Genomic DNA, 144,179 nt, shown 5'->3' with positions numbered 1-144,179 from the left:
ACAACTGTTGTTGCATTGTTTCCCCTTCTCTTGTTACCCTAAACAAAAATGCATTAAGTTAGCTCTTTTCCTTCTGCTAACAGAGAGATGTGGTGCTGTAAATAAATCAGACAGCACATATTCAAACGAATGCAGAGTTATTTTCATGGATACCCACCCATCTCTGTTAATTCCACTCACCAGCGGCTCCTTCCAGAACGCGGAGAAGGGTCATGCAGGTGCCTGCTGTGTGGGTGATATTTTTCTAGAGATAACGTAAAGCCCAAATTGACCTTATTCACTTATCTATATCCTTAACTGGGTAAGTGCCATTAATTATGTGCCAGTAGAAAAAGTGCTAAGAACAGCACACTCCTCCTCTATGCCACCTTACTGAGCTCTTCCTCCACTCCCCCACCCTGAGACATCTACTACCTTAGGCTACAGCCTTTTGGATTCAATCTTTAGTCTTCTAAAAACTGGGAAACTTCAGTTGCCCTCAGCAAACATTTGTTTACTTATTCATCATTTACTGGTATATATTTATTACTTACTATTACTTTTACCCAACTATTACCTACTATTGATGCACTAACAGCTATCTGTTACTGGTGATCACATACCATATATAATTATGGGTGATATATGTTCTCTTTCCCAAGATTATTTGGATTTTAACAAGGGAAATGCCTTAACTCAAAGTAATGAATATTAGGCATTAACAAATATGTTAGAGGCTACACATTTGGATGGAAGGCCTCACTAGTTGCCCTCAAATCCTACCTAGAAGCACTGATCTACAAGTTATTCCAGCCTTGACCATCCACCTCAACATTCACTGATATCTTCTCAAGTATGAACTCCTACTTTTTTTTTTTCCTTTCAAGATTTTATTTAAATTCTAGTTAGTTAACATACAGTGTAGTATTAGTCTCAGGGGTAGAATTTATTGATTCATCACTTGCATAAACATCCAGTACTCATTACAACAAGTGTCCTCTTCAATGCCCATCTCCCAGTTACCCCATCCCCACACCCACCTCCCCTCCAGCAACCCTCCATTTGTTCCCTATTGTTAAGAGTCTCTTATGATTTGCCTTCCTCTCTGTTTTTATCTTATTTTATTTTTCTTTCCTTTCCCCTCTGTCTATCTGTTTTGTTTCTTAAAGTCCACATCTGAGTGAAATCATATGGTATTTATCTTTCTCTGACTGACTTCTCTTGCTTAACATAATACACTCTAGTTCCATCCACGTTGTTGCAAATGGCAAGATTTCATTTTTTGATGGCTGCATAATATTCCATTATATATATATATATATATATATATATATACACCACATCTTCTTTATCCATTCATCAGTTGATGGACATTTGGGCTCAGTCCATATTTTGGCTATTGTGGATAGTGCTGCTATAAACATTGGGGTGCATGTGCCCCTTAAAATCACTATTTTTGTATCCTTTGGAAAAATACCTAGTAGTGCAATTGCTGGGTTGTAAGGTAGTTGATTTTTATTTTCAACTTTTTTGAAAAACCTCCATACTATTTTTCCAGTTTGCATTCCCACCAACAGTGTAGGAGGGTTCCCCTTTCTCTGCATCCTCACCAACATCTGTCATTTCCTGAGTTGTTCATTTTAGCCATTATGACTGGTGTGAGGTGACACCTCATTGTGGTTTTGATTTGTATTTCCCTGATGCCAAGTGATGTGCATGTGTCTATTTTTCATGTGTCTGTTGGCCATCTGTATGTCTTCTTTGGAGGAATGTCTGTTCATGTCTTCTGAACATTTCTTAACTGAATTTTTTTATTTTTTGGATGTTGAGTTTGATAAGCTCTTTATAGATTTTGGATACTAGCTCTTTATCCGATATGTCATTTGCAAATATCTTCTTCCATTCCACTGGTTGTCTTTTAGTTCTGTTGATTGTTTCCTTTGCTGTGCAGAAGCTTTTTAGCTTCATGAAGTCCCAAAAGTTCATTTTTGCTTTTGTTTCCCTTGTCTAGCAAGAAGTCGCTACAGCTGAGGTCAAAGAGGTTGCTGCCTGTGTTCTCCTCTAGGATTTTGTTGGATTCATGTCTCACATTTAGGTCTTTTATCTATTTTGAATGTATTTTTGTTTGGTGTAAGAAAGTGGTCCAGTTTCATTCTTCTGCATGTGGCTGTCCCAATTTTCCCAACACCGTTTGTTGAGGAGACTGTGTTTTTTCTATTGGATACTCTTTTCTGCTTTGTTGAAGATTAGTTGACCATATAGTTGTGGGTCCATTTCTGGGCTCCCTATTCTGTTCCTTTGATCTATGTGTCTGTTTTTGTGCCAATATCATACTGTCTTGATCATTACAGCTTTGTAATACAGCTTGAAATCTGGAATTGTGATGCCACCAGCTTTGGTTTTCTTTTTCAGCATTCCTTTGGCTAATCAGCGTCTTTTCTGGTTCTATACAAATTTTGGAATTGTTTGTTCTAGCTCTGTGAAAAGTGCTGGTGTTATTTTGATAGGGATTGCTTTGAATATGTACATTTCTTTGGATAGTATAGACATTTTAACCATATTTGTTCTTGAGCACAGAACATTTTTCCATTTCTTTGTGTCTTCCTCAATTTCTTTCATAAGTGTTTATAGTTTTCAGAGCACAAATCTCTTGCCTCTTTGGTTAGGTTTATGCCTAGGTATCTTACGGGTTTTGGTGCAATTGTAAATGGGATTGATTCCTTGATTTCCCTTTCTGCTGCTTCATTGTCGGTGTATAGAAAGCAACAGACCCTCTGTACATTGATTTTATATCCTGCAATGTTGCTGAATTCCTGTATCAGTTCTAGAAATTTTTCGGTGGAGGCTTTCAAACCCCTGCCTTTAGAACTCTGTTCCCAGACCACCAGAATGTGGGTGTATTTAGTTCTGTTCGGTTTCAACATGAAAGGTATCTGATTTTTTGGTAACAAGACATGCTGAGAGAAAAATTCTGGGAGCAGGTCTTCTCCATAGTATGTTATTTATGAAACACCTTTCTGTAAACAGTTCTGGGAGTGAGGGGAGAGATGTGAAGAACAGGTGAAAAAGTAAGACAGTTGCTTCCTTGAAAGGAGTCCATGATGTTGAGTCCACGATGTTGAGGGAGAGGCAGATATTAACACACACTCATTAATACACATAGAAAGTGATAAATAAAGGAGACAATGGGGAATGGTGTTGAGTGTGTATTGGAAACAGAAACGTCCCACCTCAAGGGTCGAATTGGAAACATTAGTGTCATATTTGGAATTACTGCCCTTCACTCCTTTTTCCCGGGGTGTAGCAGTTGAGTAACATTAATATGCATAATTATTTTCTTGCATGCTTACATTTTACTAGTCAGCCATCATGACCTTTAGTACTGCTACTATGCAGTGGAGTTACATGGGGTCCTGAAAAGTTTCTAAACGTCAGGCTTATGGATCACTTGCCTGAGAGTCACCTAGGACATCCATTGAAAGTATGGCTTTCTCCTACTCTACTCCAAACACATGAATCACTGGGACTCTAAACCAGCATTTTAACATGTTCTCTAGATGTTTCTAATGAACATCAAAGTTTACAAACTGCACTAAAAGTAACACTAGACTAGAATCACTAAACCCTCATTTAGGTCATATCTAAAATTAAAAGTTGGATTAAATCATCTCCAAGTTAATATCCATCACAAATATTTCATGATTCTAGGTGAAACATTTCTATTGTCCTGTGTATTTCCTTTGGATATTTTGTATAATTTTTCTTGGTTTTGTTTTTCCCTCCAGTGTTTAATTCTGTAAAGCTTTTATTCCCCCTCACTTAAGATGTCTCTTAACTTATGATTATGAAAACAACAGGACAATATGGTTTACTTTGGACATTTGGATAACCTTATATGTAACTGATTTAAGGAATAATGGAAGCACACTAGACTCTGATGGAAGCATTACTCCTGAAAAATTCATTTGGTTTAAACCCAAAATCATAAATTTTCAAATGTGGAATAGAGGAGGAGTTTCTGCTTACACTCTATTACTAACCCAACCCCTAGGGCTTGTACTTTATTTGCCCTTTGTCTAAAATATGAGTCCTAACCATGTAATTAATAAATAAGAGATGTTTTTAAAACAAGTATTTTAGGATGTCTCATCAGAATTAGCTCTGTTCTTGTTAAGCTACGAGACTGCACATTCCACCAGACAGGATACTCAATTTAAACAATTAAAGGTTTTCCAAACGAGTGTTTATTAATTGAGCCATAGCATTACAGTGAAGTCCCTTTGCACTTCCTCTTGTCAAACCTATTGAGGATGCAATGCAGAGCTATTTGGCAGGTGGCCACACTGTAAAGCAGCAGGACATATCTGGCAGATTTATAAGTTGCCAGACTTTTGCCATTTGGCTTGCTAGTACGCTTTTTATTTCTTCCCTCTTTCTTTTTTTTTCGTCCTTCACATAAAAATATGTTTTTTTCTCAGCAGAATTATAATTCATAGATATAATTAGCATCATGTTAATTATCAATAATTAGATCAAAACATCACTTTACAAAATTTTTGCAAAGCACACAGAATTCTTTCAGGAGAATTTTCTCAAGATCATAGGGTAATCTTCAACAGGAAGGTGCGTGGTATTGATCTACAAATATTAATTGTAAATGTCCATGTTCTATGCACAAACCCCATTTACCTCCAAAACATGTCAATTTTACTTTACGTAAATGCAAATCATATAATAGTATCTATGAAGCAAACCAAAATTCCTTTTTTTTTCCCTAAAGGAAATCCAAGTTTCAGTGAGTTTGACCTTTTCTGTCATTAATATATGTCTTGACTGAATATGACTGTATGTTGGATTCCCAAACTGATTTCTTAAGCCCACTGCATCATATTTAATAACAAACAAAAGAAAAACTCTGGCCTGAAACCTGAGCAAGAAGGGCCCCTGTTTTGGGCCCTATATTTTAAAGGACTCTGCATATTACAAACAGAAAACAAAACTGCATAAAGGAAAACATGAGTGCCTCTGTCACTCAGGATGCAGAGCTCAGTTCTGGAAGCTGAACTACACCTGAAACCCTAAACACCTGCTTTCCTGACTAACACTATTCAAGCCCCAGGGAAACACTTCATCACATCTTTTGCTCCATATCCTCAAAAGTCTGTGAAGTGTGCCATGAGAGGTACACGTTGCTTCAAAGTACAGAGGTGGTTCGGAGGCGAACACATTAAGAAAAAAGACAAATGAATTAACTTACCAAATCCTCCCTCTCAGCATAAATGCAATGAATTTTTGCATAATGAAATATTATTTCCCAGGAGTGCTGACAGCATCCTTTTATGCTTCTTTTATGTCCCAATTTGTGGTTTTAAGGTACTTGCAGGTTAGGTTACTCTACATAAAAGTTGCATTTGGTAACTTTTGCAGTAATTTAGCAATATTAAATAATTCCTGTTATCCTTAAATATGTATATATGTGGTCAGATAACATGCCTAAGGTATAATATTGACTCTACACTGGAAACTAGATGGGTACTGAATGCTTATTTTAACCAAAAAAAAAATATTTAAGAAGCTTCAATTAACTTTTTTAAATAAAATGTAAAATATTTAAATAATTTTAATACATTTCATACATGTAAATTTAAAATGTACATTTGCCTTTAATTTTAATTAGATAAACTTAATATTTTAGAAGAAAAATATACTTTCTTAAAATCATATATGAAAACTATTTTTAATACTTTACATTTACTTTAATTTATATCCTGACTATGATGTATTCAATGTATATACTTCTAATCCTTTAGATCATTACTGTCAATACACAAAAATAACTTAAAATTTTTGATTATAGCAATATAATTAGAACTGAAATGTTCTGAAATAAATAAGTTATGTATTTATATTATTACCCATCAAAAAATCTGAATCATAAATAAAATATTTAAACATGGGCAAAACTAATTAAATTCAGTTGTCTTTCATATTTTCTTAACTTTCAATATATAAAAATCAGAGCCTTGCACAAATTCTCTTTTGGTATTAAAGTATATTTGAAAAAGGAGGGTTGAACAAATTTAATCAAAAGTGTGATACCTCAGTTTATATCTTTTAAATATTTAGACATACAGTGTATATCTAATGTATGATTTTATTCTTGTTCTTACCTCTCCAGTATCAGGGAAGTTCTGTTTAACAATGTAAATGTTTACCACCAATGGATATGGAGTCTCAAATTAAGGCCATCTTTTATAAGTGGAATCCTTATCCATGTTTATTATTAAGTAAGTGCATATACCACAGTAACTTAAAAATTAAGTCATGGAGAAAAATCACAATATATAGCACTAGTCCAATTTATTCCTTTAGTACATGTTTTATGGCAAACACTCATAAAGAGTAGACTTAAATTATTCCTAATAGGCACAAATACTGTTCAAAATCATAAAATTACCAGAAAGTTGGAGCTTAAAAATTATTTTCACAGCATTTGTATTGAAAAGCCTCTTCTCAGCTAAACTCAGTTCCATTTTAGAAATCTTGGTATAGGAAAAGTCAGTTAATTGGTGAATAAAATATTTGTTGGCATGTTCAAACTTCATAAGAAACTCTTATTCTTCCATGTTAGTATCTGTCTTAATTATGCATGGTCATCTTTTCCTTTATGGTCTTTTCCATGACAATTATAACCCTCAAGGCATTAGCTTAATAAAAATGGATACTTTAAGATCAGATTGGAAAAAGAATCATAGCAAAGCATCATCAAACTTTGTCACCATAGAACAGCATTCTTACAAAAATATCCCATCATCTCCTTGAAAAATTATTGCATTTGCAATGACTTAAGAATCCAATAGTGGATCCAAACAGATATAAATTGACATAGGCACAAACCTGAATTGGAGAACTGTAAATCAAAGCAATTCTTTTCAGAAATTAAAAATAAATCCTGCTAAACCACAAAAGACCCCAAGTAGCTAAAGTAATCTTAAAAAAGAAGAATAAAACTGGAGGTATCACAATCCCAGATTTCAAGTTATACTACAAAGGTGTAGTAATCAAAACAGTATGGTACCGGCACAAAAATAGATATATAGATCAGTGAAGCAGAATAGAGAGCCCAGAAGTAAACCCACACTTGTATGGTCAATTAATCATCAACAAAGGAGGCAAAAATATGCAATGGGAAAAAGACAGTCTCTTCAAGAAATGGTGTTGAGGAAAAATGAACAGCTACATGCAAAAGAATGAAACTGAACCACTTTCTTACACTAACACAAAAATAAACTCAAAATGGATTAAGGACTTAAATGTGAGACCTGAAACCATAAACATTCTAAAGGAGAGCACAGGCAGTAATTTATCTGGCATCAGCTGTAACAACATTTTTCTAGATATGTCTCCTGAGGCAAGGGAAATTAAAGTAAAAATAAACTAGTGGGACTTGATCAAAATAAAAAGCTTCTGCACAGTGAAGGAAACAATCAACAAAACTAAAAGGGAACCAACCGAATGGGAGAAGATATTTGAAAATGACGTATCTGATAAAGGGTTAGTATCCAAAATATATAAAGAACTTCTACAACTCAGCACCCAAAAAACAAATAATCCTATTAAAAAATGGGCAGAAGACATAAACAGACATTTCTGCAAAGAAGACATGCAGATAGCCAACAGACATGTGAAAAGATGTTCGACATCACTCATCATCAGGGAAATGCAAATCAAAACCACAATGAGATATCACCTCATACCAATCAGTATGTCTAAAATCAAAAACACAAGTAACAACAAGTGTTGGTGAGGATGTGGAGAAAAAGGAACCCTGTGCACTATTGATGGGAATGCAAACTGGTGCAGCCACTGTGGAAATTTTGAGATTCCTCAAAAATTGGAAACAGAATTATCATGTTATCTGGTAATTCCACTACTGGGTATTTACCTGAAGAATACAGAAACTCTAATTCAAAAAGATATATGCACCCCTATGTTTATTGTAGTATTATTTACAATAGCCAAGTTATGGAAGCAGCCAAGTGTCCATTGATAGATGAATGGGTAAAGAAGTGGGATATATATACAATGGAATATTACTCAGCCATAAACATAGAATGAAATCTTGCCATTTGCAACAACATGGATGAATCTAGAGAGCATAATGCTAAGTGAAATAAGTCAGTCAGAGAAAGACAAATACCGTATGATTTCAGTCATTTGTGGAATCAAATCCAACAAAGAAAAAAGAAACCAACTAGAAAACAGACTCTTAAATGTAGAGAACAAACTGATGGTTATCAGAGGGGAGGTGGGTGGGGTGATGGGTCAAATAGGTGATAGGGACTAAAGAGTACACTTATCATGATGAGCACTGAATAATGTACAGAATTGTTGAATCACTATATTGTACACCTGAAATTAATATAATACTGTATGTTAACTATACTAGAATTAAAAATTTTTTAAAAAATAAAATATGTGAAAAAATAAATCCTAATAAAAATAGAGATCTCTGAATGCCATATTTTAATATGAAATCGTGAAAATATCTATAGACGACCTAAAAACAAGGGATGTGATTACTCAACTATATGAAAGAACACACACACACACACACACACACACACACACAAAGGTAAGGAACAGTTGGTTATTTGAAAATAATCTACTATGATTATTCACTCAATACAACAAATTATTATTTTTTTCAAGAGATTTTAAAATCTTAGACCAAAGTTAGTGTAATATTCCTGGATTTTACTTTGCTTTGTATATTACTTTAGGGCCTAAGAAAGTAAAAATTTTAAAAGATATTCTCTTCATCTGTTCACAAATATAATTTTGCTCTGGCCTCTCTATTTCAAAATACCCCATGAATATATCTGATGTAGGCAAGAGGTTAGTTGCTTTTTTTCTTTATTTGCAAACTTTCTTTTCTCTAAATCCTAACATGAATCTGTGACAGTTAGTTACCAGAAAGTACTCTCATTTTGTAATAATCAGATTTTACTATCATTGGAAAGAATAGGAAATGATGTGAACTAAAAAGAGATTTTATCTTAAACATTTTGGAAAATAAAAGAAAATTTCAAATGACATCTTCAGAGAGCTGGAAAAATAATGTCATGTGTTCATCTTGGAAATTTTGATAAGTGTTACATTGTTGAATGAGGATTCTTCATATACTTTATAGTCAACAGGTAAATAAATGTACTAGAACCTCTTTATTATTATCATTATTTTAAAAGTCCTCTTCAAATGACAGCATATAATTTCTATGAATCAAATTAAGTTTTTTCAATACTTATGCTACTTAAATGAATTTTCATGCCATCATTTATTCTTAAATTTGCTTTGAGAGTTGGTAATTACTGTAATGTACCATAATTCATTCATATGAGCACATAAGATTAGCTTTATGATGTATACAGATGTGAAGAAAACTCTCTGGGAAAGATAAGTAAAAAGAAAACCTTTTGCTTCACAGTATCAGTGTTTTCTCTTCAAATATTCTAAATGAGATTACAATTTTTTAAATGATTAGTGTTTTTCTATATACGTATAATATTTTCTTTTGAAAATAAACACTACCGGAAATCAGTATGAGGGTAGAATGATAATGACATGTTTTATAGAACAAGATAATGTACAGAAATTGGCATAACACTGAGAAATTATATTTCTTTGATGGAATCAGAATGATGCTTTGTCAGGATACCTTTTACATTTGCATTTATTTCTTTGGTTATATTCAAAGTCACAATCTACCCACATAGCTCTGCTTATACTGTGTTTGCAATCAATAAACACTATTCTTTAAACTATCAATTTGCAGATTTTGTAGACTTCTGCTTTCATTTCATTTCATTTCATCTCCAAGGTTCTTGGTTGTATTTTTATATTTAAATGAACATACCTTATATGAACATTGAATGGTCTGAAAACTATCTGGCCCTGAAAAGGCATATTTATGTTAGCTCAACATCAGAGTCTCACCCATACTTATTAGATGAAATTACTGTTCATAAAGAACTAATCATGTTTCTGGTTTTTATCATACATTAGCCTCAAAAAAGTGAGTAACACTTCGGAAAACAGGGCCTTAAATTTTGTACTGATACTTATAATTTTAAAACCAATGATTCTATAGAAAAACACTGATCCAGTTTACCTTCAGTGGAAATGCAGTATGGAGGGACTCATCACATTGACTTGAACCACATAAAAAAAATCAGGGAAAATGTTCTATTAAAGAGCCGGATATCTTCATTTAAAAACAACAGGGCTTAAGTCCCCAGGGAACTATTATTGACAAGTTGCAAAGTTACACTGGCCTCCTTTTCCTCAAAGCAAATTTTGAGGTTACTCACCACTCAGACCAGCATCCATCCCTCCAGGCGCAGAACTCATCAGAAGACACCACTGCGCGTAGCTGGAGCAAACCCTGCCCACCAGGTGTAGTGGTCACTGCAGGGAAATTACCTTGTCCCTGTGATGTTCCTATGTACTTCTATGTGCTCTTTGAGTAATTTATCAGTAATGGAAGGCTGTTTTTCTATAAATAAGAGTGTAGTGACTTTAATAACTAAAAATGTTATCTAAAGAATGACAGGAGCCGTTAACTGGAGACTTTCTATTCAAACTGTAGTCCCAGGCCAGCAACATTAGCATTACTCAGGAGCTGTTAGAAGTACAACATCTCTGGTCCTGTCCTAGATCTGATGAATCAGAATCTGGGCTTAACAAGATCCTGAGATGATTCATTATGCACATTAAAGTTTGAGAAGCACAGAGCTAGAGCAGTTTTCTCAAAATATCTGTGGTTTTTATTAGTGATTTCTTTACAGTCTTTATTTTTGTAAACTATAATAAAATAAATTACTAGAATAAGGAAATAAAAGATACAAAGGCATACAAACTGCTACAAATATAATTTTTATTGTACAAGACAAAAGAGCATTCTACCAAATTTGTAAGGTGTTTGTTGATAACTTTTCACGAATGTGCAATATCAAGATTGTCATCCACTTTACTGAAAATTGTTGTTTCATTATGCAATCTATCATAACCTATAGGAGCTCTGGCCTTTCAAGCTTCTAACTTTTATTTTTGCTTCTAAATTTTATCTGCCATTGGAAAACAGGTTGCATATTTTCCTTGCAGGCATGCAGGTATTAAGACCATTCAAATAGAAATAGAAAGACAAGAAAGTCCAGCTAACCAATTCCCATCTTTAAACAGTTGGGACCAAACTACTTCTTATTTTGCAGATGCACAGAGAATGTATTTCATAGTTTAAACCTTCTTGACAGAAATGTTCACCCTTTCGCCTCAGCATGTAATAATAGTAGTCGATAATCAGTTTCCATATTATCTCGTAATAAAGAGAATAATCTCTAATTTAATGCATCAGACTTTACAGAATTCATAATTTTTACTATGTTGCTAGGGGCACTGCTTAGTGCTGCTGTCTTTTAATTTTAATAGCGAGCCTTCCTTGTTGAGGAAAGCAGTGCATTGCTTGCATCCTAACCGAAGTTCCTCAACCTAGTTCCTCAACCTAGATAACTACTCCAGAACATTCTTCTGTCACAGGTGGCATCAGAACATGTCACACACCATCAGACCATGCTCCTGCACAAAAATTAAACCTCAAACTAAATTTGTTGATAGTGTAATCCTTCATAGTTTTCTTCCTTTTATACAGCTCAGAGTTAGCATTCATTGTCAGCTAGGTCAAAAAAGTAATTCTTCCCATATATCATCATATTCATATTGCACATATATGAAAAGAACTGCTATGTTAATGATATATGTGCATTTGTCAAGTGCCATAAAAAATATCCTGCTAGTTTTGCTTATTCTTTTGCATAGGTCTTCTGTAGAACTAACCACTTCTTGAAAACATCCAACTGTAATGTCGTTGGAAAGAGTTGCATAATCTTCTCCTCTGCAGACTTTCCAGTATTTCTGGCAAAGCATCTTTGATCCAGCCTCTCACTAGTGCTTCAGCATTTGGATGGTTTCTTATTCTTAACAACCCAAGGGCTACTTTACAAAAAAACTGATAATTACTAATATTTATATGTGAAATATGAAACATTTTCTTCTGTTAGCTTTTGAATTTAATAGTCTTACTGTTAGACTCTTCTTTTTTAAACCTGCGGTCTACGATTTGTATGTAAATTACTCTTAACTTTTAATGGTATCTTTACGTCATTAGCCATTGCCTCTTAGTTAATAACCAACTATGCTTTTAATACCCCACCATCAATTATGGCTACAAAGTAGAACTTGGTGTATGAAGGATCATAATTCCAAGTACAAGCAGGACAAACTCCTTTGTTCTTTATTTTTTTGGAATCATTGTCACCATTATTAGCATTTTGTTTACTTCTGTATCGATAGTTATTAACCAAAAATGATCCAGTGAAACTTATTTTGCCTATATTAATTAGACATGCAAATAAATAATACATGTTATGTCTGTTGTTTAGCTAATAATGTTAGGTTGTAAATTTAATTTGATTAAAAGATAGTGATGGGGGGCACCTGGGTGGCTCAGTCTGTTAAGCATCCGACTCTATTTTGGCTCAGGTCATGATCTCAGGGTTATGAGATGGAGCCCCACGTCAGGCTCTGTGCTGGGCGTGGAGCCTGGTTGAGATTCTCTCTTTCCCTCTCCTTTTGTAAAAAAAAAAAAGAAGAAGAAGAAGAATGACTGGAAAATTACAAGTTATAAGAATAAACAAATGCTTGCGTTTTTTCTTATCCATATATTTTTGGGTTACAGTTCACCAACCTGAAAATATCACATGTTATAATGTATTCTTACTGTGCATGATTATCATGTACCTCATGCCACATGACACCATATAAGTTTCACAGTGGTCTAGCTGGCTTCTAACTGGCTTCTACTTTGTTCATTGAGACAAGTCAGAAGCTTGACTATCACAACAATATTAAGTTGCAGTAAAAGTTCCAAAATGCTTACTCTCAATTTCTGTATATATCTCATTGCAGAGCGTCAGACACACCATTTGCAAGCTGGTACCACTTGGTGGACCACATTTGACTAGCACTGATCTAGTCTGACTTTCAGTTTTGTTGGATTTATTTCACTAGGGATCTATTGAGCACAGTGCCCTGCTATGAAGTGAAGGTGGTTAAAGCATGAACATATACTGGAGATGCTAAAAGTCTACTTAAGGAGACAAAGAAATGGATGGTATTCTTATATATGTAATTGCATGGGGTTTTACTTAGAGTATCCAGAGATGCAACTAAGTTCAAATAGAGGATTAGGAAAATTTTCCTAGAGAATATAATGCCTGAACTACATCTATTAAAAGATGAATGAGTAGCGATAAAATTTTGGAAATTTTTCCATGGAGAGAGAATTTCTTAAGGAATAGCATGTCTTAAGTGTGTGCTGGAGGAAGGAGTAGGAGGAGTGAGGACACAATGAACACTGGTGCTTCTGAAGGGTCAAGTACAAGACAGGTCATGGCAAAAGAGGGAAGTGCAAGGGCAGGAAGTTCACTTTATAAACCCAGGAATTGGACCCATGATGTCTCCCGAGAGATAAAGCAATTTGTTTCCTTATGTGTGCTCTGTTTCATTTATGAACACATGGGAGGCAGGCGCAAAACCACCCCATTTCATTGATATCCAGTCTACTATGCAACACTCAGCCATTGTGCCTCAGTTTTTTTCTTATGGTCTTTAAATGTTTCCGTTATTCCCGTCACCCTAAAGTCTCCTTTGTAACTATGACCGTGAGTCCTTAATTTCTCAAGAACTGATCATCCGCTCAGGTGTTATTCCAGACCCTTGCTTCTCTCCTTCAAACTAAGTCCCTCTCTGATCTATTGCTATATTCATGAGGCCAAGAGGATGAAAAGAACAGGTTACACTGACTTTGGATAATTTTATTACATATAGGCAGATAATATTTAAAAACAAATACAGAGAACAAATTGAAGGATGCTGGAGGAGGGGTTGGGGACGGGGCGGGGATGGGCAAAATGGGCGAAGGGCTTCCGGTTATGGAATGCATAAGTCACGGAGATGGAAGTATAGGGAATATAGTCAACGATATTGTAATAGCGTTGTATGGTGACAGATGGCCGCTACACCTGTGAGCACAGCAGAAGGTACAGAGTTGTTAAATCACCATGTTGCACGCCTAAAACTAATGGAACATTGTGTGTCATCTGTACTCAAATAATGAAACAAACAAACAAACGTTAAAAATATAGTGGGGAGATGTAAGTTGAAAGTCACTAGAAAAAGAAATAGTGCCTTCCTTTCTATATTTTTCATTTAAATATGCTCTTTTTCATCAATAATCAAAATCGCTATGTTGTTAGGCTGAATTCCCATTCTAACTTCCTTTCATAAGCCTATGGACCTTAATAGCTGCCTGCTTCTTATGTTCTGACTCTCCTTTTATTTTTTTTTTCTGACTCTCCTTTTAAAATTCACTTTGTCCACGAATCCATCCACTTACTGTGAAAATAATTTGATCACTCTGAAGTGCTATTGATTTACTTTTACTTTATGTCCTTTTTCCATTTCATTAGGGGTAGGAAACTGGATGTTACCCTTTCCAGTTAATTAATGTGTTTATCCATGAAGTTACATTACTTCAAGGTGCAAGCATACCTTTTAACACAGTATGTTCCCAGAAGCTGTATCAAAAAACAGATTATTTCAAAATGGAACCAACTTTTTTTATAGAAATAAATTTAAATCAGGAGATGTGTTTTTTTGTTTTAATTTCTTTCATTTGTTTAAGTATCTCTGATTTTTAATGGCTCTAGCTACTCAGAATAAGAGAAACCAAATATAAATTTATCTTTCATTTTGTGACTATACATTGGGCAAGTAATACTTTAGAAGCAAACTCTACAGTCATTTTTTTAAAGATTTTATTTATTTATTATTTGAGGGGGGAGAGAGAGGGAGAGAGAGCAGGGGGAGGAGCAGAGGGAGAGGGACAAGCAGACTCCACACTAAGCATGGAGCCCAACGCAGGGCTCAGCATGGGGCCAGATCCCACCACTGTGAGAACATGACCTAAGCCAAAATCAAGAGTCCAACGCTTAACTGACTGAGCCACCCAGGTGCCCCTACAATCAATCATTTAACCTTCTAAGGCAATTCTCTTCACTGAATAAAATTGATGTAAATGCCAACTATAAAAAAAGAAATTGACACATCAAAAATACAATTTTATTGACTCATACAATAAGCTAACTATAACTATACGTTACTTAAATATTTAAAATAATTTGTTTTCTGATTCAGAATCTGGAATAGCTTCTGGACTGAATTTGGGTGTCCCCACCATTTGAGATTGTTGTCCAGGGAAGTTTGAATTACAGTCTTCCTTTTGTTTATGCAAATGTCCTTATCAAAAGAAGACATTTTTACCATTGTCCCATAGACCTTAAAACAGTCTCAAGGTCCTGAAATAAGTAGTTAGTATTTTTACTGTTGATGTAGTTGACATTTCTTAAAATAAAAAGCCAGTTTTTAAAGTAAGGACAAAGCCAATACTTTCCCCGTTTTCTTCCACTACCTCAGGTAAAGTTTCTCACCTGAAGTTTCTTGATATATGCAGGGGTGTGATATCTGCTTAATAACTTATTAATAACTTATTCAGCTTAATAACCATTGGAAAAATGTAAGTGCTGTTACCCTATTCATTCTTTGTCACCCTAGGGCCATTTTGAGACTTCGTTGACAGTTGTCACTGACCTTAACACTTCACTGGCAAAATTAAAGCTTTATAAATAAGTGTTCAGTAACCACTCTGTCTTTTCAAAAGAAACCTTAAAATTGCACCCGAAGAATTGTAAAAGCTGGACTAAGTAGCGCTAATTTGTGAGTATTTACTTGGGGTTAGGAATGCCAAATAGCAAATAAAAGGCACTGTGAGCTGTGGTGTGAATGTTAATTGGTCAGTAAGAAATGAGAGATGTGGTGAAGTTCAAAGTTGTAGGGAATGACTAACCATAAGCAGCAATCCAGCAAAGTACTGAAAATCACATGCTCCAAATTCACTGTCTGTGGCCTCCACTACTTATTTGGCAAAACTGCTTCAGACTCTCCAGCACAAGGTAGAATAAATCATAAGAGGCAACAATTGCTTGTGTTGTTCCCAGATTGTTTCAGTTCGTATGCAACAGCTAAGCATTGCTCAGATCATTCTTTATAAAAGCAATTCACATATTTTGAAAAGAATATCAGTGGTTTTTATCAACACATATAATGAGTAATTTGACTTTGTATCCTCTGGAATTCTCCCATTTCTCTTATATTAATTTTGTAATTTGGATTTTTCTAAATTCTCTCTTGACTCTGGGCTTGGTCATGATATGTTGTATGGTCTGTAGCCTCAGCCTCCCTACCAGTGGCTACATAAATAAGGTGCTCAGAAATGTGTGTGGAATTGCTTTCTTTTAAATCCCATTCCATTCCACAGATACACCTCTTTCTATTCCATAACTGCCCACTCCCTTCTTTATTTTATTTAATTTTTTTTTGTCTTATTTCCTCCTCCACTCAAAAGGTTGCATTGATGAAAGTTAAAAATAACAAAAACCTACATGCTTTGTGTTTGCAAATAAGCTCACGAATGGAGTTCACATCTTTGATCTATTTCTTTTCTTTGTTCACATCTGTTGTCCATTTTAATAAAAATTCTCTTTCAGGGCTTGAACTGCAACTTTGATCCACCACCATGCTTTTGTCTGCTGGTCCTCAGCATGAGGCATCAGGCACCAGAGATTTTCATGGGAGGAAAAGATAGAACATAAATCCCCAGTGACCTTCTAAAGAATGGATTTAATATTTTGACCGTACTTTTCTTTAGAGTACGAGGATATTTCTAGGGTAGGTCAGACCTTTAGAACTGTGTTTTGAAGGACTACTTGCATTTTTTTTCCTACTCAAGAATAGGTAATGGTTAAACCTGATATTAAATGTCCGTGTTTTAAAAAAAAAAACAAAAACCAACAAAACAAAACAGAACAAAACCTCTGGATTAAGACATCACTGTGATCAGATTACAAAATGATTGCCAAAATTAGTTATTCACACTCAAGTGTGACATCAATACCATACCAAGTTGTGTGGCCTGTATTTTTGTTTGTTTGCATGTGTGTATGAGAACATGAGTTATGAAAGGAGAGAAATTAGTCAATTAGACATTCAAGCAAAACACTGTACTTGTGGTTTTATAAAGGAAATAGCCACCTAACCAGCTAAAACTTGTACTATCCAAATAATTGTTAGAACATTGTATGAATATATCTTATGAAGAGACTCTGATTGTGTGCTTTGGAAAGCTATTTAGACTTGGTCCTCCAGCCCCCAAGCTTGCTGTTCACTTAAAAGATCCTTTTTTGGTTGCATTTCTACCAGGTCCCTTGTGTTTTAATATAATGTATGCTTATATAATTCTCCTTGATAATGTGTCCTTATTAATTTATTTCTAAAACAAGAAAATGGCCCCCAAGGTCTTTATTAATCTCTGAGATTTTCTTTCTCGCTTATCAAAGAATATTAATTCATTTGAATTGTAGCCCAATCCCTTCTTTAGTAACAAGGGACTGTCCTAACAATGTAGTGTTTGTGAGAAATGGGACAGGGGAGGGAAGAAGAGATTTGTAGGTAAAATGAAGAAGCAGTTTCACAGGGGATTACTTTTTTTTTTTTTTGGAAGTGTTATGTTCAGGGTTTATGTTCAAGAGAAATCTAGGGAAGAAGAACCTTCAGTTGCTGTGGTCTCACTGCATTGCCCAATATCTTTTAAAGGTACCCTGATGAGATAAGCAACCCTATTTCTCCAACACAAAGCAGGATGGGAAGGTACCTCAATGCTGCTCAGTGGAGGAAGATAGAGAAGTGAAATCTCCTCGGTTTCTTCTGCACTACCCTCCTTGACTATTTGCCCTCTTAGACAAGGATGAATTGACCCCATTAGAGCACTCTTTGTTGGCTCTAGTAGTTACTATTTCCTTTTTCTTCTTTTTTTAAGATTTTATTTATTTATTTGACTGAGAGAGTAGGGGAGAGAGAGCACAAGCAGGGGGAGCGGCAGGCAGAGGGAGAGGGAGAAGCAGCCTTCCTGCTGAGCAAGGAGCCCAATGCGGGACTCGATCCCAGGAACCCGGGATCAAGACCTGAGCTGAAGGCAGCCGCTTAACTGACTGAGCCACCCAGGTGTCCCTGTAGTTACTATTTCAAAGTGGAAAATTCTGTGTATAAAGGTAGATTTTTCTGGATTTTTTTCATCTCAAAAGAGGATCATGAAAAGCACAAGTGAGTATAATTATTCCATATTCAGATTTATTCATATGGTTTGGGTGTAACATGGTGTTGCTGTGAACTTTCTGTAGTTTCACTGGGATCTGATCATGTTACCTTTACATGAATAAATGTTCTTCTTGCCTTGGCCAGCTGTCTTGCCAATGTGTGCTATTATTCATAGAAGCATTACACACATGTATTGGGGAAAACTCATCTCCTTTATCTGAAAATCAACTCAAAACATACATCTTATTTTTATTTTTTTTATTTTTTTTTAAAGATTTCATTTATTTATTTGAGAGAGAGAGAATGAGAGATAGAGAGCACGAGAGGGAAGAGGGTCAGAGGGAGAAGCAGACTCCCTGCTGAGCAAGGAGCCCGATGTGGGACTCGATCCCGGGACTCCAGGATCATGACCTGAGCCAAAGGCAGTCGCTTAACCAACTGAGCCACCCAGGCGCCCAAAACATACATCCTATTTTTAAAATATACATAGTAAGTCCTGTTATTTTAGAAAATCAATTACTAAAAAAAAAAGAAAGAAAGAAAGAAAGAAAGCATCAGTTTAGATATCTTCCTTTTTTTTTTACTTTTTATCATCCTAGAAATTGCCTAAATAATACAGTTGCCTTCAAGAAATTGTGAACCTTAATATATCCAATTTAGCAGTAATATCATGCGGTCCACGTGTTTAGGTTTAAGTATAGCAGTGGTATGTTTCTTCCAGCTGGTATGTATGAATACTTCAAAGTACTTGGCTCTTGACTGATGAAGATTCCATGTCTTATTGATTTGGTCTCTAGAAAAGTAGGGGATTTGTTATTTTCTATGAGCTAGTGGCATTTGAGAAACACATGTGTAAAAGACTTGCAAAATTTATATACACATGCATGGGGGGGCACTTTTATTGATCTCATATGAAGAAGTAGAATCTCCAGGTTGATATTTTCTGTGGAATAAGTCATATGTCTTTCATTTGCTGCCTATAGCATACATGGTAGAAAACTAAAATAAAATATTTGTTTGTAAAGCCAGATGGAAAATTGTGCTGTCTAGATAATACAATGTCTTCTAGAGACACACAAAAAAGTATAGCAAAGATTTCTATTTTTTTGAAATCATTTTAGAAAGAAAGCAAAGATTCCTATTTTTTTAAATCTTTTTAGAAAGAAAGGAAATTTTTTGAGAGATTAAGATTATTAAGTATTTTTTTCTTTCTTCCTTTTTGGAAAGGAAAAAGAAAAATCTTGTCTGAGACAAGACTCCATGCTGCCAAATGCTAGCTGCTGAAGGCCCACAGTGAGGTATAAGCAGAGTTCAAGACTGAAATAAATGTCTAAACACAAGACAAGCATAGTTTCTTTCACCACTGCAATGCTCCATGTATTAATCTGAGTGCTGGAGTTCTTTTCTGCATTTTTGGTTTCTGTTTTTATAAAAATAAAAACCCTCAATATAATGAGAGGAATAATTCCTGAAGCCACTAATGTGTTTTTCAGAGTCAGCACAGATTAGTCCCATTGGCACTGTTTCCTTCATTGTGTATGTTTCCACACTCTCAACTCTAAATCTGCAGACTTTAAAGTTTTTTTAATCTTTCAACATACCGAGTAGAGGTTTCATCATTGAGTATTTTGCTGCTTGTTTTTAGAAAGCGATATTTTATAATGCAGATTCTCAACTATTTAAGAAGGTAAGCATTGCCCCCTAGGAGTCAGGCCACCAGAGTTCACAATGTCTTTTGGCATCTTTACCTTTTTGAGTTTATATTATGACTCATAGTACTTTGGTAAACATACTCATTCATGCTTTCATAGGAAAACTGATTAGTATCCACTGGATCTTTTATTGCAAATCATTTGTGTGCCTGTGGCGTTGATGACAATAATAGCCAATATTCATTGAGAGCTTACTATGTACCAGGTGCTCTCCTGTGCTTTATACAAATTTATCTATCTACTGTTAGAGTTAGGTGATCTCATCAGATCAAGGATACCGAAGCACAAATACCTTAGTTAAATAACTTACGTAAGGTCACTGAGCTGGTAAATGGTGGAGCTAGAAGTCTAATCTAGGAAGTCTGGCTTTATGGCCCTAACATTTAACTGAGACCCCATGGACTCCATCATTACCTCCATCACTAGGTGCTGCTGGCCTTGACAAATGATGGGACGACCCACTGAAGCCGTCCTAGGCTGGTGGTTGATGAACAATGCTTTTTGGGAGGGTACTCTCTATACTCACCCACTGACCTATATCATGTCATTTCTCACATAGGCTAAATATAGAGATTTAGGAGCCAGGGAAAGAAGTATGCATAGCACTTTTTGCACCTGGAAAAGGGACTCCTGGGAAAATTCCCCCTGACAATCCCAAGGTAATAGGCTCTGATAGAGTAGAGCTGTGCCGTCCAATATGGTAACTAATAGTCACATGTGGCTATTTAAATTCATTTTAATTTAACTTAAATAAGATTAAAAATTTAGTTTTTCAGACACATTTCAAATGCTTAATAGCCACATGTGGCTAGGGGCTAGCTGTTGAGTAGTAAAGATACAGTTTCATTGTCGTGGAAATGTCTACTATACAGCACTAGTTTCAGATCTAAAGGTAAAAGGAACAGAGAGTCTGGCAGTGATGGCTGACACAAGTGTCCAGAGGTGGCTGTTCCAAGGGCATCTTCTTAGCCAGATCCCAGCTGCAGCTGGACCTCAGCTGTTCCTTTAGCTTAATCGCTACAGGTCACTGTCTGTTTTCTAAGCCTGATTCGGGGAGCCACCTACACTCCTTCCAACAAATTTCTTTTCTGTTTAAGCTAACCACTTAGCCTGTTCTGTTCTGTTAGTTCCTGCAAGAACTTTTCCTGATAGAAGGTCTTTTACTTAGCATTTCCTAAAACTGGAAAACCCACACTTCAGTAAATAATTGATATTGGGTCGTAGCATAGTGACATAATTGTTCTTGAATCTCACAAGAAAATTACCCAGAAAAAAAGTAGGTTTGGGGATAGAAATATGTAGACCTGAGACTGGCGTGAGGGTTAATATCTTTCTCTCCTTTGGCCTAGGGAATTTTGGGCCCCAGGACACTTGGGCGGAGAATTGTGGCCACCACAGGAAGAAAACCAGGGTCTATATGGGTGTGCTTTGTGAAAGCTCCATGGTTTGCAGACTTCAAGGACAAACATAGAGCAAAGAATCCCAAATCTTTGATAAATCTTGATGAAAGTTACAGCCAGTGCTATAGAGAATTACACAAATATGTTGTTCTCCACCTGGGGCAGATGACCGAAGGAAGAATCATAGCTCCAAAGTAGTCACCATCAGTAACAACCAGCTATGTCCAGCAGAGCGGCCACTTTATAAGGACCATCTGGGTTTAAGCCAGTAGCATGGCAGGTTGATAAGAGGACCAGAGTGAAGAACTGGGCTGGAACCGAGGCCACGTGTGAAACAACATCCTGAGGGAATGAAAAAAAATCTGAGAAGCATACTAAAAAAAAAAAAACAGAACAAAAAAAACCCCCAAAACCTCAATTTCTTACAAGGACCCATAGGGACTCAAAGTCAGCATAACTGGGGCCTTAATGGAAACACATCTTACAAATTTTCCAAGGCTGAAAAGGTGAATGGCATTTGAATTATATAAGGAAGAACATTTTTTGCCATCCAATGTATTCAACAGTAGAATGGGCTGACTTGTGCACTAATCAGGTACTTATTAAATCACTGGAAGGACTCAGCTGGAAATAGGATAAACAACTGTCAGCCAGGCTGTAGAAAAGATTTCCGTGCAAGTGGGATTTCAAAAGCTTCCTCTCACCTAAAGGTTTTGTGAACCTCTGATTCTAAATAGACTAATCTGTAAAAACTAACGTGATTCCTCTTGCAAAAGTAGCAAAATTTTCCTTCAAACCCAGGGAAAACCAAGAACATCCATTAAAATACTTGGAATTTTGTGGCTAGGCTTTCCAGTTTAACTCTCTTAATGCCCGGCACTTTCCATTTTCTTTCTGTTTCCTTTGTAAGTAAAACAAACTGTAATTTTGCATAAGATGGAAGCTATTAAATTGTTTTAGTGAAAAGGTAAATGATTCTTAATACTATTAGGATTTTAATCAGAATATGGTGAACAAATCTTAGGAAATCCTAACCCTGTTTGCTACAAAGATTTTAAAACATTCCTCTGTAGAAAAACAATCCTATAACTCGTTCTCATTTCTTCGGTGTTCTGCATGTTTATGTTTCCAAGAACATTTCAGTCAGGGGCTGAGCAACTTGGGGAAATAGAATTATGGATGAGTTTTCCAGGACATTCACATGTGCGACCAACTCTGTGGATATGCTTGGAATCTGTTCCTGGCCCAGGATCAGATACATACATAAACTCCTCATAAACTCATACCACATTTTCATCCTATCTGCTTCCAAGAGTAATTCTTCACAAATGCTGGAAGGCTGCTTTATGTTTTACTCATTTATTAATGGCCTACATAATCTGTAATTTTTCATACCTTTGGAGACTTCAGGTCTACCCTTAATCTCTGCTTGTTCTGCTTTTCATATTTGTTTTTTTTTAAGTTGCCTGCTCTCCCAGCATATACTATAAAGGAATGTCAAAATAAACAATCTTAAATGTTAACAACTTTTTTCACAAATTCATTCAGTAAACATGCATTTTAAAAACCCATTTAATTATTTCTATAATATATTTCTAGTATGGACATTGTCTATATATGTATATGGCTTGCCAAATAGTAAGTTACCACCATGTGATATTGCTTGCCTTGTGGTACATGTTCCTACTTCTATTTGTATGTGTTCCTATTTTCCTGTGAGTTTTGTACTTTGCTCAACAAGTAGATTATAAGGTCTTAGAGGGCAATGTTAATATTCCCTATACAGTCTGATAATGTCTTGAACATACTAGATATCCAATAATATTTTGATTTTATTTTTAATTATAAATATTTTTATATTAAACAAGGCAAAAATTAATAAAAGAGAAAGCATCCGTGAACAATAATAATATTAGCTAATATCTCCTGAGGACTACATGACAGTCACTTTTAACTGCTCTACATGAATTAACTTATTTAATCCTCACAACAACCCTTTGATGTGGGTATTATTATTATTTCTCCTTTACAGATGAGAAAAATGAGGCACAAACAGTTAAGTAGTTGGTACAGTGTCACACAATACATAAGTGGTGAAGTAAAAATTTGAACCCAGATCCCACGGCTCCAGAGCCTGGACTCTCAACCACACATGTGTGCTGTCTCTAAAATGGAGAATAAGTTGAAAGACTTGGAAAATGCAAGTTTTTCTTTCTTTTCATAAAATCTTTCATTGGGAGGATCAGTAATCAAGGTGACAAGGAAATTGGATGTGTACCTTCTCCTCTAACACCAGCACCAAACAAGCATCCTCTACTACAGTACACAAGGGGAAATCATCACATGGAGGACCATAGTGTGCTTGCCCTAATAATAATCTGAAAGGCAGGGAAAGAGTATGGGTTGATGAGCCCTATTTACTGCACCTGAGAGAACATAGTTCTATATCCTTTTCCCTCAAATGTTCACGCATTCATTCAAACATGTATTCATTCAGCAAGCATCTACAAAGAATATAATATGTACTGGGTGGTGTGCAAAAGGTAATTTTCTTCTGTAAAGCATGTCCCAGAACTGAACATAGCTTCCCAGACACACCTGACCATCGTAGACTAGCACAGACCTGTTAGTCTACCTGGCTCCAAACCCCAAGGTCAATTTATATTGAACTGTACTTGATATTGTGCCATCATCCCATACTGGGGGATACTATGATAAACACTTCTATAAAATCTGTCCCCAGATTTACATAACTATATTTCCATGAAAGCCTTTCTGGGAGTGCCTGGGAGAAACCATTCTCTGGTTGTATATAAGGAATAGTGGTACTTCTTATAGATACCTAGTTTGCTTTTAATAACATGAATATTACATCTGTCATAAGTGATTCTTGCCCTAGCTTGCTGATGGAAAATATAAATCATTATTTAGGAGTCCCTCTTCACCATACCTTATTCAACTATCCCTACTGGTCTACCCAAGCATGCATACAGGACTTTTTTTTTTTTAAGATTTTATTTATTTATATTAGAGAGGGAGTGAGAGAGAGAGAGAGAGAGAGAGAGCACAGGAGGGGGGAGCGGGAGAGGGAGACGCAGACTCCCCGCTGAGCAGGGAGCCCAATGCGGGACTCAATCCCGGGACTCCAGGATCATGACCTGAGCCAAAGGCAGTTGCTTAACCAACTGAGCCACCCAAGTGCCCCAACATGTGTACAGGACTTTATGTCAGGCACGTTCTGTATACATTTCATCTTATTGTTCTATGCTGACTTTCCCTTTGCTTCAATTTTTATTGATCTTGCACTTATTTTATCTTGTAATAATGTATTCTTCTTTGTAAATTACTTATATCTTGTTAAAAGTAAGATTTGGAGACGAGATAATTAACTTGATATCTAGCAAGCTTGACGACAGATGACAATGACAGAGAGAGCAGATTCTTTAGCGTTCCTTAAATCTGATATTATGCTTCCATCACAGAGGACTAAAATGTCACCTGCTTCTAGTTTTCTGTCATCACTGTCCTCTACTTACATGTGTTCTTTAGCACGAAGCCACTACACACCTAAACTGCATTAAGTCCCTTTGATTTCCCCTTGTGCATGTCCCTCATAAACTCCCTTTTCTCTCCAGCCCCATTTCCTCTGTCCTTGTCCAGATTCTATGGTGGGATTAAGGTAGTCATTCTTCCAAGAATCCCTGCAGCAAATTCATATTGGGGGTCTGTCCCATTTACAGTGATTCCCACAGTGGTTGTTTCTATCATACACCTGCTCTCTCTTTTGGGGGAAATGGGCCCCATCCTACTGTACAGGTGTTCTGAATAGTAGATGCCAATTTCTTGCTTGACCTTACCTCTCTGGCCACAATATTTAACTAGAAGTACTGCATAACACTTAGAAAAGCATTTGGCTGCAAGTAACCAAATCTGTTTAATAGTAGCTTAAGCAAACCAAGTTTGTTTTTCTCACATAGCAAGAATGCTGGAGGTAGGTAGTTGCTCACATTAGTTCTAGTGGCTCAAAAATTAAGACCCATAGTTTTTGCGATTCCCTTGGCATTTCCACATAAAGAGCAATTTATGATCACTAGTTGGCAACTATGGCTCAAAGCATTACATCTGTTCTAAGGTTAAGAAGAAAAGCAGGAGGAAAGTGGGTCCCTATCAAGTCCAATCCCTTCAGTCAAGAGAGCCAATGGGGAGGGGGGAGAGCCAATAAATTTTTAGAAACTCCTACAAGACAGGAATCTCATTGGAATGAAGTAGGTTTTGAGGATACCTCCAGGGGCCAAAAAAAAAGTTGAAAAAAACAATAAGATTATAATGCTTAGCTTAAACTAATCATGATCAATTGCATGATGCTGGACCCACTACAGCCCTAACAAACTGAGGGTTCTGTTACCAATTAAAAAGTTGGACCTAGGTATTGGATAGGCAGGTGAGCCCCAAGCCTGTCAACAACCCATCCCGTGGCCTCAGTGATGTTTCCATCAATGAGCACATCATCCAAACCCAGCCAACAGAGCCCTTACACAAGATTTTTGAAACTCTCTGGCAAGAAAGCTGCCTGTAGTCACAAATTAAGCCTAATAAGGAAACTGCATGAGAGAAGAAAGCTGACATAAAGAGAAGCAAAGACAAAAGATAGAAAGAGAAAAATCCAAATGGCACTCAGGGCACTGATCCTCCTGGAGTCATTGTTAAGGGCGGTTTACATCTAACTTGGGTATAGGATCGAGTCAATTCTCTATTATGTTCAAACTAGATCAAGTTAGATTTCTATCTCTTTCAACCAAAGACTTCCAACTCGACTACTTCTTAACATGTTTCCCTGCTTCAGTCAGTGTAGCACTGAGCCCTTTGAATTGTTTTTCTCAACCATAAATCCAGCGATGCCACCAATTTAAAATCTGTAATGTTTTCCCATCACCTACAAGATGAAGTTCAAACATTTTGTTATATTAAAAGCTTTTTGTAACCTGCCTTAAACACAACTCACCAGTCTATGCTTTGGCCATGTCAAACTTTTAATACTCCTAAAACATGCCTTCATTGCCATGCCGTTGTCTCCTTTATCTGAGATGTCTTTCCCCATGTTGTCCAACTGGGTAACTCCAATTAATTCCTCAGGGCCCAACTCAGCATAACCTGCTTCTATGGCTTCTACTGACCTGTTATAGGTACACTCACACCTAAACATAAATATACACACCTGCAAAAAGCCTCACTCCTTTTCTAAGCTCCAACAGCCCCTTTTACATATCTTTATTACAATGTGGATTGCATTGTAGTATAATTCGTCCCAGCTAAGTGTGAGTCCTGCAAGGGCAGGGACTGAGAAAATTCAATGAGTGCTTTTTTAATTGAATAAGTGAAATATTTGCACAAGCGGAGGAGGAAAAGAACTCCAAAAATCATCTGAATTTTTCACCCATTTGGCTTATATTCAATTACATTCCTCAGTGCTTTTTTTCTTGAACTGTTATTATAGTCACCTCCCATCTTGTAATACTGTTACTGATACTTTATAATTTGAAGAATATGCCTGTGTATAATAATATGTTTATGTACAATAAACCTGGTATTGTGTTTTAGTTCAGTTTTATAGATGTAAAATATTTTGATGATTGGATTCTATAATTGGAAGCTATCCTCCCATACTTATGTATGGCTTTAAGAATTACCACTTCTACATTTCTCCAACAAGTATTGATAATATGTGGAGCAGGATAGAATTTAGAGTTGTGTGGGATACCCATTAGGACCCTTACATAAACTTGACATTGATCTATGACCAACGGTCATTGTGCCTAATTATTATTACCTTTTAATAATTGAGGTATAATTGACATGAGCCTCATTTTTTTATCTTACTGTGAATCCATCTAACTAGAGTTTCATCCAAGCCACAGTTCTTAATCTTGTTCTCAAGAAACCAGTAATTTTGGAATGAGACTGAAAATACATAAATAAATATGCTTATTTTAGACATGAAAAAAACCTAGCTTCAGAAAATCTATGTGGCTTGTGAGAGCTTATAGAACTGGTAACTGGGAGAATCGGGTCAGTTTTCTAATTCTAAATCCAGTGATTGTTTTATTATACAACAACCACCTCCATGGAAACTCTATCAAATGTCCTACTGAAATAAAACACTGTACCTGTAGCATTTTTTTTATCTACCACTCAACAAACTCATTTAAATAGGAAATGGTGTTTCTTTGGTATGATTTGTTTTCAGTGAACCCAGGGAATTTCTGAACAATCACAGCTTCTTTTTCTCCAAGCTTACCAACCATCTGTTAATAATCTAGTTTAATCCTAAATGTCTCTTCTGGTTATCCAAGACGCCTCTCATCAGAGCGTTTGCTCAGCTTCTTATAACCCCCCAAAACTAAAAGACTTCTGTGGATTTTTTCATGTTTTCATTTTGATTCAGGAGCTATATAATCCAAGGAGGCTGAATATGACTAAGGAAAGATCAATGAACAAGCTTAACAACCGTAATTCTTTTTTCTTTTTTAATCTGGAAAATATTCCCTTCCCAGCTATTATCATGAGTAGATTCAGCATTACTATATAAAAAGAGCTTACAAGCAAAAATTCATTTTGGAAGAGGAGGACTACATGTTTGTCTTGAATTTGCATGCATAGCAAGCTCACTGTTTTGATTTAGATTTTTATGCATTTGGTATGTTTGGAGGGTATGTTATGGAGATTGAGGTAGGGAACAAAAGCACTGCCCCCAGCTACCTTGGGTGTTGTCACTGGATCCAGGCCAGTTACTTCACATGCCTGAATTCCTATCTCATCCAAGTGACATGCTTGCTTTGCAATCAATAGGACCAAGGACTGAACAGAAGCCTGCTAATTATCCAGACCACTCATGTCTGGTTGCCAATTGGCCGTTTCCCCTGAACAGTAGTACATTACTCAGTGAGAGAAGTAATTGTAGACCAACCTGAGACATTTCCATCCCCCAAGGGGAGCACAGCAGAGGGACTCAAAGACTTTGCCAACCAGAAGTCTGAAGACTTAATTTCTCCAGAGAGGAGCAGCCTGCTGTGCAAGCCAATAAAATCACAAACCAAGAAATCCAGACTATAAAATACGTCTTCATAAAATTCACACTCTGATGGAGGTAAGGACTAGATCTGTCCTTAAATCTCCTCATTTTGATTACCAAGGAGAAGAAGAAGAAGAGTAGTACAAGGAGGAGGAGGAGGAGGGAGAGGAAGGGGGAAGAGAAGAGGAGAGGAAGAAGAAGAACGAATAAGAGGAAGAGAAAGAACAGGAGGAGAAGGAGTAGCAGCAGCTTTACAAGGTAGACTGAGAAAATTAACAGTTAGTTTTTAATGAGAAGTTCCTTAGAGAACAAATAAATGATATATACAGCCATGGTACATATTAGACCTCTTGCCTGAGTTTGCCTGTAAGTCACATAATTATTATATATTTTATAGACACACACATACACACACACACACACACACACACACACACACCATCTACAACCTTGATTTAGTGAGGAACACAGCGTAAACATAAGAACCTTGTTTCTCAGCTGTCAGGGCAATGGGGCCAAAGATTACCACTCAGTCTAAAGCAGTCTCCTAAATTTATAAGCTTAAAGGCATTTCCTTCGTTTGTTATTGTCAGAGCCAACTCTGGGAGCAAGGCCCTAGGCAAGTATTATTCTGTGTGCCCATTCATAATGAGATCAAGTTAACATGATATTTTGAATGTTGGAATTCCTTTCTCTTGAAAAGGAACATAGATACAAAAGTCACCCCTAAAATGGGGACAGTGAAGACCTGGGAAGGAGAAAGACTCAATGTCATGGCTTGGTCTGATTTTGATGACGTTAGGAAGAAGTGGGTAGACTATGGTTTCATTGTCTACATGTGGATCGCAAGTACTTTGTCTCTTGGTAAGCCAATTCCCTTCTGCCTTGGAAGCAGTCTCCCAAACACCAATGTAGGAGTGCCCCTAAAGTGGTAGTTTCATAATCTAAGGGCATTCACAGACATGGCTTTTAAAACTCATTTGTTTTTTTTAAATTTTATTTTATTATGTTATATTAATAACCATACATTACATGAAACTCATTTAAAATAATCAGCTATTTCCATACTTTTAGAGGACTTAGAAATGATGTTATTTGATTAAATTTATTGGTCGCTAAAAGGAACAATACACCAGCCATTGTTTGTTTCTAATAAAATTTATAAGTTAATCATTTTAATCATTTAATCATTTTCTTATTTTGTCTTTGATTTCTGAAATTGTTCCTATAGTGAAAGGCTATCGAACTCACGTATTTCTAGAAATATGTTAAAATATTTTATTTCCTAGATAATTACCAACAAGAATGTTATTAGCCTGTGTTGAAGGGAAGCTGTATCCTCAGGGTTAAGCCAAGACTGTTTTCAGAAGCCGGGGTCTTTCCTTAATGTGGAAACTAAAGAATTAGCATTTAAGACCTTAGAGATAGACTTTCAACTCTCAAAATATCCTTTTTTTTTTTTTTTTTTTTTTTTTGGTCTATCCTGTAGGTTTGCCCACAGAGTTAAACACTTGGAAAAACATTTTGCAAAGAAAAATGTGAAATGCTTGTTCATGGGAAATCTTTACTCCACCCAGGAAAAGATAAATGGTACTTAAGAACTACTCTTTAAGAGTGAGATGTTTGTCGAAATAAGGGAGGCTAATTGTCAAAAATGATGAGAAACAAATGTGAAAAGCCCTGCTTTTGGAACTCTGGTTACATGGAGCACTTATACAAGCAAATGCTGTGTTTCTAAAGAAGAGGCAGAGTTTTAGAAGTTGCCAGGTTTTGGAAAATTTGTTCAGTGTAAGAGTGAAAAAAAGAACATGGCTGCCAACGAACATGGAAGAAGAAACAAGGAACATGGGTGCTGAAGTGCACTTCTCTGAAGCACTGGAGCACCGCTTTGATATCAGTTCAGCTTATTTATAATATTCAGTGATATCCCAGACTAGTCCTGCTGGAGATACATACTAAAGGGGCTAATAAGTGATAGTGCGTGGAGATAGGACAAAATTCTCTGAAGAGATGAGATGTATAGCACTGCTTGTCCAAGTTCTCAGTCTTTCTAAGGGTTTACTATTAGTTTCCAGAGCATCTAGAATAGGGTTTCTCAAACTTGGCACTACTGACATTTGGGGAGACGAATTCTTTACTGAGAGAAGACTGTCCTGTACATTGTAGGATATTCAGCAGCACCCTGCAATCCTGCTCTGTATGTACAATATGCCAGTAGCAGTTCCCACCTAGTGGTGACAACCAAAAAGGTCTCTCTCGGGGTGGGGGTTGGGGGGCGGTGTAGGAAATTGCCACTGATTAAAATTTGCTGCTCTAGAGAATAAATCATTGATTAGGGTTCTCAGATAAACTCTGTATTGTGCATTTGCAAATGCTTTCAGCAAAGATGCAAAATTCATGAGGACAAATAACCCTGGTCCCCACCGGAAAAAGGTCAGTAAGTTGAGGATCCATCTGTTCTTGTCAGGTGATAAGGATTACTTCTGGTGCTTCCACAGATTTTGCTCCTGGCTTCATCGTTTGCCAGTGTGGCCAAGAACTAGTTATCTGACCTTTCTAAGCCTCGGTTTTCCTCATTGCAAGATGGGGTCACTACCTGCCTCAAAGGATCATTGAAGGATCAGATAAGAAACCTATCTTAATACTCCCACTTGGAAATCAGTTAATAAATCACTGTCTGTTATTACATGGCACAATTCATAGATTCAGTAAAACAGGTCTGTCATCTCTTTTTTTTTTTTTTTTAACCACTAACCCAATCAGCATTGACAGATCTCATTAACTGGAACAAGTTTAAATAATCATACAGGAAGACCTACAAATAATTAGAGCTCTTTCCAGCTTGTATTTGGACTTGCCTTTAGTCACCATCTTGTTGGATGCGTATTAGTCACTTGTCGCTGGTGCCATCAGCCCATAGTTTTTGTTTTCAGTCAGAGTGCCCAGTGAAATAATCAACATCAGCCTCACTGCAGTTTGACAAACCAGAGTTGTTTCGATAAACACACCGTGTGCTGAGCTGTGTGCATTTAGGAATGGGTGAATGTTGGCCAAGGGTAACCTATTTGGGGGTCCACCCAGTCATAATGCAGTCGCAGTATTCCCCTGCAATCATGGAGGGACTCCGATTTCTCAAAGCTTCACTTGAAACAGAAATATACCCACCACAGGAGAGAGGATGAGAAGGACTCACAGCAAGTAGGAGCAGACAATGATTTAAGTGACGAAAACAGGCGCATCTGAGGTGGCTCCTGCTCATTTTTGCTGAAATTTTTCCAAAGACTACGCTGCTCAGGATTGTGCAAGGGGAATCAAAGATTATCATGAGAAACAAAATATTCTTCTTTACAAGAGCTTTCCAAAGGGATTAGGAGATTTATGACATTTGGAGAATAGGTAAGCCCGTGTAAATTCCAGCACAGCATGGAGAAGCGATCAAGTTTACAGCCTGTGGTCCATACGTGGGGCAATCATGCCAAATAGCTCGCCAAGAATGGCATTACCTGGAGAGCTCTTTGGGGGATTCTACAAGGGAAAGATGATTCCTCATCAATAATCACCTCTATTTGGGAGGATCTCTGCTTTAACCAGCTGTGCTACCTCAGGAAGCCTCCCCCAGGAAGATGTCTGGGTTCTTGATCTTGGGTGTGACCAGCTAAACCGAGAAGCAACTGCTATTCCAGCCCCCTTTCCAGCCTCATCTCCAGTCCTGCAAGTTGGTGCCTACTCATTTTACGGGCAGGACCTCCATAGGAGCAAGAAACAGAAGTACAACTCACACCACCTTAGGCCAAAGACAAATTTATTGACTCAATGAAATAAAGAGTTGACTCAAGAGAAGAAGACTCTCAGTCAAATGAGAGAGTGCAAGCCCAAACTCCTACACCACAGTATGAGTGCAGGGTGAGTGTTTCTCAGAAGGAGGAGACTGCTCTTCTGGGCATACAAAGATGTCTACTCCTACATTCAGTCACTTCCCACAGGTCATCTTGATGTATAGCAGTATCAATGCTTTGCATCAGGCCCACTGCCTACTTTTGTAATAAATAAAGTTTTATTGCATACAGCCAGGCACATTCATTTCCATATGATCTGTGGCTATTTTTGCCCTGCAATGGCAGAATTAAATAGTTGCTTTAAAGACCGTGGTGCCGACAGAGCCTGCATCTACTATCTGACTCTTCGCAGAAAAAAATGCGCTTGCTCCTGCTTTAAATAATTCTCTCAGAGATTATCTAGATTTAAAATCTGGCTTAAGTAAATCCAAAACGGTTACAGGTTTGACAAAACTTTCTAGTCCTGAAATGTTTTCTTTGAAAGAAAATTGGTTATGTATTTATGCCTGTACTTACCCTGAGACATTTATACCCCTTTTTCAAAGGCTAAAAACATGAGGCAATATATTTACATTTTTAAACTTGTATTGCATTATGTAAGTTTGATAATTTATGAACCCCAAATAACTAGGCTTGCCATCATCTTAAATGTTTAAGAGTCACGTGTATTGTTGCTATGATTCCCTACTTCAACTGTTTTTTCCTCTTTAAATAACCAACTAATTTCAAATGATAAACAGATAAGAAAGATCCTTTCATATATTTAAATCTCTTTTAAAGTCCACAGTCTGGACAAGATTTGACAGAAACAAATGCCCTTGTTCTTGCTGATTTAATTATTACTGATTAAAATAATCTTATTTTTCCCAGGCTTGACTCAGACACCCTGGGACTTGTCTACAACTCAAGATTTCAAAAAAGACTGGTGCTAAAGTCTCTGTAAAGGACTTCCTTTTAGCCTTCATTTTCTCTCTGTAATTGCTAAAATTGCCTGGTAATCGAACTGGACTATTAGTTCATGAGAAGGCTCTTGTGGGTTTTCTAATGAGCTAGATAGGCCATGCCCTACTTCCTCTGACTTGTCCTCAGATTCTATGACTTAATGAGAAAACGGAGGGAGGTAAAAAATACAAAATAAAATTACAAAATAAAATAAATTAAATAGGAAGAACATTCTACCTTTGTTGCCTCTAAAAATTTTCTTGGGGGCTGCCTTGCTGGCTCAATCAGTAGGGCATGTTATTCTTGATCACAGGGTTGTAAGTTCAAGCCCCACTTTGTGTGTAGAGATTACTTATAAAATAAAATCTTAAAAATTTTCTTAATGCTCGGGATGCCTGGGTGGCTCAGTTCGTTAAGTGTCTGCCTTCGGCTCAGGTCATGATCCCAGGGTCCTGGGATCGAGTCCCACATCAGGCTCCCTGCTCAGCAGGAGGCCTGCTTCTCCCTCTGCCTGCCGCTGCCCCTGCTTGTGCTCTCACTCTCTCTCTCTCTCTCTCTCTCTCTGGCAAATAAATAAATAAAATCTTTTAAAAAAATTTCTTAATGCTCTAGTTAGGTTATTAATGATTTTTAAGCAATGGTAAAATTAAAGATAAATAAACTTCATTTTATTTCAAAAACAACCAATCAATGAACAAAACATTTGTTGACAGCCTGCATTATTCAGGCAAAGCCCTGTTTGGGCAGTGGTGGTTATAAGAATGTCTAAGACAGTATCATCCCTCAACCAACTCCCAATCTAGGAAGAAGATGAACAGACAGATACACCTCAACTCACACTTCGAAAATAAGGGTTTTGATGGAGGAAAAGGAAAGTGCTATGGGAACGTAGTATAGAGAACAATTAATTCCAACTAGGAAGGAGGCAAGGTGTCTAAAAAATGTTTCCCAGGGAACGTGCATTGGAATTCAATCTTAAAACATCTGATATGTGTGAAGGGGTGCGGATGAAGGCTCAGGTTTACCATACTTCGAGGAGAGATAATATCATGAACAAACCAAAGAGATGTATGTACCTCTTTTAATCACTTACCATATTGCATTAAAATCACATGTTCATGGGTCTGCCTTTCCCTCCAAATTTTAAGTTCCTAAGAAGACACCACATCTTCATCACCTGTGCTACCAGAGCTTCACAGGTAGATGCCCCTTGAATTCAGCAATGAATCCGTCACGTGATCCAATCTGTGTCTTATTTAACTTATTTCAGTTGTAATTCAAGTTTTCCAAAATCAAGCTTTAAAAGCCATGTAAATTTTAATCCCTGCCTAAGTCTTACCAGTTTACCAGGACCCTATATTTATCCTCTCAGATCCTGTTTCCTAATCTACCAGTTGGGAATGGGGGTGGGGTACGTGGCCGGGGAAGAGTGATAACATATCACAGAGATCAGGATAAACGAGACAACACATATCAAGACAACATATAATCTAACTCCGTGTTGGACCCAGGAGATAATTAATTTGGCTTTATGTCTTTTCTCTAAAAACGAAGAGAAATAATTGTGATTTCCACATGCTCAGTACTAACATAGAAATTTCTAAAACTATATCCCAAGGACCTTTCCTCTGTGAGCTCTTCTAAAAGTATTCTAGTGTTGAATGCATTTGGGAATGTTGGTACTATAGCCCTCTCCTGGCCAGTTACAGGGTACACTGGCATATTAAAGTCTAAGTCCTACAGTAAACAAGTCTGTTTAGTTATTTATCCTCAACGTCCTTCAAACTTATTTGACCAGAGATATCTTCCCCATGATACTAGACTAGCATCCATCAAGACACTTTATGAACTCAGACCTAAAGAGGACATTCTTGGCTCACCACTGTCATTCTACCGCCCACCTCACAAATATTCTTGCCCTTATACACATCTTACTGCCTAAGCAGACATTGCAGGGAGGTACTTTTTTTATTGTTTGTTTGTTTGTTTTGTTTTTTGGCTCTGAATAGCTGTTGTACTAATTCATGTGTCCTGTTTTCTTAAGCATGACTTAAATAGTCCTCCTTCCATTAATATTGAGCATTTTTTTAATCAAAGCAAATTAAAGACCATGTTATTTTAATGCTTATAGTTTTCTCTCTCTCTTTCTCTCTCTCTCTCTTTTTAAATCTGCACTATTTGGGTTTATGTATTTATTTTTAATGCAAAGATAAAGAAAAGTTTCAGGAAAATCTCCTTAGTGGCTCACACCACCCATGGCTATCCGGGCTCCTCATTTCTACCCCCTGCCACTATCCCTGAAACCGACCCAATACTGTTATCATTTGTCATTCAACACCGGCTAATGTGTCTGGGTGACGTTCAGTCCCTCTTTCATCAGTGTTTCACTTTTTACTTATTTTGCTTTCCATTAGTCCCAGCCTGAGGATATTTTCATCTTGCAAAAAATATACGTAATAATGATGCTCTCCTCTTGCATTGTGAAATTAGAGAACATAGAAATATCTCTTTCATAAGCTCAAAACTCTAGTTAAAAAAAATGCTAGAAAGCTTTTATAAAAAGTAGTAAAAGGCAATAGTAGATTAGCACAAAATACACAATACGTTTTGGAAAATATTTTCACCTTCCCTTTTCCCTGCTAGTGTCCCACACCAGATTCTAAGTCCTTTAGCACTGAAATGACATCCAATTTACCTTTTTACCCCAGGGCATAGTGTTGTGTCTTGCACATAGTAAGCTCCCAAATATTATTTAACTGAACTGAATTTATGTCTTTAGAGAGTTAATTTTTCCAGTAGAAGTTGTTTCCAAGAACACCTGGGTCTTTGAAGAGTAATGAATTCTAATTTCATATCGACTTTCTGAGTCTTTACATGAGCAAACTCTGAGTAAAACAGAAAGCAAAAAAAAAAAAAAAAAAAGTGGCCCAAAGTGTCCTGAAACTCAAACCATTCTTAATACTTAAACACCCAAGGACAAATAAAATGTCTTTTACATTTGTGTTAGAAATTCTCTCAGTTTGATGAATCACATCTTGATTGTCCAGAATTTACAATTGAGTGTTACCTTGCTCTTCTCAGCTTCAGGACAAAGGGATGGGAAAGATGACAAAGAAAGAGAAAAGAGATGGGGAGAGAGGGAAGGAGGGAGGGAGGGAAGAACGACCGAACCAAGGAACAAAGGAATGAAGGAAGGAAAAGAGGATGCTGTTATTAAGGATGCTTGTTTATTTCAAACAGCTTTGGCAGATTGTTCAAGAGTGAGTCTAAATTAAGTTGAATTCCTATCAGTCTTCCTCCAGCTTCAGTATTATACTGTCACCTTCAAAAGGGAAAATTTTGATGGTGAACTTAACTTTACCATCAATCCATGATCAATAAAATTCAACAGTGAATAACTTATTTAAGTCAGAAAAAGAATTATCTGTGAATTTTTAAAAATCTTTCACTTATATTTGCTTCTGCATTTATTTCTATTGAACTTTTACAAGCTTGTCATACACAAGCAAGAAAGATCCACACCTGACATTTGCTCACAACCTGAATATTGCGAGTATGGGGCTAACTGCTTCTGCCCAGGCTCTTTACAGTTGAACTTCTGTCCTATGTGCCAAGGGAAGGCCCAAAACTCCCATTACTACTCTTTAACCAATTATGGTAAAATCATCTTTTGCATGGTACTCCATGATATCATTTTGCCTCCACATAGCAAAAACATATAATTTATTTATGTAATAAGACCACTCCTATTATTTTCCTCACTACTCTGTAACAATGAGTACTCAATTGCACTTTTATGGTACCCAATCAAAATCTCAATTCTTTATATAACTTAAGAACATTTCTGTCATTAAAACTGGCAAAAGGAATTCATCTCAACGGCTATGTTGAGACAAATGTGTTTTGACGTTAAACTGGACAAAGAACATTAAGAATTAAATACTAATTCAGCATCAATACAATAGGAACACAAATAGAGACCCCGAGTCTATACAACAGCCTTCAGGTGATCTGGCCCACAATACATTTACGTTGTTTAATTCAGTGAAATGAAAAACACAATATAAGAAAAAGTTCTCATAGAACTTGCACACACTGAAGAAAATGTCAGCATATTTCAATACGAAAAAAAATGCTGTTATAGATCTATTGTCTTGAACATTAAATTTATTTTTAGAATAATGATCCTTAGAAATTTTAGGACATTTCAATTATCAAAGAAACTTTTAATTAAACTGGCTTTATTTTCTAAGTTATAAATGGTAGAAAAAAATTTTTTTTGGTTTTTGGTTTATTTTTATAAAATATTTTTTAAAGTAAAGACTTTTTCCCCCCCTTAAAATATTATTTAATTTGAAATTTTAGTTTATCAATACTCTCCATTTGCCAAGAGTTTTGTTTTGTTTTTTCCCCTTTTGGGTTTCACTTGCCAAGACTTGTAATTCAGTTTCTAAGTAGTAAAATCATCCATCCAAGACTTGATAACAAGGGAATTCATTGTAACACTTGGAACATTTCTATAATTATTTTGTACTTCTCTTAACGGTTTTTTCTATCAGTTTGTAACTAATAAGGTTTCTTTCTTCTTTCTTTCTTTCTTCTTTCTTTCTTTCTTTCTTTCTTTCTTTCTCTCTTTCTTTCTTTCTTTCTTTCTTTCTTCCTTCCTTCCTTCCTTCCTTCCTTCCTTCCTTCCTTCCTTCCTTCCTTCCTTCCTTCCTTTCTTCTTTTCTTTTCTTTTCTTTCTCTCTCCCTGTGTGTGTGTGTGACTAAAAATTTTCCTCTAAAAGTCATGTTCCCTGACTTTATATTGCTGACCATTTCCTTTTTTTCCAAGTTGGGTTTTTCACTTGGCGGTATAATCATCCTTTCAGGATACTATCACTTTATCTAAACATGCCATCGTTGAAAATGTCTATGTCCATAAAGGATTGCAAGTAGAACAAAATATCAATGTGCAGGAAAAGAACCTAGGCGAGTATTTGGAATCTGGTTTTTCTTTGCAGAAAAAGCAAGTTTGTTTTCCAGAACACCACCCAGATAGTATCAAATCACATTAACTAACCATATGGACCCATTCCAGAAAACGAATTTCAGAGTCACTGGGTTTTCTGACTTTGAACAAGATAATGTCATTTCTATTGACATGATTTACTGAAATTCAAATTTAATGCAGCCTGAACTATGGTCATTACCCATACCTACCTAGAGTTATCTCACATTATGAGATCCTGCATAATTTCTGTTTTTCTCTGATATAACCGACTCTCCTTTCTGGGATGTTAATTTATATGAAATGGTACATTTGGAAATAAATATGAACGTATCCTCGAGGCATGAAAAATTTGCTCCTCTGAAGAGTTTCTGGTTTGGTAGCGCTTGGTTGGTTTGTTTTCTTTTTATTCCCAGAGTTAACACAAATCAGCAGTTTGTAATGCCCTAATTGCAACCAAGACCAGAAAGTCAACGTCAATAATACCAATAAAACAACTGGAAGAAAATCGTTAAGTACTAGGCTAGCTGTTAATGGTGAGGATAATCATAATAATCATACATTATACCTCTACAATGCCTTTCCTCTGAGTATCTCAGAGGACTTTATTGATAAATACTTTGATTTTATCCAAATAAATCTGCTTTTTCATTTATATACACTTCAGTAAATTTGCTTCAAATATCAGCATTAATCAAAAATGCAGAATCCCTCAATTTTAACATTTCAACCATTTATACACTTGGCTTAAAGAATACCTGTGCACTTTTTGATGTTCTAGAAACAGCTTGCTTCCTGAGAATTGATTACAGGTGTTATCAGAGTTGAACATCTATTATTGTAAGAGGCACCAGAATAAATATAGATATTTACATCTCTTTTCTAGGTCAAGAATAGAAATCTAATGACCCAGAATAGCAAATCTTTAAGAAATTTGTTCTGATCTCAAAAAAACTCAATAAAGCATTTTGTCCTTCTTCCAACTTGAATATTTGAATAGCAGAACTCTGTAGTTCTTTAAATACACCACACACACACATACACACGCACAAACTCCTTGGGTTTAATGGTGGTCTGACATGTCGCAAGATACCCCAGATGTGAGAGTACTCTAGGAGTAATATTTCTTCCTTTATGCTGCGTGGACCTTTCCAGGGTTGGTGGTATGGTGTACCCCTGATAGAAAAGGGCAGCCTTGCCTAGGGGATACATTTTGCTCTGTGGTGAAGGCGTAAGTTAGTTAATGGTCTTCTGATAGAATACATCCTCAGGCTCCCCAGGTTCACCCATGAGCAAACCAAAACATTTGCCTTGGTCATCTAGCCAATGTTACGTAAATAAGAATAAACCCCATTACCCAGTAGGATTACTGAAAGGACTAAAAAAGTTAAAGGTTGAGTGTGTTCCTAATGTGACGCCAGGCATTCATGACGGCTTATGAACCAAGGGAACAATCCCACTGAAAATTAAATTAAAACCAAACAAAGCAAAACAGAACAGAAAACAGACTAAAAATATACACAGAAAATTCAATTGCTATCTTAAGGCCAGGTCTTTTAACCTGGGGTCCAGGAATGGCCACCTCTCTAGACAGGTTGCAGGTGATTTATAAGCACAATTGGAGACAAAGATGTACATGGGAATTTTTCTAGCGTCTGTCCTTCTCATCAGAGACTCCAAAGAGTCCCTGACCCAACAGAGGTCAGAAACCACTGCCTTGCAGTGATAGTATTGGTGTCAATAGCAGTGACGGCATGACAGGAAAATCCTCTGCCTCCTTCCCTACCCACCAGGCCCTCACAAACGCACTAAAGGAAAAAAAAAAAGTTTTGCAAATGACAACATTTGATAATTTAGTGTCCAGTGCCGATAATTTCCTGACAATTGTATTTGTAAAGGGAGATGTGCAGCCCATGAACCCTGTGCCGCCGCTCTTCCATTATCTGGACACACTGTTCCCTTTCTCTTTTTCTTCCTCCTGATCCTTCATATCCGTAAATTCCCTTTCACTAATTTCTGGATGAAAAGAAGTTAAAATGTTGATGCGGTAACTAGATGGAGATACACAACGTTTAGGTATCCCAGTCACTGGAGCAGCTTAGAGTTTTAGAGTCCTTACTGTGAGTTAAGTATGATCCATTCCCATTTTGTAGATCAGAAAATGGGGCTGTGAGTGGTTAAATGACTTTTCCAGTTTTAGTCAGCTAACACAGAATAGAGCGAGGGCCCAAGCCTAGGAGACCCAGACTCAAAATCCTATATTCCATCTACTGAGACCGGTATTCCCAAAGGAATGCAGCTTGGCCCTCTTTTCCCACAAAAGTCCATGAAAAAAAGCATTCCAAAATCAAATGTATCTCAACTAATATGGCTCTGTTTGGGAAAATACAGAAGATCTCAAAGACGATGACAACAACAACAAAAAACAACTGCTTAACTTTCTTACCCCAGACATGACCGGAAGACCCAGTATATGCTGAATGATGCCGAATTACATCAAGCTGTGTCTTTGAAAGTAACCCTCAGGATGGAGAGTTGGGGCAGGAAGTAGCTTTTCATTCCATTTTCCCTAACAACCTTCCCAAAACATGTATTTTGAATGAAGCAACCATCAGAAGGAGGAGTTTTCTCTTGTCTACCTGCTTTAGTTTATCAATTTTCAGGCAACTCTGTCCCGGATCTAAAGCTCCTCCCTTGGTGTCAATCTTCTCCCTACTGATGGTCTCCCCAAGGCTATTTTTCTACTACAGCCAAGCACGCAATATTTTTGCCACATCAATCTTTCTAAAATACAGGCCAGGTGACATTAGTCCCCCGCTCAAAAATGCTTTACTGATGGTGACCTAGTATCGAAGGCTTCTATACTCTGGACTCAAGTCACCTTTTTAATGTTGTCTTTCTATCCTGCTACACTGAAGATGATAAATATGTGGCACATTTATCACCATGTACCCCCCCCCAGGCACACGTATTCATTCAACGACTAGTTGTTGAATCCCTACTGTGTGCATGGACTCTGTTCAGCTCCAGGAATATCATAGGCATGTGGTTTCTGACCTCATAGAGCTCATGACTAAGAGAAGACAGGCAACAGACAAGAAACTAAACGAACTGTGATAAGCATTCTAAAGAAACAAAATTGCTGCTGAATACAGAAATGAGGATGGGGCTTGTGGAAGTCAGGAAATGATCTAGTTAAATAAGACAGTTGGAGAAGACATAGCTGAAGATGCGGCATTCGAGTAAGAGGAAGTCATCCCTGCAGAAAAGCATTCCAGATTGAGGGACCAGCATGTGTGAAGAGCCTGAGGCGGGAAAGAGCTTGCAGAACTGGAAAGAAGTGTGTCTGAACGGAGACCGAGGGACCAGGACTGTAGCCTCCAAAGAGGCAAAGTCTATATCATGGAGGTCCTTAGACCCATGGAGAGAATTAGTTGTTTTACCCAGTGTAATGAGAAACCAACAAATTGTTTTAAGCAGAGAAGTGCCACAATCTGATTAATATTTTTTTTAATCAAGGAGACATTGATAACCAAGATAAGTCTCTGCCTTCAAAGGGAACTTAAAATATAATAGTAATCATGCTGAAAAGCAAAAGTACTTAATTATAGGGGGGAAAAAGGAGAGGCTGTTGTACAAATATGTGTTTACTTCAGGTTTTTTGCTAACAAAAAATAAGACTAGAAATTTTTAGAAGATTCATTTTAGGGTTGGAACAACTTAAAGTCTATCCAGCCTATAAGTAGGATCTGGCATATTCTGTATGAAAACAAGGTGAAAGTTAGAGCTTTTAGTCACAATTTCAACTCTTTGGGCCCACAGCCATTGCAGGAGTCTGGGGGTAGGGGCAGAAATAGAGTGTAAATACAGTATACAGAATACATTACACACTAAGCTTAGCCTGAATTTCAGAGCCTGAAAATACATGGTATTCCTAAGTATACTCCATATCTAAAATTAGCTAACATCTAAGGAAATCTAACATCTAAGAAAAGTCAGCAGAACCCCTGAAATATCAAAAAGAGAAAGCAGACAGCATTCCCACCAATTTTGAGTGAGATCTGCCAGAGCTAAGATCAAGTCCTTTGTATGTTTACAGCCTGTCTCACATTAGACTTATTTTTTCATTTTCAAATCCAATGTAATATTTCTTTTTGTTTGTTTGTTTTTGACAAAAATGGGAGTAAACCCTAGACAAAAAGTGTGGAAATAGATTTTAAACCAATGTGTTACAGAAGCAAGCTAAACCCTAGGCAGGAGGCAGTATGGCCACCTGAAGAGTCAGGCCCTGTTACCAGACCACGGAGATCCTCTGAGGTTGGAGTCGACTTGCTTCCAACTGGGCCTGAATTATCCTATCACTGAAGACGCAGCCCGAGGTGCCTTAACCCATCTCCCAGACGGCTGTGTGGGCCGATATCACCCTCCCTGGCCTTGCTGCCCAGATTCTACACCCTTTTTACTGTTTACCCTCCAGTTCCTGCTACTCTAAATCAATAACCTCTTTTTTGTTACTGAAGCTTCCCTTAAAAACAGAGGAGTCAGATTCGAAAGAGAAAACATGCTTTTTCTGCATCTCAACAGGCTCTTGCTCCCCCTGTAGAGCATCCATCCGGGAAGCGGCCATTCGTGAATGATAGGATGTATGGAAACTGAAAAGCAAATTTTCTGACAGCACCTCACAGGCGTTTCAAAACCCACAAATCCAGAGCCCCTCATTTGTTGACTCTCCCCTGCCCAGTTCCAACTCTGCCTAATGTCTCTGCCGCAGAGCGCCCAGCCCGGTCCCTGAGGGAGTCACGTGCAAAACACAAATGAGACTGTGTTTCTGGGGCTTTCTTCATGATGCTAACAGAGAATGTCACCCCGGCTTAGCTTCTTTAACCTCTCTTTTATCAAATTCTCGGGTAGCTACAGCAATTCCAAACTGCAGCTAATTGAGTTTGAAGATATTACAAATAAGCTCCTACAGCCATTGCAGTATTGAAAGAAATGATGTCCTACCAGGTACAGTGGGCTCTTTGCAGAGGCCTTATGAGGCTTGCTTAACAGTCTGGAGTCCATGGTGGTGCGATACAGCTCTTGGTGTAAAATATCACCCACACAAACAGTTTGCTGGGAATCGTGCTCAATGACTACTTGAGGCAGAAGTCATTAAAGTGACACTCTGAGGAAATCCATTTAAAATTTGATTCCAGGAACGCCTGGAAAATGTTTTAAAGAATTAAACAGATAGGGCGCCTGGGTGGCTCAGATGGTTAAGCGTCCTGCCTTCGGCTCAGGTCATGATCCCAGGGTCCTGGGACTGAGCCCCGCATCGGGCTCCCTGTTCGGCAGGAAGCCTGCTTCTCCCTCTCCCTCTGCCACTCCCCCTGCTTGTGCTCTCTCTCCCTCTCTCTCTCTGGCAAATAAATAAATAAAATCTTTAAAAAATAAAATAAAATTTGACTCCACATTTTTATGATACGGTCAAGAATTTTCTCTAGCTTTTAAATAGCTATATTCCTTTGAATTCTGACCCCTTTGCCAGATAACACCAAGTGGCTCAGCGCGGGCAGGGGAACTTGAGGCGGCCGCTGCCATACCCACTGCTGAGGAGAGATCCATCAGACGAGATGCATCCTTCCCCCAGGAATGCTGCAGCTGCTCAGAGGTATAGAAACCACAAAACACCCTCAGAGGCTCGTCGTCCTTAGGAAACCACAGAAAGCTGGGAAAAACAAAATCATGGAAATGCAATGTTATCAAGAGCTAATGGGCTTAGAAAAACAGATACCTTAAGTAATCAAAATAAATTAATTGATTTTAAAAAATGTCCTTTGTTGAAAATTGTTCAGCCTGTGTTTTAAGAACATAATAATTTATTTCTTTTGTAATGATTCTTGGCAAAATATAAGGCTTTATATGTCTGAAGTTCTTTATCTGGAGCCAGGCCACTGAGGCTGAATCCTGGCTCTGTCACTTTTTAGTTGTTAACTTTAAGCAACAAAATTCACTGTATCTGAGTTTCTTCTGTCAACCAGAGGCGGAGGGGGGCAATTTTAAGAATCTCACAGAACTGATGGGAGGGTTAAATAAGTTAATGTACATAGAAAGCTAGAACACTATGTGGCCCACCATAGGAAGAGCCAAATAATTTTCAGATGCTCTTACTATTACTCTTGCTGTTATTTGTCGCCATCATCATCATCTTCATCTTCATCATCTGTGTCTTCTTGGTGAATTTCCATAGCAAAACAGTAAGGAGCTGTGGGTAATGTGTTCTATTATATAAATAAGAGAAACTAAGTGCCTTAACAGAATGCATGAATGAATGTTTAAATATTTACATATTTTTTAAAAATAAGATTTTCCAACTAATTACAGCAGAGTCATGACTAGAATTCTGAGCTCTTTCCACTGACAAAATCAGAACTTGCTGCAGAGGGTAGATGCCAACATCGCCTCAGTGTTGCATTCACTATGTATACCCTTGTGGCATTTTCTTAAGTCACTGGTTACAAATTCCATGTCCCCATCGAAGTGTCTATTTTCTCCTCACTTTCTCTCACAGGCATTAGGTGTTACAGGATAAAGTCACAGCCTGTAATTTCTCCTTACCCCTAGATACTACTCCAGAGTTTGTTTATTCATACTCAACTCTTTTAAATTACAAAGCAGTTGATACACAGATAAATTTCTCCCTATTTTCTGGGGACAAAAATCTTCCCTCTCTTCTCTTCTTCCTCTTTCTTCTTCCTCCTCTTCCTCTGTGTCTCTTCCTCCTTCCCTCCCTCCCTCCAACTTTCTCTAGATTACTGTTCCGTCAATTATCCCCCTTTTCTAAAGTACTTTCAGATTGTTTCCTTTTTTTTCTCTAAACAAGAAAAGGTCCTCCCTTTCATGTCAAATCTTTACTTTCCATTCTGACTTTTCATTAAGGGTCCACAATCTCTCTCCATCACTCCCATATCCTATAATCTAGCACATATGTTTGCCCAGCTTATTGGGATTTCTTGCTTCAAAGTCACCAGGAAATCTGGTACCCTTTTTTCAACCCCTAAGTCCCTTCATCTCCCGAGCAGTGACACCAGAGGCCCCATCTCGTGCTGCACACTCTCCCTTGGAGCTCACTACGTCTGTGCCATCTTCACTCTCCTTGCATCTATTCCTCACGCTTCTCTGTCTCCACTAATAGTTGTCTTTGTTGTCTCACCCAATATTTTTTTCAATTAAAAAAAAAACATGTTAGAAAGATCTATCTTCAAGCCCTATTCACTCTCCTCCTTTACTTATCTGTGTTATGGATCTATAGTTTAAACTCTGTCTTCTCACTAAAACTTGTTCACTCCTAACGATCTCCCTATTTCTTGTCCTGATCCTGGGTAACTCTCAAGAGATTGGAAGTAAAAATGGCCTGGGATTAAACCTGAGCTCTGCCATTTACTATATCATTCAGGAGAAGATCTTAACTTCTCAGAACTTCGGCACACCATCCATAAAATGAGGCTTGCGATGAGGAAATTAAAAGTACATACAGTGCCATGCTGTAAAGGGGATCATGAGAAGTTACCCTGGCCACTCCTGACTTCCGCCCCACCACACACACACATCCCTTCCCTGAGGATTACAGCACTGAAATCTGCACCAGACTGGAGTCCCTCCCCCAGCCCCGTCTCTCCTACCTAGCCTATCAAGTCCACCTGCTTTAGTGCCTCCTTCCTATGGGTTTTCTTTCCACCTCCAGAGCACAAAACTCATTGCTCACTGCTGGCTTGTCACCATGGCCTTCTCCCCAGTTCCACCACCTCCAATTTCTCCCAGCCTTCAATCCACCCTGGGACAATGGCACCCAATTAATATTCCAACCCACTGCTCAAAACAATTACTTTCCCAAGGCAACCCAGCTAATAAGTAAGACACAGATTTGGGTCCAAACAGTCTATTCCTGAGTCTATACTCATAGCTACAAGCCTATACCGTATCCGTATCAATGTTTGGTCCTAAAATTCAACATCCTTCATGAGCTGACCCCCACGACCTTGCCAAGCTTTCCTTCCACCACACCTAAACATCAGTGTTTGATTTACTTGCACTTCCTAACATAAGCTTTCTTTATCCTTTAGGGTTCATTCAGCTATGAGTCACAAAATACGAACTCAAGTCTTTAAACAGTTAGGGGATTTATTATCTCATGTAACAAGCCCAGAGGTAGAATATTTCCAGAAGCATTTAATATCCCAGCTTAATAGTAAATCTAAGACCCAGATTCCCTCCATCTTCCTTCCACTTTGTTACATCCATCATGATCTCATATGAGCTCCCTTTGTGGTTGCAATATGGTACCCCAGTTCTAGAAAGCACATATAGATACAACAATATCCAATGAAAGAAAGGACAATAGCTCCACAGGGTACCGTAATTTGAGTGAAGAATCTTTCCCCAAAACCTACCTTTCCCACCAGACCTTCTTTGACATCTCATTGGCCAGAGCTTTAACACTATCACCAATCTGTAAACAAAGCACCATGAAGCCAGACAGACTCAGCAGCTTCCAACATTTTTAAGATATGTCCACAGTGAAAACTACATTGTACACCCCAACTCACTACATGCATAAATACATTTCATAATGCATATATAAAATGCAAACGGAAGGTTTATAAAATAAAATTCATCATCCTCACCGCACGACACATTCAGATACTTTGTCCTCTATTTTATTCTCTGTATTACTCTATTTCACTAATCAAAAAAAAAAAACCCACTAAATTGATTTTGTAACTCCCTAACGGACTGCTACCTGCACCTTGAAAAACACTGGCTTGTACTAATGAGAATTTACTCAAGTATTGTTGGAGAGAGGTGAACTCAAGAGTATTATCAAGTCAGTATGGTGAAAGGGGAAATGACTGTTTTAAAGACGGCTAATACTTTCTCATTTTTGTGTGTCATAGATTATACATTAATCATTCATCCATGTATATGACACCCCTCACTCGACACTCATTTGCTAAAATTGGGATGTTTCAAACTTGGGATATTTCAACTTGCTGCTGGAAAGGCTGGAGTTTTTATTTATAATTTAAAAAAACTGACATTCCTCAGTAGTTTGTAAGTCACAGAAAATAAATCAAGTATTTTTTTTTAATTTTAAGATCTAGTAGTTTCTTTTGATGATACAAGTAGGGTAAAAGGTCATGGGAGTTCAATTAATTTACTTTAAAATGCTCCTTTTAAATGATGTCCAAAGAATAAATCACGAAAGATTAATCAGGAAAAACTGAGTCCCTCGTGTTTGGAATGTCTCAGGATCTGAGAACAGCTGGCCCCATCTCTGTTCTTTCTTCTCCTGATTCATCTTGTTCATGATCCCAGGGAGAGGTCACCCTGGGGCCCTAAATAATATGAGGCTGCACACAGAGACCGCCACTTTCTTCCTGCCACTACCCTACCCTTAAGAACCTTGCTGAGCTCAGCAAAGGCTTTCAAGAAACTGGGTTTTGTACCCAGTCCTGCTTTTCACCCACTGAGCCTGGCTTTTCACACACCTATGATCATTTATACTTTTACAGTAGCGCATTGGTGCATCCAATGTGCCTGGACATCTGATAGGTACAAAGCATGGTACGAGGCTGCAAGGAAGCCCACATGAATAAGCCATAGTGCCTATTCTTAAGTGACTTGGAATCTAACACGGCATATAATCCTGCAAACAGCTATTTAAACAGAAATTTAATAGTGGAGGTTTCCAAGAAGGGATACTGACCAGTATTTGGCTAGTACCCGCTAAGCGCCGGATACTGAGTGCTAGATCATTTATGTGAATGACCCCCATCAAAAAGCCATCACTCTCTCGCAATATCATCATCTCCCTTTTGAAGATGAGGAAACTGAGGTCAGAGAGCCCCCGTAGCTTTTCCAATGGGACATAGTTAGTGAGCAGTAGAGCCCAAGAGCCGAAGGAGATCCTTTAGACTCCAAAGTTTATTGTTTCCTCTGTCATTTTCTCTGAGTCCACAGGCAAAAGAAAATTTTACCCAGATGAAAGGAAGACATATTTGAAATATGCCTTTGAAAAAGGAGGATGTGTTTCCCACTGATAGGGGACAGAGCAGGGTGCTGGGTGTAGATGGCAGACTTTCGATGAGTTGCTCAGGCTGGCAAGGGCAGGCCAGGTTCAGGGGACGCTAAACAGTATGGTTTGGTTGCCATGTGAGGGGTGCTTAGGGGAACAAAAGAAAGCAAATCTGGAAAAGGTGCTAAATTCTAATTCCTCCAGTTTTTATAATTCAGTAGAGATTTCCAAAGGAGAAAGACCATTCTACAGCTTGCCTATTAGATTGTAAGCTGGGGGGGGGGGGGGGGGGTGCTGGGAGCATGCTGGAAGGGCATGAGCAGAGGCGACCCTTTCAGAGCAGGAACCAGATGTTCTTGTCCTTCATGACCCTCACAGTGAAGCTCCGTGCGACCCTCACAGTGAAGCTCCGTGCTTTGCAGCTAGGAGATCTGCAGTTTGCCCCAAATGAATGAATGACAGACAAACAAAGGAGGGTTTCCTGCTCTCTCTTGCCACGTTGTTTAAGACATGGATCAGGATGAATTGTTGGACAGTGGGTAGAGGGACAGGGACTGACAGAGCAGAGCTCAGGACAAGCTCGACTTTTCCCTCTGTACCAGCCTCCGGATGAGTGAGCTAAACAGCATGGCCGTTCATTGGTTCAAATATCATCACTTCTTCAGTTATGCAGAAATGATGTGCCGGAGGGCAGAAAGTATTCAAGAGAGAACAAACAAAAGGTAGAAGAGACAAATGTCCTAAAGGATTTGCAGCAGGATCTCCATAGCCAGTAACCCCATGGTTCATACTACCAGTCCTCCAAGCCACATTTTTTTACATACCAGCTGAAGGAAAAAAGCAACCTAAAATTCTAACTGCAGGTTATTTACTGCCGTGTGGGTTAGGCGACAGGGAGGTGACATGGAGTGGCAACTTAGCAGCACATTCTGGGTGCAGCTTTGTGCAAAAGCTCAGCTTCAAAGGCTTTGCAGGTTATTAATGTATAAACTCCAAGCAGGAAGGGGCTAAAATATGTAGCAGAACTGTTTTGCAAGGTTAGTTTGCGTGGCCTTACAGCCAGATAAAAATGGGCCCCCTTGAAGCAACAGTCACAGCCTGAGCAAGTGAAGCCAAAGCTGTGGGGGTGGGGAGGTGAGAAAGGACACCAAAGAGGAGGAGACAAGAGATGGAGAGAAAGTCATACTTAGAGACATACCTGCTTCTGTTACGGCGAAGACTTTGAGTTCTTAATAAATGCTCAAGAGTTACAGTCACATTAAACAGGAAGTTGTTGGTGACAGTTCTTTTTAATGTTGGATGATACCGTCCATTGGCTTTTCTATGCCAATCACAATGCAGTAAGAAGGTGTGTTGGCCACGTGGTGGAAAATCCCAGAGTGTCCTCCAATAATTAGAAAAATGCAGATGTTGGATACGGTGGCTTTGGATGAGTGTCACAGGGTCTGTGACTCTGGTATCATGACTAGGACAACTCTCCAGATGCACATATTGAGTATTTGGGGTTTAATCCTGCAGCGGTGTCCTTTTAAGACACAGTCAAATCTGGAAGAGACTCATAAGAGCCAGTAGATGACCCTTCTGTTGAGTTACCATGTCGCCACAACTATCACATGCTTAGCTGCAGAGAAGTAAAATATCAATTTCAACCTGCAGTAAGGAAAAACACATTTTGTAAAAGCCAGATAGAGTCTTCTGTGGATTTTAAGGTGAATGTATATTACTTTATTTATTAAGATACAATGTATGCTAACTGCCACATATGTTCATAAAACATAATGAGATATTTTCATCAACATTAAAAAAATGAAACAAATATTAAAAAGTGTTTTGAAACTAAACAATCCAGTGTCAGAGGCTAAGTGCACCAATATGGTCAATAAATAGTTATTCCCTGTCTAGACTCTCATTTTCTCATATAATCTTAAAAATGATTTTGATCTTTAAGCTGCAGACCTACACTAAACTCTAGGGAACACAACATAACAGACAGCCTCCTCCCACCTCTGTCTCTCTCTCTCTCTTTCTCTCTCTACTTGGCTTCATAACTATAGCACAAATGAATTCCCAGGCACAATAAAACTAATCACAATGAAAAGGCTGATTTCTTGAAAAATCTAAATTCTAAAATTAAGAATTTGATATGCTTCCAAATTATGTCCATACAAAACCATTTTTTTTATTTTGTTTTGTTTTGTTTTGTTTCTAGATAGGAAAATTTTGGTTTATTTATTAAATATTGGATGAAACTCATTGTTCTTCATTTGTGATTCCAGGAATGCTGGATTGAGGCATTTGGTGAGACTCTTTCTGCCATCATTAACCTGATTTGCCAAATCTTCACTAGTCTGTCCTAGGCTATATTTAAGTGAAGAAATCCTGTAGCTACGATGGGATGATCTTTCGACTTTGGTAAAAATAAAATGAGATGAAATTTTTCCCTTGTAGAATGAGTTCCCTTGATGCCTAGTTGCAATGCCTTGCTTCTGGACTGTGATTTCCAGGTAATTACTCTTAACAGAAGGATGGTAAAGGTAGAAACAGAGGACACTATTAGAAGGTTTTGTAGTGTCTAAACTTGCAAAAGGATACTATTCTGGATGAATTGGTGGATCTGCCTTACTTCACAGGTGAGGAAACTCCAGCCCCAAACACTTAAGATCTTGATTTTGCCCACAGGCATTATCAGTAGCAAATCCAGGAAATCCAGTTAAGAGGGCACGTGTGGTGATGATGAGCACGGGGTGTTATACACAACTAATGAATCGTTGAACACTACATCAGAAACTAACGATGTACCAAATGCTGGCTAACTGAAAATAATAAGAAGAATAAAATTATTCAGTATCACATTAAAAAAAAAAGAACCCAACCCTTCTTCGCAATTCAAGGTTCTGTCACTTATGTCCCTATGAGGCAGAAAAACAAAGTAAATTTGTCATTGTAAAATAATGGAACTCTCACCTGACAAAGGTAAAGAAGTTTGCAATAGAGCAGATACACTTCATTGTGTCAGGCATCAGGCACCATGCTTGCGGGGAGGGTCTCCGATTGTCTCGAAGCCCCTTCCCCACCCATCCCCACCTCTGCCCTCAGGTGATGTTCTCCCTCCCCTCTGCAGTGGTGTTTCTCAGTTCTTTACATACTCACACATGGTTTTGTAGTCATATGTTTGCAAGCCTATTTTCTCCACTAGATGTTAAATTCATCAAGAACATAATAGTTTAAAAAATAAATTTGTTAAACGAATAATAAATAAAGAATATATATATTTCTATTTTAAAACAACAAGGATAATAATGAAGTCTAAATATTATGCTATAAGATATGTTAAATGCTTCACACAGGGCATCTAACCTTGTCAAGTTACATATTAGGAACTCAATGACATCTGTTGAATACCTACTCACTCTTCTCCTGGAGCTGTCAAAAAGTGTTATAATCCTTTCACATGCTAATGGTTTCGCTTTTAGCATTCATTGATTAAGAAGAGATAAATGGATGGATGGATTTTCAGATGCCCGATTTCACAACTCTACAATCTCCCAAGGGACCCTAGCCCACACACTGAAAATCTCATGAAGTTTAGATTGTCCCAATACCTCAAATGAGACTTTGATCCATCATGAAAGTCATTACAGTGGAGCAAAGCACCCACAACATGAGCAAAGTGCAAAGTCTGAGAGCAAGAGAGAAAGAGGCGGAGTAGGAAAAAAACAAAAAGCAAACAGCAGGTCTCCATTGCTTCCTACTTTAAAATATCCCCAGTAATTCTTAGGTTATTGCCAGCATGTAGCTATTTCACTGCCTTCAACCCCTTTGTCACAAACAGACCCCATGTTCTTAGGCTGCCTAAGAGAGAACACATACACACTCACTCATGCACACACACACGCACAGTCATACATATTCATATGCATGTGCATGCACATAAGCATCCCATAGTAGCTCAAGAAGGCTATCTAAAAGAAAAATAGAGTCTCTGATTACATTTCTTATGAACCTGGAGAATTCCAAGTAGATTTCTTGCATTCCTTTATTTTTTTTTAACCTATTTTATTAGCTAAGATTGTTCTAGTTTTAAGTAATGGAAATCTAACCTGAATGGTTTAAACAAACAAGAAAGTAAACAAAGGCAGATATAAAGAATTTATTGGCTTACTGAAAAGTTCAAGGGCAGAATAGCTGCATGCTAGGCTGGATCCAGGAACTAAAAAAAAGAAAAAGTCATCAAGACTCAGTTTTTCTCTACCTCTGGTTTTCTCTGGAGTGGGAATTACTGTCAACAAGGCTCTCTCCTCACGATGTAAAGAAGGTGAGCTAAAGTTCGAGATAACTACAGCAGAAAATGAGGTTCTTTTTCCCAGTGGTTCTCACACAATCCCATGACTGGCGACAGGTTTATGTGTTCTAAGACTGATCCAATCAATGTGGCCAAGAGGGTAAGAGGTGTTGATGGGACAGGTATGGTTTACATGTGGGATGCCCAGCCATTCTGTTTTGCTTGAGACTAAGTGCTGTGTCCCAGAAAATCCTTGGGCAAATCCAGATGGTTGGTCTCCATCCTTTTCATGGAGCCCTAAGGATGGGATTATTTCTGAACTACGGGCATTGAAAGTGTGCATAATAGCAGGGGTTGAGTGTTAAGCAGGGGAAACTTTCCCTATGCCTACATATGAACTCTAGAGCCATGCTGAACAATATAGCACCTACATGTACCCATTGATCACTTGAAATGTGGTAGTCTACATTGTAGTGGAAAGTAAGTCTGAACTGAGATGCCCATTAAGTGTAAAATGCACACTAAATTTTAAAAACTTAGTATGAGAGAAAGAATGCAAGGTATCTTATTAGTAATTTTGTTCATTAATAATATTAATTTACTTGTTGAAATGGCAATGCTCTAGATATGTTGAGTTAAATAAATTTTTTTTTTTACTTTTTTAATGTGGCTATTAGAAAATTTAAAATTACGCATGTGGCTCATATTGTATTTCTGTTGCCTGGGACTGCTATAAATTTTTTAACAAGGTAATAGTATATTCATGTCTCATATAAATGGTGACATACCTAAAAAGATGCTTTGAATGTATGGCATCTTTCTTTTTTTTTAAGATTGATTTATTTATTTGAGAGGGAGAGAGAGAGAGAGTGCACAAATGAGGGGAGGGGCAGAGGGAGAGGGAGAAAGAGAATCTCAAGCAGACTCCCCACTGAGCACAGAGCCCAACACAAGGCTCGATCCCAGGACCCTGAGATCATGACCTGAAGATGAAATCAAGAGTCGGCCACATAACCAACTGAGCCACCCAGGTGCCCCTGAATGTATGGCGTCTTAAACAACAAATGATAAATTAGAGAACTTCAAGCCCACAAACAATAGAAGAAAAAAATACCAAATTCCAGACCAAATTTATTCATTCACCCCTTCCTGTCCTCATCTGTGCCAGGATCAGCCTTAAGCCCAGGGACTTCAGACCCAAATAAGAAAAGAGGTCTCTCCTGCAAGAGCCCAGAGACCAGAATGGAAGAGACTGGGGAAAAATGAATCGTAATACAAAATAACGTCAGTAATACGATAAACTCCAGTGTCCATGGTCTGTATTGATTTAATTAATTCTATCATCCAAGTAAGTTGTGTTTATTTAATCCAAACTCTACATTTTCTCCTTTTATTGCATGCCAAGTTCCTTGAGACTAGGAACAGTGCACTAATAAGTTGCATACAACCAATTTCTTTGGTTTCAGGGCTCCCTTTTTACTTCATGATCAAATGTTTCTTCTTCTCTTAGTTACTTTTACCAGAAGCAGGTTAACCCTGTGAAAGTTAATGGGCCTAGGTTCCAAATTGCCAGTGTTCTTCACCAACTCCCTTACCACTGAAAGTGGTTAGCCACTCTGTGACTCATTTTCTACCAACAGCATTGAGGAACAAGATCCTAAGTGACTCTTCGAACTCGACTCCTCGAACACATGAACACACACACACACCTTTGCTTGCAATTTAGCTTATTATTGTTAATCATCTGAAAATACCAAATGCTTCCAAACACTCCAACTTACTGTAATTGGACTCCTTCAATATAACTATTTTCAGTCGCAGGGAGGGTTCTGCATACTAGCAATTGGGTTCCCTCTAAACATCCTTGAGAATGTTTATTTGAAAAGATTACCTTGTTTTCCTTCAGGATTAAGTCATGGTCAGAGTTGATTTGGAAAGATGACAAGCAGTTTTTGATAGTTCCTCAAAGACTGCCCTTGTTACATGAATATACCCACAGAAAAACAAAATGTATTCCAGCCCACACACGTTAGACACATTTTTCAAACACCTAGATTAGAGAAGATAGGTATTACAAATAACATATTTGTTGGAGAGAGTGAAGAAATCACAAACTTGCTTGGATAAACACTATTAAATGCATACTTAACCAGTGGATTGCGACAGTTTCCCTCTGGCCCTCCCTGACAAGCTTGACTCCAGCTGTAAATTCGGTTGCAAAACTTCCTTGTCAGAGAACTCACCCTGTTAGGAGGACTCAACCCTGGCTTTGAATCTGCAAGGACAGAAAAATCAATGTGACAGCAAAGCAGTTGCCTGTGTCAGGCCTAACCAAGGAGAGAAAGGGCTTTAAATTAATCATGATTTAGGGATGCTAGTGAGCGGGGCGGGGGCAAAGGCACATTCCTCCGGAGTCTCTGCAAAAAGGGGGAAAAAAAAAAGAGCCTGGAGCACTCTGCTTAGGCTACCCGCAGATACTGCCCTTCTGTTATAAACAGAATTCAGTGTTTACGGTGGGAGTTGATCTCATGTAAACAGATAAAATGCATCAAAATCTATGAGCTTTTGGTTGAAGCAGTTATGCACAGTATCTCTCAATGTGTGGGGTAAAGATAAATGAAAGTTTCATCTTCTCTGAGTGAACTGAGTTCCATAAAGCTGGGAGGACTTTAGATGATAATGTTAAATTTTGATTCCCCACAAAAGCAAAAGGCTGGTGTGAGCTTCTTATCTCGAGAGAGGTCAAGCATCACCTTCTAGATGTGCCTTTGTTCATTCCTCACCTACCTTGGATAACCGGAGCACTAAAACTAGAAAAAGTTAATTTGTGCTTGGCTTCTTTTTTTTTTTTAACTTTTTTTTAAATTTTTTATTTTATTTTATTATGTTATGTTAATCCCCATACATTACATCATTAGTTTTTGATGTAGTGTTCCATGATTCATTGTTTGCATATAACACCCAGTGCTCCATTCAATACGTGCCCTCTTAGATACCCATCACCAGGCTAACCCATCCCCCCACCCCCGCCCCTCTAGAACCCTCAGTTTGTTTCTCAGAGTCCATAGTCTCTCATGGTTCATCTCCCCCACCAATTTCCCCCCTTTCATTTTTCTCTTCCTGCTATCTTCTTTTTTTTAACATATAACGTATTATTTGTTTCAGAGGTTCAGGTCCGTTTTTCAACAGTCTTACACAATTCACAGTGCTCACCATAGCACATACCCTCCCCAATGTCTATCAGTAGGCCACCCCATGCCTCCCCGCCCCCCACCCACTCCAGCAACCCTCAGTTTGTTTCCTGAGATTAAGAATTCCTCATTATCAGTGAGATCATATGATACATGTCTTTCTCTGATTGACTTATTTTGCTCAGCATAATACCCTCCAGTTCCATCCACGTCGTTGCAAATGGCAAGATCTCATTCCTTTTGATGGCTGCATAATATTCCATTGTATATATACACATCTTCTTTATCCATTCATCTGTTGATGGACATCTTGGCTCTTCCCACAGTTTGGCTATTGTGGACATTGCTGCCATAAACATCGGGATGCACGTACCCCTTCGGATCCCTACATTTGTATCTTTGGGGTAAATACCCAGTAGTGCAATTGCTGGGTCGTATGGTAGCTCTATTTTCAACTTTTTGAGGAATCTCCACACTGTTTTCCAGAGTGCCCGCACCAGCTTGCGTGCTTTGCTTCTATTCAGTGGCTCTCGAAGCTGTCACAAAAGACCTACTAAGGTTCTGTTCAACTGCTACCATCAGATGGCACCTGTGAGGCAGTAAACTATGGTGGAGGTAAGCTTTACCTCAGCTGTCAATCTCTGTTGGCTAAATAAGGCCACTTCAATTAAGAGATGTCTGCCTCCATTTCTGATTTATGTAGTTGGGTCTGCATTGGAGGGAAAGACATTCTAGTCAGCTGACTTCAGACTGACTTTGTTCCTGTACCAGGAGCCACACCTTGTTAGCTCAACAATTATCAGCCCATCCAGGCTAAATTAGGAAAAAATGTACCCTCCTCTAAGGAACTGCTGACCATGGTGGTGGGCAAGCATGGGATTCAGTGATGGAGATGGACGATGTCTGGGGTTGAGACATGTTCAGAGATAGAAGGGAACTTGGTCTTTTGTCCTTCCAGTAAACCTCAGTCTGGTATTACAGGCCAAGTCAGTGAGCCAGATTCATTTGTTTCCACAGCCCTCTCTAACTAACAGGACCAGGATTTTGCAGGGCTTTAGAAAATCACTGGTCTTGGCTATTTGGCCACAGTTGTTTGTCATGATGATACAGCAGTTACCCCTCAGTTCTTTACTCTGTAAATGGAGAGACACCCCCTGAAGACCCAACAGCATCAGAGCCTATTTTAAAAAAGGTCCCTTTGGCTTCATCCTATAGTGTCATTTCTATCATCATAAAACTATCATGGGGTCCAAGAAGTTCCACCAAGCACGACAGGACAGAATGGTACAGGAGCTGCTCTTGTCCATAAGGTCTCATGACAGAAACCACAGAGCACTTCATCTATGCAAATGTAATCAGTACATATAAACAACAGAATACAAATGCCAAAGCTGTAGAAAGGAGAAAATACCAGCATCTACAGAAAATAGAGTTGTAGGAATGATATAAGTAAATATATTTATTATATTTTTTCTTTCTAATTAGTGAAATTTTGAAATTGAATCCAGGATAAGGAAAAGAAAAGGTTTGCATGATTATGCTGCTTCTTAGCTTCAATGGTCCCGAAGCTGAACTAGAGAAGTTAACTAACACACGGCCGCTTTCGTGAAAGACTCTTTCAGGCAGCATTGGGTATCAAGCAGCTTTCAAAATAAGATAAAATAAAAATCTTTCAAAAAAGAATCACAACCATCAGTGAAGTCTTCTTTGAAAATCAAGAGCAGTCTTCGTATGTCCCAAGGGAAATTACTAGAAACGTTTGTAGGCACTCGCTCTCTAGAGATCTTTACGAATAGGATAACTTTTCAACAGTTTTGTGTGACTTTCTCTGAAAGCGGATAATAGGCAAAGAAATCCTTTCAGAATCCTCTTTAGTTTTCTCATTCATGAGTTATTTTCCAGTCATCCCATCCATTGGCCTTTTCTGCATCCTGCAGTCAACTCTTGAGAAAGGACAATCAGAGAGGATGAAGCAAATAGGGTCAGGGTGCCTGATAGGATGGTAACAATAGAGCAGTTAATAAATATTCAACCCTTTATATATTCCAAGAGATACTTAGTACTCTACTTGAATTTTCAAAAGAAGGCAAAAAATGTTGCAATCTTCCTGTCTAGACCAAATCAGCAGCCAACTTTAAAAAGAACTTTCCATGTGCCAAGTCCTATCTGGAGCATTTTACATGAGTGATCCTAGTCAACCTAACAGCAACTCTGGGAGATAGACATTTTATTGTTCCCATTTTACAGAAGACAAAAGAGAGTTTTGGAAAGATTGTCTCACACAAACTAACAGGACTAGAATATGCTGGAACGAATATTCTGTGTATTAGTACACAAATCGATTCTTTTACAGTTCCGGAGGTCAGAAATCTGAAATCAGTCTCAGTGGGCTAAAATCAAATGGTCAGCTGGGCTGGCCCCTTCTGGAGGCTCTAGGGGAGAATCTGTTTCTTTGTCTTTTCCAGGATAGATGCTGTTCTCATTCCTTGGCTCATGGCCCTGCGTCACATCATCTTTTTTCTCCTCACCCTGCATCACACTACCGTCTCCCTTTCTTTATCGAATTGCTTTCTGCTTCCCTCTTATGAGGACATTTGTGATTACATTTAGAGTCTATTCTAGCCAGATAATCCAGGATAATCTCTCCATCTCAAGACCCTCAATGTAATTACATCTGCAAAATCATTTTTCTCGTACAGGGGTAGCATGTGTAGATTCCGGGTTTAGGACCTGGATATATCTCTGGGGGCCGCTATCCAGCCCGCCACAATGAGCATTCAAACTATCTTCCACTCTCTTAAACACTATACAGTATCTTCTTCCCAGATGAGGGAATGCTGAACAAACTGAGTGACTGATTTGCCACAAGGGGGTAGGTATCTCCTATAAACAAAAAAAGGTTCAATTGAGTCATTTTTATGAATTATAGCATAATATAGTGGCAAAAGACCTGGACTTGCGATCAGGAAATGAAGTTCTTAACATTTAATTAGTCATGCAAGCTTGGACCAAGCCCTACAGCTCTTGGAATTGGGGACCATAAAGAGGTCTCAACGTGCGCCAACTCTAATCAAATCTCTTCAAGCTTCAATGAGAAATGTTGAACCCAGTTACCAGTGCCTGCCCTGCTTAATCTCTGGAGTTCATTTTAACCCTGACTTTATATGATCAATGATGTATGAATTATCAATTGCTGCCTAACAAATTATCCTAAAATGTAGTAGATTTAAACAACAAACATTTATTATCTAAAAATTTTGATAGGTCTGGTATTTGGGAGTGGCTTAGCTCGTGGCTCAGGAGGCTGGAGTCAGGATTCCTGCTGGGGCTGCAGCCGTCAGAAGGCTTGCGCAGGGCTGGAAAGTCTGCCTCCAAGATGGCTCACTCATATGGCTGTTCCCAGGAGGCCTCAGTTCCTTGCCACATGGGGCAATCCATAGGCTACTTGAGTGTCCTTAAGACATAGTAATTGGCTTTCCGCAGAGCAAATAAACCAAGAGCGAACAAGACAGATGCCCCAACATATTTTATGACCTCGCCTTAGAAGTGGCATGTCATCATTCCCTCTGTGTTCCGTTGGTTACACAGACCTCCACTAATTCAGTGAAAGTGAGGGTTTTACCAGGGCAGGGATACCAGGAGGCCATGAAATTTCAATGACCTATGTGGACGCATGCTTCCACAATGGGACATTCATGTTCATGACTATCTAGAGACCTCATCAGCATGTGGAAACCCATATCACATAATACTTTGTGATGGTTGAGTGGTTTTGTGGCTTTGAGAAGGGTATTAACATCATAAGACATATTTTTAAGACGATAGCTCTGATGGCAAAGCAGAGGGTGAACTAGTGTATGCTCCTGCTGCTTGCCAGACACTCCAGGCTCTAATAAAAATGTTTAGCCTAACCTTGCAAATTGCACGTGTCCCCAACCTCTTCTGTCCGTGTGTTTTGTCTCTAGCCACTGTGACATTCTCATCATATCCTGAACAGGAAAGTCTCTCCAGACCATGCCTTAAATAGTCTTCCTAGCTCAAATGCCATGCTCTCCATGAAGCCTTCCCCTCATCTTGAGACAGAGCAAGTATCACTTTCTAGCATTTTCATAGCATTCTATTCACCTCTCTGTTACAGTATTTATCACAGTTTCCCTTCAATAATCTGATGTTTCTCTCCCCAAATACTGGGTGTATCCCTTGAGGGCAGGGAGCAAGACCTCACACTATGGTTAGGATATCAGAGCAATCAACCAATGTTTTTTGATTTAATGAATAGACTCATTTCAATAAATCAGCTTTCTAATACGCTTAGTGAACACCAGCTAAGTGATAGGCACTGTGCTAGGTCCTAAGTCCTACAGTAATGATCAGTATGTGCAAGGCCCCACCCTTAGGATGCAGAGAGAGGAGCTACCAGTGGTAGTCTTGGCAGCCATTGTGTCCTTGTTCCCCTCTCTTCCCCACTGCCTTTTCGATTTTCCCACCTCATCCTGCCTTTTCCAATTTCCCCTTCCCTTCTGACTCTTTCCTAAACATGCCACTGCACACAGGGGCATTGCTTGGTCTCTCTGACAAATATCATGGCCAAACAGTTGGCTATTCCAGGGCCCAGGGCCAGGGCCAGGTTATGATGTCTATATTCCTGGCAAAGCCCTGTGTATATGAAAATCTGTTCCTGTTTCTCAACTAACACTTAGGGGGGAAAAATGAAGGATAAAACGAGCATTCTCATGTCTGTATGGCTCAATTTTTTTTTTAATCTTTTCCTATCTTTACCATCTCAAGGGAGTTGAATGCTCAAAATTGTTCTCTTTTAAAATGTTGGTTAGGGTAGCATCCATTGTATCCATGACCACCTAGAATAGAAACTCCATGACTGCAGAAAAAGTTGTCTCTTCTTTTCCTTCTAAATTCATAGCGCCTTGAATGTTGTCTGGCACATAGTGTGCGTTCATTGAACATTTGTTAAATGCGTTCCTCAAAGCCAAGATTTCTTATCATGCTAAGTTTATAAATGACCTGTACTCTTTCCCATTACAAATGGCTAGGTGGCCTCAGTCAAAGCATTTAGTCTGAGTTTCTTTTCCTATAAAACAGGGACATCAAGTTACCTCTCTTACATGAGGATGTTTTGAGTATTAGAGAAAATGCTTGTAAAGCACATAGTTCAGTGTCTTTCCAGAATATAAACTTAGTGAATGGTTTGATGCTGAATCTGGAAGCCTTCTTATTCCTCTGAACATGTAGGTTTGAGAAATGCCTATCTCTGATTATCTCTAATCCACTAAGTAGATTGGTTTTCTTATAAGTCAGGCTCTTGATTACTTTTGAAACACAGCATATATTGAATCAATATTTATTAAGTATTTATAATAAAACTGTAGTTATGCCAGGCACTAGAAATACAAAGAAAAACTAAAATACAGCCCGTTACCTAAAGAACTTTATTCTTGGATAAGGAGAATAGACAATATAATTAAAAATTACAGAATAATATAAGATGTGCTAAGACTTAAATAGGCATTTAGGAAGAGGCCCTGACTCAGCCTGGGCCAAAGGGAGGGTAGGCAAGGTTTTCCAGAGGATCTTAGTTACAAAGGAGTAAGACAGAGAGAGAAGAACTTAGCCAGAGAGGGAAAGGAAGGCAGGGTGTTGTTCTGAATGGATGGAGCAAACTGAACAAAGGCACAGGGACCAGAAATGTCACGGTCAGTTAAGAGTACAGGAGAGGGGTGCCTGGGTGGCTCAGTTGGTTAAGCATCCAACTCTTGCTTTCTGCTCAGGTCATGATCTCAGGGTCAGGAGACTGAGTCTGCACAGGGCTCTGTGCTCAGTGGGGAGTCTGCTGGAGATTCTCTCTCTCCCTCTCCCTCTGCCCTTCCCCTCACTTGTGTTCTTTCTTTCTCTCTAAAATAAATAAATAAATCTTTTTTAAAGAGAGTGCAGGAGATAACATTCTGATTAGGACATGGAACAAAAGACAAAATCAGGTCAAGGGCTAAAGGTGTACGGTGATGCACAGAAATCAGATTTGACTTTGTATGTCTTTGTATGACTTTTTATGTCATGCTATGGATTTTGGACTGTTCTTATGGTTTATGGGGCGTCCACGAATAATTTTAAGCTGATAAACTGATAAATTGGACTTCACCAAAATTTAGAATATTTTCACCTCATCAAAGTTACAAACATTTGCACTTCATTCTTGAAAATAAAAAAGCGAGCCACAGACCAAAAGAAAATATTTGCAAATTATGTGTTTGATTAAGGACTTATACCTGGAATATGTAAAGAACATTTACAACTCAGTAATAAGAAGACAAACATCCCAATTTAAAAATGGGCAAAAGACTTTGAGTCATGTCACCAAAGAAGATATGCAAAGAGTTGATTAAGCACATGAAAAAATGTTAAACATCATTTGTCAATATGAAAATGCAAATTAAAACCATAATGACATGCCACTTTACATCTACTAGCATCACTATAATCAAAAAGACAAACAATACCAAATACTGGCGATAATGCAAAGGAATGAGAACCCTCATATACTGTTGGTGGGAACGTAAAATGGCACAGATACTTTCTAAAACATTTGATAAGTTTCTTAAAAATTTAAACATAAACTTACTATATAATAAAGCAATTCAATTCTCAGGAACCTATTCAAGACAAATGAAAGCATATGTCCACACAAAGATGTATAAATGAATGTTCATAGCATATAAATGAATGTTCATAGCAACCTTATTCATAATGGCCAAAAACTGAAAACAATTTACATGTTTGGGGCATGTGGGTGGCTCAGTTGTTTAAGCGTCTGCCTTCAGCTCAGGTCATGATCTCTGGGTCCTGGGATCAAGCCCTGCCTCAGGCTCCCTCCTCAGTGGGCAGTTCGCTTCTCCCTCTGCCCTCCCCCACACTCATGTCATCTCTCTCTCAAATAAATAAATAAAATCTTAAAAAAATAAATTTTCATCAACTGGTAAGTGGATTTTTTAAATGTGACATATCCATAAAATAGAATATTATTCAGCAAACAAAGGCTAGTACAACTGATACATGCTATAACATAGATGAGTCCCCAAAAAGAAGTAAGACACAGCAGGCATAATTACTGTATAACTCATTTATATGAAATGTCCAGAAAAAGAAAATTTGTAGAGAGAAAATGCAAATCAATGTTTGCTTGGAGTTAGAGGTAGAAGCAGGATGACCTCCATAAGTGCACAAGGGAAATTTTAAGGGTAACGGAAGTGTTTTAAAACTGAAATATAGTAATGGTTGTGTTGCTGTGTAAGTTTACAAAAATCTTTGAATTCTGTACTTGCAATGGGTGAATGTTACAGTATGTAAACTATACTCCCACAAAGCTGTTTTTTTTTTTAAACAATTCATTACGTTAGAAAGTATATGGTCATGAACTACTTCATAAGCAAGAGGTCTGCTTATTATAATGATATCCCCAGCATTTAAAGACTCTGACCTATTTTTTAGTTACTTTTCATCTGGACTCAATCAAACTAATAGAAAGTTGATTTAGTTAGATTCCCCTAAACATGAACACATCTTAAACGTGGAGGCAGGGGAAAAAAAAAAGGCGAGCCAGCTCTCACATGACCCGAATTTGTTGGCCCATCTCTAAAAATGAGTCACAAAGGCAGTTTCTTCCTTGCTTATGAAAATGTTTGAGGAAAAACTATGTGCTTGCCATAGCATAATTGACCACAGTAATTATAGTGCATGCAAATTTATGTTGTATTTATAAGCCTGCTGGATTTGGTAGTGGGAGATGGGGGGAGTCAGTGCTTGAAATCTAAGTCTTTGATCCACAAAAAGCCATGCTTTTTTTTTTTTTTTTTTTTGGTCCAAACTGGCAATTATGGGTTGTAGAAGTATTTGTGCTTGTTCAGATGTTCCATGACCAAGAATTTGAAGATGTCCATTTTCTAAGTAAATCCAGTACTGAGGAGGAAAAGTATTAAATTGTCAAATCTGAGAGCTGCATCTATTTTTATAATTCACTGCATCACTGGTTAATGGGGTAAAGACAAGCTCATCTTTTAAGAGAGACCAATTCTGTCCAGAAGTTACTTAAGAAATAGGTATGATTTGGATTCTTGGAGGAAACAAAACATTGCACTTATAATTTGGACTCCATCACTAAATCATTAATGATGGTCTCAGAGCAGCTGTTAGCTTACATATGGGTCATCTTTTAAACAATAATAACAGCACAAAGACTCCATGAGTTCCCCCAGAGCAACAGAGTGATCACATCTCTTAAGCAACTGCTACTTAAAGTGATAATTTTGCCATTTGGTCAAAATCAATAAGGCACCAAAGCCATTATTTCAACCCAGATTAGGATCACAGGATCATAAAGACATTTACTCTGCTGGGCATCATCTATACATTATAATATCAAGGTTAAAAAAACCAGCTTTCAAGTTTGATATGCTGCAATCATTTTGAGACAAGACCATTTCAATTAAGCTTATTTGATTGATTATTACAGTGAAAGAAAATAGTCCTTACGTATGATAACTTCCTATATGCCAAACATTTATTTTTATTTCTGCTCCTCCAAGCAGGTGAAGAACATAAAGAAAAGAGAAGTGTTTAACCCTATGTCTAGATCACCTAGTAGCTTGTGCCTAGTATCTGTGGTAATGTTGGATGAGGAGAATTTTGTTTTCTTAAACAGTGATGAAAAGAGCCATGAGAGTTATCAAAGTCCCTCATTTCTGTCCCTTTTCCTCCATTCCAGAACCACACTGAGCAACCAAAGAATTCTTGGAGGAAACAAAACATTGCACTTATAATTCCTCCAAAGTTTTTCTCTGTTCACATTTTAAATGGCAAAACTCCCAACTCTTAGAAAATTTGACTCCAAACTCTTAGACAATTTTCCAGAACCAGAACCTACATTCAGCTACTATCTCATCCCATCTGCAATCAAGTCCTATTGGCATCACTCCTATTGGCACTGAAACATTCAGACCTACATATGACCCAGAACCAGTCACTGCTCGGGCAGGAAGTACATCAGAGGCACTTGGCTGAATTAAGCTTTGCTTTGCAGGGCTTAACCCATGGCACCATTACCTACTCTTCTGTCAGGTTCAGTACTGTACCTACCTGGACCTCTGGATGGAGTCCTTTCAATAATCTGAAGCTCATTGGCTTGAGACACTTTGAATTCTTGTCACAACATACGTTTTTAATGCTTTCCTGATGAATTTAGACCTCTGACCTCTCACCTTTTCTAGTCCCTCAGAACCCTACATCTCTGTACTATTTCCTCATGCCTGGCATTTGCCCAGTGACCTCATAGTCTGTGGTTGTCGCTAGACCTATCCTAGCCATGCCACCGAGGAGCAGGAAGCACTGGCACTGTGACAAGGCATTGAATTGTCATATTGCACCATGGCCTCCCGTACAGCCAGTTGTAATTTCGTAACATGAGGCTTTACATCTAAATTTATAAGTCCCCTTTTCTCAATGTAACAAACATTTCTTAAAAATCTACTCTCTGCAAGGTGTTCTGTGAAACTTACTATCTACCTGTAATTCCCCAAATTCACACCACTCCCTACTCTCACCCCAAGATTTTTCTGGTTTCAAACTGGACCTGAGGAAGAGTTAGCAGTGAGGGAAACAGTTGACCCTGAGTGCTTTATTCTCTGAAGCATGAACCCAAAGTTTTTCTCTGACTTATGAATCATAGTCATGATGACAATATCCTTTGAAGTTATTTTCCTTGAAACGTTAGTAAGAGACATTTTTCTATCCTCCTCACAGGGATTTTGTGTAAATTAATGCTGCCTCTGGAGTACTTCAAAGGAAGTATAAATGCACAAAGTATACCAGAATCTCTCTCCATGATGTTTACTTCCAAGGCATCGAGACAGCGCTGTTTAACAGAAATAGAATGTGAGCTACGTATGTAATTTTTAATTTTCTAGTGGCACCATTCAAGAAAGTAAAAAGAAACACGGGTGAAGTAAGTTTTGATAACATATTTTTATCTAGTCCTTTTTATCCAAAATATTATTTCCACTGTCTTTAAAATCTCGTGTGCATTTGGCACTCACAGCCCATCTCCATTCAGAGGAGCCACATTGCGAGTGCTCAGGAGTCACATGTGGCTAATGGCTGCCACATTAAACAGCAGAGGTCCAGATGGTCAGTTAGCAAAAGCCATCCAGAACAGAACTACAAAATTGAAAAATTCTTCTGAATTGTTCAGCTTTTGTAATTGACTGAAACTTGCCCAATGGCCATGATATTAGATTTTGCTTAAAGGTAAGCTATAAATCAAAAATAATGCTTTTGATTTGTCAAATCTTACAAAATTACAAAACTGATAAACTTGGTCCAATAACCTGCTTAGGTCCTGCCTAAATGTAAAAGGCTTTCCATTACAGGTCTGGCTGGGAACATTTAAGGTGTCACAGTTAATTGGGTAAGGATGTTGATGTTAGACAATTCCACCTTTTGAACTGAGCTCTCTCAAATGCACCAGAATGAGTTATGATGAGAATCTCTATATCAGCATCAGAAAACAAGTTAACAAGGCTATTCAAGTTAGACTCCATCCTTTGCCTATCTTGTGGTATGTCTAGTGGCACCGTGCCCTTGGAAGGTCAGAGACACAGACATGGAGCCTGAAGGACTGGTCTACAATCTCATGATAATTAAATTTGAAGACATGAAGTTGCTGACCCTGAAATGAGAAGCCTCCCTCCATTAAGAAAGAGTATCTAGTCTCTTCCTGTGTGAGAATGTTTTGCTTCAATGTAAACAAACTAAAGATTTGAAAAATGAGGTGCAAAAATATCCTCTTCGGGGTAAACAACAAATCAGTTAGAATATGATTTTCCTGGAATGTGCTGTGAATTCCAAAGGCAGGCTCACACTTGTCAAAGAGCAAGCAATTCTTCTGATGGATGTAATAACCTCAAGACTTAGTTGGATACATTCATGCATTAAGCTCCACAAATCCAAATCTGTGTTTACATTTTTCATATTTTTTAATATATCCAGATATTTTCTGGACTTCAATTAAGGAAAATAGTGAGGCATAGCAAGTATTTGTTGCAAAGAACAACTCAGTTCTGAAGAGCACTAGAACCAACCTTCTTTGGTAGCTTCACTGAATATTACAATCACCTTCTAGGATCCCTGCTACCTGTTCTGCTTTTCCTTTGACAATGCCAGAAATCCAACATGTTGACTAAAGAAATAAACGTTTCCCAGACTATTTGAGTAACTTAGCACGATTACAGGAGGACATGTTTGATTAAGCTACTGAATATCCAGCCAGGTAGAAATATATGCCCTGTTCCTGATATTTCTAACTGGGAAAGCCTTCATTCATGTTATCCTTTGAGTTACTTTCAGGGCTAGGACTAGAGAAAGGCTAGTGAGTCACTTACCTCAGGAGGTGCCAAAAAACTCAATAATCAAAAAATATATTTTTAATGCAATTTTTTAAAAAAATCAAAATGAATGCAAAAAAAGGCACCTGTAATGAACAAAATATCAAAAATTTCCTTCAAGACAGAATCTGACCCTGCCCTTGCTTCACCCCAGTCCCAGCCCTGTTCGGTCCCCTGCATGGGAGGAAGAGCAAGTGCTCTGTCTGTGAGTTTGAGAGAAGGAACTGAGCAGGCTCTCCTTTCAAAATCATGCAGCCAGGCTGCCTTGCTTCTCTAGGATGTCAGTGTTAACCAGGGCAAGTTTAAAAGAAGATAAAAAGAGTGAGCTTAAAGTCGAGAGAACAGAGCAAGGGCCTGCAGTTGGCCAGAGCTGTCAGGGACTCTGAAATATTGGCTAGATTCACATCCTTGCTGCTGTACCACGGAGGGCCCAGATCCTATAAGCTGCCCACTGTGCCCAGCCATGTGGTTCTCTCAAAACTCTTCACATGGTAGCGGCAGACTCCTTTGAGTCCGTGCTCACCTTTGCCATATTCGGTCGGTTAGACACCAGTCATACTCAAGAGGAGGAGATCATACAAGGGCACGGATCACCGAGGGTCACACTAAGGCATCTCTGCTATAGTAACCAACCATGTTGTAGAGAAACAAAAAAGGTTCAGTGAAGCTTAAAAGCACACTTAGGGCATACAACAAGTAAAGAGGCAGTTCTAGGATTAAGGTCTGTTCTGCACGACGTTCCACAGATGTCCCACTAGGCCAGCATTTCTAAAATATCTTCTGTAGAACCCCAATTCTACAAGATGATATGTGAGGTATTTGCAGACGGTGAGTTTGGTATTCAAATGGGTTTAGAGAATGCTGGAATCACTGAAGTTAAGCAGGGTTTTTAAATAAAGAACTCTAGGACTTTTATGGTAAATCTCAGGAAAGACAGGGAGATTGCAGCCTTCCCAAATTAGAGCTGGAACATTTTCGTGCATAAAACAACAACAACAATAATAATAGCTAACCACCACTGAGCACGTTCCATGATGCAGGTGCTCTAAACACAGTAGTGAGAAGGTCATGCTGGAGGGGCTGCCAGAGCTGTGTCTGTGTCTGTCTGTCTGTCCGTCCATGTCTGTGTGTGCCACACGCACAGGCTCACATGTGTAATTCAGAGACAACATCTGGGTGATGCAGCTTCTCCAACTCTCCCCCCATTTCCAAACTTCTCATTTCCCATCAATGTCTGCAACAAAAGAGTTTAGAAATACCGTGCAAGTTTAAAAGAAGATAAAAAGAGTGAGCTTAAAGTCGAGAGAACAGACGACCCCACACATCTTCCGACAGACGTTCTATCATTTAAACAACTACTAAATGGTTCAGGACCAAATCCTTCGATTCCAAGTCCAGCGCTTTGCCCGCTGTGATGTGGCATCGTACGCTAAAGAAAATAAACGGCTGGTTTGCTGATCACACATTCTCTAGCAATAGTCATATCTGAAAATGTATCTGCTACTAAATGGTATAGATCAGACCCTGCAGCTTGATGGTATTCTTCCCGAAGTGACCAAAACCACTTTCTTTTTTCATTGTGTTACAGTCTCTGCATTTCTTCCTGACTTCCTTTGCCGGGTTATCCGTTCCCTGAGTTTTGCTTTCTCGAAGGAAGGATCAAGGATGTTGCTCACTGGCAGCCAGGAAGTGGCTGTCACCTCCATCAAAGGTCAGCATAGAACGCTGTGCATTTCTCCAAGGCCGTGTGACAACCAAAAATCTTCCAGAGCCAAACAAGAGTAAATATTCCAGGAATGGCTCTGTGGTTGATTGTAACGTTCCCACAAGGTCTGAAGGGAATTTTAAGGAACCTGCCCAAATTCTGCCTGTCTACATAAAAACGGTTAATCTAATCCTTTTTTTCTTCATTTCTGCATTAAGACAATGTCAAAATGAGAACAGAATTGGGCAGTTAGGAGAATTGCAAATGGAATAAACTGAGATTTAACCAATTATTGAATAAAACTTAATATTTAATACTACACATATGGAAAATTATTTTTAGTTTTTTGAAAACAAACAAAGAAATTCTCAGAAAATTTCCAGAAATAATCTTTCACAGACCTGATGGGTGTCTGATAACAGTTTACAATGTTAACCTTTTTTTTAAAATTGTTTTTATTTGTTTCAAAATCTCCTTGCCCTAGATCATATTTTCTTTAGTTACTGCTTTTGCTCTGTGCTGGATTGTTTGCCATTCTTTAGTTAATGGAAGGAATTCTGTGCATGAAATGGTACAAACGAAGGTCAGATATCTGGGGCCAGAATGTCAGCAGGAGCCCATGTTCTGGACTGCAAGGGGTAAATCACCACTGGTCATAAAAGAGAGAGAGTAATTGAGAATTGGTTTTCTGTTTTCCTGCTGGAAAAGAATGGTGTTTTTCACATGTACAATTCCACTTAAGAAAAAAGCCATACAAGTGGCAGTTTGCAATTTCCCCAAATCCCGGATTGTCCTTCTTTATCTCCATTTTTGTAAAAACAAAAGCACTTTAACTGGTTAATGCCTGAGCTTCTGTCTTCCTTCTCACTATGAAAGAGGATTTCTTTGCAACATGCATTTATATAGTTTGAAGACTAGTTAGTATTCCAAACTTCAGTCTTCTTGCTTTCCTTTACCACCCACTAATGAGAATTATTCTTGAATAATTATGGCCAGAAAACAAGATTCTACTCAAGATCAGGGAAGGGTAATTCTAGATAGCATAAAGGTCAGAGAATGAATTGAAGATGTTACTGTAGTAAGCCATGAAACAATCAGGAAAAGCCGCAGCTTTTTCTCTGGGAACTGAGCTATCATGTTTGTTAATTGAAGCCATCCTCCATGAAGAGGTTGGACCATCAAACAGCAGTGAGTCCTGGAAAGGACGAAGACAGCATTAGTAGGAATTAAAAGACAATATATCATGTAATCCTTTAGACCTGGGGTCAGCAAACTTTCGTAAAAAGCCTGATAATGAATACTTTGGGCTTTGTAGACCACATACAGTGTCTGTAACATACTGTCCTTTGTTTTTCTTACAACATTTTAAAATGTAAAAGCCATTTTCAACTCTTAGACTATACACAAACCTGCCATATACCAGATTTGGCCCAGAGGCTGTAAATTTGCCAATCCCTGCTTTAGTCAATTTATACTCATTAAAATCAATTCTTTTTTTTAAATATAGATTTAGAAATCAAGACTCCTATTTGTTTAAAAATAACTCAATAAGGTGATGGTTCAAATGTGATACAAATTTCATGTTGTAAAATATAATCCAAGGTATCAAGTCAAAGGGATGACTGACTTGTCAGTTTTTCTTTTCTTTTTCTATCTCAAAAAGGAGAAAGAAGTAAACTTAAGAAAATTACTGTAGTGTCTAATTAAAATTATGGAGCTTCGAAAATAGAAAAATGTTCTTTATTTGTTGAAAATTCAAGAAATACATATTGAAAGACAGTAGTTGCCTCAGATAGCCTTAGATGGCTAATTATATATTTCCCATAAACACCAGAATAATGTTAATTCTTGGTTTGGTTATGAAAAAGGAGAAGGAGGAACAGAATGAGAAAAATGTGTATATAATATTTATAACCACTAAATTAACAAGTATAGACACCAGTAATTAATAACAATTCAGCTGACCAGGTTAGTTTAAAAAGCACAACTGAAGGCAAAAACTTATCTCTTTTTCATTGGAAAAAGTAGCCAAACAAAAACTATTTCCTTCCTTATGATGAGTCTCATAAGAGTCCAGTGAAACTAAGAGTAGTCCTCTATTGTGGATTGGGGTGGAAGCTGATCTTAGGAATACAGAGCTAACCGTCTTTCTCTATAATTGCCTCACAGTACTTTAATGTCAGGGAGGAATACTGCTACATTTTACATTTTACATTATGCCCACCTCCAACGTCAAGTTACTTTAAAGTCTTTACGTGAATTTTGAGTTCTACCTTAGATACATGCACATCGTTTTTTGAAACAGATTCCTTTTTTAAAAAAGATTTTATTTGTATATTTGAGAGAGAGAGAAAGCACAAGCAAGGGAGGGGCAGAGGGAGAGGTAAACTCCCCGCTGAACAGGGAGCCCTACACGGGGCTTAATCCCAGGACCCTGAGATCATGACCTGAACCGAAGGCAGATGCTTAACCGACTAAGCCACCATTTTTATATCAGAGAATGGGAGATTGGTTAAATTTCTACAGGCACTACTCAAGTTCCCAATGTCTACCTTCTAGTTTCATTTGCATTCCGGACACAGATCCTTAGAGTAATACCATTCCCATGTTGACTTGCCAGGAGCCAACAGAAAGGAACTGAAGAATTTCCCCTGCCCAAATTCACCTTTCTGCCACAGTGACTGAGTCTCCCTTTAGGGACTCCCTGTTCTGAGCTAAGCCTTCTGGAAAGAACAAAAGCCAGACCATAGGGACAGGGCAAATACTTTATATGATTACAGGAGGTTTTCTGGAATGTGTCTAAGTCAAGATTTGCATAAATCAGAGAATATTTTAAATGTACCAGAACACTGCTATTTGAAAGACAGAAACCAAAAGCCTTTTGGTAAAAAATTACTTTTTTAACACAGATTTTTATCTATCCATTTTGCTTAACAATATTAAATCACCTCTGTCAGATTATACTATAACAATGATGGGAATACTGTATTGCCCCCACTTTTTACAGAAAAGTGAGCCTCAGAAAGGGCAAGTGAGTAACTTCCCCAAATCCCAGGGCTAGGGTATAGTAGAGACCAACTTGAACCCAGGCGCTTTGACTCCACAGCCTGCTATAACCCTGTGCCCTTGATAATGCCATTCTGACACAGAACTACATTAAAATCAAGATACTTCTTAGTATTTCAGTAACTTCTTACTGTTCTGCTCTATGCTGAAATTAACACTACTTCTACGTAATAATCCCATCTCTGATTACTATTATAATACCAGCTGAAATATTACACTATAAAAAGGAAAGGAAATGAGTCCTCCTAGCTCTTAGCTTCCTATGGATCATTTGTGCCTGGTAGAATCTAAAGCATCACTCCATTAGCTTGTACTTAACAGCAAGTCATTCGGGGCCTGCACAGCCCCTAGCGATTTCTCCAGCCACCCCCTGTGTTCCATTTGGTAACGTTCACCTGCTCCCCCTCATTAATATGCTAACATCCAGTGATTTCAGCTTATTCCCAAAGCCTTGTCTTGACATGAAGTCATCTTTTCTGTCTGTGTGCTTCTTTGAATGGCCATTATCTGAATTCTGAAATGTCCTGTAGCAACACAGATATTTCTGAGAAATAGAAATAGCTCATAACCCTGACAAGAGAAACAAAAGAAGTAATTGCCTGATACAACGCAGTGCGACCTTGAATTCCCACAATCGGCTAGTTAAACCCCCAGCTCACCATGAGGCCTTGCTCTGACATAGTCTGTCATAAGAGCATGTGATTTTTCCTGGACTCTGGCCGTAGAAAATGTCTGGCTAATCTAGTCCATGCTATCCTAAGTGTTTTCCTTAAATTTAACTCAGGCCGACTTTGTTAGAGGTGCCCTCAGCCAGACCAGCGGTCATTTTTTCTTGCTACATAAGCATGACAAAGTTAACGTGCTGCCCTGTTGTGACCTTACCGCTCTTCTAACAAAAACTTCACTCTGCAAACTACCAGGATGTGGCAAAAAGGCAATCTGAGCTTCCTGCTTCTTCATGCTTTGGATATGTGACCTTTCCCGTCCAAAGTTCAGTCGGGGTCAGGGATAAAGCTCTGATTCCGGTATGTATCATTTCTGGTGTGTAGATATCAGGCACGTAAGCAAGCTTTGAACAAGAGCGTGGGTGACTTTTAAACTTTGAAAAAAATATTTTTATTGACCTTTTTTAAAGGTGTATGAAAAACTCTCTGCCCTCAGGTGCGCTCTGTCAATCTTTGATTAGCATCTTGTCTCCTCAGTATGGCTCTAAGAAACAATATTAAAGTGTCAAATTCTTTGGTTTCAAAGCATAATGCACGCAAGTGTATAATAGTGCCATTTGCTAATTGCTGAAAAGTGATAGCACAGAATTAGGATAATTATCCATAGAGTCGAAGCAAAGGATCCTTAATCACAATTTTCTACATTTATCGAAGATAATGTTGTGCTGTTGGCCTGATTCATGGTTGAGTTGCCTCCAATTCTATGTTTTCATTTTGTATCAGGCAAGGAGAAATTTCTATCCCAACCCCAGAACCACCACCATAACACCATCCCTTACATATCTTTTTAACTCCACCCTTTTAACATCATTTACCTTGGGTCTTATGAAGTGTTCACATAAAGTCTTACTTTTAAATGTCACACTAGATAAATCGCAAAGTACTCAATATGGAGAGGCAGGCCAAGACATGTGCATAACAATCAGGGGATCCAAAAAGAAGAGTTTTTAAAATCAAGATTTGAGTCGAGTTAATTACTTCCTACTGGTAAATTGCATCCGTTATAAAACAGAGACATTACGATCGTGTTGTGAGGATTAATGAGATCGCGTTGGTTAAGCGCTCTAAGGCCTTCGGAGATAGATTCCATCATTTCGCCACCTGGGTGCATGATAAAAAAGAAAAAAAAAAAAAAAACAGTTTTCTTTGAAGCACAAGGTATAGAGTTGGCAACAGCCAGCAGCCTTTATTAATCTTCTTTCTTTTATCTCTTTAGTAAGTAATGTTATTGGAGGAGGGAGTGTTGTGAACCAAGGCTAAAAGAGAGATAAAGGCAGAGAGCTGCTTCCTATAACTTTTATCCAATATATTAACCTGATACCCAAATTTTACCAAATTCACTTGTCAATCTGTATGACAGAGCAAAATGAGCAGGTTTAGGATGAGAACAAATTGGATTCACATTCTGGCTCTGCTGGAGGGATAACTCTCTTTAAACTTCAATTTCTACATCCATAAAATGCAATGACAAGCTTCCTTCTAATAATTACAATCAAAGTAATTCAGACCTCTGCTTTTATTGAGAACAAGTGAAACTTGCTGAACAAAATATTTATGATAACAATAATAATAATTGCTTCTTAAAAACACCAAAGAAATAATAAGATACTGAGGAATTACTGGACCAAAGTCTAAAAGAAAAGATTCGAGAGAAGTAAAGCCACTTTTGCTCTGAAGTCATCTGCTGATCTAGAAAAAATAAAATAGTAGCAAAACTGAGCTGAGCTTTTGGCAGTCTTAGAGACTCAGAGGGAAAAGTTAAAGCCCAGAGTTTACCAAAGCTGGGGACTCTGATAAACCACCGCCAATCTAACCTAGAACCCTCTACCCTCAGGATTGGGTATTCCAGAAAACCTTGGCCTTGGACTTGGATCGAGAGCTTTTCTAAGGCTCCTGGGAGCACTATGCCTCTGGGACAATGATGGCTCAATAAACGTTCATTCATAATGCAAGTTTTAAATTTAATGTACCCTTTCATAAGTGTCTTATATCTCACTTATGCAAGGTTTAACATCTATCTTTCAAGCTTCTGATTGGAGTTTGATGAGACCACCCATACCAAGGTTTCAGCATAATGCTGAATTAGTCTTATATGTTAGCCTTACTTATGTTACCTTCCTTTATTTCTCTCAGTTGCATACCTATTCTTCTTCCCTTTGCCCCCTTCTCCCTTCAACCCTCAGGTTCAACCTCCTCTCTAAATCCCATTCACCTAATAGGCATCCCACTAGCTGCTTCACCATATTATGAATTACTCTCAAGTTTAGTCATGTCACACGGGAAATTATATAAAGAAGGGGCAAAATGGGATCATAACAACATCAGGGCAACTTGAGGACATGTGTTCCAAAATTTTTCCTGGAATAGTAATTTTGAAGAGTTTGTTATTTCAGAATATTTGTGGATCCATCTATTTTAATAGCTTCATTACTAGAGGTTGAGTGGATGATATGTGACCAGTATTAGCCAGATGCTGAAGAGAGTAAAAAAGAACAATAATGATTCCCGTCCCTCGGCGTACACTTCATCGGTAGCTGAAGAAAATAAATGAAAACATATTGGTCAGTTAAAGAAACAACGGGAATTCAGAGAGGACTGCATGAGGAAAGTAGGACTTTAACCAGGAATTGAGGGTGAGGGACACTGAAGTGCAAGGGAAAGAGGAGAGAAGACGATGTGTAGGAAAGCGAGGAACGTTCCAGAGGATAGCAGCAGAGGCAGCAGGACTGCGCCATTGCAGTAAGTAAATGAATCGAATGCCCACTGTGTGTTTTACACTATTCTGCACATCGCACAGAGGCTACCCAATTTTACACACCTCAAAAGGCCCTGCCAGGGGGCATTACCATCAGTTACAGGTCATCAACTGAGGCCGTACCACAGAGCCTGTAAGTAGTGAAGCTAAAATTTGAAGCCAGTTCACGAAGACTCCAAAACCTGTGCTCTTAGCTTCTCCCCCAGAACGATTTCAACAGGGTCATTTTACAGAAGGCCTGGCAAGAAGGTAAAGAAGGGTTATCAGCAATAGGCAAATGCAGCCAACCCTTACGGGTTCTTGAGGAAAGAAGTGAAATGCTAATAGCAGCTTTTAGAGCAATTTCTCAGATCTTGACCTGGGGGAACAGACAGAATTTGGTTATGACCAAATCAGTTGGACCAAGTAGAAGATTGTGGGCCATATCCAGGATTTGATGTGTTTTGGTCTGAGACCAAGGGGTGGGTGTGAGAACAGAGGTCAATGGGTGAGTCTAAAAACCAGTCTAAAGGAAGAAAAGGAGTACATGTTGACATTGGCTAACCAAATGAAGGGAGAAGAAAAGGAAAAAAAAAAATCTTGGAAATGGCAAAAAAAAAAAAAAATGACAAGCAGACAACAGACAGGGAAGTAATCTCTATGGGCAGAAAGGGAGTTCAAGTTTTAATGTGTCCATTTGGGGGCAATGGTAGGACATACGAGGGCAGGTGTATCATAAGCATGGAGAAATCTTGGATAAGAGACCACGCTAAGATCCCAGTGAAGTTGTGGAAACTGTGAAGCACCAAGCTGTCCATAAGATAAGTGTTACTATTTTGTAAAGTCTCAGAAGCTTCTTATAGGGAAAAACAGAACATACGTACAAGATAAATAACGAGAACATTTCTCCCAGCTGCAACCTTGCCCAGATTTCTCTTCATGTCATGCTTTTCACACTTTCATACTACCTCCACTTCTTCATTCCTGCCTGTGTTTGTTCAGATGTGCCTATGTCTTTAATCCTGCTTTTCTTTTGTGCCGTCTCAAATAATAAGGACAATAATGACTGGAATCTGTCTATTTTGGCCTATACAGCACTGATTGGAGTGATATACTTCTATACCATGTTATTTCATAGTAAACATGACATTAAACTCAATTACATTGAAGATTAAATTCTTTAAAGTCAGCCATTCTAATGAGACTGACCTCACAACTCTGTACGACCTTTGTTGCATTACTGTGGGTAAAGGCTGAGCTACTATTAGAAACCAAAACAAAACAGAACAAAACAAAACAAACAAACAAAAACAACAAAAAAAAATGCCTCAAAATACAGGGACTCAACTACATGGAATTTTATTTTTCACCCATATCATAGTTCAAAAACAGCAGTCAAGGTCTGGTGGGGTGGCTCTGACAACATCAGCAGGCCTGGCTTCGGTCTTAGAGACTAAGGGGGCTATTCCCAGTCATTGCAAAGGGGAAAAAGGAAAGGAGAGGGCAATCAGCTTCTTTTTTTTTTCCAAAGACTTGACACAGTTTGTACACACATCACTTCTACTCATACCTTATTGCTCTGCACTTAGTCATGTGACTCAGGGCAAGCCCAAGGAAAGCCGGGAAATATGGCTTCTAGTTGGGTGGCCTTGTACCAGCTACAATAAGAGGAGAGCAGGGAGTTCAGGGCTTTATTATTAAAAAGAAAAAGGGGAGAATGAATTTGTGGGAACAATTAGCAAGCTCTGCTATATCTAAGTTCAGATCCCCGCTCCTCATTACGCTGTTCTCTTCATTTAACAAGACCTCCCTCTCCAGGTGTCAAACCAATTTTTACAGCAACTAATCCATTTTGTAGTACTGTTTTCAAATGGAACATATTATTTAAAAGAGCTGAAGGGAGAGCTGCTTTGGTTAAAGTTGGAAGTGAGAGGCCAGAAAAAGCATCTGAGTCTCCTCTTTCCTCTCCATACCTCACTTCATGGGAGTCCCTTAATTCTGAGAAATTAGGGACGCCTGGGTGGCTCAGTCAATTAAGCGTCTGCCTTCGGCTCAGGTCATGATCCCAGGGTCCTGAAATTGAGCCTGGCATCGGGCTCCCTGCTCAGTGGAGAGCCTGCTTCTCCCTCTCCCCCTGGCTCATGGACTCTCTCAAATAAATAAATAAAATCTTAAAAAAAAAAAATTCTGAGAAATAAAATTTTGAAACTGTTGTCACGGTGTTTCTTATCAAAAAAGAAGATGCTAGGGGCACCTGGGTGGCTCAGTCGGTTAAGATCTGCCTTCAGCTCAGGTCGTGGTCTCAGGGTCCCGGGATGGAGCCCCGCGATGGACTCCCTGTTCAGCGGGGGGTCTGCTTTTCCCACTGCTCCTCCACTCCCCCACCATGTGTGTCCTCCTTCCCTCTCTCTCTCTCTCTCTCTCCATCTCAAATAAATAAATAAAATCTTTAAAAAAAAAAAAAAAGAATATTTGCTTCCTAAGCAGTCAAAGACAACCAGTGAAAATTACTCTCTCCCACTTAAATAATGAAAAGTCTTCTTCAAGTCCTGATTTACATCCATCTTGTCAGATAAGTGAACAAGTGAGCACAGAGCCATTTCCCAGCCTGTTCTCAGAGAGCTTCTGACCTTGCAGAACACCCTGCCAAGTGTGAATTAATAATCACTTTGATGCAAAGGGTAAAAGGGGAGGATATTTCTGTGATTCTTCCCTACAAATCTAATCTTGACAAATGGAATAACATTATGTCTCATTAGCTAATAAACTATCTAGATTGAAATTGCATTTAGGGATAGAAATGAGCTCAAATTATGCCTAATACTCCTGGAAACAACTTTCTATCTTCATTTCAAGAATAGAGTGATGTGGTTTGAAGTGGTGGGGTTTGGAGCCAACCGCCAAGAAAGAATTCTTGAGACATCTTAGGTACAAAAAGGTGGTTTCATTAAAGCATGGGGACAGGACCCGGGGGCAGAAAGAGCTGCACTGGGGGCGTGAGGAGTGGCTGATTATATACTTTCAAGTTGGGAGGGGGTTAGGGATAGTGCAAGCCTCTAAGGAATTTGGAAGCAAGATTTCCAGTACCTCCAGGGGGCTAGCTATTATTAGGAAAAGGTCATTTATTACTGTCTAATAAAACCTTAGTCATGAGACCCTTCAGATGGATATCGGTGGGCCATATGCTTGGGGGACAATTGCCAACATGTATCTTGGGGGCAGTAGAGACAAAGGAAGTTCCCAAAGGAATTTTTATATGTTAAAGGAGGCTTACAGGATCCTGTGGGGTAAGGCTAAGATGGCCCTCTGCCCTTAGCAAAGTATTAACATCGAGGCAGCTGAGTTCCTAGAGGAATGTCACTCTGCCTGTTTCAAGGACTTGTCAGTGGTCTATAAGAAGTAAGGAAACTTAAGTTTTCTTTTGCCTTTGCTTCCCACATCATAAAGGACATTAAAAAAATAAATAAAACAAATCCCTAAGGAAAAGTCAATAAAACTAAAAACAAAACACTAAGAATTTTTTATTCTAGCCACTAATTCCATGGACTTCATTACTGAAATCTAAGAAAACAGGGCAAACACCTTGACCACAGGAGGCCGTGCCTAATTATTTCAAATCCTCTGAGCCAAAACCAGGCCCTGAAGTTCATCAGGTCTCCTGTCAAAATCAAAATATTTAACAGCTTTTTCTTTTCTGTTTTTCTTTTTTTTTTCTTTTTTTGTTAGCACAGTACTATATTCTCTCATTTATTCATCCATTTTCTGATTCCCAAAGACGGAATCTCTTTCTTGAAATGCCCATGTTTGGGGTACAAATTGTTTATTTACATTTCAGATTTCTGAATGTGGGGGTAAGTTTTATCCAGCTGCTTGTCAATAATCCTAGGATTAGTTCAAAATGAATCATATCAATGCTTATGAAAGGAAATTCTTTGCAGGACAATCTCATTGCCTGAATTAACAAAATGCATAGGCTTTATCACAGTAGGACTTTGTCATGGCCCCAAAGCACTTGTATATAGGTTTTTTAACAGTGTTTTTATAGAATTCAAATAGAAAACTCAAAATATTGATGCACCTTATATTTGCACGAGTGAAGTTTCTCTGTAGTTTACAAGAGGTCTCTTGTTTATAAAGAAGTAACTTCCAAGCTATACCAACATTTTTATTGTCTTACTAGTGATTACTTTGCTATTGAGAATTACAGGAGCCTAATATTTAGGATTCATACTGAAACACACATTAGAGCATCTAGCATGTAAATTTTGTTTCAGTTTCCATTATTTTAATTTGCACAGGACCTCATGCCAAAACTTACTCAAAAAAATATTGGGGTTTCAGATGTTGCTTTACATGTTCTATCAAACAATACTTAGATGATCAAAATACTGTTTTCCAAGTCCTAGTCCCTGAAGAGTTATGAATAACTGCTCGTATTCAAGAGAGAGAATCCTGACTATAAGAATGCAACGTGGTATTTTTCCACCAATTCATATTCTAGGTGCTGGATCAAACCAGCAATTAAACTATCTAAGTACTACAGATAAAATCAGATTAAAATCAAATTATGGCACCTGGTCAAATACTTGCCCAAATAAAACTAGAAAGAGTCAATAATTCCTTTTTAAAGATGTCAGATGCTTCAACTCACAAGATAAATAGCATTTAGCAAGTCCCAGCTCAGAGGCAGTGCCTGTTCCCTGGGTCCTTTGACCCTGACAGTAAACTTCCTAAGCCTGCATCTTACTTGCTTTCTTCAGTCCTTCAAGTGTGTGTATGTGTATGTGCACACACACACACACACACACACACACATATAATAAGAATCTGTTTTGAAGTTTGTCTCTGCATCCAGTCATAGCCTGTCATTACAGTAGAATACTCTAAACATCAATAGGACAAGGGAGGCGTCTTTCTTATTGACCTCAAGTCCCCAGTGATTGGCACAAAGCAGGAACTCAATAAATACTTCTGAATGAATTTGTGAATGAATAAACTAGTGCCAATATTTTCACTCCCACACCCTATAAAAACTACTTTAGTCAGGGTCCCCAGTTACCTCCATGTTGCTGAAGCTGGCTGTCCATTCAGTATCCTCATTGTTTTGACTCATCAGCCCACTTGACAGAGTTGGTCACTGTATCTTCTCTGAGATCTTCCTCCTACAACACTGGTCACTCTTTTTCGGTCTTTTTTGTTAGTTTCTCTTCTCCTGGCTGAGTTTTAATGTCAGAGAGCCTGGATCCGACAGGTGGTGTTTTTTTCTTTATTCTTCAACGAGCTCACCCAATCTCATGGCTTTAAATGACATCACTAACTTCCAGATTTATATCCACAGCCAATTCCAGAGTATCCAGTCTCTTCTTGATATCCCCATTCACACAGCTACTAGGCAACTCAGACTTCCCATATCCAAAATTGAACTCCTGCTCTCCTTCCTATTCACCCACCCACTTCTACCCCAAACACATCCCATTTATATCAGTTCATGGCTTTTCTGTCCTCTAGGTGCCCAGTCACCCACTTCTCCTACCACCACGAGACTGGAGGTGCCATCAGAAGCAGAAAAAAATGAGTTTTCTCTTCCTCCTACATTTATCCTCCTACCATCCTTTCCATTGGCAAATTCTATGTGGAAACCAGCTGGCAAGAGAATCTAGGGATAGCGGTTTGAAGCTTCCAGACTCATGGTACACAGAGTAGGGTTTAGAAGCCTGAGCATGGAGCTAAACATCTGTGGGCACTATCTGCCCCACTTACTAACTCGTCTCCCTGCTTCCATCCTTATCCCCTCGATTATTTTCAACACTGCACCCAGAGGCACACTTTAAGAAATGCAAATCAGATAATGTCACTCCTCTGTTAGAATAGAATAAAATAAAACAAACTTTATTTGCTCTCTGTTTCACTGAGTAAAAGACAAAGTGCTCACAGATGGCTACAAATGGAATGTGAGCGAACATCTGCGGTCTTTCTGATTTAGCTCTGTGGCAGCAACCCTGGCCTCCTGTTCTTGGAATACCTCTAGCTCCCTTTTGCCCTTGGCACTGGTGGTTCTGAAAGCCTCAAACACTCACTCCCCAGGGGATCACCCTCACTCACCACTAAGTCTTTGCTTAGTTGTTACTTTTCTAATGAAATTTTATTTTAAATTTAAATTTTAATTTTAAATTCCACCCCTAGCATTTCTAATACCTGCGCCATATTGTGATTCATAAGAAATACACATTTTGGTCATTCAGATGACCAAATCTTGCATGTATTTGTCTTTGTCCATGGGTTCTTCACGCACAGCTCCTAAAACCCTTGGAATTTCCTGTGATAAGAGTGATGAAGGTGTCTTTTGTTATGTTAATGAGGTGACTTTTGGACCCCACCCAAGGATAGGGGCTAGCTACCAAAACCAACCATGTGATTAAAGGGTTGGAACTTTCAGTTCTGCTCCCCTCACCCCAATCTCCAAGGATCAGCGAGGGGCTGGATGTTGAATTACCCAATGGTCGATGAGTTAATCAATCGTGCCAATACAATGAAGTTTCCATAAAAGTCCAAAAGGACAGGGTTTGGAGAGCTTCTGGGTTGGTGAACACTTGCAGATACAGGCTGAGTGGTGTGCCTGAAGAGGTCATGACAGCTCTGAGCCCTTTCCACATACCTTGCCCTCTGTATCTCTTCATCTGGCAATTGATTCATATCCTTTATCATATCCTTTAATAAACTGGTAAACATAGGTGTTTCTCTGAGTTCTGTGAGCTGCTTTAGCAAATTATAGGAACCTAAGGAGGAGGTCATTGGAGCTTCAATCTATAGCTGGTTGGTTAAAAGCGCAAGTAACAGCCTGGGGCTTATGATTGGCTTCTGAAATGGGGGGGTTGAGCAGTCTTATAAGACTGAACCTTTAACCTGTGGAAGGATGCTATCTCCAGGTAGATAGTATCAGAAATGAGTTGACACCAGCAGGGTGTCCAAGAATTGCTTGGTGTTTTGTTGGGTGGAATCCCCCCACATAGCAATGAAGTCCAGAAACCCTACAAAAAACAAAACAAAACAAAACAAAACAAAAACCTACTCTGATTTCTTTGTTGTTGGTAGCGTTTTTAACTTAGCACTTATCCCCTACTAACCCACAGAATAATTTACATGTTTAGTTTTTCATGTGTTGTTTTTTTTTTTTTTAAATGATCTCTCCTTGCATAAAAAGATAGCCCTACAAAAGCAGGAATCTTTGTTCAATGACATTTCATAGGCCTAGGCCAGTGTTTTAAAAGTAATTGAAAACAATTTCCCACATGCTTACCCTAATGGATACCAAGTCAAGGCTATTGACCAGGCAATTGGTTTGTGTGAAGGATAGAACAGCTGCAAGTTAACTCTTTCATGCCTTTTCTTGTTTATATTTTTAACAGTTAAACTTTACTTTCATGTCTTTTCTGATAAATACCTTTATCGGAAGAAAAATGGAAAATGGGTATTGCAACAAAATGGTAGGATAGCTGCCAAGTGACAGAATCAAGTATGTCAGGAGGATCTCTCTCATCTGCAATAACAAAAACCCAGTCAAACCGGCTTAAGTCAAAAGTTGATTTATTGGGGTGCCTGGGTTCCTCAGTCACTTAAAGCATGTGACTCTTGATTTCAGTTCAGGTCATGATCGCAGGATTATGGGATCAAACCCCACCATTGGCTCCACACTCAGTGGGGAGTCTGCTTCTCTCTCTCTGTCCCTCTCCCTCTGCACCCCCGTCCGCTCCCCACTCATACATGCTCTCTCTCTCTCTCTCAAATAATAAATAAATTTTTGAGAAAAGGTGATTTGTAGACTGCACAAGTGAAAAATCCAAGAATTGAAAATGGCATAACTGGATCCAGATACTCTAGTTGTAACCCCAAGAATCAGTCTCTCTCTCTACCACATGACTTTTTCTTCTGTGTTGGCTTTAGTCTCAGGCAGGGACTCCCTAACTGCTGCCAAACCTGGTCACCAGCAGCAATAGTTTCCTTCCTGCTCATGAGGACCACAGTAGAGAAAGCGGCTCTTTCCCAGTGTTTCCAACAGAGTTCCCTGACTCTCATTGCCCTGGATGAAGCACTGCTCTTCTCAAACCAATTGCTCAGCCTTCAGTTGCCCTGTTTTAAGTCATATCCTGTTCTTCAGGCCAGGGACTGGGGTGAACCCACTCAAACCAGATGAGAGTGACGGATAAGTGGTTTCACAATGACAAGTCAAGAACTTTTACCAAAATAAGGAAGAAGGGCCACTGGGCTGGCATTACAACTGATGTCCACTGTATTATGAAATGCCCAGAGTTCTGAAAAAAAGTTAACAGCGTGTCTAGAGTAAAGTGATAGGAAATGAGAATGGAAAATTAGATTGGGTCTGATTGTAAAGAGCTTTTCTTCTTCTTCTTCTTCTTCTTCTTCTTCTTCTTCTTCTTCTTCTTCTTCTTCTTCTAATGAGAAAAGCACTACATGTGGTCTCAGGACAGGAAACCTAAATTCTATTCCCAGATCTTTCCGAAACTATGGGATCTTGCCAAGTAACTTAATATCGATATAAATGTGTCCTCAACTGTAAAATGATAAATTATACTAAAATAATGTCCATGTTTCCCACCAACTCCATCAACCAACAATTCCAATGGGGCAAGGTAAGTGTTGCATCCAGCTAATGTACCTGCTATAGACATACTTATTATCACGTAAGGGTAAGAAGAGAGAAACACCTACACTCTCTCCCGTGCCACCAGTTAGGAACACTGTTTCACACCTATACCTAGTATAGTAGGGCATTCTGACAGATGGGAAAATTAATTCCAGACAGAGAGAACTGGGTTCTGGCTAGTGCTTCCCAAACCTGGCTATGCTTCAGCATTACCTGGAGAACTCAAAAAAATATAAACCTGGGCCTACTCCTATGGTCTTGGCTTAGGTTCATGAATTTGTATTTTTAGAATTCCCCTTGTTTTTGGTTCCTCCTACTCTTCAGTCTTGGATATGGCAGTTTTCTTAAACACTAATCAAAAATCTCATATATCTACATGTCAAGAGAGATCTTGATTTGGGAATACCAACCACAAAATATCATCTATATTGCTTGACACTAAAATATGGGAGGAAAAAGAAACACCACATTCACTAACATACTTGAGTGTTTTATGCAGAAGAGAGACATTTCATTTGACAAGAATTATGGTTTTCCTAATATATACAAGATGCACCCTCTTTATTCTGCCAGTTTCAGAGAACTAGTCATAACTTTTCAATTTTCACATAACATCCAAGTCACAATAAGAATGAAGGCATCCTTCACATATCTTCAGTCATTGATTTTTTTTTCACTATATCTCCAGAATTGTTTTAAATGTGGTGGTGGTAAGTCAATATCAATTATATCTAGCACATCTGCTCCTTTTGTGATGAGTTTTTAATAGATCACTACATTATATTTGATCAAGTTCTTAATTTTATGAATCAATAATCTGCTTTAGTCTTAATTTTTCTCAGAGCGTTTTTCTTAGATTCGTTTAGCCAATATTTTAATTTTTGAAAGTCCATCCATCTAGATGTGATAAAATTAGCCACAAAAGAAGCTTGAATTCTGAGAAAACAATATCTCAGTGCAGACATGTTTAAGTCATTCTGACTTCCTTGCCTTTGTGAACGTGTGCTCTGGGTTTGTCAAGAAAGAGTTAACTTCAGCATGATGCATATTCCTGGGACTAAAGGAAGGGAGTGCTGAGAAAGCTGAAGTGAGATGTAAATACAGCATTTCCTTTCCACAGACATAAGAAAATAAATAAGCATCAAGCGTGCGTGTGTGTGTGCATGAGCGTGCGCGCGCGCGCACACACACACACACACACAATACATTTAGGATCAGTATGTAAATGTCCTGAGAAGAGTTTAAGTGAATGATTATTTCAGGTACAATGGGAATAATCTCCAAACATCAAATAAATTCTGACAGCTATTAGAAAAAAAACTTGAAAAAATAGATTCTTCCTTTGCCTTAGAGAATAAAGGTGATGTTTCATTCTTTAATAAGGTACTCTCCTTGCCAAGGCTGTTTTGGAATAGAAAGAATTAATATTTGAGTCACTAAATTGTTCAATCATTAATTTACCAAATATTTATTTAACCTCTTCTTTGTCTAGACAGAACACTTGGTACTAGGGAGATTTTTAGTATCTTCCCATGTAAACCATGACTGATACTACAATAGTTTTTTGAGCGGACTTCTTGAGACCGTAGAATTAAATCAGAGGAGGGCTCAGAAGTACCTCAAGGCCCCTCCAGCTCAAATGAATCACCTATCAGGACCCACAATAGAAAGGTACCTCTTTCCCATATTCATGGAGCACATCCTCAGTGCCTAGCACAGCCCTCATCCTAATTCTGGGAATAGAGAGGTAAATCAGACTCAGATCCTACCCCCTAGAGCTACCACACCAGTGAGGGAGCTGGACATGTAAGAAATGCTACGTGTGTGCCAGAAACTATAATCATTGCAGGTGCAGAGTGCTAGAGCACAGGGAGGGCAGCCAGCTCCATCTTTCATGACAGCAGGGGCAGTGAAAGAGACATAAAGAGTAGGAAAGAAAGACCAGGTGTGCATGGCAGAGGGAAATGTTGGTGTAAGTGCAAAAACAGGCATGGCAAATCTGGGGGGAGAAGCTCTGGATGGCTTCAGAGAAAGCAAATATGAGGAGGGATAGAGAGGAATGTGAAGAGAGGAGAAGAGTGTGGTAAGAAATAAGGAGGGATTTACTTGCTTCGCAAAGACTTTTCTTCCTGTTGCTTGAACGCTAAAGTGGCACAAACTGCATTTCAGAACCACCCCTCCAGGAGCATCTAGGTGGCTCAGTTGGTTGAGCGGCCAACTCCTGATTTTGGCTAAGGTCATGATCTTGGGGTTGTGAGATCAAGCCCTGCCTCAGGCTCCACGCTGAGTGTGGAGCCTGCTTAATATTCTCTCTCTCTCTCTCTTCCTCTGCCCCTCCCCACTCTCTCTCTAAAAAACAAAAACAAAAACAAGAACCAAAAAACACCGCCAGTGTTAATGGGAGAATGAATTCAAGGGAGGAAATCTGAAGTTAAAGAAAAGGTTAGAAGACTATCTGTACCATAGAGAGCCATGATAAGGATCCACTAAGGGTGGGTGGGGGTGCCAGTAGGAATAAGGATGGGATGAGTTTGAGATTTGAAGTGACCAATTTTAGGTGGAGGATGCAAAGGAGGGAGGAATCAGGGATGACTGGCAATTTTCCAGCTGGAGAAACAACATGGATGGTGGCACCTCCACTAAATACAACAAGAAGTAAACACGTGGAGGAAATTGGGAGAAGGGAAAGGTGCTGATTTCAGTTTTTTTCATGTTAAGTTTGAGGTGCCTGTGGAAGCTCCAGTAAAGGTTTCCATCAGGTAGGGGCATGTCAATCTGGACTGAGAAGACAGCTGAGGGCTGGAGGTGTGGTTTCAGGAAACTTCTGCATACGGGTGGCAACAGAGGGTGTGAGAGAGAATAAGATCAATCTGGAAAGTTGTCCAGTGAGCAGAGAGGTAGCCTGAGAACAGAACTCTGAGGCAAGCCAATATTCAAGGGAGGAGTAGAGGAAAACCACCCACAGAGGAGAATAAATTGGGATAGTTTGGGGGAGAAGCAAGGACTGAACAGTGTTCCATAAAAATAGCAACAAGGAGTTCATTAGGGACATCAGAAGAGAATTTCAGCACTACATATGGGCAGCAGCCAGATTAGTCTAGAATAGTGAATTAAGGGCAGAGGCAGAGAATGTGGACTATGAAGCTAGACCACGAGAGAGAGGAGACAGAATGGATGCCACCAGAAGAGAATTGAGGCTACGCCAAGGTGGTTTTATTTTACTGTTTTGTGATAGAAGATGTTTATCTCTCTAGAGGAAAGAGGCACTAAAATAAAGATTGGAAAGCATAAGCCAGAGGAAATAATAAATGGGTGAGGTTTCTGAGAAGGCTGTACAGAATGGGAGAAGAGGGTGTAGGGAATGGATTTGGAGTTAAGCAGAGAGAAGGACACCACTTCTCCTGAGAGGGTAAGGGAAAGCATTGAGTGGATGCAAATGCTAATGTGTTGGAGGGGAAGGGACAGGAAGTTGAGGGCTTTCTCCTGCATCACCAGTTTTCTCTGTGATGTGGTCTGAGTCATCTTAGCAAGGGGAGCGTCTTGAAGGCCCCACTGTTGCAATCTCTTCCTTGGGTGACAAGGGGAATGTGACAACCTTGTGACCAGAGGTTGACAATTAAAATGCACAACCTTGTGGGGCCAGAGCTGCTAAAGTATCCCCTTTGCTCTGAATTACTTCAGTTGTAAGCTTCATGTGTGGGGATGAGACTCCACTGGGAGATACCAAATGATTTAGCGGGAAGGTGGCAAATGTGGCAGAGGGAGGGCAGAGTGGAGGAGACAGAAGGAAGTTGCCTCCCAGAGGCAAAAGAGTGTCAGAGTTCCAAACAATTTCCAGAAAAGATGAATCCTGATTTAACTCATCAGGTGAAGAAGAAGGTTCGTGTAGAAACACATTCATCCACAATCCAGCACTGAGCACTACACACTGAAAGAATTTTAGAATTTATCTTGCTGGAAGTTAAATACCTGTCATTAAAATTAAATTTAGAGCCATTAAAATTGAAGGCAATTTTCTGGTTTTATGTGTCAATAGTAATTGAAGAGCTAACCTTTAGGTAAGACTTTCTGTATTCATTTTGGCAGAAGTTTTATTTACCTAAGGTATTGATAAGGAATATTATAACATCAATAAAACTTGTAAGCTATACATTTAAGGCCCTCCTAATCCTGTCAGTGTCATTTTCCTTTTATTCAACCTTATCTACCCAAGTCCTTCTCTAGTCAAACTGGTCTATTCAAATACAATTTTATTTCCTTCTGTATTAAAACCTACTCTACCTTGCCTAAAACCCCTTCCCCACTCTTATTTTTCTGAATCATATTCACCGTCAAGACACAGATCATATTTCTTCTTCTTCCGTCTTTGGGAGCTCTTCCTTATAATGATGTCTTATCTGAACCTCCAGAGCAGGCATTGCTCAGATCACTCTTCCAGTACCTGCAAACATCACCTTTATTAAAATTTTTATTTTTATTTGTGTCTAGCCTTCAATTTGATTTGTAAACTCAGTATAGCTAAAATCCTTTCCTACACGTCGATGTGCCCCCTCCCTCCCCATCACTATTCTGTAATACTACCTCCAAAATCCCCATCCCTGACAATACTCTTCCCAGTATCCCCACTTCTCTTTCCCTTCTTCCCACCACAAGTGTTCTCCTGTTTCATCCTTTCTGCCTCATCCTTCCCTGCATTTTCTCTCAATCTATCAGTCACTTCCTTTTGTTTCCTTTTCTAGCCAATCTAGATCACGTGGTCCACCTCTGAGACCATAATGTCAACATTATCAGCTTCCTTCTTTTTCAAAATCATCCACCCAGTAAAATGCCCAGCTTCAATTTATCCAACCATCACCCATCTCCACTACTGTGTCCAGATTGCTGAAGTCCCCTGAACATCAGCACTGGGGTCTCCTGTCGCAACAAATGCACTGCCACCTTTCCACTGGACTCTAGTCACCCACTTCTCCTACCCCACACTACAACCTTTCCAAAATGTTTCCACTCTCCTCTAGGCACTAGCTCCACCTATGCTCCTCTCACTCACAAGAGAGGTTCACCTTCTCATTCACAGAGAAAATAGAAGCTATTTTGCCTCATCTCCCATAACGTCAGGCCTCCCTTCTCTGAATAAATCTATTTATTCCTACGTTACTGCTTTTCTTCAATCCCAATGAATTATATCCTTTTCAACCAGATTTAATCTTGTTATATACATCATGTTATATATTATCGTCCTCAGACTTCTCAAGAAACATGTTCTTTTTCCCTCTCCTTCTATATCTTCAACCCCTTACTCTCTACCACTCTTCTCCCTAGGCTTATGAACATGCTCTAAGGTGTCCATATTTTTTTAAAAAGAGAGAGAATGAAGCTCTCCCTTGATTCTATGTCTCATTCATCTGTGGCCTCATATTTGTATACATTTATGGCCATGCTACATGAAAGAATGGTCTACACACACTTTCTCCAATTTCTTTACTCTCATATTTACCGTGTCTCACCGCAAACCCACTTTAGAATCCTGTGTTCCGTTGGAGTGGTTCATGCAAATGGCACCAATGACATCCAGAGGAATATTTAGCCCTTGCCTTTCCTGATTTCAGTATCTAACACTGTTGGCTATTCTCCATCTCTCTCCTGGTTTCCAGAAACCCACCCCTTCTGGTTTTTGTCTGTCTCTCTGGCCATCCTATTTTAGGCCCCATCTGGTTCCCTCTTCCTAGATGTTTCTAAGGATAATGTCCTCAATTCTCTTCCCTTTGTATTATACACTTTCCAATGTTGACTGCACGTTGGAATCACCTCAGAGACTCATTTGTAATTATTAATGTCTAGTTCTCATTCCCAGAGATATTTATTCACTTGATTTGGAATGGTTCATACATCAATATTAAAATAAAATAGGGATGCCTGGGTGGTGCAGTTGGTTAAGCGTCTGACTCTTGGTTTCAGAGCTGAGATCATGATCTCAGGGTTGTGAAAGGGCGCCCCGGTGGGCTCTGCGTTCAGTGGGGAGTCTGCTTGGGAGTCTCTCTCCCTCTCCGTCTGCCTATCCCACGACCGCTCTCCCTCTCTCTCTCTCTCTCTCCTTCTCTCGCAAAATCAATAAACAAATAAATCTTAAAAAATAAAATAAAGTAAAATAAAAAAATAAATCTCACCAGTAATTCTGGTGCACAACTATATCAAAGAACCACTGCTCTACAGAGTTGTCTTGTGTCATCCTGTCCATTTCCATAACTGCTTCCTATCCATTAACAACTTTAGGTTAGCCAGCACAAGCGGAAAAGAAAATCCTGGATAGTCATGTCACAGAGAGAATATGAATAGACAAACCATACTGCAAAATAGTTTTAAAGCCCATTTATTTAGAAAGACTCATTTTAAATATTCAGGGACACATTTATCATTCTAAAGACATCATTCAGAAGTGTTAATACAAGGGCAGTGGTTTAAAATTACATTGTTTAAAGAAAAATGGTCAAAAGTCTCAAAGATGTCTTCCTCATATTGCTGTCTGTCAGAGCTGAGCTCTTCCTTTGTTCAGATACAAAAACAAAGACTACGATCCTTCTTATTCTGAGTACATTCTTCTCTTCACCTTTTAAATGGTCCAGCAACTGCTGCCATTGCAAAGCTCGTGTCCAAGGCTCATCTCATTTTTGCTGGTTGTCCCCTGCCCTTCATTGCCATTTTGCCTTTTCCCACACTGCCATTTTCCTTCTTCCCACATCGTAATGTTTTCTTCTCTCACAACTCACAGATGGTAGAGTCAAAATACTCATTAAAAAAGAAAACAAAACAAAACAAAAAGCAACTTTCTGGCCTCAAAAAACATGATTTGCAATTTGTGTTCACACCCACAAAATGACAGTTCTCCCATGCCAGTCTTGTAGCCTCATGTCTGTTTGGTAAGAAAAAGGGTTCCCGAACTGTAGTAACCACTATGTAAGCTGTTGTAACCTCCAGATGATAAATATCTTCTAAAATATTGCTTCACAGAAATTGTGTTTTTTTCAATAAATATACTGTTTAGCATTTTTTAAAACCACATTTAATCCAAAACCTACAAAAAGTATATGCTGATCATTACGTATGTTTAGGGCTCCCAAATCTACAGCTCTGTCTCAAAGTCTTCATAATAGTTTCAGACCATCCTGCCAAAGATCTGCTGAAAAATCCACCTGGGTACTCACTCCATAGCCATGTCACACCTAAATGTCCAAAATGAATCCATCAATCTCCTTCATCTTCTCTCCAGAGACTGCTCCTTCTCCCTCTTTTGGTGATTGGCACAACTAGCCTCTTACTGGCCACCTGGCCAGACCCTGCCCTTGCTCAGGACCCTACATAGGTCTCTGCTCCTTTGCTGGTATCCTCCCTCCCTGGCACTCTACTCATCTCCTCATCTCACATGGAAGAGAGTGAGGGATAGAGAGAAGACACAAATTATTTTTCATTATTTTTTCACTGCTGCTGTTGTTACCATAATTACTATTTGTTTTAAACGGGCACATTCATTGTGGTCTCTTAAGCATTCTAATAACTTCCTACTGAAACTAATACAAAATCAAAACCTACCATAGCTTATCTGACCCCACAGGAGCTGATCCTTTTCTGTTTCTAAGACCCTCTTTTCCTTTTCTCACCCTCACTCACTTATAGCTACACAGGCCTTCTTACCATTTCTTGAACATTCCAAGCTTGTTCCTGGTTTGGGAGACTTTGCCATTGATATTCCTTCTGTACAGAATACTCTACTTCAGTCTTCAAAATGTTGGTGCCTTCTTGCCCTTCTGCTCTTAAGTCAAAGACATTGTCTCAAAGAATATCTCCCTGTCCATAAACCTAAATAAAGTCAATGCCCCATCACTATCACAACATCTTATTTTGCTTTCTTTATAACATGTATTACCCTCTGAAATTATTACATTGGTTAGTTGTCCGTGTTTTTGTCTGTCTCCCCTCATGAAAATGTAAACACCCTCTGAAGAACAGCTATGTCTCTCTTGTTCACAGCTCCACCTCCAGGAGCTAGAACATTGCTGGTGCAGAGTAATGCTCAATCGTTTTTAAATATTAACCGATAATGATAAATACTAAGCTGTCCACTAAACATGAGGAAGTACATCCCAAACATTTGTTGGCGGACAAGGGGAAGGGAACATCAAGAGAAATACCAATGTGGAGAATACAGCAGCCTGTTAGAATCCCTAGAGGGATGATTTGGGTCAGAGTTAAGGTTAGCAGAAAACAGCCAATGTGTAGGAAGTCATGGGGACTAAGGCAGAACAAATTTTCAGAAATTGTTTTGAAATCCACCTGACCCAACTCTGAGTCCCTGGATAGAAAACCACTGGGTCAGGAAGCACGTGTTTATGGTGTGCCTTTTGTCATTTAATTGCACCACACCTGGTGTAGTAATTTGACTTTTTAACGTACATGTGTATGCCTCCTCTTGAGAGGCAGTGTGGTGTGGTGCAAAGACCCAGTCCTAGGTCATCAACTAGCTTTATGAACTTGGGGAAGAGCTATACATCCTACTCTGCTGACTCATCTGTCTCCTGCCCTCCAAACCCAGTAGAACACGAAAACTTTCTTTTGGGGTAGGATTTTAAAATGCTGCTCTTCTTTCCATTTAGTACCTTGACATTGGCTGCTCTTAGATTTAGCCCACACTCAGTTTTTTTCCACAATATTCCTTACTATTTGTTTACTATTTGATATTTGTTTTTCCTTAGGCCAGATCTTCCTTAAGTTCTTATTCAGGTCTACAGCTCATCTTCCACCCCAACTCCTTATCCCTACCTACTCCCAAACCCACCCCTTCACTATTATGCATGTAGTTAAAAATAAAAAAATGTTTGTTATAATGTTCCCCAAAACTTTCTGGAAAACAAATAGTAATATGTATCAAGTGCTTTAAAAAAAAAAAAAAAAAAGTGTTCTTTGACCGAATTATTCTTTTAGAACCTTAATCTTAATAAGTAATTCCAAATGCAAACAAGAATATATGTGCAAAGACGGTCAATCCAGTGCATCACTAATTGCAAAACCAACCAAACAAATAAAAAAAAGACAAAATAGTGAAACAACATAAATAATCATCAAGAGCAGAGGGCTGAGTAATTCATGAAATATCTAATGATAGAAGATCTACATATATGAATATATGATAGGATATATGATAGAAGGATATTAAGCATTCTTATAAAATGATGTTTTTATGGACAGGGAAGTAAAACATACTACTAAGTGAAGAAATCAAGTTTCAAAAAGCTATATGCATTATGATTCCAGTTGTACAATATTATAAACACACATACACACACAAGACTGAAGATGTGGTGAAATGTTAACCATGAGTATTCTTGGAGTGAGATTATGCATGATTATTTTTCTTTTAAATATTTTTCTATATTTTCAGTTTCCGTAATGTATGTTCATTACTGCTTAATAATCAAAAGAAAAACATCTTAAAATTTTACTAATTAGTGAACTGATTAATTAAAAAAATTGTTATCGAACTAGCTTAACTATAAAATGGGACTATTAGTACTATTTCCCTTCCCATGTTCTCCTGTGTGAAGCTTAACGGAAACACTATTACACTTCGCACTCTAATTGTTAGTATTAGTTTCCTCCATAGGCTAGTGAAATTTTCAGAAAAAAAATGACAGTCTTATATTTCTTTCAGATAAGTGAATTCCAGTGCACATGGCCAATAAACAGTTGTTAAGAAATTATGATTTACAAGGATTAATTTTTGAACTCTGAGATTCACAGTAATGCAAATCAGTGCTCATGTACAGACATTACAAAGGAAGAAAGAATAGAGCTAGATTTATTTGTTCAGAGCATGTTGAATGTCAGATAATTTACATTTGTTTACTAGGAACTATTATATGAGGCAGAGATTATTAACCTTGCTTTACAGTTTAGAGTGTTGAGATTTGGAAAAGTAACTTCACTGAAATTACTGAAGTAAATTATATTCCAAATACTCTCCAAATGCTCCACTTCCAGTGGACCCTCCCCTACATAAGGATCCACAATCCATCATTGACCCAGGCTTGGCCTTGGGCTATGTTTAAGCCAATGAGCAGAAATATCACATTGTCCACCACGAGTCCTCTTTTCTCCCTCTCCCACGAGGCTAACAATGTCCTCAACAACAAGATACAGGCCGTGTCTTTATTTTGGTTTCTGGAATAAAGAAACCATGGAGCGAAGACATAGCCAACCCAAGAAAACATGTAACGTGAGTGAGCAATAAATCTTTGTTGTAAACTACAGAGACGGGGCAGCTGTATATCCTAACCTAACCTCTGCTGATGAAGACTCACTAGCAACTGGCCAGAACGAAATGCAAACCCAAGTCTGGCTGGCTCCAATGTCCATGCTCTTTCCATTACATCACTCTATGTTTTCAATTTTTTGATTAAATTAATTTTTATGCTGAGAAAGAATGTGTAATAAAACAATAGCTTCTGTGGATCAGGAATGTTGTCTAAATGCAAAACTGAAATGGCTAGTATTTTGTTTCCCCATGATCCCTGTCTCTTCTATTATACGACAAGTAATTTTAAAGATTTAATCTAATACCTTGGAAATTGTTGCTCATGCCTCTTGACTGATACCTCACGAAGATTTCATGTGTTGCTTAGCTTTATCACCTGAGTGTTCAGGAAGAGAACCCACATTCAAGTGAATCGCCTGCCTTTTCGCTTTGGGAAGATTAATTGAGCTCATGGGTATGTGCCACCTCCTATTTGTGAACCGTTTATGTGGATGAGGAAATAGGCTTTTTTAAGGCTTCTGCTTTTGACTTGGCACACCATGGGTGGGAACCTCTCAGTTCTACCACTTTAGATGGCTCACACCTATCAGGAAGCCGTCCCTAAAGAAACGGGGATCTCCTACTGGCCATAGCTATTTGCTGCCACGGAGACTCAAACCTTTGGCAGCTCCTACTGGACTTTCTATAGGATTTTGGAAAATTCCTGGCAAGCTCACCTTTACTAATTTGAAAGTCCGGAAACTAAAAGTTAGTTTCTAACTGCCCACAGTTATAGCAATAAAATTGATGATCAAACCTAGTCAAACTCATTAAGTTCTGACCTTGAGTCCCAAGAGCACACACATAAATATAAATACACGCATATACTATCTCTTTTTAAGGCAGCCTAGAGCCCCTGGGTTAGCCCTTGGTTGCTCACTGGTCTTGAGTATAGCTGAAGTCACAGTAATTTTTATACCCAGTGTCTCTGACTCATCTTTCACTTTTTCATGTAAAATTTCAGCCTTCTTTAACATGACATCCCTGTCCCCAAGATGTATTTGGAAAGTATCCCCAGCAAGGGTCTCCTGTGCATTCTGGAACAAGTTTAATCCATTGGCATAGTATAACCTTTCCCAGGCTTCTAATGGAAAATCAGCATGCTCAGGATCATTCCCTGCCTCTACCATTATTTCCGCTACTTCTAGATGACACTGTCTTGATAAAGGTGCTGTCTCCTCATGAATTGAAATTATATGGCCCTCAAGACACTGAAATATGGCTGTGTTCCTACCCTCCCTAAGCTAGGGATCTGAATCAATAAGCCACCATCAGCTATCTTTATTTCTCTCCTCCCACCCCTCCTAGGAATGATGAACAAGCTGTCTCCCCACAAAAACCATAATATGGGTTAACCTAATGTCTCATCACTACCTAAACCACTTCTTCAGGCTGCCCTCACTGAGGACCAACACAAATCTCCCTTGTAACTCTCATTTCTTTACAATATCTTAGGGGTTTTCTTTAGTTTATGCTCATAGTGCTCTATAGAAGTGTAATTTACATGCAGTATAATCAAACCTTAGGTGTACAGCTTGATGAAATTTTGTATACCTCAGTGTAGCCTGGTCAAGATAGAAAATATTTCCACAACTTCAGAAAGTTTCCTCAGTCCTTTCACAGTCAATAATCCTCATATTCCTCTCACCTCTACAGGTAACCACTGTTCGAAATTCTGTAACCACAGAGGAGTTTGACCTATTCTTGAATTTTATGTAAATAGAATCATACAACTACTTTTTGTGTCAAGATTCTTTTGCTCAAAAAATTTTTGGATGTATTAGCTGAATAATACTCATATACAGTTGGTTTATCCATTTCTTAATTTTTTTTAATTTAAATTCAATTAATTAACACATAATGCATTATTTGTTTCAGGACTACATGTCTGTGATTCATCAGGCTTATATAATACCCAGTGCTCTTTACAACAATACCCTCCCCAATGTCCATCACCCAATTACCCTATTCCCCCTACTTCCCCGTTTTATCTATTCTTCTGTCAATGGACATTTGGGTTGTTTTCATTAGAGGCCTATTATAAACAATGCCACCATGAATATTTTTTAAAAGTCTTTTTATGGATGTATATCTAAAAATGAGATGGATAAACCACAGGGTAAATGTCTTTTTATTAGAACTTGCCAAACAGTTTTACAAAATGAGGTGCCATTTTATATTCCCACCAACAGTAGATAAGTGCTCCGTACTTTTCTGTATGTGGAGGTATTTCATTGTCCTTCCAGTGAATTCCTGAAAGTCCATGACCCAATCAAATTGACTCCTATGGCAAGCCTAACATAGTCCCTGTGTTCAGGTTAAACAATGATTATTTTTAATTGAGATATAATTGACAGATAACATTATATTTGTACGATGATGATTTTTATATGCTTTAGGCTTTTAAACACTAGAAGCTCAAGATGGATCTTCCTTTTCAGATATCAGAAAAAGAAATTACAATAAAAGCTTGGAACCCTTTATCCAAATGGAAGTTTTCTATGTGGGCTGTTACTGTTGTGCATGCCTGAAGGAAAAGTTTTTCATTTCTTCTTGACGTTTTCATTACTTGATTGCTCATTTTCAGAATCCCTCATGCTTGAAAGGTATTTTGTGATTTCACACATTCATTGGCTCTCTCACTGCAGCCTGTATAAGTTAGGGAGATACAAGTGTTATCATCCTGTCTGGAACTTCAGGGTTGGCACTGGGTGTTGAGCAAAAATAACAGCCCCAATAATGAGGTTTCCCAGAGGAGGCACCTGCACATGAGGCTCACTCTTGGGCCACAGCTGAAACTATGTTCCAGGTCAGCACCAGAATTAGAGCCAAAGAGATTCCACACCCAGAGTTGTAGTCTCTTGAGCCCCCACTGCCCCTCAACACACCTCAAATGTGCAACAATGTTGATGACACAGCTGTCATGTGCTCTTTACCTCAGCTAGGTATTTCATAACCAGCTGGACCCAGGCCCAAATCCATAGTTGGAGGATGGTGACACTTAAGGAGGGAATAATTTCTTGAGAATTTGTTTCATAATTAATTAAATGGCTACCACCGCTCCATTGGAAATCTTCATATACCAGAGAAATGCATCCTAGGTTTCCTTTTACTCTGCTGTTTTTATATTAGTTGCATTCGAAGCTAATTAAGGCATGATTTGACCAATATAGTCCCTAGATTAATTTTTTATCTTCTCTGGGTTCTAAATACCTTGCAGTCAGCAGGCGTTTGTCTCCAGAGCTTGTTGGTGGCCCAAGATGCAGCTGCAACTGCTGCTGACAATGATTTTGAGTCTTCCTTAAGTCACTCGCTTTCCAACCCTCGTAGTTATCTCAAAGTAACAATGGGGATTTCTTAAGCCTACTTGAGGGAATAACCTAAGTGATTCCCTAGGAGACTACTCAGGACACATACGGGTTCTTGGTCCACCCACTCAGAGTTGCTTGACCTTTGAGAGCATCTGTTTTCTCTGAAAAATAAAATTCTTAATATTTCCTCTTGGGATAGTTGTGAAAAGTGAATAGACTAGTGAATGTGAAAGCCCTTTATTAATTTTAAGGCATGGCAAAATACTTTTTGTTACCCTTAAAAACGGAAAAGCCGAAATGAGTGCATAGAGCAGGATATCACTAAATGTCTGCAACTGAATATATGAATAAGATGTGTGGTATTTCTTTCAAAGTGCTCTATATTTCATGTCAAGGGGGAAAAAAATAAGATAAACCATGTCCAAAAGAGAGTGTGTTGACAAAACGTATGTCAAGATGATATTTGACAGAAGATGTTACTAAGCTAAGGATAAAGGTAGAGAAAAGAAAGGGCAACTAGAAAAACTGGGAAAACAAAGGAGTCTGTAGAGATGATAACAAATGAAATATAATTGTGCTCATCAAATGTGACAATAAAGCCATTATGAGTATACGATATCTAACTTCTCCAAGATACATATGAAGTGATATTAGGAATTGTATAAATCAAAGAACTATGTCAATTCTCTTTTCAGGTATACCTGATGTTTGCAGAACCTGTCCCTACTTACCACTCAGGCCCTTGTGAAATCATCTTTGAACCTTTGGCCCAAGATCCATTCTAGTGATTGTGCTTTAGAATGTTCTGTGACCTACAGTTACTTATCATCCACACCCAGGCAAGGCTCATCTGTGTTCTGGACTCTATTTGTCCTAGTTCGGTTCACCTTACTAACATTCCAGAGGCATCTTGCTTTCTTTGTCCTCCAACAGCTCAGTAGAATTACACTTAGGTGAAAAAGATTTGATTCCTAATCTTCAGGATCAGAACTTCAATCCTTGGAGTGAATCTGGAGATGACTCTGGTTAAAGTTCTCTGGCTTTGTCTACAGTAGGATTTTGTGTGTCTACTATAGACATTGTTACACTGCCACCTGACAAAGCCTGGTTCACAAAAATGCCTACCTTTTAAATGGATCCATTTAGAAATGATCCTTGGGTTTTTGAAAAGATTTTCTGTACGATTTCTTTAAATAGGTATTTACTGCATCTGAATAAGATTTTACTTACCAATTTTCAGGAACACATCTATCACAGGTAAAGTGGGGTATTCCTGCATAAGAACGGTGCAGGAAGAATATCTTTAAAAGTTTAAAGGCCTGCTGGGGTGCTTGGGTGGTGCAGTCAGTTAAGCGACCAACTTGGCTTCCTCTCGGGGTATTTTCTGAGGGTTGTGATCTCAGGGTCATGAGGTCGAACCCTATATCAGGCTCCGTGCTCAGTGGGGAGTCTGCTTGAGACGCTCTCTCCCTCTCCCTCTGCCCCTCCTGCTCATACACTCTCTCTCTCTCTCTGAAGTAAATAAATAAATATTTTTTAAAAAATTTTAAAGGCCTGCGTGAAAAGCATAAGAAAAAATATCAAATGTTAGTCTTGCTCATAAAAAAGAAAATGGCCTGGTTTTTTCCCAAGTCTTGTTAAAGCTCTATCCAAACATGGGACACCCATTCCACTGTCTTTTGCATTCTAGTTCCTTGGACTTGACACCTGATGTATCCAGAATCATTTTTTTTGTTTTTGTTTTTGTTTTTAAGACAAACCCTCTTTCTTATAGGTAAAAGTAAGAAAGTGTGCCTAGAGGGAGTCATAAGGTTAAACATTTATTTTGAAAATAGGATGAAAGTAGAGTAGAAGCAGCCCTCAGTAATCCATGTTAATAAGGGGCAAGATTAGTTTACATAATCTAAAAACTTTTATTTTAGACACCACATTCAACCTTTTAATTAATTCATTCATGATAAATATTGCTTTTCATTTCTTGTTAATACCTTCACCAATTCTCTTGCCTAAATTTCCATTCAATTTTTGTTTCCTAAGACCCCAACAGTATTCTGTAGACATGAAGGAGTTAGATCACTCCACTTCCATTAATCCATCCAGTTACCCAACTCACCCCCAAGCAATGTGCTAACCAGAAAGACAACGTATTTCATTAGTGAGCAACAGTGGTTTGCAGAACTGGATCATCCAGATTCTGCTCTGCCCAGGTTTCTGAATTTCTGGCCTCAGCACAGCTCTGTAGGTTGGGGCAGTATATCAGAAATACTGGAAGCTTAAGTTAACTTCTGGCTTCTTCCTCTGTACCTTCTCTCTTCCAGTAGTCTTTCAATATGTATAAGACTCTCCCATAGGGGTGCCTGGGTGGCTCAGTTGGTTAAGCCTTTCGGCTCAGGTCATGATCCCAGGGTCCTGGGATTGAGCCCCGAATTGGGCTCCCTGTTCAGCAAGGAGCCTGCTTCTCCCTCTCCCAATCATCCTGCTTGTGCTCTCTCTCTCTCTTTCTCTGTCAAATAAATAAATAAAATCTTTAAAAAAAAAAGTCCCATAATCATTAAAAAAAAAAAAAATTTCCTTTGACCCCATTGTATCTCTTGGACTACCATTCAAATTTTTTATTCCTTTGTCCAAATTTATCAGAATTGCAACCCACACTCCTGTTTGCTTGAGAACGCAAGTGAAATCTGACATCTGCTTCATTACTTGATTGAAATTGCTCTATTGTTCCTCCTAAGGTCACAAGCAACTTCTAAGTTACCAAATCCAAAGGATATTTTTCAGTCTTTACCTGTGGAAGGCAACTTGGTTTTAATACTGTTGTTTACCTCCTGCTCCTTAAAACTCTACTCCCTTGGCCTCCACGCTACCACATCCTGGTTTTCCTTATATTTCTGTGAGTCTTCCTTCTGCCTGTTCTCCCTGCATAACCATTCAACATTGCCCAGGCATATAGAGCTTTATCTCCACCACGTTCCATCCACGTTCTGTCCCTCTGTGGTTTTATCTACCCATAGTTCAAGGGTTATATGTTTGCTAATAGCTTCCGGATCTCGCACTGAAGATTGAGATTCTTATGTTGAACTATAGGCTGGATAGCTCCATGAGAACATACAACAAAACTTTAAATTCAACATGTCCAAAGCTGAAATTATCAATTTCTCCCTTAAATTTGTTCCTATTCTTATATTTTCTATTTCCTTTTTATGGGATTGCCATTCAAACAAATGTTTGGACTAGAAATCTGGGTGTCATTCTTGACTGCCACCTCCCTCAACCCTCACATGTAATCAATGAAATCACAAAATCTTGATGATTTTACTTCTAAAATGTACCCTTTATTACGCCGATTGCTAGGATTAATACTAAGGCCCTTGTCTCCTCCTACACAGTGTGCTAACCCCCTCAACCATCTCATTGACATTCTTCTCACCTTCCACTGGTCACTAGAGTTAGATCTACAGTATCTTTCCCTTTAACGGCTCCCTATCTCCTCACAATGAACACCAAGTTCCTTTACATGGAACAGAGCCCCTTGCCCACCTCTATGCCTTCATTTCTTGCCACTCAGTCTCACACCTTTAATTTTTTTACCACTCCGTCTCACACTTCAAATTTCAGAAAATTCAAAATGCCTATAGTTTCCCACACAGCATTCAATGCCCTCATCTTTGTTTAAGCTGTCTCCATTCCTATCTCTTCTTATCTTCCCCTCACTTCGGCTAACACCCCTTACTACCTAGCTTCTACTCATCCTTTGAGAATGAGCTCATCGTAATCTCCTAAAGCTTTTCTGACAGCAACACCCTCCTTTCCACCTGAGGGTAGTTGAACTTCTCTCCTCCAAGACCTCAGGTGTCTTGTAGATCTCTCTCTGTGTACTCATCCTCAGTCTTCAGCATAATACCTGAGAAGAACTGGCTCTCACGGATATTTGTTGAATGAATGAGCGTGGAATAACAGGTTGGCTTCCTGCTGACTGGGCTTTTAGCATTCTATCAGTCTAAGATATGATGTCATTTCTTTCCATTGTAGAGGAGGCAGAGAGGAATATGACAAATGATTTTATCTCATTTCCTTTGAACAGTTCAGCCTCATGATTTTTGTTTGAAATGTTATGGACTTGCAGAATACCAAAGGCATCCAGATCTAAATGTGGCCATCAAATTACGTTTCAAAAAATAATTTTCAAAATAGCTCCCATTGTGGAAACTGTGTGACAAGTTTCCTCCGAAAAAGGACATGGTCAGAGGTTGCCTATAGGTTTCATGTCCTTTTGTTACACATTTTCCATAGGAGACCCCAACAAGTGGGACAAGTTTCACCTGTGTGTCTGCTTTCTCTCCGGCCTGGGACAGGGCTGGTAACTGATGTGAAACTTGGTTAAAGCGGGTCACCAAAAAGGAGAGAAGGAAAATCTAAACGCATGGGAGCCACCTTTCCAATAATCAAGAGATAACATGGTGCGTTTTTACACTGTTTTAGCATTTTCAACTCCAGAAAAAAAGGAGAGTGCTTCCTGTGACTCCCAAGTCAGCGCCTGGGCTTTGTCTCACGGGAAGCATCTGGACGCCGCGGGTCGGAGGCGAGGAAGGTTACAACCGGCATGGTGCACAGGCACTGATTAAGCACGTGGAAACCGGAAGGTTCAGGGACTAGGATGTGAATACTTTTTAAGGGCAGAGAAGCATAGACAACGGAAGAACTAGCGGAAGATATCTGAAAAAGAAACCAAGAGGCTTCAAGAAACAAAAGCAAGATAAGTCATATAATTACTACCTACTGTGTTAAAAACGACAGAAAGGGAAAAATTAAGAGACAGAGTTTTTAACTTAAAAAAAAAAAAAACGACGGAAGGCCTGCAGCAGTGACCGCGGATGATGCATCTAACTAACATCCTTCGGTAGATGACGGGGAACAAGGAAATACTGGAAGGGAGAATAATAAATAAATAATAAAAAAATAAATAATAAAACGTTTTTGTCAAAAAGTTTTCCAGTTTTATAGACAGGAAAGTCTTTAGTTCTGTACCTGCATAATACTTCCTTTGTTAAATCTTATGTTACATATCATTAATATTCATTTAAACTTTAAAAATAAACAATTTAAAAATTGTCTTAAATATTGGATTCTAGACAAGATACAACTCATTAGATTCTTCCACCTATTATTTATTTTCTAATTTTACAATATTAGCACTTGGAGATTTACATTCCACTTTCATCCATTGGGTATCCTCCAATCAAAGCACCCTTGTGAAACCCAACCCCAAAACTCTCCAGACTCATGGATCCCTTTGGCTGCCAGAAGGACTTAGCATGCGCTTCATTTTCCATGCCCTTCTTCCAAAGGCATTTGGCTCAGTCATTCAGAGTATCATAAGTTTCTTAACTAACAGTTTCTAAAGACTCAAATTTTCATAATAGAATAAAGTAGACAATTATAGATAGACAATTATAGGTAGAGAGATTAGTTTTGTCCTTCTGTTAAATGAAAAAATGAAAAAATAAATTCACATATTATTTTAGATTAAAAGCAAATGTGTTTGGTCTGAGCTTGCAAAGTTCATCACATGGAGTTGGAGTAATACTTTGCGGTAACAGGGTACATATGTACCATTAATAAAAGCTATATCTTTAGATATTTAGACAATATCTTTAAAACTTAGTATCACCAAGTCATTTCATATTGGAAGCCAAAGCCGTACATAAAACAATCTATAATCCACAAATATTTTAGGCCTAGCACGGGGGAAGAAAAAGCATGGTGTTGAAAATTCACATTTATTGCTACATTGTGGAATCCTAAATTCATCTGCTTATTATGCAAAACAGCGACCTTTTTCATTTCTAAACTATAAACACACCTGTAAATGTTACAAATATAACATCCTATTGATGACTAAATCAGCTTACTCTATCATGAAACCCTTACTCCAAGCTGTTCTCTATGAGCTATGGAGAAAAAGAGCAAAAGATAGAAGAAAAAGCATCAGTGCTTTATATTTTATTTGGCTTAAGCATTTCTTTTTGTTTTAGGATGTCCCCAGGCAGTAATTTCATTAATTTTCGTGTAGGGTATTCCTACTAATCCAGTAAGAAGTTTTTCTAATAACATTTCTCCGTAACAGTTGAAAGAAAAATTAAGGTACCAGGAAAAAACAAAACATTCTCTGCCATACAGGAAAGTAGGATCTGAAAAATCTAAGCAGAAGTGTAGAAAAATACAGCCTATTCCCCTGTATTTTGCTTGTTCAACATCCTTTTTGACAGGGACGGAATCTGGCTTCTTGGTACAGGATGATATGGTAGGTATACCATTTCCCCATTGCTGGTTACAAAGTACCCCTAAATTACCATAAAAAATAAACAACATCTCACACAGTTCCTGGAAAGTCCGGGACCTGACAGGAGTTTAGTTAATGGTTCTAGCTCAGGGGGTCTCATGAGGTTGTAACCACGCTAGGGTGACCAACACTCCCAGTTTGCCCGAGACAGAGGAGTTTCCCGGGAAACAGAATGTCAGTGCTACAACTGCAATAGTCCCTGGAAAACCTAGACAGTTGGTTCCCATAAATCGAGTGTCATTTGGGGCTGTCATCTCTAAAGATGACTGAGGTTGTAGGATCCACATTTCCCAAGTTTACTCACATGGCTGTTGGCAGGAGGCTTCAGTTCTTTGCTATATAAACCTCTCCACCGAGCAAGCTTATAACATGGCTTCCCTCAGAGACAGTGATGCCACACTGCATTTTATGCCCTAATCTCCAAGGCATACAACCTAACTTCTGCTTTAATCTATTCATTAGAAGGAATACACTAAGCTCAGACCGCACTAGAGAGCAGGAGATTATAAAAAGGCACGCATACCGGGAGACAAGGATCGTTTTAGCCATCTTGGAGACTGGCTATGGTATGTATGCTGTGGAGACTAAAGGAACGTGTTGAAAACACCACAGATAGTTGTCTAGATGAGGCACCTTCATTTTTTTTTTTTCATTCAACAAGCATTTGTTATGGACCAGATGCCATGTTAAATACTCCTGTTTGAGCTTATACCAGGAGAATGATGAAAGCAGAGCAGTCCCCAAGGTAATGGACACTCCAAAAAGGCACTCCTATGGGAGCTTTCATAGAGAAAAAAAAAAAATGGGCTTAAAAGAATTTCAAGGTTAACCTTGAAAGGGAAAATAAGTATAAAAAGCAAAAAGTAGGACAAAGAAACCATCCCATTTTGCAGCTTCTATGGACACTCTAAAGGCCAAATTCTTGGTTTAGTGAAATGTAATGCATGAGCTCTGGAGCCAGACTGCCTGGATTCAAATCCCAGTTTTGCTGTCGTCTAACTGCATGACTCTTGTCAAGCTACAGCGATAAAATGAATATAACAATGGCACCTACCTCATGGAGTTGTTGTGAGAGACAAAGAAGAATTGTAGAGTGTCTAGAACAGTGCTTAGCATACAATATGCAACTATTAACCTTTGTTACCAACCATCACCATTCTTGAAACCAACGTCTCTTACTTCTTTACCACCATCTACTTCTAGTTCCCTGTCCGCTTTGCAGATCATCTCTTCACTAATTCATCTTTGGCTTAGTTTCCTCTTCCCACTCCAGTGTTTCTCGGCATCTTAACTTCAAACCACTTTTTTCCCTACATGTTCTCCTTGGGAAATGCCACCGTCACACACAACTTCAATCACCACCTGTATGCTGAGGCCTTCCAAAACACATTTGCCTGTTCACATTGCTCTCCTGTGGGCTCCAAATAGCAGCCAGACTGACAAGCAGTAGCAGCACGGAGATAAAAAATAAGATCGCTACCGTGCCTGCTCTGTTTCCTACCCACTGTTTCCCTTCCTTGCGTCACTATTGTGTCACTATCTTCTTCCTAGTCGTCCAAGCCAGAGTTCCACCCAAGAGTCATCCAGGCTTGTTCCTCTAAGTCACATTCAACATTCAATCAGTCTCCCATCTTATCTCTTAAAATCTTTCAATTCATCTCTGCCCCACTGCTTCCATCTCACGCCTGAGCAAGACCTTCCTACCCTCAGAGAGGTTGGGCGTAGTATGCAGAAAGGACATGGGCTTCAAATCCCAGCTCTGTCACTTTTTGGTTATATGACCTTTATAAGCCTCAAGATCCTTTCTTCCTGAAAGAAAAAAACAACGATGAAACAAAACAAAACAAAACAAAAACCCTCTCCCCACCACCCTAGGAATCTTAGCACTCCTTACTCAAGGCAGTACCCTCTACCAGGGTGTTGATATCTATCCAACCTCCCCCCTGTGCTGGCAGCTCCTCAAAAATAGAGATATGCCTCGATGGTTTTGTATACCCAATAAAGTATGGTGTCTAGCTCAGAGAGCCCAAAAGATGTTTGTGGAATGAGTTGCACTGTGGCCAATGGGCCTTGAGGTTTTACAGTACCCAGCGTTAAAACCGTCACTGCTCTCTTATCAACTGCCTCCCTGAGCCCAAGTGCACAAATGTCCACCACATCACCCACCTTTGACCACCATGAACCACTAAACTGATCACCTGCTGGCCATTTGACCTGAAACTGCTTCTTATCAACCACAAACATATTTGCATTCAATGGAATTTTCCTCATTTTTTTTTAATTGACTAATCAAATCCATAATAAAACTACTTTAAGTTGGTAAGAATCATAGTGTTTATACACAATTTTTCTTCAAAGATAGGGATTTGGGGAGTAAATAATATTCATCACATTTTGTTCTCCTTTAAAAAATAATCATAATCCCTGATGTAACTTTTTTCCACTTTAGGCCTGACAGTTGTGATAATGACTTGAGTCAGGTTTGAAAAAAATAATTATTTTTGCTGGTATAAGCCCTTGAAGTATAATTGGGTGTCATGCTGGAAAAAAATGTGTCAGCTGTTATAAGGCTTTCTGGGGTCTCAAACTACAAATATAAATGCTGAGGTCTTTGCAACACTAAGTGATCCAGGTGTCCAGTAGCTGGAATAAGTAGAAATATCGCAGCTCTCGGCAAATACCATAACTATAATGTTGTGTCTCCAGAATCTACAACTCTGCCAAGGCTTCCCAGTCCTTGGATAGACCTCAACATTCTGATATATTCGGACTCCAGCTGCTGAATTGGTTTATACCTAAGAAAATGTTCTTGTTAAAGTCAGGTGGTTTTTATATTGGTGATCTCAGAGCAATTGACATTTGACATGTGGTGGGAAACAGCAAGATATTTTGTACAAAAGACAACCCCCCACCATTCGTCACAGGCTTAGTAATAGTGGAGAGCTCCAGTGTGATTTCATCTCCTATCTAGTTTGGCTTTCTTCCCATAATCACTCAAACATGGCAAATGACATCATCAGGAACAGGGTAAATACTTTTAAAATGGACAAGCCTATTAATGCTCACATTAACCTGGATAAAATGAAACTAAATTTGTAAAACTCCTTATCCTAAGAGTGCAAACATATGTAATATTTAACTTTGGAACATCAGGAAGGTTTCTAAGATTTTTTCTGAGAGGATTTTTTTTTCTCTAAGCAAGATGTTTGTTATCATTTCTCATAATTTTGATTGTCCTTTATTTCTAAATTTTAAACTTAATCTGTTGTCCTTTTAAAAACTGATTAAGATAGTGGGATATCATTGATCAAATTAGATGTGGCAAGCAACAAAAATAATAACAATACAACTGATTCATGACATAATATTCAGGTTCTGTAACCATATTGCACATATATGAGAAGCATCTCCCCTTATAACTTTTTTAAAAGCCTCTCAAGAAGTATCTCCCTTTTAACTTTTTTAAAAGACTCTTAAACACTTTCTTAACTCTCCCTCTGTCCCCCAACAGAGTGCTATACACAGAGGGAACCAAGTAATGATTATTGTTAATGATGATGATCAGAATTAGCCACTTTTCAAAATTTTTAATAAAAATTGATGTCTTTGGGGCGCCTGGGTGGCTCAGTCGTTCAGCGTCTGCCTTCGGCTCAGGTCATGATCTCAGGGTCCTGGGATCAAGCCCCGCATCGGGCTCCCTGCTCAGCGGGAAGCCTGCTTCTCCCTCTCCCACTCCCCCTGCTTGTGTTCCTTCTCTCGCTGTGTCTCTCTCCGTCAAATAAATAAATAAAATCTTTAAAAAAAAAAATCTGATGTCCTTTTCCTCATCCCCAATTCATCTACTCATTGTAAAAACTGTTAGAAAATGTAAATAAACACAAAGAAGAAAATATAAAATATGCATAATTTTGCTTCCCCAGAAAATCAATGTAACATTTAGAGATGGTCCTCATCTCTCTCTCTCTCTCTAACTCTTAAAACTTAAAAATAAAATATCATGTTATACCTATATTTTTATAACCATCTAAAATATTTTATGTTGATATGTTCAAGAATATCTTCATATCATTATGAAGAAGGAAGCAGTAGATATGCTCCAGTGCCTCGTGCGGAGCACTTACCCAAGTGCTCCATAAAAATGAATAAATGCGTGAAGGAGCGAACGAGTGAATTTGTAAATGAACGTACAAATAATTATCTTTGTGGAAAGCTGAATGATTGCTTTCATGAAGTGCTTTTGGCAAAAATGATGATAGATAATGGTACTCACTTATTGGCATTTTTTTTCGCACATTGCTAAGCTTCACCGTAACCTGAGAAGATCGGTTTTGTCATTTATCTCCACCATTTCAATGATCTCTGAGACACTAAAAAACCTGCCCAAGTCTTGAAATTAAGATTCAAACCCAGACCTGACTGAATTGAAAAACATGTAGCTCTTTCCACCATAAGACACTGCCTTTCAAGTATGGCTCTTATACTGAAGTAAGCTTTGTCGAAAGGACATCCCCACCACCTACAATAGAGGGAATTACATAAAGACAAGAAGCCTTCCAGAGCTGCTCACTGCGCCGACAATCACCATCTCCCCTGGCGGTAGAGTACAGCCGTTACCATCCATCCGTGTGGCGGCTGTTTCATACCGGTACCGTCGGGGTCACTGAAATCACAGACACATTCACTCAGAAGAAAATGAGTGGATTTTCTTTTTCTTTTTGAGAAAGCTTTTTACGATAATCCACTTAATCCCATAGCTGATTTGCCATTGAAATCTGAGGCACAGCGTCCTTTACCAGGAATTTCCTAACTTTGAAAAACATTTAAATTAGCCAGTAAGATTTTTTTATTGCTTCTTCCTTAACTTTCAAAAAAAAAATGCGTGTGTGTGTGTATGAGTCTGTGTGTGTGTGTTTGGGAGGGTGAGGATGGAAGGGGGAAACAGATGGATTCTTTCAGCAAAATGAATATTATTTTACCTCTGAGAAGAACTACGGCATATCCTACAAAGGCAAAGAAAATTTGATGACTTAATTGTAGCGAAAGATAATTTATTTTTTTTAAAGAAGCCGGATTTTGGATACATGTTGTTATACATTTGTCAGAGGCTACAGAATGCACAACACCAAAGGTCAACCCTAATATAAACTATGGACTGTGGGTGATAATGATATGTCAATATGATATGTCAATGATATGTCAGGTTCATCAATTGTAACAAATGTACTATTCTGATGGGGGATGTGGATAGTGGGGGAGACTGTGTGTGTTTGGGGGCAAGAGGTATATGGGAACTCTGTACATTCTACTCAATTTTGCTATGAAGTTAAAATAGCTCTAAAAAAAGTCTCTTTTTTTTTTTTCTAAAGCAGACTGGCATGACACAAATAAATGTATTTCTAGGTTTTACAAAGAAGTAAACAATGCTTTTCTCATTCCAACGGAATAAACAGAACTATATATATGCATCACTGGTCTTGCAACTTAACTCATTTACGTGAGAAATGATCCCATAGCCGTGGATTTCTGCCTTAGTTGTCCCTGGTCTTGAATGGCATCACAACCTCCCATTGCTGGGCTCAGCCCAATGCAGCAAAAGCATCTCCTAGGAACTTAAAAGGAATGCAGATTCTTAGGCGCCACCCAGACCCACTGAATCAGAAAATCTGTCTCTTAATAATAAGCCCTCCACGTGATTCTGATGCAAACCAAAGTCTGAGGACCACTGGTTTAGAGGATAGTGCCACCGCATTCTCTGGCCAGATCACTCACAAACACAGAGGCCAACTGCAGGGATCAAGAGTTCAATCATCTAGGGGCGCCTGGGTGGCTCAGTCGTTAACTGTCTGCCTTCGGCTCAGGTCATGATCCCAGGGTCCTGGGATCGAGCCCCACATCGGGCTCCCTGCTCAGCGGGAAACCTGCTTCTCCCTCTCCCACTCCCCCTGCTTGGGTTCCCTCTCGCTGTGTCTCTCTCTGTCAAATAAATAAATAAAATCTTAAAAAAAAAAAAAAGAGTTCAATCATCTAAAAATGGGAGAGCAATACCTATTTTATAAAAGTGCTATGACAATTAATGACTTAGTACATATAAAATACTGAAACAAAGCCTGGCATATATGTGCCTACTAAATATCAGCTATTGTCACTAGCATTGCCACCATTATAGTTATCCAGCTCTTTGAAATGGCTCATGAGCGTAATTTATTTGTTTATTTTTTTTAAAGATTTATTTATTTGAGAGAGTGAGAATGAGAGAGAGAGAGAGAGAGCACATGAGAGGGGGGAGGGTCAGAGGGAGAAGCAGGCTCCCCGACGCGGGACTCGATCCCGGGACTCCGGGATCATGACCTGAGCCGAAGGCAGTCGCTTAACCAACTGAGCCGCCCAGGCGCCCTCATGAGCGTAATTTAAAAACTGTGTTGGGACAACTGAACTTGGACTCTGTGAACTGCTCTTACATTCTGTTTGTGGGGAAGTATTTGTATTTGTTGCAATGATAGTAAACTCTCAACCCCGAGGTAGGCTCTCCACACAGGTTCTTCATTGTCTAGCCCAATAGGGCCACTGGTAACAGCCTCTCATCACAGGTGCACAGTCTGAAAAGGATGTTATGAGCCAGCATCATGGGACAAGATAATGAGAGCAGGTGAAGAAGGACAGAGTGCTCTCAGACAGGCACTCGGTTACTGAGGAAGTGGGAGGTGGGTGGCAAATAGTTAAGGGAAAAGTTGTAAAGAAACACTGAAGAAATAAGCTGTGGGGAAACAAAAGTAAGCCATGTAGCCTGGCTGTGGAGACCCAAACAGAATATTTTCTACAGAAGGCGTTAATAAAGAAACAAAGGAGGAAGCGTCAGAGGACAGGATGAACGTCAGGAATCAAAGATGGCCCCATCACTTCAGCACATTTAAAAAGTGGTGAAGTTCAATGATTTGTTTTAGTCTATGGTGAAACTGCTTTATCAAAATGACCTCATCAAGATGGCCTAACTTGGGGCGCCTGGGTGGCTCTGTAGGTTAAGCGTCTGCCGTCGGCTCAGGTCATGATCTCAGGGTCCTGGGATCAAGTCCTGCATTGGGCTCCTTGCTCGGCGGGGAGCCCGTTGTTCCCTCTGTCTGCCTCTCCCCCTGCTTGTGTGCTCTCTCGCTCTCTCTGACAAATAAATATATGAAATATTAAAAAAAAAAAAATGGCCATTGTAAGACATTCTAGACCCAACAAGGATAGAGTAAGGACGAATCTGAACTAGAACAATGACAATGGCCACTGCTATCACCTGGTCTCTGAAGATGCAGATGAGAGATTGTTATAAATTCTCATGGCCCAATACCCTGTCAAGATTTCTGTGTCTTTCCGGTAGATTTATGTTGTTATGGTCCTCATCAGATTAAGGTAGTTTATTGATTAATAATAACAGCTAACACATATATTACCTAATGCGGAACTAGGCACTTTTCTCTGAGTCTTACGAACTATAACTCATTAACTAGTGACGACAACCTTAGGGAGTGGTTATTACTGTTATCAGAGGAAATGAAAGCACAGAGAAGATAATAGGCTCCCAAGATAACAGCACTGGGAAGTGTTGGTTTGAGGTTCAAGCCTAGGCATCTTGCTCTAGAGCCCGCGTTCGGGTCCACTGCGTTTTGCTGACTTAATGTTGTCCTGTCCCACATGTGCTGTTTCCATTGTATACCTCGTGGACTCTACAACCGCCCCGTTATTTGATTGACCAAAAAAGGGAAAGAAAAAAGAAAAGATTACCACACAAGACATGTATGTGTGTAGCTGACTTTATTAAAGCTCTGAAAAGATGGACGGAGCAAGTCTGCCTTACAGCAAGTAAAACAACTCAAAATCGAACTGTAAATGCCAGTGTATGTAAAAAGCCTTCTTTTTTTTTTTTTTTCTGTCCTAAACTTCCAGACTGAAACTGGGCCCCTTTCTTCACAGCCTGATGGCCCATTTAACTTTGTTCATAAAGAAAGAAAAAAAAAGCAGTTTGGTCCCTAAAAATAATTTTGGCACTTGCCACCAAGATAATAATTTTTATTTATCCTTGTTGCCCTGGCATTCAGATACCAGAGAAAGCCAAGAGCCAGCTTTAAGTAAGTGCCCTCTAAAATGGCTAAGAAGCTGGAATTATATAAATAATAGGCTCTAATGCACACCTGGCTTCCTTGGAATGCAATGTGAAAAGGACTGTTGGTCATGTTTTTGTGGTTTTTTTAGGTCATGCACACGTGTTAAGGGACAACTCTGTCCACAACAGCTCCTTTGAATTCGGATGCCGCACGGGCCCAGGTAGACACCAGATCCGTTGCACTAGGACGCGCCTTAGAGCATCTGCAGTGCAGGCACCTGGCGTCTTGCTAAGGTTTGGTGAGAGCATTTGAGGACTGCATTCAGGGACAGCAACATATGCATATGACCTGTGCGATTGCTCAGGCCCTGCCTTCAGAAGAGCTCCACATTTGGTTTAATGCTCTGTTGTCACTGTCTTGAAATTCTTAATAGTTTTGAGTAAGGAGCCCATATTTTCATTTTGCACTGAGCCCCACACAGGTAGCCAGTGCTGACCCTGGTTGTTGCCTTACATCCAGCTTCTCATGTGCTAGTCAGCACAATAACTTCTAGGTTATTGTCAGAGTTAAAACTGTCAGAAGATATTAAGCCAAACAGCATCTCAGCTTGATCACACACCAACTAAAATTTGACTTTGAACAGTATCAGGTACCTTGGAGCCATGCTCCTCCAGTATAGAGCCCAGGTATTTCAATTGCAGATTTCCATCTGCAAACTGTGAGTCCTCAGAGAGACACAGAAACTGAGAGTAAGCATTTAGAAATTTTTTTTAGATTTTATTTATTTATTTTGAGAGAGAGAGAGAGAGCGTGCACATGTGCGTGTACGCCTATGTGAGCTGGAGAGAGGCAGAGAGAGAGAGGGAGAGGGCGTCTCAAGCACAGAGCCCAGTGCAGGGCTCCATCCCATGACCCTGAGATCATGACCTGAGCCGAAACCGTGAATCAATCACGTAACCAACTGAGCCACCCAGGTGCCTCAGAATTTTTTTTCTAACAATTTGACATTACCACAATATCCAACTACATGATCATTTCTCTAGTCATTCACTTTCATTAGATTTTATAAAAGTATGAGACCTTGACAGACAGGGGGAAGGGGGAAATACTCTGGTCCTTGCCACAGATGTTTTGAAAAACACTGCCCAAGTCAGAATCTCTTTTCCAATCAGGACTAAGAAAGAGAAACCACAAATGAAATGTCAGATTAAGATGCTGCCCTCTGGAATTTGAGGCTCTGGGAATGAGACATCCTAAAGAAATTTAAAAATACACAAAACACCTAAGACATTTTAGAAACTCTTTCTACCTAACAGTCATCATAGAAAACATAACTTTATTTCTTGGAAAGTCTTCTTGATGTTACTGAATTAAAAGTGTATTCTTTGAACTCAAATGTAGGGCGACGGTAGTTTTATATTTCCTACCATTTCCAGGTTCAGATTTAAATGTTAGCAAGTGGTGTGCTCTAGGCCGGACCTGGCCTTTCCACATCTTAGGAGGGGCCAACTTCACTCCAGGCATTATTTATCTCCTGGTGTGCTGGTATCAGTAAAGGTTGCACAGAAGAATGTAATGCCACAATTTATCTTCTCTGGAACTCAATTAATTTTACAGACATACTTTCTTCCTCTCTGGGTAGACTATGACTGTAAGTTGGCTTACATTTCATGTAGGTCAGGAGCTAGGTGTTTGCCTATGGTCAAACTAGGATACCTAGACTGTCTGCTTTCATTTCCTCTCCTGAGCATTTTGAGTCACACTCTCATCGACCCAGCAGATAAGAAGAGGCGGAATAGTGACTCAGGCTCACCAACTTGTCGTGACTAAACTGAGCTTTGGCCAGACGCCATCTGCTCACACTGAGGCCTGCCCTATGAAAAAGCCCCACAAAACCCATTCTTATGTCTACGAGGAGGTAGTTTGTTGGGTTTGTTGTTCATAACATTATGCCCTGGGGAGAAATTCCTGCCTGTCCTTAATACAAGCGATAGTTTAGTTTTTCCTGCCCAATTAGTCTCTCTTTATGCCATGGATGCTGTAAGTTGTATAAGTGATCAAGCAGCTTTCTCTTTCTTCCTGGCTGCTAGGATGCCAATTAGTACCAGATTCATAGTCCTTTTGTACCAACTGTGTAGGCTTTTATGGGATGTGTTTTTATACTCGGTTTGTTCATAGCTCCATGCGATTCCCCCTCTCTAGTTTGCTTTTTCTTTTCTCACCTACTTATAATGTATATCTCATTGTAAAATACCTCAGTTGTTACTGAAAGAAGATATCAGGTAAAAAGAGAATGGAGAAAGAAGAGATGGGAAACAGATCAGGGGAGAAGCAGGAGGAAGGGAGGAAGGAAATTAAGGAAAAAAAGAGACAGTACAAGGCAAGGAAGGAAAGGAGCTAAATTTTTGTGATAATAAACTGAAATGAGAGTCTCACAGGATTCAAATAGTAAAAAGGACGTAGAAAAGGAAGTAGAGCATAGATTATTATAGGCATGAATTATACAAAAAGCATTTCAGAACTAAAAATTGGGAACTCTCTAAATACATTGCTCACTATCTGTTGGTATTTAATTATGTCCAAGACATGGAATGTGCAACAAGATATGGAATGAAGCTTTTCTTATTGTCTCAGAAGTCTGGCTTCAAATCTAAGAATCAAGTTCACTATTATCCCCTTCCCCATTCTGAAAAGATGGTCTAGACACATCCCCATAGAACTTACCAAGAAGTAGCTAAACTTGTTTCTTCAACTACCAAGTCTATCAGCCAACACCAGCCTGAAGGAGCTGAAGATGCAATAGAGAATTTTTTTTTTTGAAAGGCATTAGTAGGAATGGAAAGCAACTGATGTTTTCTCTTGCCTCCTCCTGGGATGCTTCCTCTCCTACATACACACACACGCACACGCACGCACGTATGCACGCACACACACCCCTCAAACTAAGAGAGAGGGTCCTGAGGGAAGCTCTCATAGAGTTTGGAATCATCTTCTAGAAGATGCAACAGGCACCTCAGCCTCCAGATGGATATTTGCTGAGGTGCAGACTCTTGGGTTCCTGTGCCTTTTAGGGAAGACTGGGGAGAAACGACATGTGAAATGTCTCCAGGAGTCTGGCGCTATGCATGAGGATAGACACTGAGGCTGCCTCTCCATAGAGAAGTCTAAGGTTGGGAGGCTGGCTAGAGGAAACTCTAAGAAAGGGTGAGGAGACAGGACAGCACTGGGGGTGACCTGAACTTCCAGAGTTTTCCTTCAGGTCAAGCGGACGTTGCAGAAGGGAGCCAAGACTCTAGGCAGCTCAAAAGGATCCCAGTGGAAGGGATTACCTGCCAGGTGGAGGGAACCCCAGGGGTGAGATCTGATTTAAAGAGAGGAAGGTTCTGAGAGGTGAACGAGCGGAATCCTCATCCGTTTCAGGAAATTGCAGTGTGGACATCCCCAGAAGGGCCTTCCCAAAGAACTCACCAACATACCTGGCAAAGGAATAAGCATTAGGCATCTGCCCCAAAGAAGGCTGACCCCTGGAGTGTGCACAACAGTCAGGGAGGGGCACCTTTGTTCCTTTGCCTCTGATGCCTGGGGAAGCAGAAGCCAACCTGGGTTCGGCCGCAGTTAGGGAGAAGGAGTGCGCCTTTGAGTTGAGTGCCAACGTAATTGTGTTTTTATTTTAATTAAACATTTTTATAGCTAGGAAAAAAAAAAAAAGAACCTGTTGTAATACCTAAAGGGAACTTCAAAAGCAATGGGATCTATGGTCCTGGGTGGAAAATCTAAAAGATGGTGGGAGAAAAAGTTTTTCATGATTATATGCTCTAAGATCTAGCCTATTCAATAAATCATTTACATAACCACCAAACTTTAAGTACTCCAAGTCAAAATAAAAGAAAAAAACAACTGAACTATCACCCCCCAAAAAAGACTGTGATATCTAATAATGTAAACTACCTATATTCTCCTCAGAACACTTAAAAAACGTGTTATTTAAAAATTATATTGATAATGTTATCTCACACCTTAATTTTTCTCTTTCTCAGATAAATGATTGACTTTCCCTCCTCCTTTCTCAGATTACCCCTTCTTTAATTTACTTTTTTCTATTTAGTTTAACTAGAGTAAAAGGGGGGGGGGGGAAGGCAGTAAAGCAAGAGTTCGTAAGTTTCAGGAAATCAGTGTAACTTCCAAATTCATTGGGAATAGAAGTTATAATAATGTAGTTATGGAGACATTTTCATACAACAGTGAATTCATTCAAGTGTGTATGCAGCACTATATTCCGTGCCTTGCTCGGAGGACGTACTGCCTGAGAACAGAAGCCTTATATGCCATATAGTGACTTACTCAGACTACATCACTCTCAACAATGCAGCTTCATGAAATCAGCCCTCACCAGGAATCTTTCTCAACAGGACTTCACATTCTCACTGCAGTCAGCAGTGCCAAATATTTTATATAAAATTCTCTAGTAAGAAATCCTAAATCATTTGCAAATTGCTTTCCTAACTATACCCTAAATTGAGCCTTTAAATTTTTTCTTTCTATAAAATTGAGTTTTCTAAAGGAGTATGGTTTTTCTTCTTTCCTAATGACTACTTCCAAAATCTCTGCATACAGGCAATTTTAGCTTAGTTGAAACAGGTGGCCAGAGCCAGAAAAACTGGGGCCTGAGTCTCCAGCCCATTGAAATACATTTCCTCCCTAGCAGCAGCTGCCCTTCTGAGCGTTTTTAAACTGTGAATCCTCCCACTAACAATACAATTAATCAGTGACTGCTTTTAGATAAATGCATGTAAAATCTAGAATACACTTAAATTAGACAAAAATTGGTCCATATAGTAAACCAAATTTTGTGGGTATGTAATCCTCCAAACCCACAAATTTTTCCAGAAATATATAAATGAATGGTTTCATACAAATTTTCTTTCTTTTTTTTTTTTTTTTTTAGTCTCATATAAATTTTCTGATGTGCCTCTAGTTACACTTACTCCATCACAAATCATCACAAACTTGGGGCTTTAAAACAACTACTTTATTTAGGGCAGTATTCTGTGGATCAGGAGCATAGGGAAGGCTTGGCTGGGAAGTTCGCTATTGGGAACTCTCAGGAGGTCACAGCAAGATGCGGGCTAGGAGTTGGAGCCAACTTAAGGATCTACTCGGCGGGTCATCCCATGTGTCTGTCTCCACAGGGCTGGCAGTTGATTCGGGCTATTGCTGGGCATTCAGCTGGGGCTGACCAGAGTGCCAGCACAGGTCTCCAGCCTGGCAAATCTCAGGATGAGACTGTATGGCAGCTATTTCCCCCAGAGTGAACGTCCCAAGAAAAACTAGACAAAGATGAGTGGCTTTTTAGGATCAAGCTTCTGAAGTTGCCCAGTGTCCCTTCCATGGCATTCTGTTGCTTACAAACTGGTTACTATGCTTCTCCCAGATACCATAGGAAAGCACACAGACCCCACCTCTCCATGGGAGGAATGTCATAGAATTTGAGGACATGTTTCAAAACTCCACATTTCAGTTCATCTAGTATAACAACAATCCTTCCCCCACCTTGTACACTAACTACCCCCCACACACACAAAAGAAAGCTTCTATAATTGCATTACCCTTTAAAAATCCTGGATGAAATGTAAAGCATTTGAAATTACAAGATTTAATTATTTAGTTTAAAACAAACTTTTTTTGGTTATTAGGGTCAAAAAAAGTTGAAAGATATTTTGTCTATTTTCACCTGGACGGTATGGATGGAACTTGAACATTTTTAAATGGGTTTGACATTGACTCACTGAGACTGAGAGGTCTCTATGAACAATTCAACTAATGCATTTGGTTCTAAGCCATGGTTTGAAAGCACTTTGACACCACACATTTAAACACATTTTCCAAAAAGTGCCCCACTCTCTTAACCCACAAAATAATGACTCCCAAGGCCCCTGACAATTCCAAGGTCATTTCAAAGCATCTCTATTCCTTTTGCAATTCATAAGGTCCTTAAATGTTACTGTTTTTTCACGGCTTTGGAGTTATCTTGCTTTGCATTGTCTTCTTCCCAGGCAGACCAAAACCACTTGAGTAACTCTTAGTAAGATGAATGATCTTTCCAGTGGAACTTCTGAGAGCATTTCTAAAACTCACTTCTACCTGGAAGGACTCACCTACCCCATCTTTCCTGTCCCGCTTGTCCTGTACAAAGTTCAAATACAACAGGTTGCACAGTTTATTGTTTACTTGTCTATCTCTTCTGCTAAACTACATAATGGCAAGAGTGGAGGTTTCAGCCATCTTTTCAACCCCAATGGCTACAACATAGAAGATGCTTAACAAGGGCACCTGGGTGGCTCAGTCAGTTAAGTGTCTGCCTTCAGTTTGGGTCAGGATCCCAAGGGTCCTGGGATCGAGCCTGGCACCAGGCTCCCTGCTCAGCGAGGAGTTTGCTTCTCCCTCTCCCTCTGCCTGCCACTCCCCTTGCTTGTGCTCTCTCCCTCTCTCTCTGTCAAATAAATAAATACATAAAATCCTAAAAAAAAAGCTTAACAAACATTGAATTATTCTTTTTTTTTTTTCTTTTTCTTATAAGGGCATTATTGCTGAAACTTTAAAACAAAATGTGTAAGTACATATTGCTTCTGTAAAAGAATGTCGAATACCACGGGTTTTCAAACCTTCCAAGAATTACTGTTTTGGTAACCTAAATCAGTGGTTCTCAATCCTGTGTCACACTGAAGATTTTAAAAACTTCCAACTCCCAACCCCAGAAATCCTAATCTAATTGGTCTGTGATGAGGCTCAGGCATCTATATTTTTAAAAACATTTCTTTTTTACCTTGAAATATATTTGGACTTACAGAAAAGTTGCAAAAATAGAACAGCGAGGGGCACCTGGGTGGCTCAGTTGGGTAAGCGTCTGCCTTTGGCCCAGGTCATGATCCTGGAATCTCAGGATTGAGTCCTGCTTCGGGCTCCCTGTTCAGCGAGGAGCCTGATTCTCCCTCTGACCCTTTCCCCTCTTGTGCTCTTTCTCTCTCTCTCTCATTCTCTTTCTCTCAAATAAAAAAAATCTTAAAAAAAAAAAATAGAACAGAGAGCTTCTGTATGCTTTTCACCCAGCTTCCCTTAATATTAACATCTTATAAAACCATATTACAACTATCAAAACTAGCAAATTAACATTGGCACAAAACTCTTAACTAAACTAAACTACAGAGGTTATTTGGATTTTACCAGTTTTGCAGGAATGTGCTTTTTCTGTTCCAGCATCCAATCCAAGATCCTATATTGCATTTAGGTGTCATGTCTCCTTAGTCTCCTTCAATCTGTGACATTTCCCGTGCTTTCCTGGTCTTTCATGACCTTACCACTTTAGAAGAATATTGATCAGTTGATTTGTAGAATGCTCCCCAATTTGAGAGCATTTCATTTTCTGATTATTAAATTGAGGCTTTTCATTTTTGCCAGAATACCACAGAAGTGGTGTGCCCTTCTCAGAACATAATGTCAGTCGGTACATTATGTCAATATGTCTTTTTTTCCGGTGATATTAATCTTGATCACTTGGTTGAGGTTGCATCTGCCAGGTTTTCTCCACTGCAGTGTTACTAGTTTCACCAATGTTAATTAATGAAATTCCTGGGGAAAACAATTTGAGACTCTGCAAGTATACTCTTTTTCCTCAATTTTTTCCCTCAAACATTGGAACTAACTTTAGCACATATCCATGGATCTTGCCTGCAACAATTCTGACTATGGTGTTCTAATGGCAATTTTCTATTTCCCTTGTTTCTTCCAGTTATTAAATTCATCTGGAGGGAAACATTATCCCTACTCCTCCCATTTGTTTAACTATTCATTTATTTGATTATGTTAGTATGAACATATGGATCAAATTTTTGTAAGCTCCCAGGTGATTCTAATTTGTACTCAGGATTGAAAACCACGGCTAGGTCATCTTTGAACCTGGCTTTTAATGTGCTTCCCCTAGTCTGTCTGCTAATATAATGGTCTTTGTCTTTTCAATATATGTGTTGTTGATATGATCTGTTCAACAAGCTTGTTGACTCTCTAAAATTTATATGGAAATCAAAGGATCCAAAATAGCCAAAATTTTTTGAAAAAGAAGATAGAGAACTAGCACTACCCGATTAAGACTTGTAAATCTTGGGGGCGCCTGGGTGGCTCAGTCGGTTAAGTGTCTGCCTTCGGGCTCAGGTCATGATCCCAGGATCCTGGGATCAAGGCCCACATAGGCTCTCTGCTCAGTGGGGAGCCTGCTTCTGCCCCTCCCTCTGCCCCTCCACCGCACTCATGCACTCTCTCTTTCTCTCTCTCAAATAAATAAATAAAATCCTTAAAGACTTGTAAAGCTTGTAAAAGAGTCAAGACGGTGTGGCACTGGTAGAAAAAAGAGGCAAAAGATCAATGCAACAGAAGAGAGTCCAGAAAGAGACCCATGCATGTCTATAGGCATACCTCTGAGATATTGCAGGTTTGGTTCCAGCCCACCACAATAAAGTAAATATCACAATAAAGGGAGTTAAATGATTTTTTTGGTTTCCCAATGCATATAAAAGTTATGTTTACACTATATTATAGTTTTTTAAGTGTGTAATAACATTACGTCTAAAAAAATGTACATGCCATAATTTAAAAGTACTTTATTGCTAAAAGATGCTAGCCATCAGCTGAACTTTCATCAAGTCATAATCACTGATCACAGATCACCATAACAAATATACTAGTAATGAAAATATTTGAAATGTTATGAGAATTACCAAAATGTGACAGAGACATGATGTGAGGAAAAATGTTGCTAGAAAAATGGTGCGAATAGACTTGTTTGCCACAGGATGCCACAGAACTTCAATGTGTAAAAAACACAACTATCTGCAAAGCACAATGAAGCAAAGTGCAATAAAATAAAGTATGGCTGTAATCAATTTATTTTCAACAAAGTTGCCAAGATAATTCAATGGGGGAAAAGATAATCTTTTTGGCAAGGGGTTCTGGAACAATTAGACATTCATATGGAAAAATACACATAAATCTTGACCCTTTCCTCATAACTAATTGGAAAGGATCGTAGACCTAGATATAAGAGTAAAAACCATACAACGTCTAGAAGAAATTTCAAGGAAAATCTTCGTGACCTTGAGTTTGGCAAAAGCAAAAACCACAAAAGGAAAAGTCAATAAATTGACTTAATCAAAATTACAAATTTTGCTCTTCAAAAGACACTTAAGAAAATGAAAAGGCTAGTTCAAAGAGTGGATTTTTATATACAATATCTTAAAAAATCCTTACTACTGAATAATAAAAGGACAAATAACCCAGTTTTAAAAAGTTGAACAGACACTCCACAAAAGAATATATATGATTAGCAAATAAGCAGATGAAAATATGCTCAACGTCATTAGTCATTAGGCAAGTACAAGTTAAAGCCACAATGAGACATGACTATGAATGTATTAGAAATGACTAAAAATTTAAAAAGTGGTCATATTAAGCGTTGGCAAAAATGTGAGGGAACTAGAACCCTAATACACTGTTGATAAAAATATGAAATGGTACAGTCACTTTGGAAAACAGTTTGTCAGATGTTTAAAACAACAACAATAATAAACCTGATTCTGGGCCCCTTACCCAGAAATTTGGGTTTAATTAATAAGTAGTATGACCTAGATATCAAGATTTTTATTAAGGTTCCTTACATGATTCAGGTATGCAGCAAAATTTAAGAACCACTGTTCTGTTCCATGACCTTAGACTACACCCCAACCCTGAAGAAAACCTCACTTCAATTAATGCCCTTAGTTGCCAGGGCACAGTGTTGGGAAAATATGAGTGGGTCGTGTAGACCCATCAGCACTTCCAGAAATCAACCTGAAGCACTTAATATTGACAGCTCATCAGTTGTGTCATCTTAGTAAAACAAAGGATTACATTTTTAAAAAGAAGAGGAAGAAGTGAGCTACTGAGGGTTCAGTAAGAGTGGTAATAACTGAAAAACATGTAACCACTCAGAAAATAAAGCTATCTGAAATGCCCTAATGAACAGGGAAAGATGAAAGGTACAAGAGAAGTTAAAAAAAGAAAAGGAAAAAATCAGAAGTTCTGGGCAATGGATCAGGAAGTCAAGGAAGTCAACAACTTGACTTATCGCTCTTAAAGGCCTTATCTGTCAATAGGAGTTTATGTTTACTTTCATTTGGTGCCTTTTATGGTATTTTTATTGTATAGCATTCAATGTTGTTTTCGCTTTTAATATACTTGTTTTACTGTTCTTTTCTTCAAAAAAAATATCTGAAATTCTTTTCCTTCTTCTTATCAGCCATGCAAATAATTGGGCAGTTTTATGTGTTGGTTTATTAGTTTATTAATTTTAAGGATTTAGGGCTTCTTTTTGAACTCCTTTTACCATAAGAATGTTTACATTCCTTTTCACCAACTACTGCATATTAAAGGATGTGAGGAAATGAGTTCACTATGCTCAATCCTCAGCTGTTTTCTTCCTGCAACACTGATAAGGCCCAGCAGAATTCCTTTAGGAACAAGAAAAGAGACAGAAATTGTAGATTTCAGTCATCTGTCCCTCCCTAACGCTGACTAACATTTGTCCTGAATTCCACTGAAACACTTTGTAGATAATGACAAATCTGTATGATCCTAACTGAATACTTGGCAAACTTGCTATTTTATAAAGGCAAGAACCCAAGAGGGAAGCGAGAGCACTCCCAGATCATGTTTGACCTTCAACCAGTGTGCAAAACTAAAGGTGCTAAAATCCTACATTTTGTAAAAGAAAAAGTCCAATTTCCTGTATTTATTAGAAATGGCAAAAATAGAGCTTGATTTCATAATTCTTTATAGCTGGGATACAATTTAACCGGAAAACGTATCGGACTCTTTTCCAGAAAACATGAAATAAAAGAGCTCAGATCCACATCATTTCCCACAGAAATATATCTGGTAACGTTACAAGTTGATTAAGACATGGGTCAAAAATGCCTTCTGAATATTTGTATCATTAAATCATAAGTGGATTAAGTTAAGATCAAAATCTTATTTTTTGCTTTGTTTTCTACTTATTTCTATTCACAATTTTTAATTTTGTAAGAACCTTACAAGTAGTGATTTAAGAGTGAGTCATACACAGAAAGTGATTATAGCCCCAGTTAAAAAAATGGACCGGGGTCCATTAATAAGAAGAGAAAGTAGGACTTCCTGGTCCTCACTGTTGTGTGGGGTGCAGCCTTAATGAAATGGGCTGTATGGAAGATGAAGTACACTAGGGTTTCCGGAGAGAATCTGGTGACGAAAGGAGAGGAAGACAACATGACCACTCTTGAGCACAATTTAATAGGCATGAGAGTCATGATTAAGAGAGCACAAGAAAAAAAATCAGAACAGATGGCATATATTATTACTGACAAGCACAGGGGCAACTCAAATACAGAGGACTGCAAAATAAATTTGTATGGCATGCATAGTCATGACCTAAGTCCCACATAGATAGACTGAGACTATAATTTAATATCCAAACAGGACACTTCTGAGAGTAGGAGAGCACAATTAACAGTTGCTCGGGGGCAGGAGGCATAAACCAGGACTATCTTGGGCAAGCCAGGATATATAACTCCTTACAGAGAGCAGAGGATAATGAGATTTGAAGGAAGAGGGCAAAAGGAGGACCAGAACCTCTTGACAAGCTCGCTTAAATTTGCTGTGATAGGTCACTAGAAACTACTACAAAAGAGGTCACGTAAAATAAAGAAAACGGTATTTTTGGTGTGAGTGCAGCTGATCAGATGAAAAGAGACTAAAGGCAGGGAAGTTGGCAGGAGGTTTCTGAAGGCAACAAGCTCAAGGCTGTGTGGCTGTAGGATGCAAATATGCCAAGAGCGGACTTAGGAAACAGCTGAGGGGAAGACATACAGGATGGACAGCACCCTGATTGCTAGACAGCCAAGCAAAACAATACAGTGATGAGTCCAACAACATAGGGATGGAGAAAGGGATCAAAAAGTAACCTGGAGAAAAATCAGCCCAGATGAAGATGCTCAGGAAGGACATGTGAAAAAGGCAGGCCTGTAGATAGAACACAAGATGGGATTTTAGGAGAGTCCAGGAAAATGTAAATTAACAAAAAATAAGAGGTGTGAAGATGATGGAAAGAGCAGAGTAACTTTGAAATGGGGAGCATCTAAGATGAGAAGGGGGTCTGTGGTGTTAGAACAGCATCAAGCCTGAGAAGGAAGAGTACGTTAGGCTTGAGGGACATCACAAAGAGGTTTCATCTTGAGTAACTGAGCAACTGAAGCCATTTTTTTTTTTTTGGTAAATATGGTTATGAAAAATGAGAGTTATTGCAATCTTTAGAGAAATACCTGTGATCCGTTGCAAATGAAGTAAGGAATCAATTGGAAATACAATCAGAAAATGGGAATTTTATTTGCACAGCAAAGAAACCATCCACAAAACATAAAAGCAACCCATCAAATTGGAGAAAATATTTGCAAACGATATATTTGATAGTGAGTTAATATCTAAAATATATAAATAACTTCTACAGTTCAACACCAAAAATACAACCCCATTGAAAAACCCCTTTTAAAAACAGTTAGAAGACCTGAATAGACATTTTTCCAAAGAAGACATACAGATGACCAACAGACACAGGAAAAGATGCTCAACATCACTAATCATCAGGGAAACAATGCAAAACCACAATGAGATATCACCTCACACCTGTCAGAGTGGCTGGTATCCAAAAGACAACAAATAACAAGTTGGTGAGAATGTGGAGACAAAGGAGCCTCCATGCACTGTTTGTGGGACTGTAATTCTGGACAACCACTGTGGAAAACAGTATGGAGATTCCTCAAAAATTTTAAAATAGAAATACCATAATAATCCAGTAATTCCACTACTGGGTATTTACCCAAAGGAAAAAAAAAAACACTAATTCAAAAAGATATATGCACCCCTATGTTTATTGCAACATTATTTACAGTAGCCAAGATATGGAAGCAACCCACTGTACACCTGAAACTAATGTAACATTGGATGCCACCTATATATCAACTAAAAAAAGAAAGAAAATAGGAATTTTATAGGATTTTGGAGAAAAATGCTTGGTGGCTGCTTTTTTGCTGCATTTATTTATTGTTGAAGTCAACATGCAAAACTCATCATTTCACCTCTCTTTGATACTCTCATTCTTGGTATCTCTGGGATTTCCTTGGTTTACTGTTTATAATTTTACACTCAATTTTGACTCCAAACTCCTATTAGTCAAGTTCAGTTCAATCAGATCCCATCCAAGCTAATTAAATACTTTAAACTATTACACCTTTATGAATAGATTCATTTCTCAACTAAAGGAGATTCATTTTTCACTATGATATAATTTGAGGAAATATTGGATCTGAAAGAAGTCGCTCTTAATGGGATTACAGAAATGAGGAAAAAACGGAAATATCCTTTGGACAAATTCCTCCAATGACGTAGTAAATGTAGAACTAGGACCCTCAGTCACCTGTGAAATTTAAGTGGGAAAGGATTCCTCTTTTCTTAAATTGCTTGATACCTGAAACTATGTAGACTTATTTTCTAATTAATTCTAAATTTTTTTTTAAAACTAAGTGTGACACCTGAAATTTTGGTATTCGCAGTGTTGGCTGATGAGACACACATAATATGGCAGAATTTACTGACTGTCTCCTTGTCCTCAAGTATAAATTGGATTGTATTCCTATTAATTGCCTTCTAAATGAATTGACCATGAAATAAGAATCCTAATAACCCTTCTTTTTAGCTTAATTCTCACCTTTTTTCCATAACTTTGTTCTGATTCAGGCCCTGCTTACTTTGAGCTTCTGTATATATTAGAAAAAGCACCTCTTCTTCAACACTTTGCTTCAATCTTTTGGAACAATATAATAAATGTGAACCTCTATAACATCTCTGATGTGAATGGTACCCCTAGAGTTGTGTAGTATACAGCCTGCACAACCACACACAGCAGCCCTGGGAAGTTGTTCCTGGTGCCTTTCTCTGCTCCAGTGCACAGAGGCACCTAGAAGAGGTAAGACATGGACCTGAGGCCCAGAGGAATGAGGCAATTCTTCCGTAAAACCTCGTAACACACAGTGATAAAACAATAAGGGAGAAATGTAAGTTCCTGGCACTTATGACCAGGATAACCTGAATTCTCAGTAATCCTCCCGGAGCTGCCAACCTCCCACGCGGTGGTGATGCCCTAGCATGCCCTGGAAGGATGACATCAATGTTACTTCTGCTCAGGGCTGAACCTTAGTTAGGGAAGCAGCCTTGTTCTGGAAAGGAATTTCATTTTCTGACATGCACCTCTAATAATTGCCTGTACTTATACACACAGAGAGTATGGTGATACTCACCTGCGCACTTTACAGACTTTGAGATTCTCAAAAGAGATCATCTATATGAACATGTTATTGAGACCAGATACACTATTATAACCTTGAAACATAAAGATATTTAATACAAGGCAAAAAAGAAAAAAAGAAGGTAGGAAGGAGGGAAGGAAGGAAAGAAAGAAGGAAGGAAGGAAGGGAGGAAGGAAAGAAGGAAGGAAGGAAGGAAAGAAGGAAGGGAGGAAGGAAGGAAGGAACGAACGAACGAACGAAGGAACAAAGGAAGGAAGGAAGGAAGGAGCGAGCTTACTTAGAACTAGAGAGAGAAGTTTGGGTCAGGCTTACCCCGGGGGCTTGCTCTAAGAAGACTGAGTGTCAGTGCTGCCCTCTCTCTGTTCTTGCTTTTCCAACAGGTAGGCACAATCTCCCAAAATAACCTGGCTGCCAGTTAACCAGGTGACACACATCCAATCCAAACACACACCCGGCTCCATGCATCTACTCTGGAATAAGAATGCTTTAATGTTATGCAGTACTTTTCATCTAAGGATTTCTAAATATATTGTAGTCAGTAATTAAGTCTTAGAGTACCAAGTCAGCCTCCTAAATTTTAGAAGAGTTGCAGAATGTTAAGCCTAAAGATCAATGCCTGGATGGGAGTCATACATCATTCACTGAAGTCATTCCTCTTCTCAGGTAGAGGACATCATCTCATTTTTACTTCTTTTCTTCATTTGTAAAGTCAATGTGCATGAACTGAATTGGGAAGGAAGAGCCTTAACAAGCTGTTAAAGACCTGGGCACCAGTTCTGGCTTTGCAGCCATCTGGACCTATGGCCAAGCCACTTGACCCTTCTGGGCCTCAGATTGTGCACATGTGAAGGGCCTGGGGCCACTGGAGTCATTGATTAGAGCCTCAATAGGGGGGTAAATACGAACTGACTCAGACTGATGGGAAGATTAAATAGCAAACACCTGCACTGCCATTCAAATGCGTGTTCTCCCTAAGCCTTTCATCTCCTGTTCTATATCTGGTCTTTGCCACCAAACCTCTCAACCTATTGATCTAGTGAAAATGAACAGTAATGAGACAGTGATTAATTGGTTCAAACCAATGAAGATACAATCAGATAATTGTTTTGAATAACAAGCACTTCACACAGAGCTTTCAGAAAATCTATCAACCTGATTTGATTATTACTAAGATACCTGAACCTCTTTAGTGATTAGATTCTGGTATGACCTATTTTCCCCAAGGCTTCTTCTTGCTTCATTAGATGCTCCCAACACTTAAAAATGCTCCCTACTCAAGCAAACTGTCATAAGATATCTCAAAGCCTCCTGCCTGCTGAATCTTCACAAATGTCCCTCATGCTTGGCTTCCCTTTGAAGTTAGCAGACAAGAATGCTTGATTAGATTTTTTAAGCTTCTCCTCTGACCCTCATCCCACATCGCTTTCAAAAGCCCAACATTGGATTTGTAATGAAGAGGTGGAAGGATGAAGAAGAAAAAAGGCTGAGAAATGATATGCTTTATATAGATATATATGTCTCTTCTTTCCAGAGACATGGTGCTGTTACTATTAAAACATTGCTTTTACAGAGTTACTTTATATCCTAACTACTTCATATCTTACATTACTTTAAATCCTAATCTCCCAAGGAGAAGAGGTCTGAGGATGTTCTTCAGATACTCAGTTCCTTTCAACTATGTGGGATGCCTCTTCTTTAGAAACCATAAGATATAATCAGTGCTATTCTGAGGACCCTCCTTCTCTAAAATAAGAATCCAAGGAAGTTTTAAAGCAGTGCTTTGGGTTTTGTTTTATTTTAACTTTTGGTACTGGCTATGACAGACAACTCACTCTTTTCATGATTTGGGACTGACACTTAACCCCTGTGGGCCCCTCAGCATTCTCATCTGAATGTCAATGAGGTAGAACTGAATGACCTCCAAGGTCCCCCTGTCACTGAGAACCCGGGTACTTTGGAGGCCCTACGTGATTAAGAGTGCAGGCTCTGGGGTTAAACTGCCTGGTTTTGACTGCTGGCTCCACCACTTTCCTGCTTCGATTTCTGTACTATGTTCTTTATTCTCTCCCCAGATATGGCCCTCATGTCCATCACACTCTGCTCAGATCCATGTGTAGTGAATCCTTTCCCAAATGGTCTTTCTCCCCTTGTCATCAGATTGTCTCTGAACACTTTGCAACATTTCCTCTCCATATAGCCCAACATCCCATGGCTGCAGGGCACAAGACCTAACAGGGAGGGCCTGAAATACTGAAGCACTGCTTGTCAAATTGCCTACATAGAGTTAGACAGTATCTGTTCATAAATTCAGGGTACTATCACTTACCTGTATATCTCAGTGATCAGTTCAAGTTGGAGATCATTAAGAGATAAGAAATCAGATGCTTTTCCACTCAAAATGAAGATTATCATTTACATTTACCCATTCCCCTTTGAAAAATGGCCCTTATTTATTTCTTGGCATTTTTCTGTTTGGTCATTGTGGTGGACAGGCCCTTGAGTGCCCCTCTTGTGTAGCAGCCCTACACTTGAGTGTAGGTGGACTCTATGGCTTGTGTCTTACCAATAGAATACAACAAAGGTGATGGGATGCTTGTGATTACATGTTTGTGTTTATGTTCCATAAAAATGTAACGCCCTTCATACTAGGAGACTATCCCTTCAGTCCTGGTTTAAGGAAGCAGGCAGCCATGTTTAGGAGCTCCACATGGCAAGGAGTTGAAGAATGACCAACATCCAACAGAGAAATGGAATCTGACAGCCCACAAGGAATGAAATAACCACCGCCAACAATCACTTGATCTTAGAATTGGATCCTCCCCTGTCAAACATCTGGTGAGTTCAGACTCAGCCAACAGTGATTGCAGCCTTATGAGACACTCAAGAAGAGATATTAGCTAAACTGTGCCCCAAATTTGGATGTCAGAAACTGCGAGACAATAAATGTGTGCTTTCTTAACCTACAATGTTTGTGCTAATATTGTTATTCAGCAATAGACAAGTAATACAATCCTTAAACTATCCACTTACGTCGAATTTATTTCTTCCTTCTTGTTTTAGTCATCTTGGACTGCTATCACAAAATACCATAGACTGGGTGGCTTAAACAATGGACATTTATTTCTCACAGTTCTGGAGGCTGGGAAGTCCAAAATGTGTAGACACATTTAATTCTTCGTGAAGGCACTCTTCCTGGCTTACAGACAGCTGCGTTCTCGTGTCCTCCATGGCAGAGAGAGGAAGCTCTGGCGCCTCTTTCTCTTTTTCTAACGGCACTAATCCCATCATGGAGCTCCATTTTCATGACCTAATCTAAACCTAATTACCTCCCACAGTCCCACCTCCTAACACCATCACATTGGGAGTTAGGACTTTAACATATGAATTTCGGGGGGAATATAAACATTCACTCCATAACACCTCTCTTCCTATTTCTTGTCTCCATACTTTTTGCTCACTCTCTTACCCCTTCCTGAAATCCCTTTCCTCTTTTTACTCCAATTCTTTCCATTTTTCAGAGCCAAACGCAGTTGGCTCTTACTTCTCTGGACTCTTATGGTACCAAACTAAAACATCAGCTCTTTAAGAGCTAGAACCTTATCTATTTAATAATGCCACTACATGGATAGTGGTACTTGCGTTTTGAAACCTAAATGAATAATGCAATGTCTTGAATATAACAGAAACTCAAAAATGATTATCTTTAAGTTAATAGAGGAAAACCTTACAGTTCCAATTTGTAGTGATGAAAAAGTACAATGATATGTATTTTTTTGTGAAAAAATGTCGTTACTGGCAGAAATAAGTGTGAATAGCCCCTTAAACCAAATATATATTTTAGGGCCACCCTACAACTTAAAGTTGGGTTTAATACTGTATTCACAGAGGGTACAAATACTCTGCAGAAGGAATTCTTAAGAAAGAGGTGAATAAAAAATAAGTTTAGAAATAACACTTTTTGCTTTGCTTATTATTTTTTTTTCCTTTTGGAAATAAGTACGTGTTTCCAAAATGGTACTTATTATAGAGTACAAAAAGTTAAAATGTGCATTAAAATCTCTGTCTTTGGAAATTGTCTTTAGAAAAAAGATAATTGCTTGCTTTAAAGATAGAGTATATTTTAAATAATTCATTCATAAATACAAAAGGCCCTTTAATATCCTAGTCTGTTAAGACTGACCCTCATTAAAGTACTCCTAGTAGTGAAAAAGAATTGTCAGACGTTAAAATGCTGAAGTTTAAAATAACCCCAGGCACTGATGTTGTTTGGGGGTTCACAGTGAGCTCAGACAAGGCAAGATTTGGCCTCTCTCCTTTGACCAGTGCTCTGAAACTACATGTGTTTGCACAGGGGTCTGTGGGAGGCGGAGTGACTCACCCAAGGATGCTCTTATTCATACAAATATATTACAGCACTGCTCTGAGACGCAGACCGAATTGCTCTTGGGCAAGTCAGAAGAGTAGGAGCTTTGTCTGTATTTGTGGACTAAGAAAATATGCAATGTTCATTCTAAAGAGCAGTTAAAACCAGATAAGGCCAAGGAGGGAAGAACTATGAGTCTAATATGAAAAGAATTATAGATAACCACTTGTTTTGACTTTGTTTAAGAAAAACCAAAATGGTATTTATTTGCCTTAGAAGAAAAGAGGTTGACAATCTCTGATGAGAAAAGAAGGGAGAGTTTGCAGTTCTAGTCCTTGACCCTGCAGTTTCCCAGCATTGTTTCTCTTTTTTGCATTTTATCAAACAAACATAATGTAAGGCACAATGAGGGAATGGACATGTGCATATATGTGTGTGCATGTATGTATATTATATATAGAAGGTAGAAGAAAGTGAGAGAACAAGAGGGGGAAATAATTTTTGCACACCACCAATTTAAAATCTCTCTCTACCAGTTCTTTTAGGGTTGAAATCCACTCAATCCCCAATCTCCTACCCCTACCGTTTATGTAAATATACATGTTTTTATGTTATAGAAAGCATCGGAGTGTGTTACGAAGCTTGGCCATATTATTAATAAAATATTTGAAGTGACTGGGAAAAAAGTTATTTGTAACCTTAAGGCTTATAATACTGGTATAAGAATATACAATGTCATTTTGAACTTGAAACAGACATGGAAACTCTAATGGTTAAGGAAAAATGAATTGGAAACAAAGGACACATACTTTTATAGTAAATATGACAAATGCCCTTCACCTCACGGTTATTAGCTTAGCTCTAGTGACACAGATCACTAGGTAGCAAATGCCCACAGTACCCGGAGAAGAAATCTGACTGGTGATATGGAGTAGCCTGTGGGTAGTAAGAAAATTGAGACTAGAACATATTATTGGTTCTTCTTAGGTGATGTAATCTTAAAAGACTCTAGAAATGTTATATCACCAACCCAAGAGAAAAACAAAACACATAATCACACAAATATTTTAATTTTCCCTGACTAGCTGGATCTACTTCATTGCTTGTCATGAGTATAAAGATAAGTGTTTAAAGAAAATTGAGTTTGGTAGAATGTTAAATCCTTAAAATTAAATTGTCACATGATACAGTGCAGATTACAAAGAAAAAATTCAAGATGGTCACGAATTAAATAATGTCTCATGATTGTTTGGTTTCCTTAGTTCTTCATAGTCATAAGAAGTCCTAACTGAGGTCACACACTCCCACCTGAAGCTGACCAGGGCAAATCTAGACTATTCAGCTGTTAAAATACCTTGCTATTTTTTTTTTCTTTGCTGACCAAGTTGGGAGAATTTGGCTGTGGTGAGTACCCTCGTCATTTTGCCTTTAGGAGCATTTTAACTTTCAGTGATGTATCTGGCATGAAATGGAGCGAAGTGCCAGCCTGTTCTGAATTCCACCATGAAGGACCCAGGATAAAAAGAAGTGCTAAGAGCTTTTTAAAATTCACCAAAGCAGTATTTCTTAGAACATTTGCCTTGAGGTAGAAGCTAAATTTATGTTTCTCTCTCAGCAGGACAAATGGCTTTGAGTAAAATCCCAGAGTATTCCGTTGCCACTCCGGAAGCCATTAACCATGGGGGCTCCTTTAGTTGAGAATAAATGATTTGCAAACGAGCTATCACGTTCTCCATTGTAGATAAGAATCTAAGTCAAAAAACAATGATATACTTTTCTTTTTACTTTCCTATTATCACAGGTATAAAGAAATTCCAAAGAGCTCTGCTATTTAGGGCTATCAGACAAAACACAAGGCTGCAAAGTTTTATTGGTGCCCCAAACTCTCTCTTAAGTATCTCTCCTCAAATTCTTCCCCTCCTACTCCATCCTCCAAACCAACCCACACATAAACATACTCCAAATCTGTAATTTGAATCTTTATGAATATTTTGTATGTCGATGGCTAATAATCATGTTGAAACATTCTTCCCATAGCTGTAAGTATATTGCCAGAATCAAAGCCACACACTTAAGGGTTAACAGCTCACTGGTGCAGTACCAGCCAGAGCAAAGACTAAGCCTTGGAACATGAGAGACAGAAAGACATTGAATTCTTAATTTTATTAACTGGGTGGACTGTTTAAGACCAAACCCGTTCTGGGAGAGCCCGGTAGTTAAATCTTCCTTGCCAAGAGTTGCAGAAAAGAAAAAATAGTTTCAATGGAGTAAGTTGCTTTTACATCAACTAATCTACCAAATGATTTTGAGATAACATGGTAGAGTGACAAGTTTACAGAATTTGAAGACCAACATCCAAGTTCAAGGTAGCAACCACAAAGATTTTGATGTTAAAAGACATAGATAGACACAGGCCGTGTTTATTGTGGAAGTTTTGGAAGTGTGGAATTATACAAACACCCAAAGGAAAAAATGAAAATCACCTGCAACTATACTATTTAAAGAAATAATCCCTGTTAGATTTTGTTTTATATCTTTTCTGTCTTTATGTCATGTATAATTTAAATTTGGGTGTTTACAAAATTATGACTTGATCTTTTAATCAGTACATAACCACTATTTTTCATGCCACTAAATATTTTAAGGCATAGTATCCAATCTTGGCTACAGCATAATCTACTTAATTAATCTCCTGTTGTTGACATTTAGGTGGTTTCCAGGTTTTTACTATCATAATAATGATTCAATGAAAAGGATATCCTGGTACATAAAACATTTTATACACCACACTTATTTCCTTGACATTAATACCGAGAAATGGAATTAGTAAGGCATAGGGACTTAATATTTTTTAAAACTGATACATCCAGCCATGTGGCTCTCCAAGAAGACTTTATCAATTTTATACTGCCACCAACAATCTGTTAAATGGCTTTTTTGCCTAAAATTTCATTAAAATAAATTATTTCATATCTACCCATGTGATGAGTTGAAATGTATCCCACATGATTCATTTCTGCCAACCAAGACAATATTCAAATGTACAAAAATTGAATAATTAAGCAATGCGTCATTATGGGTTGCAAAGAAGACAAAAAATATAAAATGCCTTATTGTCCTTTGCTTTCTCCAACACTTCACTCAATGGTATATATTCTTTTTATAATGCCCTTCACAGGGGTACACTGAATTGGACAGCCTGACTTAAGTCTAACAAACAACTAACTAAGACTAGATACTGAATGCTTTCAAAATGCTAAATGATTTCCATCTTTGTCTCTATGACCTCAGAAATATATCTTTTATCAATAACATAAATAATGCTTATGTTTCTATTTCCACTCATTTTTGTAAAATAAAGCAAAATATGATAAGATATTCAAATAATTTTATGAACTATTATATGGATACAAGATACACTGCTGAAACCAAAATGATGGCAAACAGCACCAACTTGCCACATTTTAAAATACTCTTTTATCAGTTAAACGTTCACATTAAAAACAATAAAAGCAGTTTAGTTCTGTCACTGTATTAGGCACAACAGTCAAACCTAATCAAAGACATGGAACCTATATAATCTCATTAGTGCTTTATTTCCCACTCCCTTGATTGCTAAGGACATTGAACATGTGTCCCTAAGTGTATTGGTCATTTGTAGTGAATTTCCAGTTTATGTTCTTTGTCTATATTTTATTGGGATGTATTTAGTTGGCTTATAGAATATTATAAATGCTATTTACAAATTCAGAAAATAAAGACTGTCATAGTTAATTCGACTAATGATACCTAATTGGCCATATGCATTTAGATTTAGCTTATGGTGTTTATTAGGGATCTTTTCTTCTTCTATCCAAAGATGTGATAAAAATATACTATTCCTAATAGTAAACCATTCTTGTATTGCTGAAATACACTTCCCTTTTGTTTCAATAAACCACCAGATATGAGTCACAAAACTTTTGGTATCTCTATTTATAAATAAGATCATTTTGTAGATTTCTATGCCATCTGGGGACAGATGTTCATATCACTGTATCATCATAAATAGTGAAGGTAAGTTGGAAAATTAATTAGACATCTTTTTTCCTCTGATCTTAAACAATTTTATATATATTGTGAAAATCTGTTCCTTGAAAGTTTACAGAATTTCATCATGAAAGCATCTAAGCCATGCTTCTTTGGAGATAATTTATCAACAACTTCTGGTGGGTTCTTTTTTTTCCCCTCATAATTATTGGACTATTTAGTTTTCTATTTCTTTTAAGTCAATGTCATTACTTTAAATTTTTCTAGAAATTGTCCATTTCATCAAAAATTGAGTTTACAAGTATAGATTTATTTTTATAATTTTAATCTGCTTTATAGTTATCTCAATTTCAGGTTCTTATTTTGGCTTTGATCCCCCATTGATCAGACTAGCTAAAGTTTTGTCACTTCGTTGTTGTTTATTTTGTTTGGTTAAAAAAAAAAACTGCTTTTGGATTTTTTACTACTACCATTTGTTTTGTTTATGTATTTTCCATCTTTTTTGTCTCTTGATACTTTGGTCAAGACACTTGGATGACTTCTTCTTTCCTATTTTCCAGTTCTCTAATTCTGTTTTAATGAAACCTATCTATTCTGTTCTTATTTGCAGTTACCACATTTTTTTCAGTTCTCAAATTTCCTTTTAATTTAGCTATATTTTTTCAGTTTCCTGCTTAAATTCTCCATTTCTTCTCTTAATAAATGAATCACAGATATTTTAATATCCATGCCTGATCATTTCAAAATCTGGATCAGCTGAGGGTCTGATTTTATTGTTTGTTTAATTTTTTTCTCTTGGGTTTTGACCAGTATGACCAGCTATTTTTTTTTTAATGTAATGCTGGACATTGTATATGAAAAATAATTTGAAGCTCTGGACAACGTTGTCTTTTTCCAGAGAGGATTACTCCTGCTTCTGGCAGTGAAATAAGGCAAAAGTATATCACTTTAATCCAGTTGATTAAAGCTGATTGAACTGACTCAAAACTGGGATCTTTTTTCCTTGTGGCAACTGACCAGTTAACCCATACTCCTAGGATGTAACCTTTTGGGAATCCCATTTGAAAGCCTTAAGTATTTCCCATGGCAACTCTTCTTTAGTGAGCTCTCAGCTCTAGCTGGGGTCACCAGCCTCATCAGACCACCCCAAACTCTGCTCAGCTTCTCAGCCTCTCATATACTACTTTCTGCAAAACTTATAGCCTCTCAGAATTCACCCATGCTTCTAATTAGCAAATGCCTTAAGATGAAAAGTGGTGCCAAAAATGTGGTTCATCTTGCTGTGCTCTTCTTTTCTCCAGGATCCTGGTCCTCAAGTCCTTGCTACCTTGGTAGATTTTCAATGTCTTCAAAAAGTGTCTTCCTTTGGAGATCACTCTCCTCTGAGCCTGCCGGCGTTAAATAAACTTCCCATCCTCCAAGATCTCCGAGTGCTGCTTGGTTCTTCCGTTGGGTGATCCAGTCCAAGTTCCGTAACACTGGTATTATTGCCTTTAATGTAAATTCATTTTGAACTTATTAAGTGTCCATGAATAGTGACCAGCAAGGTCATAGAAACTGATGCGATGCCCCAAAATTAATCTAGTAAATATTTGATGATTTTCTACCTGGTATCAATTATCTACCTCCCACTTTTTAACAGCATTCAGATTTGGTTCACATATATGCTATTCTCCCTCCAACTGAATTACTTTGAGGGAAACTGATTTCACCTCCAATTCCAATCTTAGGCCCAGGAATAGTTTAAATGAAATGTCACATTTCATTTTTCAGGCCACAAAAATTGGTTCAGGTTATATACATATGATTTTATCAATTTCAGTAAGAGTAATCTTAAGATCTTGTTTGAAATCCTAAGATACAAATACTTTTTCTCCCCTATATATGAGTAAGAGAACACCAAACACTGTTTTCTCTGGTATTTATCTTGCAACCATGAGAGAAGCCTGCCAGGGACTAACACGATACATGCATGGAATTGGACAGAGCGGGAATAGTCACGGAGCAATTGACCCAGAGCCCTGATTAAACCATGCTGGAAGCCCACCTTCCAGCTGGACTTTTAAGTTACTGAGCCAATAAAGTCCCTTTATTATTTAAGTCAGTTTGAACATAATTGACTTTTCTTTCACTCACAGCCAAATACATTCTAATACACTTGAGTACCTAACAAACACTTTGTAGTGATGGTGACATTAAAGAAATCGAAACAAAAAACAAAAACTAAGCTTATGTTATAAGACCATATCCACTGGCCCATTAAATAAAAATGGAAGCCACTCATTTTTAGCATCTGGAATCTTATTTGTTTTGTTCCCCCTTGTATCTGCAGGACCTTGTCTAGTGCCTGACAATTTTCCAATAAATAGTCAATAAATACATGTTGAATTAGTGAATAGTTATGGATTTGAATACTGCTTTTTTTTCTAAAGATACTGCCATAGACTTTCAAGTAGTGGAAGAGTAACATTTTCTCAGTGTGTAAAATGTCTCAACCCCATACCAAGGCAGGACTCTTAGCACTCATATGGCTTCATTCCAATGAAATACTTTTTTCCTAAGATTTTCCAGGTTCAACTGAAGGGTATGTGCATAAATCCCAGGTACTTATAACAATAAATTTCATGACATATATTTTTATAGAGTATCAGTAAGAATAGTAGCAATGTGTAAATAATGTTTAACCAAGCCACAGGAAAGTTTGGTTCTGTCGTTTGTAAAATAAATTAAATTAATGCTTCTAAGATTACATCCAGTTCCAAAAATAATGAGTTTATCATCCTAAAGTTGTTCTTTTATCATCAAGGTGATCAAATTCATTCACAACTCCAACTGTTCTTCTGATGGCTTCTGTGGCACTTTCACCAGCTAGGTGATTGAATTCAGACTGCAGAAACTGAATGATCTGGGATGTGCATGTCCAAAAACCAGGAGTACTTCAAAAAGGGACCTAAGCTCAACTGATTAGAGATAGCATGAATCAATACTCCTCCTCACCCAAAGGAGGCCTCACAAAAGATCTCTTTGGTGAAGTCTCTGGATGGCAAGCACAGAGTGCAATATAAATCCAATCAGATCCACTCCAAGTTAGAGCAAGGAGTCGAATTAAAGTAGGGTTTACTAGTGTGGAACACATTGGGTTAGGGAGAAAAGAGAGGAGTCATCATATACTTAGAAGCAAACATAGTTCATGTTCTTATATTTTTCCAGCAGAGGAAAATCTGAGTCTATGCCAGGCCAGTTATAGCAAATGCTTGGCCTTCAAAATGTTTCCCACCCCAACATCTGCCACAGGAGAAGAGACAGTAGCCAGTAAGGGGCTGTGGAGACTTAGAATCAACAGCACTGGATGGGGGAGGAGTGGCAAGGGTCCTGGGTAGCAGCACAGGTGGCAGCCAAGTGGCAACTTGCATGCCAGATGGGAGAGTGTCACATGCTGCCCTCTGGCATACACAAAGCCCATTTCAGAGAATTAAGGAAGCCCTGTACTTCTCAAATGAACATATGGTGCCAAAGAGGAAGGTATAAAATTTTACTTTGTGGAAGCTGATGAATAAAATCAAAATATTTCTTTTTTACTTACAGAAGAACTATAAATAAATGGAATTATCAATTATGATTTTCTAATAAAGGAGACAAAAACGTCTACTGGAACCTGAAGAAAGAAATCTGCCTAAATGAGTTCATTCTCCAAGATGGCCACATCCAGCTTCCGTGTTCACTCCACCTCCTTTCTCGGCATTCATTTTCTCCCATCTTTATTCTAGCTGCTCATTTCAGTTCTAAGCTTTCCCCACAAGTGGCTATGGTGGAGTAGCTTTTCCAATCCACCCACATTCTTGTAGGCATGGTAATGGACCCCTTCAAATAGGAAATTGCTAGTTTAAAGATACAGGACACTTAAAGCCAAGGCAGTTGAAAAGATGTCATTGTGAGTTAATACAACAGACAAACAGAATCTGGAAAGAGTTCTTTCCAAATGTATTTGGACATGAAGAAGGAAATGGGTCAGAAAATTATGACCTCTGTATATTTAGCCTAATCTACATCCTCATTCCAGGCAACTAATTGTGAGCTATTGAAAATGAAAATCTAAAGAGAATGTCATAAAAAGGCATTCTCATAGCTTCTCTGAAGATTCCATAAATAGATTGGAAATAATCTCCAGGGGACCTTTGCAACAGCTTGTGGACTGGTAGCAGTAATTAACAGAATCCAAACACAATGTAATCTACTTAAACACCATCACCATTTCTTATTTTTCCTTGAAATTGTGATTATTTCTTGTTAGCTTTCTTGGCTCAAAAGATATATTTAAATTGCCCTACTTCTATTCCCTCTATATCAAAAAGGAAAAAAAAACTGTAACCTAGTGAGCCAGAAAGGAAAACAACATTTCTGTAAGTATATAATCTTACTTTAAAACTGGCAAAGGAAATAGAAGTGACTAAAAATATTATATCTTTGATCTCTACATTCATTACCTCTATGTGAAAGCATATAATACGTGATAGTTGCAGTAATCAGGTCTTTGTTTCACACTAAATGTAAAAAAGTTCAAGCACAAATCCTAAAAAAGGGGATTTTACTTAGATATTAAGAAGAATTATCTTCCTTTAGGGGATTCTGAAATGCTGAAAGAGGAAACAAGGAAGGTTATGAAATTTTCTTTTTTATGAGATTATACAGAAGAAAGTAACAATTTTAAGGACAGTTTATCAACAATATTTCATAAGGAAATAAAAAAATATGTATCCCATAAGCTCATTGATGGCATGACACTATAGTTTGTTTTTTTAATGAAGGGTGGGGACATTCTTTATTACAGAAAATATTTGCCTAGGAATAGTTCATAAATGCTCTAGACTAAATTATGAATTTGCTTTCTTCTTTTGAGTAACCAGAGGATTCTGAAAATTATTCCAGTAGTAACCATCCAGCTAATAAAATGAGGTTCAGGAAGCAATTAGGTTTCTAAGCCACTGGTAAGCATGTGTATAAAGTACAAATTCCATGTGGCCCCCTTCAAGGCACATTTTTTGTTTCACTATGATACCTAAAAAAATATGTATAATTTTTCAATGTGTGTGAATGTGATTGTGTGTTCAAAACTAGCATTGAAATTAATAAGGGATTTTGATCTAAACCCTGTTCTAATACACAATACTAACACAATACCTGTATTAGTTTCCTAGGGCTTCTGTAATAAAATACCACAAACTGGGTGGCTTAAACAACTGAAATTTATTGTCTCATAGTTCTGGAGGCTAGAAGTCCAAGATCAAGGTGTTGGCAGTATCGTTTCCTCCTGAGAGCTGACAGAAAAAAATCTGTTCCATGCTTCTCACCTAACTTCTGGTGGTTTGCTGGCAATCTTTGTCATTCCTCAGCTCAAAGAAGCATCTAGATCTAGATCTAGACCAATCTAGATCTCTACCTTCATCTTCACATGGTATGCTCCTTGTGTTCAAATGTCCTTTTTTCTTTTTTTTTTTATAAAGACATTAATTGTATAGGATTAGGGGCCACCCTAAAAACTTCATTTCAATTTGATTATCTTTGTAAAGACTCTATCGCTGTATCATGTCATGTTCTGAGATCCTAGGAGTTGGGATACCAGCCTATCTTCCTCAGGAAGTTGGGGGGTAGGGATAGAATTGAACCAATAACATATGCCCGAAAAGAATGATTACCTCGATAGACTGGAAGATAAAAAAGCAAGCAAGCATATTTAACCAAACCAGATGTCTATATTTACTTATTATACAAAGATTAGTCCTCTATAATACCAAAACCCATGGGCATTTTAATTCTGTCCTCAGATTGAGCTAGCTCACTGGTTAGTGTTTTAGAGATAAATAACCCATTGGTTACTTTTTTAAATTCAACTTGCATAAAATTGAACAGACAACGTGTAGACACAGCAAAAACTAAAACTGCCATACCGCTGGGATGACTCAGAGCTATAATCACAGGTCACATAGGCACAACATTTTGTTCTAATGATGAATATCAAGTGGGCCTCACAAAGAAAACTCTTAAAATCAATGGTTTCACTGTCTGATGTATGCAGATTACTTCAAGCACTCCCTGAAACAGAATTTTTCCAAGTTTTATATTACAGCAGTTAATTTATTTTGACATAATAGAATAGAAAGTAGAAAATATTATAACCGAAAGGGGATTTCAAAATTGGCTAGTCCAATTATAGATCTGAAAACTATGTGTCTGAGCAAGTAAGTGATTTGTTCAAGGTACTCTAGCAAATTGGAAAGGAGCCAGGAAAATAACCTGAGATTTGGCTTTCCCTCCAGGTTAATGATGTTCTGCTGCAATATCACCATCGCATCACCTTGCCTGAGAATCACCTCTCACACTCAGAGTTAGACCCTCAATGGCTACATGGAGCCTAGAAATAAGTTTAGAATCTGTCACAAGGGTCGTGATCTATGTTTGCACAGGCTGGAACTGCAATCACCCTCATGGATTCATACAAAAGCTGTGTTGTCTTAGAGCTTTATTGAAAATGTACTATATACTTTTATTATTGTAGTCATCTGCTTCCCCTTTAAATCTTGAGTTCTCTTTAGATTATGGCTATGACCACCATATTTTCAAATCTAAAAATCAGGATACATGCTCTAATAGGAAATATGTTTATCCCAATATGTTGTCACATAACTCAGGATTTGTTTCAAAATGACCCTTTTCTGAAAGTCTCAAATCAGTTTGGATTCTTATGTACATACGAGTGTTACATTGACATTCATGGTGGTATATGGTAACGGGACAGTTGGAAGGAATATTTAAAGCCAAGATTTAACTAATGCTGATAACTTTATTCGTTTAGCTATAGGATATAATCTCTTAATAAAATGTTGTTTCATGTAAGACAGCATTTGATCCTAGTAAACCTTAAATATCAATTGGAGGCATTTTGGAGAAAAAAATATATATTTTTTTTAGAGAAAAATTTATTTTAGAGAAAAAAAAAACCATAAGGTTCCCAGGTAGTTAACAAGGAAGAAAGGAAGGAAAGTATTTTAAATGCAAAACTAATATTTAGTGAATGTTTTTCATACTTTGAAAATACATCTTGCTTTAAACAGGCAAAAATCTCAGCAGCTGGAAACTTGTTATATGTTTAATTAAATGGCCTACACATGTGTTTATAATACACAGACTGTGTGGCCTGTGAACAGCTCCCTGGGGTGAATGGTCAGACTTTTGCCTCATTGAACTCCACTCTGGAGGTCATGGGAAAGGGGGTGCTTATTTGAGTTTTCTCCTTCCTAGTTCCACATTTCCTCCACCAGCTACTGGCGTACAAACAAACTCATGCTCCAAAGGTGACGGACTCCACTGACCTAATCTGCCCCGAAGTGCCAGACCTGTCCACACATCCTCTGGATTAGACCAGCACGCCCAGCTCACCCTGACTGCCCCTAAGGGATGGCACAGCCTGCCTCCCCCAGGCCAGGTTCATCTGATTGATTTGCCTTTTGCTCTCTTCTTCCCCTGGGAAGGGAGATCCTCTGCACTGACTGGGGTAAAGAGAATGAAGTGGAGATGCTGATTCTTCCTTAATGAGCTCAAGTTCTCCAGATGGCAGCAAGCGCTCGTCATGCAAATTCTTGGCAGCAGGGAGCCTGTCAAGTGGCTACTGCTGCTTATTGTTATCACCACTCCCCCACCCCCTCCACACAGACGCAGAAGAAATACCATCTGTCTACTGTAGGACTGAGTGGTACTTTCCAAGTCCTGTATTCGGTGCCGCTTAGCAGCCCTGTGCTGTACCAGCAGCCCAAACATGAGTTGCCTCAAGATGGCATCCAGTCTGGGGAAGCGCTGAGCCAGGGAGGTCCACCCCAGCTGGCAAGCCCTTCTCCTCCCTGGCCTGGCCCCCACCTGGCTCCATGCAGGGGCAGTTTGCTAGCAGATTTCTCACAAGATATTTATGTAACAAAAATAGCAAAACTGGTTCTGTTTATCCCTGCAGATTCTGAGAAAGGAACAAGATGAACTGAATTAGCAACATGTCTCCATCCCTAGTGACTGATGGAGTAGAGAAGAGAACTGGTTCAAGAACGCACTGCGGAAGTGAAAAGCACAGCCTTGAAAAGAAAAAGATGCCTGGGTCATGGAGATGATTTCCTTTTGCTTTCCTTTCTCTCTCACAAACATCGTAACTCCTGAGTAACAATGATCTCTCCTTAGATGCAAAGGTCTTTATGTACACAGGAAAGCTGTCACTCCAAAGATTCCAGACTCTAGGGAAGGCTCAATACCTGGTCCATCGCCGAGTCCCGGGACCATTGTGGTCATTCCATAACTGTTATTTGTTATTTTTGTTATTTTTTTTATACAAATGCAAGTGAAAGCATGATCATAATATGCCACATCATTTTCCTCATCCCTAATGTTTTCTCCTGAGGTATGGGAGTAAGTTAGTTCATATGCTTAAATTCAAGTCACATGACCTTCCTCTATTTGTGCAAATCTCCTCTTTTATTACTATTTTTTTAATTTTTAGTATTAATTCCCCATAGACATAGACATCAACATCCACAAAGTTATGTGTAATCTCTACCTTTCTAATCGACCTTCCATATATTTCCTTAGATAAACATCCCTGAAAAATATGCTGTTTACTTTGTATTTGTGTTCTTTTTTTTAAAAAAAAGTTATACATGTATATGTATATACAGTTATATATAGCTATACATTGTATCATTCCCAACTTTTTCAACCAATATAATGCTTTTAGTTCTACCCCTGTTGCTATCTTCGCCACACAGGATGTCACTTTCCCATAAAGAGCCTCATTCTACCCTGCTTTTCACTCTGCTTTTGGGAGGTGGAGTGACTTCTTCATCTGTAATTTGAGAATGGTTGGTATGCTCTGCTCTGCTCTGTTCTGCCTGCTTCCTCATCGGCCCAGGCTACCTACAGGGAGTTGTTGGCTTTATCTTCTGCTCAGAGTTGAAGAGTCTACATACTTTGGTTTTCAATTACTGTACCCCTTTTGTCTCACATTAAGCTATATCTTCCAATACTCTGCTATCAGTAGTAAAAGCAGTATGTAGATCTCCATCTGTTCTTGCTCTTATTCCACAGTGTGTTCAGAAGTAAGGAAGGGGATCATTTTTTACTGGGGGGCCTCCTA

Source organism: Zalophus californianus, chromosome 7 (genome assembly GCF_009762305.2).
Source record: "Zalophus californianus isolate mZalCal1 chromosome 7, mZalCal1.pri.v2, whole genome shotgun sequence".
Classification (NCBI taxonomy): Eukaryota; Metazoa; Chordata; class Mammalia; order Carnivora; family Otariidae; genus Zalophus; species Zalophus californianus.
The sequence above is the reverse complement of the archived record's forward strand: the minus strand, read 5'-3'. Positions refer to the sequence as shown.